At 40.5% G+C, this 109,026-nt stretch overlaps 3 protein-coding genes across 9 annotated transcripts; 1 reads left to right on the top strand and 2 right to left on the bottom strand.

Annotated features, from left to right (window-relative positions):
- Nucleotides 1-17,547: 17,547 nt before the first annotated feature.
- APOO (apolipoprotein O) lies at nucleotides 17,548-45,773 on the bottom strand. Its single transcript, XM_068994902.1, has 9 exons — nucleotides 45,673-45,773; nucleotides 41,636-41,743; nucleotides 39,197-39,316; nucleotides 36,510-36,564; nucleotides 35,367-35,462; nucleotides 33,345-33,436; nucleotides 28,215-28,322; nucleotides 20,659-20,754; nucleotides 17,548-17,849 (listed from the first exon to the last, which is right to left on the bottom strand). Exons 1-8 carry the CDS (start codon nucleotides 45,679-45,681, stop codon nucleotides 20,686-20,688), a joined length of 657 nt encoding a protein of 218 aa, XP_068851003.1. The 5' UTR covers nucleotides 45,682-45,773; the 3' UTR covers nucleotides 17,548-17,849; nucleotides 20,659-20,685.
- Nucleotides 45,774-55,436: 9,663 nt separating this feature from the next.
- On the bottom strand, nucleotides 55,437-83,961 carry KLHL15 (kelch like family member 15). 7 transcript variants are annotated; one of them, XM_069036133.1, is made up of 6 exons: nucleotides 83,336-83,961; nucleotides 81,261-81,357; nucleotides 79,421-79,531; nucleotides 77,346-77,560; nucleotides 70,719-71,430; nucleotides 55,437-62,241 (listed from the first exon to the last, which is right to left on the bottom strand). In XM_069036133.1, the coding sequence occupies exons 5-6, from the start codon at nucleotides 71,421-71,423 to the stop codon at nucleotides 61,132-61,134; spliced, it is 1,815 nt and encodes a 604-aa protein (XP_068892234.1). In that variant the 5' UTR covers nucleotides 71,424-71,430; nucleotides 77,346-77,560; nucleotides 79,421-79,531; nucleotides 81,261-81,357; nucleotides 83,336-83,961; the 3' UTR covers nucleotides 55,437-61,131. The 7 variants fall into 7 exon arrangements, with proteins under 7 accessions (XP_068892234.1, XP_068892151.1, XP_068892071.1 ...); XM_069036050.1 differs by lacking the exon at nucleotides 77,346-77,560; XM_069035970.1 differs by lacking the exons at nucleotides 77,346-77,560; nucleotides 79,421-79,531 and having other exon boundaries at nucleotides 83,336-83,419; nucleotides 83,533-83,961.
- Nucleotides 83,962-84,069: 108 nt separating this feature from the next.
- Nucleotides 84,070-98,348, top strand: EIF2S3 (eukaryotic translation initiation factor 2 subunit gamma). The gene is made up of 12 exons (XM_068994785.1): nucleotides 84,070-84,317; nucleotides 86,560-86,623; nucleotides 87,091-87,218; nucleotides 87,337-87,458; nucleotides 88,849-88,943; nucleotides 90,169-90,327; nucleotides 91,515-91,649; nucleotides 92,550-92,644; nucleotides 93,545-93,689; nucleotides 94,109-94,278; nucleotides 95,228-95,400; nucleotides 97,598-98,348. Exons 1-12 carry the CDS (start codon nucleotides 84,249-84,251, stop codon nucleotides 97,659-97,661), a joined length of 1,419 nt encoding a protein of 472 aa, XP_068850886.1. The 5' UTR covers nucleotides 84,070-84,248; the 3' UTR covers nucleotides 97,662-98,348.
- The last annotated feature ends 10,678 nt before the right edge of the window (nucleotides 98,349-109,026 follow it).

The following is a 109,026-nucleotide window of genomic DNA, read 5'->3' as shown; positions in this document are numbered from 1 at the left end:
CTGTATTTGCCCTTCTCGTAAGTTGATGGTAAAAGTGGATGCATGCAAGCTTTCTGCTGCTCTCCTCTTGCTCTCTGGTAACCCTGCAATAAAAGGCTTTTTTTGGCCAGCACTGCTTTCACTTCAAAGGAAGGGAAGAGACTTAGCTGCATTGTAACATAAACTGGTTTAATTAAACAAGGTTTTAATCCTGCTGGTCACTGCATAAATCATGGATTGCATGGAAGATGTTTCCTCATCCTAGAGAGTAGTGGGAGGTGGCTGCTTCAGCAGTGGGAAATGCTGAACTGATTTTAAGATTAAGGTATCACTACCTAGGGCAAATAGAGAGCTGTGTGTGAAACTATTCTTATTTTCTGTTTTGTTTTTAGCTGATGTGTAGTCAGCAGTGTGTCAGCTCTGCCCAGGTCTGAGGTTTGGTTGTCAGCTGTTGCTTCAAGAGTGAGAGCACTAATAAAAAATACAGGAGCTCTTGGAAGAGAGCAGAAGGTAGCTCTTCCTTGGGGGTATTGGTGGACAAGAAGCTCAACAGTGTCTTGCACTCACAGCCCAGAAAACCAACTATGTCCAGGACTGCATCCAAAGCACCATGGGCAGCAGGGCCAGGGAGGGGACTCTGCCCCTCTGCTCCACTCTGGTGAGACCCACCCAGAGTGCTGCATCCAGCCCTGGGGCCCCCAACATCAGAAGGATGTGGATCTGCTGGCGTGAGTCCGGAGGAGGCCATGATGATGATCAGAGGGCTGGAGCACCCCTCTCATGATCACAGACTGAGAGAGTTGTAGCCACTCAGCCTGGAGAAGAGGAGGCTCCAGGGATTCCTAGCAGCTTTCCAGTACCTAAAGGGGCTGCGGAAAGCTGGAGAGGGACTTTGCTCAGGGGTAAGAAGGCTTTAAGCTGTAGGAGAACAGGTTTAGACTGGCTCATAAGAAGAAAGTTTTACTGTGAGGATGGTGAGGCACTGGAACTGGTTGCCCAGAGTTGTGGATGTCTCATCACTGGAAGCATTCAAGGCAAGCCTGGATGGAGCTTTGAGCAACCTGGTCTACTGGGTGGCATCCCTGACCATGGAGGAGGTTGGAACAAGATAGTCTGTGAGGTCCCTTCCAACCCAAACCATTCTATGGTTCTGTGATATGGTTCCAGTGCTTATCTGGGCTAACTCCAGCTGGACTGAGAATGGAATCTGTCACAAAAATTACTTTGATTGAGCAGGTCAGGTTCTGCATAAGAAACATCCCTTTCCAGGACTGCCCCTGTGCAGCACCTCAGAAGCTGTGGCAGCATTCACACCACACACAGGAGCCTGAGGTTCAAATCCCTCTTCTACCCAAGGGGAGTGGAAATGTGTTTCTCACTTGGCCAAAGATTAAATGCCAGGCTACAAACCTCCCTACCCTTGCTGAGCCTGTACTCTTCTGGAGTTCAGTAGGCCAAAGGAAGTGAGAACAAGCCTACCCAAGGAACCAGCTCAAGAGCTGGTGATGGAGGCAGAATGGGAAAGAGGAGATGGTCTCCAGCAGCTCTCACTGAGCATCAGGGTGTATCTTCTCCTTAGTAAAGATGTAATAACTTCACTGGTTACTCTGTGACTTACATTAACCTGCTCATCTCATACCCACTGCATCTCAGTCCTAGTGCAATCTGTTTGGAAGTTATTTTAAGCTGGTGCTTCTGGTTCCATGTATCAGACCAGAAGGTGATTGCTAGTAGAGCAGTTTAAGAGTGTTTTTATTTTGAAATTAACAGTTCATTAGATATCTAGGGCAGGCCTGCTTAAATCTCAGGCCCCAGACTTCTGGAGCACAATAAAGCTATCAAAGCTGCATGACTGAATGGAACAAGCTAACTAATTAGGCATTATAATTAGGAAAGTAAGCAGCTTAGTCAAATTTTCAATCAATTTAAAATTGTTTATCATATCTTGTTCATCTTCTGCCAATGTGGCTTACCATTGCATTTTCTAAAATTCTGATGGAATGGATTCTCAGGGAGTCACAGAAAACAAGTGAGGCAGTGCTAAATGAGAAGACTTTTCTAGCCAGTGGGGATAAACATTCACATGTAAAAGAACATACAGGGACCAACTGTTCAGATGTGACTTTTGCTGAGATCCTACTAAGAGGCAGGGTTTTTAAAACCAGCAGAAATATTCTCACAGTTTTGGTAAGAGACTCTCCAACAGTGATGTGGTAATGCCATGGGTCAAGAAAAGACCAATTTTAAATTCCCTCAATAACTTTTTCTCAAGCTACGGGAGGACCAAAGCAACTCTGGAACTACAATTGAGACATACAGCAGAGTGTTTTCTGTGGCTTTAGATGCTGGAGAAACCTCACCTGGCATGACTTTCCTCGGTTCCAGGACCACAATCACACCGCCAAGCTGAGTGCCAGCATACGATGGGGGCTGAGCAATACCAGCTGGCTGTGAGCTGGTCAGTGGTGTCCCACCAGTGGGAGCCCATCACAGCAGAGGCACAGGGCTGGCGTGTGGCCTGCAGGTCAGCCAGCGCTGCCCTGTTCCCCTGCTTTAGCGAGCCTGCCTCCGGGGAAGAGTTAGGGAGCGAGTGTTACCAGCGCTGATAACACCTCCAGGGAGCTGAGGTGCAAAGCTCCTCCTCGCTCTCCCCCTCAAACTCATGCCCCGGGAAGTTCTCCTCAGGCTGAGCCAGCCGGCGAACATTTCGCAATGGCAGAGTTTCCTCACTCGCATCGGGAGGGGACAGAAGGGTGGCCTTGGACAAACTTGCGGCCGGAGGATGCGTCAGCACCGTCCCCGGCTGCGAGCAGAGGGAGCGCCGGGCTCGCCGCCCCCTCTCCGCTTGGCCTTTTCCTGTTCACAGGCTCCTGCACAATGATCCGAGCCGTAGCCATAGCGACGGCATGGAAGGAGGCTTTTTTTGTCTACATAAGTTAAAACAAAATATATGTGAGGAAAACAACCCTTCCCCCTCCCCTCTTCTTGTAAAGATCCTTCGCTGTCCATATAATTGAAAAAGCCAGTGCAAACTTTTCCTCCGAAAAAGCATGTGGGGGCTTTACTGCATTCCTGCAGGCCGTGTTTTGTCTTGGGAGAGTCGCCGTCCTGGAGCCTGGCCCGCGGGAAGCGGAGGTGTCAGCTCAGGGAAAGCACCACCTCGGTACGGAGAGGGACTCGGGAAAGCTCGGCGTAATTCCCCGCCAGGCAGCGCTGCCCCGGGCTGGAGGCCAGCCCAGGGGTGTGAGTCGTGCCTCCTTATCTTTGAGCTGACCAGAAGCTTTACTTCCTTCGGCTTGCACAAGCTTCCCCCTCACAGCGCTCGCTCCCCTGGGCTCTCCCTCCGCGTCCCTCGGGGAGCAAAAGCTGAGCGGGAGCGCTCACAGGGACTGACGGACGGCAGCACCGAGGGACGAAACCTGCCGGCTTTAAATCATTCACCTCACGCAACAGACTCGGCTGTGCCCGGTTGTTTTGCTTGCCTGGGCAGGATTGCTTAAATGGTTTTTTTTTCCCTTTCCCTTTTTTTTTTTTTTTAACTCAGGTTTCAGAGAAGTGGCTGCAATTTAAAGGAAGGCCTCAGCCCCTGTCTGAAACCAAGCAGCAAAGCAGCACCGTGCCTGCTGCTAATGTTTAATCTCACTGCAAACTCAAAGCAGGCTCTAACTTCACCATCCAGGAGAGATTCCCTCCCAGGACTCTTTTTTCTCCCCCCGAGACTTGGCTAAGTTTTGTCTGCTGTCCGGCTGGTTTTTGGTAAATACAACCTTGATGGAGGGCTTCAGAACCCATCAGGAGCTCAGACTTGTCCCCACAAGGAGCTTGTGGAGGAGAGGGTGTACGGTTGAAGACAGTGGATGGGGCTCTGGGGCGGGAGCACAGCCCAACACCAGTGCAGCACTGGGAGATGCACCTCTCCCGACCTGAGCTATGACTTTTTCTGCAATCAGAAACACTGTGTTTGATAACAGAATAAAGCACAGGTACACACCTCAGCTGAAAATAGTGAGTGAGGAGGAGGAAATTCCATCTTCAAACCAGTTTTGGTTTCATTTCACAGATTTACTCCAGGCCAAAGCAAGAGACAAAAAGCCCCAGGGGATAATTAGCTTGAGAGGATGGAAAACAAACACCCTGTTCAGAAAACCGGCTCTCAGGTAAATAGTTTTGTTTATTTGTGTTTTGAACTTTGCATATTTTGATTGTTGAAATAGCAGGTGTCACAGATGGTCACATCCACTCAAAGGGAAAAGGAACCTCCGTTTTTTGAACTGTTTCCCTTCTCCACTAAAACAGACTAAAAATAATGTGCTTTGGTAAGATGAAACCAGGTGCCCATCCTCTCTGAAAGTTTGCTGTCCAGTATGATGAGGTGGTTTTACATCTTCCAAATCACCTCCCAGGAACCCACTGTGCAGGGATGGGACATGAATCCCTGCAATTCCTACTAGAAACCTTTCTCCACACAGGGAAAAAACACGAGAGACGCGGTAGTTTTCCACATGAAAGCCCATCAGTGTTTCCAAGTAACTGGATATTGCAGTGTTATTTTTGAAACACACTGATAAAACTGCAGGGTGAGATTTTGCAAAGCTGGTTACTATAATTGGATGCCCAGATACCACTGTGAAGGTACCTTTGAACAGTCTTTCTTTATTGCTCTCATGATGAGCAGACTCCAGTCTGGGCTCCCTGTGATCTCCCTGAACTTCCAGATTCGGCCCACTTGAGTCACCGACACACAAACACCACCACACACCTTGTGCAGGAGGAAACAAGACTTGTAGTTTTGGTTTGTTGTCTCGTGCCTTTTGCAATCAGTTTACATGATAGGATTTGGGTTTCTGCCCCAGCCAGCTTCCTGCCACAGCCTAGGACAAATGTACAAGAACATTTTCAACCACAGCCTCAAATGTTTTTTAGCTACATTTGCAGGTATGTGGGTCTTTTTCAGAGTTAACATAGAGGGATGGATCAAACTCTGCATTCACCACTCCTGGAGGTCATAACCTCTGTACAGAGGTGTAGCTTTGCCACCGGGGCAGAAAATGTAAGTTAAAAAGGAGGCAGGAGAAGAGATCTGCAGCACTGAAGGAGGCCAGGTACAGGGGCTGACTACAGCCTGCCACAGGAAGCCACACACCCAACAGAGGAAGCAGCATCAAGGGAAACAGTTTAGACTTTATCCTTTCCAGATAATGTAATCAGAACAAACTAGAAGACTTCTTTCACAAAATCAGAAGTCTGAGAGGTACATTCTTGGGATACATTAATAATATCTGGATTATTTTTACCTCCCATTGATGTAATTAGCCACAACTCAGTGGATTAACAAGTACTGGATTTGGTGATGTGGGAGCAGGAATTATTTGTTGCTGAAGAGCAACAGGCAGAACTGGCAGATGGAGGCAGCAACAAGTGCTAGGATCAAAGAAATAACACCTTATTAATCCAGTTTTAAACAAAAACAAAACTAGCTGAAAATTTGAGGGATAGTTGCTGTTCTTTAGCCAGGCAAGAAAGCACACCCATTTTATGTAACTACGTTTTTCTGAAAGCTGTAAAGCTGCCAGACTGTAAAACAGAGTGATAAACCAAAGTCCGCTGCCTTACAAAGTACAGCTAGTCCAAATGACAGTGAAGTCAGGACAAGGGTGAAGAATCCCAAAGGAAAACAAAAATAAATTACATAAGCAAATACTCAGGATTTATAGACGTGAGTTGACTACCTCCTCAGCACAAAGTAATAAAATTATTCTGTATTTGCATGCTGTGTTTGCCATCACCACAATTTAAAATTTGATTACAGAAGTCCTGCAGGCACTCAGAACCACAGAGCTCCTTTACTTGCCATTTGGGCTTGGTGTCAGCAAGCTATTATTTTCTGCAGTTAAAAGCCAAAGCACTTTTCACCCCCACAGCTCAACATAGTCAGACATCCCTGCTTCACTCGCAGGCAGGGCCAGGTTTGCCTCTAGGCACCCATAGCCCTGTGCCTCTCCAGCACAGTTTGGGCAGCGGGGGCTTCCCTTACACGGGCTTACATCTGGTTTCTCAGCTAGGGTATTTTCTGCAATAAGCACAGGACTGCAAAAGTGAAACTTCCTTTTAACACAGGTCTAAAAGCAAGTAGAGGTGTAGAGGAGGATGTGACATTATCTCCTGTTTGTTCTTAAAGAAGCTGTTGAGACTTTTGGATCCAAGAAGTGACGGTCCTTTCACTTAAGTTATAAAGCATCAGGTGCTCCTGTTAACAGAAGTACAGAATGTAACCCAAATATAAATGCACTTCAGGCACGTGCAGCTTGCAATAAAAGGTTTAGAAGCACCAGTATGCTGTGGGCTGTGCTGGGCCAGCCCTCACCCCTTGCCAGAGCATAGCCACAGCCCCTCAGCTGGCTGGGCTGCCCTGCATGTGCAAGGTCACAGCACCACGGGGACAGTGGCACTTGCAGCTGGTCCTTCTCTTTCATGATCTTTTCTAAGTTCAGCCATGGAGGCCTTACTTTACACAACTCCAAACAGCACCAAGCTCATCACAGGTGCTGCAGGATGTTTTGGAGGAGTTTCTGTGGGAGCTGGCACAGGACAGAGGGGCATGGAGGTGTCCATGAGCAACTGGAAGTTCTCAACCCTGTGGTGCACAAGCATTTGCTGTCCACTGAAGGTCACACTGAGTACTCCGTGGGAGAGACCGATGCCTGGGGAAATGACCACAGACAACTCCAAGTGTCAAATCCTCATAGTATTGTGTCTGGTGATACTGCAGCCAGCAAAACCTGCCTGGCTGCAGCGTGGGGGACACCTGCAGGCTCAGCACCTGCCAACACACACACGGAGACACACTGTGCCAGCCAATGCCAAGACTGTGTCCTTTTCCAGGGAGGCTGAGCCCCAGCAGCCTCATGACATGGCAAACAGTGTTTGAGAAAAGCCTGGTTTGTCCAAGGCAGCTTCTCTGCAGCGGGGCTGAGCTGTGGCAGCTGGGATTTAGTGCCTGCTGGGACACCACAGCCAGAGTCACAGCTGTGGGCTTGGTGCGGCCCATGGTGGGAGCGTGATGGAGGAGAAACCTGCTGAGGTAAACACAGGCAGACGTGGGGAGCAAGCGTGGATTGGTCCCTCCCCAGGCTTTTGGGCATGCCAAGGGCAGGGGAGGGCTGGCAGTGGGTCTGCTCAGCTGCTGGGCCCCCTCAGCAACTACTGTGCATCACAGGGAAAGGAAGCTCAAACTTCTCCTTCAGACAGGGAAGTGCCTTGTCTGAAGAGGCTTCGGACTGGAACGTGACAGGCCCAGGGTGTGTTATGGCGCCGTGGATAGCAGCATGCCTGGCTGCCTGTCTCACAGGCAGTGGCCTGGCACATGGGGTAAAACACACACTGAGTTTTATAAGTGAAGAAATACAGTGCCCTGTGGAGAAGCAGCAAGCATTCCCAAAAACAGCTTTCTGCAACACAGCTGGCTTGAAACATCAATATTTTTTCCAGAGAGTCTCTTTTACCAAAACACTGCAAACTCAACCACTACCCCAGGCCAGGAAAGTACAGCCAGGATGATGTCCAGGGCTGACTTCAAATCAGCCCTCCCTGTGACACCTGAGAACAACCTCCATGGACATCCAGCAGTGCTGCCATCATTAACTAAATCCCCCTTTTTTCAGAGTAGTTTATTTAATCACATAGTCTCAGAGTTATGTGTGACTCACATAATGTGTGAGTGAATGCACGTGAGTTCCTCTTCTTCTGCCCCGTTAAAGCCATAGTTAAAAGACTTTTCCCACAGAGATATAGTGGAGTTTTACTTAATTCACAGCAAATACAGTCAGTACCTGAGTGATAATGTGCATAAATAGCACATGATTTGCACCCGATCATGGTTTTTTGTGTAGTTTCCATTAAAGGTGTAGCAGTAAACTTCTAATGCTTGTGTCCAGCTGTGGGATGAGTGGGATAAAAGTGGGCTGGGTGGAAAGCTGGCTGAAGGGCAGGGCTCAGAGGGTTGTAGTGAATGGGACTAGCTCTGGCTGGTCACCAGTGGTGCTCCTCAGGGCTCAGTTCTAGGGCCAGTTCTGTTCAGTGTTTGGAGAAAATGAGGCTGGGGGCAATCTCATTGCTCTGTACAGCTTCCTGGGGAGGGGAAGTGGAGAGGGAGGTTAAGATCTCTTCTCCCTGGGATCCACTGGTGGGATGTGTGGGAATGGTTCAAAGCTGCATCATCAGGGGAGGTTTAGACTGGACATTAGGAACCTCTTTACCAGGAGGGTGGTCAAACACTGGAACAGACTTCCTAGAGAGGTGGTCGATGGCCCAAGCCTGTGTTTAAGAGGCATTTGGAGAATGCCCTTAACAATCTGCTTTGACTTTTGGTTACCCTGAAGTGGTCAGGCTGTTGGACTAGATCTTCTTTGTAGGTCCTTTCCAACTGAAATATTTCTATTCTGTTCTGTATCACAAGGAAGACTACAGAAAGTGTGTTGAAGACACTAAATATTGCATTTTTGTAAACAACTTATTTTAAGTGGTTTTTTCTTGAGACAACTGTATGACTAGAGAATTAAATAAGAGACAGTTACAACCACCAATTAGAAGTCTGTACTACACCCTCTGTTTTGGAAATTGCTGCCCATTGCAGCCAAGTGCCATGTTTTGTGTCCTTTGTCCAGCCAAAAAAGACATGCTCCACCTGGAACCCCAATGTGTCCCTGACTGTGTCCCAGCAGGGTGAGGATCTGGTCCCCACAGCAAGGACTGCCAGCCCCAGCTGGTACCTGCTGGCTGCCTCCCTGCAGGTGTTCTAGGGGGGTTTGGCACGGGAGGAGAGCCCATATCCCACAGAATCCTGTGGTGGGACTGACTAATGGCCGAGCCACGTCTCCAGGGCAATCACGTTGCTTACAGTAAGCCCATCTCCTCTCTTTTCCTGGAGGGCAGTGGCTGGGTGCCAGTTGGACTTTTTCCCATGCCTTTTGCTTTGTGAAAAAGGCAGGAGGTCTTATGGAGCTCTGGGCTGCCCATGTCACCTGATGTGTGGGTGTGGGGGCTCAGCATCATCTCAGGACCATCCTCCTCGGGCCATCCCCTCATGAGAGGGCTCGGTGCAGCCTGACCCTGTGAGCTCACACCAGCACTGCCGGCAGCACCCACTTCCTGCAATGAGCCCTGAAAATTCCGGTCGGGCACCCAACACCTGCCAGTTTCTTTTTAGTCAGAGGCTCTGCGACACTGGGTTTTATCTGTCCTTCCCTGCCCTATGACAATCCCTCATCCCACTGACTCATCTGAAGGTAAATAGTGCCCAGGTAACCTGGCACTCAGCAGGAAACCCTCACCTCTGCTGTGCCTGATCACAGGTAACCTTCAAGAATGCCCCAGGAGAAACATTTGGTGCACTTTTCCAGCAAAGTGTTTAAAAACATTTATCAATCCAAAACCACCACTGCACTGGGATTATCATATGACATATTGGTTGTGTCTACTTATGTTTTCAGTAAAATAACAATGGCTCAGGCTTGTTAATCTATAAAGAGAATTAGGGCACTGTAACAGCACAGGCATGCTTGGAAAGGGCCTGATAACTCCTTTGTTATAAATACAGTTTTGCTTGTCTCTTTCCTTCCTTTTTTTAGTACAAATGAAATAGATCAGATGAATAATCAGTGCCTAAATCTCCATCCCAGAAGCAAGGAGCCTTTTTGATTGCTTTGCTACAAGTAATTGTTCTCTATGAAATTTTTTAAAAATCTCAAATTAATTTCCTTTTCCTGAAGTCTAAACGTTTGAACATCAAAATGTTTAAAGAAAATGTGTAGATGATAGAGTCAAAAGAAATCTCATTGTGAAACATAATAACAAGACTTTGGGGCTACTGTAGCACCTTGAGTGAAATCGGGGCTGGGAGGGCTACATCGATGGGCGCCTGCCCACCTCCAGCTTTGTGCATCCGGGAGAAACAGGTTTTCCTCTTACACAGCTGGAAGTCACCCACAAAAATATCCCTTAAGCTTTAACCTGGGGAGAAGTGTGGGGCCCCTTCCAACTGTACTGCTGAGCTGGGAGTAGGAAAGTGGAGCAAGGAGAAGGGGATTGGTAAGAAACCAATCCTTACAAGTCGGGGGAGAAAATCAACAATGGAGAGCATGCATAAAAAAATCCACTGTAGGTTTTCGCTGTGCCCTTCTCAAACCACAGTGCACATGTTTGCTCACTCTGGTTTTGATGGTGGCTTTTTTTTTTTTTTTTTTTTTTTTTTTTTTTTTTTTTTTTTTTTTTGTCACCATCATGCACTCACTGTGGAGGGAAGGTCAGGTTTGAGGAGCTCACCTGGCCAAGGGTACCACAGTGTTCCCCCAGTCAGGACAGCTGTCTCCTGTAGCTGCCTTCACGTGAGCAGGAAACGGAATGTTAGAAAAACAAACACGCTAACCTCTTCATAAGTAAACATTCATAACCTTGAATAGGTCCCTGTTATGCAAGGCACACTAACACCCTTTCAGGGTGCACGGCACCAGAAGTGCTGCAAAGCTGCTGTTTCCAGGATTTTAGGGACAGCCACCCAGATTTGCAGCCTCCCCACAAGGGGGCTGATGCTGTGCCAGTGTGGGGAGACAACCTGCAGGCACCCGTGCCAGCGCCACACACCATATGTGTAGGAATAGGGCCTCCAGGAGCACCAGCAGTTCTCTAGACATGCTGGTGCAGAGCTGTGGTCCCCTGTACCGGGTCAGATGAGGCCACGGGGTCAGCACAGCCATCATGACTAAAAATTAACCTGGCTCAAAACCTTAATGTTTAAAACAAATTACATTTAAAAAAAAAAGTCAGCCTATTGTTTTCCAGCTCTCTAAATAGTAGTTGACCAGGTTTTAAGGAAAAACTGTTCCAAAATCCCAAAGTGATAAAAGCTGCTAGTGATAACCATATATGAGGAGCTTGAACATCTGTATATGAGAAACCTTGAAAGCAGGGATGATGAGGTGCCAGAAATCCTCAAGAGAATTACTGAGGTGAGAGAAAAAATGCAAGGAAGACCTCAGCAGCACCCCCAGGCCAGGGGGGTGCTCTGGGCAAAGCCAGGAAAGTCTACCAGAGAGAGGGATCACACAGTGAGACAAAACAGCTGAGAGAAAACAAGTTATTGCAGAGAATGAAGTCAACAATCAAGTATGAAACCATTACAGAATCTTCTGCCTAGAAACCCAGGCACTGAGAGCCTGCATGGACCAGAAAGAGTCCCACTTTTCCAGTCAGAAAGGACATTGCAGAATTCTCCTGTTCTCCAAGAGCGTCCCTCTGGAGCTGGCAGGTGAACCAGATGGATCTCACGATGCTCCTCAGCCTTCCTACAGGCAGAGCAGTCTTTGAGCTGCAGGCACAGAGTGGAAAAAACTCTTGTGCAAATAAAACTGCTCTTCATATGCATTTCACTCCACAAGGAAAATACAAACATAGAGGAAGTCCCACAGGACTACTAATTAAAATTTCTGCCTCACACCTCCTTTGCAGTTATGATTTTATTTATTGCAGTTTACTTAGATGTGATGGCTATGTGTTTATTCATGGTAGTAGCCTTCCAGGACAAAAATCAGGCTTTGAGCACAGCACATCACATTCTTAGTTCAGAGACTTGTGGCCTGAGGTATGTAGAGTTCTGCACATCTATATTGCACTTTATCTCAGCCACTGGGAGCCTAAAATCATTTGGGTTTTTTGCTCCCATAGTTCTGTTACTTTTGGGTGTGAGTCACCCTGGGCTGGCTAGCCCAGGGCAGAGAGTGATTTTATAGCACTACTCCTCTAACATTCCTCAAACAAGAGACTCTCCTTAGCAGGCTGACCTCATCTGCAAATGGATAATACTGTAAAAACAATAAAGCTAAAAAGCAACCAGTGAATATATGGCTTTTTTAAGAGTTCAAGGAGGGTTATGGTAGTAAAAGAGGATGCACTCATATTTATGTTACCTCTTTTTTCCACAAGCTACGCCTCCTTCCCCTTTACTGTTTTCTTCTTTGTCAAAACAGAGTTGCTGATTTTAGCATCTGTGTATTTTGCTCTCTTGTACAATGAGAGATCATACTGATCTTACTCCATCAAGGCAGAAGTACAGCCAAAGGTTGTTTGACCCCAGGGACGTGTCCTTGTACAGTTGGATGCTGTGCAAAAGCTGCTAAATGGCAGAGGACTCCAGTGTTATGTATAAATTGGCTCATTCTCCCTCTTGGCAGGGATAGAAAGAGGCGAGTAGTGCACATTTCTTTCTTCCTTCAGCCAGTAACAGCTCATCCCTTTCTTTGTCAGATGAACCCGGAGGCAAGTACAGGAGAGATAAACAAAACAGACCGTGCCTCACTGACCTCCCCCTGAACCACAGACAGGAGAGTGAGTCCTTTGCTCCCGGTAGAGCTGCGTTTTCTCCGGCGCCTTCCCTGAGTTTGGTGTGAGGCGCTGTGCTGAGCCCCGCGCCTGTCCCGGCGGGGCTGCTGCCTTTGTTCCCTGCGTGGCACCGCCGGGGCCGAGCCTGACTCACTGGCAGCTCCCGATGCCATTCCTCATCTCTGGCAGGATATGAAAAATGTGTCAAGCCTGGCACACGACAGCAAACATTATCCTTTGGGCTGGCTTTGGTGCTTTCACTAGCCGGTTTTAGTTTGGGCAGTTTGTAAATGATGCTTTTAAGACAGGAGATCAAAATCCCCCGGGCGCGGCTCCTCAGTAAATGCAAAGATGACTTCAACGCGCTGCGCTGAATTACAAAACTCTCTTTTTTTTTTTTCCTTTTTGGTCCCACGCCGAAGTATCAGCGCAGTGCTTTGAACTGAGGTTACCTTTATGATTCACGGCATGAATGAGCACTTACTGTGCGCATACAAGAGCCCTGTACGAATCAGGAAATGGCTCTTTCAGGTCTCCTGACAAAAGGAAGTGAGTCTGAAGCTTGCTAAAGTTACAAAGAGGACGTTGGTGAACTTAATCTGGGGCAGGGGGTAGGGGGAAGGGAAGAATCCCTTTTCTTTTCACTGAGGATTGATACACAAGCTCCCCGTGTTTCTGTACATCGTTTTTAACAACAACAACAAAATTTAAAGGGGCTAAAACCGTGGTGGTGAGGGCCGTCTCTAGCTGCCTGCTGCTACGTGCATACAGCCACGAAGACATTTCTAGCTTCGTGCTTCAGCATTCCCCCCTTGGCTGGGGCAGTGAGAGCTTTCCTCCATCCCTGGGGTAAAGATGTGAGTGGGCAGGGAGCGAGCATCGCGGCACAGCCCTGCTCGGGGCATCCTGCCCTCTCCTCTGCCCCCGGAGCGGGGGCACAGCGGGCTCCAGGGCGCCGCAGCACTCCCGGCCAAGCGCTGGATGTGGCTCACTTTCAGTTCAAAGAAACCGATTAAACTTCTCCAAGGGCACGGGTGCTGCGCCCTGGAGTTGAGCGAAAGTACTCCAGGTAAAGACACGGAAGGTTCAGATGCAGTGGGACACAGAACAGCGGATTTTGACAGATGTTGGTACGGAACGTGGTAGGTCCTGTGGCTTCACACTGCAACGGCCAAAGCAGAAAGGAATTAAGTTCTCCGTGTGAGGCTATTCTTTTATCCAGGCATGCAGGGGCTGAACTCACTACTCCCTTGAAATGCACATTGCACAAGCCCCTGGAACAAGATGAGGTGCTCTCCGGCAGCCCTCCATCACTTGTCTACACTGCCCCAGCGGGTAAAGGACAGCACCAAGAGCCTTCCCGCCACAGCATCTGTCCCCTCAGCCAAAAAGCATGGAGCAAATGACCCGTCTTGTTACTTCATAAGCTCTTACAAAGTTCAGGTTAGCTTTGCTGAGCAAGATTCAGACACTCAAGACTAAAGTGCATCCTTTAGCTTTAGTCTCTATCAAATTAAATTCTTGAGTCTTGTGAAGGTTTATCTTCACAGTATAAACAAGAAGTTCCCTGGCCAAGCTGTGCCATTGTCCCCACTGCTCCTTTCACAGTGGGCACAAAGACTCTGGGATCACGAGCACAGCTCAGGCTGTGCCATGGCTATTCCCAGGCACACATAAGCAAGTCAGCTGGGATCTCCCTCTCTCCAGAAGATCCAGCAAAGCTTATCCATAACAGGATCATGCCTCAGTAACTGGGGCTGGTGATGGAGCACTATCCAGTTTACCTGCCACATCTGGACACAGCACATGTGACTGACTGGCTTTGAGTGTTAGTTGGTAGATTTAGACCTTTAAATGCAAACACACAAAAAAAGAAAAAGGGTAAGGAGGAGTCAAGAGACCTTAGTCCAGTGCAGGCATTGTAGGTCCATTTCCAATGGAGCAGAGGGAGGGACAAATCTTTTAGAGGGAGCAGACTGGTAACCAGCTGTGAGACATCCTCAGCCCACCTTTGATTTTGCCAGTTTTCATCAGTACAGTGGCTACCAGCAACACCAGCTTGAAAACGTGGCTGTGAGAGCAGCACTCTGGAGGAATCCATGAACTTCAAGTCCCACTCAGACTTTTGTCTTTAAGCAGAGATGGCCAGTAATGAATTTCACTGACCTGAAATAAGGGAAAACACCCCAATTGCATCAATATACCAGCATTTTTTCCAGAGGGACCCTAAGAAAGCTGCCAGCTCATCAATTTAAGAACCATATAGTCAAAAAATACCAGAATCAGCTTATGGTAAAGACTTAAGAGGACAGGGGGTTGTTGCACAAGTAGAAACATATTTTTTTTCTGCTAAAACAACTTCTGCTTTGTAGTTTAGATATTATCAAATGTTTTCCTTGTAAACAAGAAGCTTTTGTACCTGTCAAAACCCCTCTGGAAGGGGGTTAACCTAGGCAGCTGCCAGGCCACCCAGGTGCTACAGCCAACGCTGCTGTGAGAAGCTGCATCCAGGAAGGTCCAGCGGGAAGTCATGCAGGCCTTCCCAGCATGCCTGAGCAGCCAAAATGCTCTTTGTCAATAGCAGTTTATTATGATGAAACTGGCTTTAGAAGTAACTCAGAATTTATAGGAAGGTACAGAAATAATCATAACAAAACAAAAAAGGGAAAAAGAAACATATGCAGCAGTTTATATTTGTCCGGAAGCAAATGTGCTCACACTGAGGTTTTTCTGGCAATAAACAGAGCAGTAACAAGTCTCTTCAACTCCCAGGGCACTTTTTTCTCAAGGGGTAAAATGCAATTCCCTCCACATCAATCCTGCTCTTTACTGCTCTCCCTGAAGGTGACAGATGCAATGAGAAATGCTCCAAAATATTTGACTTATGACTGCTGTGAAGTCTGTGTCTGGGGCCTCCTGCAGTCAGAGCACTGAGTCTAAACCAGAGTTTTGCAATGAACACTTGTGGCAAAATCCTGTGTGTTTCTTGAAGGCTGCAAGACTGTGCATATTTACCCAGGCTAACTGGATTATTCCAGGCTGGTGATGCTCCTTCTAGCAAAGAGACGCCTCGCTGTCACTTTTGACATATGACATGCTGCCTACAAGAATCCTGATCCCAACACAGGGCCAACCTGATGACCTCCAGTTCTACAACTTTCACATGCTGCAGATTAAAGACTGTGTTTTTAAGAAGAGAGCACTGCAACCTCTGCTGCCCCAACTGTAGCAGAGGATGCTGAGATGAGAACACTGTTTCAGCTGCACACAGTCCAGTTACCAAGCCAAAAAGCCTTTAAGTGGAAGGATGACCAAACAGGAAGCTTGGGTGAGGAATATACCATCTTAGGCCTACATTGTAATACCCACAGGCAAAGTCTGGCAAAAGGTAACACATGCATGCACAATTTAGTTCCATGTGTGCACACACACACATATATATACGTATACACATCAACAGTGGTCAGGCGCTCTCCTGCTCCTCATTAGGAAGGTCTGTGCCAAGAGGATTGAATGTTTACAAACTCTTGGGCTCTTACCAGCATGAAACTTTTTTTTTATTTCCTGTAGTTATAAAAACCAGAACACATCAGGAAAGGATTCCAGCTAAGGCTGTCTTGCTCACATTTTGGAACCATCTCCTTGTCATGTGTGTATGCAGGTGCTTGAAGGCAGTCATTTCCTGCTAGATAAAAGCATTCTGGTTTGATGGCAATCACTTGGGACACTTTTAAGCAGCAGTGTAAATATGCAGTATGAAGATGCGATCAAGTGAAAAGCATTTAAGTGATATTTATTTAACCCAGGAGTTTTAAAACACGCACATGTGTGTATGTAAACAAATAACTGAATTACCAAGTAATCACATCCTTAAATGCCAATGTGGCATATGCCAAATATTGAAATAATATGAAACTGAAAAAAATACAGGCATCTAAAGCTGTATTCCTAATTCTGTGGTAATTATTCTCTATGTGATATGAGAATGCACAAGTGAAGAACTATCTTTAAGGGCAGAACCAAATCTATGTCTGTACCACAGGAGTGGTATAAGAGAGCAGTTACAGCTCTATTTCCCAAGTTTCCTTTCCCCTGCTGACAAAAACACTACTTTGATCCTCCCAAGCCTGCTTGAACTATGTTGGCAAGTTTGAAGAAAAAACAAAACCACACACACACACCTCCCAAACCCCATGCAAGAACTCTGCTCCCTATATCAACATATATCTTCACCAGCCTAAAACAATCATAAAAACATGGACTGAACATGTTGGGAGATACTGTTTTTCTGCCTGAGGCAACCACATGCCTTATTGCCTGTACTAAAAAAGGGTTGGCCTGTTTTACAATGCCCACACAGACTGGCATTCACATTGGCACAGGTCTGTTTGTTTTTCTCTAAAAATCTGTGGAATATGCTCAGATGGAATACCTAACCATGCAATAACAAAAATATTTAAAAGCATTTTGAATCTGATTTACTTTGTATTTTCTTCCCTGCTCTTTTTAGAAAGTTAATGTATCATACAAACACATATTTCCTTTCATCCTTCCCCCATTCCTCATATTCACTGATTAATTAAGCAGCATTTAAGGCTGACCAACACAGCTTTAAATGCTCTGAGCTACTTGGATTACAGTAACTTGTAATGCATCAAGCCCCAAAAGAGGGACTCATGGAAATGACAACAAACGATGAAAGGGTTTTATTGTGCAAAGATTTCCAAATGCTGGAAATCCTTTTGTATTTCCCTCCACATCACTTTTTCCTCCCCTCCCCTGGCTGGGAATAAGGAAACAGCCAAGTTATTCTATAGCTGGTTCCCACCACGGTAAAGTTCTGGTTCCCATTGTGCTGCGCATTCAAGCGAAAACAAGAACAAGCATTAACAGCTCCATTCCCATCCATCCACCAGACAGGAACTCACAGATGCTTCATTACACACCTCCTGCTGGCACTGATGAGCCAGAGGACTTGTACAGAAAGGAGGGGGGGACTCAGACAAAACACAAGAGTCATTGTAATTGTTCCCATTCCCAATTCTATGAGCTCACGTTAGCCAAAACATCCTCCTACTTTCAGCTTTCCTTGCTGGTAAAAAATACAGGCACTGTCAACACCACCTCGAGAACCTTTCAGATTGTGCAAACATCACATCCGTGAGTTTAAAGAAGACAGGAGGAGGGGAAAAAATGGACAATTTTCTGTAACTGGAATTTTATTTTATATATAAATAATAAAGAGACTGAGGGATTTTGCTACTTGCAATGTTGATCCTGCAATGGGACAAGCATGGGCAGACTTGAGTCCCACTACAGAAGAGAGGACGAAGTCTCAAGACTGACTCAAAACACGAGTGTCCTTTCACAGAAGCCATACCAGAAGCCTGATCAGACCGTCCTGAGGCAGAAGGCAGATTAGTAACATTCAAAATGGATTCAGATGGTTTTCATCTTTTTCTTGGGAAATTGTTGCTCATATCTATATTTTTATTCACCTATAACCAAAGAAAGGGGACAGAGGTTAAGGGGGAGAGGGAAGGAGGGAGAAAGCAGAATTAAATTTATCACAAGCTTTTCCTTTCCATTTTTAAAGTGCAGTTATAACTTTGTTTCTTTGCTGTGGCAAGTTTATCAAAATCTGTTTGAGAAACATTCTCAGTACCAATTTGCTTGCAGTAGAGATATTTAACTCTTCATATTACTGACATTAGAGCACTAATGATCATGTCTGTTCTAGAGAACTAGATTCCCATAGTTGAACTAAATAGAAATACAAAAGAGAAAGAACACTTCACAGCAACCAAACACCAACTGGAATCTTGTATAATAAACCAACTTTCTTGAAAAGAATTATTTTGAATTCCCATCAAATGCATGTTTTCTTAATCTTACTTATTCTGGTGTAAAAGTAGGACAATTTAACTCAAAGAAATGGAATTACAAAAGTATAGATCTGTAACAGAGTATTGATACGCTATCTTCATGGAAAAACACAAAACCCTGTCACTTCCGTGCAACTCCTAAACACAACAGCTGGATAAAATTAAAGCTTGCTTCTTCCACACTGGGATGTGGTTTCGGCTGAAGTTTGCATATAATTTTTGATGACAAACAAGTAATAATAAATAAAGGAGGTACAATGCTGCTGATTTTTGGAATAGAGAAGTATGTTGTTGTCTTCAACCCCATATGGTTTTGGCCCTGGCTGACCATTCAGAGTTCAGAGACCCATGATGTGGCAAATCATTGAGGAAATGAGATTGTCTTTATTTTAGTAACCACATTCAACAAGGAATATTACCAACAGTTGAAAATGCAGTGAGACTTTCAGGACTGATCCCATCCAGAATAAAAAAATGTGTCTTTTCGAAGATCACAGCAGTGTTCTCCAGACTCTGGGATCATCCAAATCCAACAAAACATCTGGACTTGGGTATGGAGTTAAATTACTGGATTTGGTTTCAAGCACAAGTAACAAATTGCCACCCCCGCAGAACAGCTGAACTTGATACTGAATTGAACTTTCACCATCTGGTTGCCCTAGGACAAAAATCCAGCAGTTCCCTTCATGTGTCTCCCCCAGAAACAACATGAGGTGAAGCACGTAGGTTTCAAAACCAGGAGCACCCAGGTACTTCAAGCTCCTGGGCAATCTATCTTCAGTCTCTTAAAACCTTCCCCAAACAAAGAAAATGTGCCTGAAGCAAAAGGCTGACATTTCAAAAAGTGAAGAAAGGCCTAACAGAAATTATATTCATAGCAAGAAATTCTAAAAGAAAATAAAATCTATTAATGGATTTCTGTTTGTAATGAACCTTGATATTTGTACAGTGTCACAAACAAAAGTTCCGTTTTCTTGGGTTTTTATCATTTAGTAGCTCTGTCCTAGTTGACAATAAGCACAACAATATCTCAGTGAATTTCAGAGAGGCTTTTCTTCCTCTTGGTTCTATTGGGATTCTTTACACGCAAAAAAAAATTTTTAATCCTCCTATTATTTTTTAGTTTCTATTTTACGTGACTATCTTACAAACTACTTGGAAAACATGTATTCCTAAAGACTTTATATTCATAGCTCGAAAGGAAAAACTAAGTTACTCAGTACATCAGCCAGTCAACAACCTCACACTGCTGTTTTGAGAATCAGCTATAGCAATTAAAAACACATTAAGGGAGCCAACATTAAAATCTAGGTTTTCTTTTAAAGCTGCCCACGAGATGGGTGCATTCTACCACATCTCCAAACATATGTGACTGATGGTGATGCATGGGAAAAACATGGGTGCTGTTTGCCAGATCTGGACTCTATTTACACACTTGGCAGTAAGGAAAAAAAAAATTCTGGTGAATGGAATACTGCATATGAAAATGATGAGGAGTCCCTACAATGCCAGGATCACTTTCTGATGAAAAGTAAGTTTTTAACATGATGCAAAAATAATACAGGGCAAAGAGAAGCAAGTAGAAAACATGTTCAGATGAGAAATTCTTTATCAGCTGATAACAGAGCAGGCATCTGACAATTTGCACTAAATGATGTCCAATTACGTTATAATTATTTGTAATAAGCCTCAAATACACAGCAATTTTCATCCTATGAAACCAAACCATCATAAAAAAGTCAAGAGTAGGTTTTTGTTTTGCTTTTCTAGAAAATGTAACCATAGCACTTGCTTGAGTTTAGAACACAGCCCCAAGGCCAAGTCAGAACTGGTATCTCAACTCGAGTTTCTGCCTTGGAGAACCTGGAAATGCTGCCTCCATTTCCTCCATCTTTTCATCCCAACAGGACTCATTTGGGAGCTGCACTAAGATGAAAGGTCAGGCACATTGTGGACTGTTACAGACTGTAAGGCAATGCTGTACCTTGGCACTGACAAATCTTTATAGAGAAAACTTATCAGCAGGAAAGAGGTTTCTTTTCCCACCCTAGTACTTGTACAAGTGTGACAAAGAAGGCAAAGAGGTTTTGGTATGGGAGGCAGAAATGGGAAGAAGAAAAAGAAAATAAAAGGCCAAAACCAAACAACACTACAATCACAAGACTTTCCTCATTTAATTCAGAACCCTTCAAACAGACCTATATTTACTTGCAATGCTCTAAAGATGAAGAATTTAGATTTCTTAGCTTAAATAGTGTTAAGGAACGCACATATTCCTGACAAATTTTAGGACAAATAAAATTATCTGTCCTCACTTTCCTCATCATTATGAAGAAAACTGCAAGTCAAACTTTGCAAATGTTCAGGTCTTCCAAGTTACTCTGCTGTTTAGCCACAAATTATTACCAGTCTTTATCCTTACCTGTTTGATGCCAGGTGATGTAGCATTTTACTTCTGAGTTTGCTCTTTATTTGAAGCAGCATGGACTTCCAGGGGCTTGTCACCCACTGCATCACCCTTGAAGAAGAAAAATTGTGCACAAAAGTTCAATTGAGACAATCCAGGATTAATGTTTTTGCCAGAACAGAAATCCTCTTCAAAAGCTGAAACAAAAATGTCTTGCAAAATCAAGTGGCTCATGAGACTAATTCAGTATAATACACTCAAATATGATCTACCAAACACTTTCTAGACTTTAGTCTTCCTGTCGTTAGCCAAGCAGTTAAAGGATTTGAAAGAACAAGTAGCTTCAACAGAAGTGCTTTAATTGACTCATTTTGCCTGTATTAATAATAGAGGATGAATACCCACAGAGTAGTTGCTATTCTGCATTCTCTGAATTCTGTGTGGATTTATACAATAGGCCTCTTTTAGCACATATCCTTCTAGAGAGTGTTCTCACACTTTCCCCAACAAAAATGACAGAAATCAAAGAATGAAGAGAAGCTTGTTACAGGGTCTGGTCTATCTGTTTGCCAAGATGCTATAACAAACAAGCATTTGATTATAGCTTTTAATAGATATCGATAAAAAAATACTTAAAGGGCCACACATGTGGCTTGGGGACTGAAGCAAATGACATACAAGGACAGGCTGAGATGAGGGTCTGTTCAGACTTGTGAAGACCACACAAAGGAGGAACCTAACTCCTATCCACAGTTCCTTAATGGGCATTTACATATTTGGAAGAGCCAGGTTTTTCTCAGACGTTCACATCCAAAGCACCGGGAGAAAAGGACAGAGGAGTATGGCAATTTTCTTTTAGATCAAAGGACAAAAAAATTATAAATATATCACACCACCAATCACTGGAGCAGGTTTTCCAGAGAACTTTCTAAATCCCTGGAAATATTCAGCACATGACTGCATAAGGCCTGAACCACCAAATCTAATTTTGAAACTGTCTCTGCTTTGAACAGGGGCTTGGGTGAAATGATCAGAGGTGCCTCCCACCCTCAATTGTGCTCAAATTCTACACATGGAAATTAAATGGCATTTCCTCTTTATTCTAGAAGGCTATTTTTACCAACATGACTTAAATAAAGAGATGACTGGTGACAGCCAACATGGCTTCACTAACGGCAAAGTGTGCCTGACAAATGTGGTGGCCTTCTACAACAGGGTTACAGCAGTGGTGGATGAGGGAAGAGTGACTGATGTCATCTATGACTTGTGCAAAGCACTTGACACTGTCCTGCAGGACACCCTTGTATCTAAACTGGAGAGACATTGAGTTGATGGATGGGCCACTTAGTGGATAAGGAATTGGCTGGATGGTCACACTCAGAGCTGCAGTCAACAGTTTGATGTGTGAGTGGAGACCAGCGACGAGTGCTGTTCCTCAGGTGTCGGTGCTGGGACCAGCGCTAACATCTTTGCCAGCAGCAAGGACAGTGGGATTGAGGGCACCCTCAGCAAGTCTGCCAACAACACCAAGCTATGAGGTAGTCAACATGCTGGAGGGATGGATGTCATACAGAGGGATCGTGAAAAGCTTGAGGGGTGGGCCCATGCAAACCTCATGAAGTTCAGCAAGGCCAAGTGCAAGGTCCTGCACCTGGGTCAGGACAATCCCAAGCACAAATGCAGGCTGGGCAGAGAATGGATCGAGAACAGCCCTAGGGAGAAGGACTTGGGGTTGCTGATTGATGAAAAGCTCAACATGACCCAGCACTGTGTCCTTGCAGCCCAGAAACCAGCCACGTCCTGAGCTGCATCACAAACAGCGTGGGCAGCAGGTCTGCTTCGCTCCTAGAAGACCCACCAGGAGTGCTGTGTGCAGCTCTGGGGCCTGTGACATAAGAAGGGTGTTGGACTTGTTGGGGCAAGTCCAAAGGAGGCCAGGAAGATGACAGGAGGACTTGAGCACCTCTTCAACAAAGACAGGCTGAGAGAGTTGGGATTGTTCAGCCTGGAAAAGAGACAGCTTTGGGAAAACCTCTAGCAGCTTTCCAGTACCTACATGGGGCTACAAGAAAGCTGGAGAGGGACTTTTCACAGGAACAGGTAGGAATAGGACACGGGGGAATGGTTTTAAACTGAAAGAGAGCAGGTTTATTAGATATTGGGAAGACATTCTTTGCTGTGAGGGTGGTGAGGCACTGGCACAAGTTGCCCAGAGAAGTTGCTGACACCCCATCCCTGGAAGTGTTCAAGGACAGGCTGGATGGAGCTCTGAGCAACCTGGTCCAGTGGCAGCTGTTTCTGCAGGGGGTTGGAATGACGTGATCTTTAAGACCCCTTCCGTCCCAAACCATTTTATGATTCTGCTAATGTAATGGAAATGCTAAATGTGACGGAAAATGTAACAAAAGAAGCCAGAAGATACTGGAAAACATTTCAAAGCATGGGTCAAATTTATACATTACCAATTAAACACAATAAAGCACCAAGTCTGTGTGATCCTGCATATGCTATGCCAGAGATATGGACTCAATATATCAAGATTCAATTATGAAGATACTTCTTAAATGTCTTATTCAAAAAATGCCTATCAAGACCTTTATAAGGTAATTCTTTCTTTCAAAAACCCATTTTGTTTTGATTACTACCCTGGATATTTCACAGTAGAGGAAATCACATCCACAAACCACACCCATTTCAAAATAATGATCTACTCTGTAATTTGCCTGTACAGGAACTTTTAAGTTATGACATTTTACTAAAATTTACAATGAATAATCTGACTAATGATGCCTCATCTCAGAGTTTACTCAATCCTGAACAAGTGAACTAAAAATAAGCTCCTCACAGAGAAGTCTGTGTTTTTTCAGTTTCTTGTTTTAACTTGTAAAAAGCAATTATTGTCTAGGTAAGCCTTTTTTTTTGTTTTTAATGTCCTGAAAGAGGAAAACAACCCAAAGCAACACACACACACACACACACACACACACACACAAGAAAACAGGGGTCTTGCTAAATTCCTTTGTTTCTATGAGCTCAGGAGATCTCATCCCAGGGCTTGCCTTCAGTAGAACTACTAAGCCTGAGTTATTTAATTCAAGCCAATCCACTATCATTCCTCACATACAGTCATTTGCTGAATTAAGCAATTAAGAAGTTTTTAACTCCATCCACTGTGTAAATAGTGAGTCTAAGTGACACTGCTCAAGTGGTAATGTGACTTTGCCAGAAAAGAACTTCCTGTGGCACAGGCACATCATTTTACAAGAAAGTGCCAAAATCCTCTAGCACACCCAAAACCAGGTCAGAAGCAAAAAATGTGTTTAGATCAATGACACAGAAGACAGACTTCCTCTGTGCCAGGGTACCCTCTCATAATCAGAAGCAGGCACATATTCAAGACAGTCTTTCTACTTTCTGGCTCAACACAAACACTCTGTAACAAATCTGGGTGGCCAGAGGAGTTCACACATCAGAGCTCTATCCCACAGCACAAGAGGAAATATTTTGCATTCTTGTGTTTCTGTTTCAAGTGAAAGGTAACTGATAAGAAATCTCCATTATACATTCCTTATAAAGTGTTCAATACATTGGGATTATTTGGGATTAAAAAAAAAAATCATTATTTGGAACGAAAAATAACACTGGAACTAAGGGGACTGTACAGTTTCAGTATATGAGTACTTAAAAAACACCCCAACTTAGCTCACACAGTATCTCACAGAGATACATTGAGACCTAAACTTTAAACAACAAACTTTACAAAAAACCCACCATGATTACTCTGAAGATTTTCCTACCTACAAAGAAAAACACCCCAAAGCAAACTAGCTAAACATCAAACCCCCAAATGTGTAGTGCCTTTTGCCCTTACATTACAGCCGAGCCAGGTGCAGAAGTTTCTGTTGTTATCTCAGAAGTCTTGCAGATGGTCAGACCCTTTTACACTAATCTTAGAAATTTTAACTTCAAAAGTACCTAAGATAGGTATATATCTTTTATGCTTACGGAAACTCTTGAAAAGAAAAGTTTGGCCACCAGAAAAAAAACAGCAGCTGCAAAAGAAAAACAAAGGCTCACCTGGGCTCAAAGATTAATAATTTACCTTCTGTCCTCTTTTGTTTGCAGTGTATTGCTTGGAATAAAGAGAACATCACTGCCTTACTTTATTCATCCTCCCCCAGTCAATCAGTAACAACTTCTTCTTTAAGTTGACCTTGAACTTAACTCTCACAAAAATATGAAGTACTTTCAAAAATGTTGCTCTAAGCTGCCCTTAGAGAGACCAACTTTTTGCAGAGTAGATTCTTTCTGTCTGTCCCACCTCTAAAACATCTAAATTCCCACTGCCCATACTAAGAATCCATTCCAAAAGAAGTAATATTTCTTACAAGTTTCATACTGTTACTCTTCTTACTACCAAACAATAAAAGGAGGGGATGACAGGAAACTGCATTTTCTGCCAGAAGTAGATGTTTGTCTTTTAGTTCAGATGACCAAGCTTTTGCCTGCCTGTTCAGAAGCTACCAAAACCAAGCCTGACACACATTTTCTGTAGAAAGAAGCTCTCTCAGCTGCTTATGTTGTGTTTTAAAAGATGACCAAAACACAAGTGACTTAAAAACTCTCTTAAAACACAATTTAAGGTTTGTTATGGTCACAATCTGTGATGCTGATGGGAAGGCTCCAAGTCAAAACACTGACACCACAATTTTCAACAGAGCTTTCAGGTGAAGAAGATTCTGGTCCACAGTTTCCTCGACACTTGTTCTGAGCAAGTACAGGAAATCAGCCAAAGCTGAGCCCTCTTTGCACCTGGAGACATTCTATAACCAGCTAGGACTTAATAAAATACCCAGAGATAGCCATAGAGGTAGATTTTAAATATTTGTTTATTTTGCATGTGTAATAAAAACATGTGGGTTTAAAAATTGTATGTATTATATATTAGTATTGCTAAGTCACTGGTGATGTCCATCAGCACACTAGACAGGAATGAAAACCAAGTAATATGCTGTAAAAGTTTCTCTCAGATTCTGAAGCTGAGAGGGAAATTAAGTTTTCTGCAAGTGGGAAAGAGCAAACACAACAAGAAAGGAACAAGGGCTGAAAGAAGGATATATTTAGAGCTGCAGTGCTGTTCTGGTTTTACACAATTTGGCCACTTCACTAAAAACAAGGGTGGCCAATTCAGTGTTGCTGGAAGACAGAGAATCCAAAATTGTTAAAAATACAGCAGAAGTCTTTGAATGGTATAGAGACAAGACAAAGTGAGAACTAAGTCAAGAAAATTGTTTCTCTGTGTGCTTTGGTTTTAGCAGAAGGATTTTATCCTGACATCCTGAAGAGCTGCATCCTCCAACAGCATATTAAAAACATTCATCTGACTGACTTGCTGTATGGAGGGGCTGCAGCCACAGTGTTTTAAAATGTAGGCACAGAAGGTCCCAGAATTCATCCTTCTTGGCAGAACTCAGAATTCAGTTGATATGACCTCAATTTGGCACAGGTTTTTGTTTCATAAAACCTTCAGAAAATTAACATACCACATTTATTTTAATGACATATTGCTGCACAAACATGAAGTTATGCACAGCTGTGGTACCTATGACTATCAGACAAATTATGAGCAATGTAACAAATTAACAGAAGCCAAGAAGAGCCGCCCATTATAATTCTTGACTATTTGCAAGAATCCTTTGTGTAGCAACAGGAAAATGCTGGAGTAAATGTCACAAAAACAAAATAACGTCTTTTGCTCTGGCATAGTTTCATGAAATGGGTTACATCTATTGCAACAACAACTCAAGAGTAACATTTAGACCTATCTTCACTATTTCAGGAATCTAGCTGCCTAGGACGACAATAAGAAATATGTATACAAAAGCAACCAAATTCTTTCACAAGGTTGTCAAATTAAAACAGAAGTCACAGAATCTATCCTAGAATGCTTTGCCAATTTTAGTATATGATAGTTAAAAGCATTTTCTTCCATGCCACTTTTGTATCAGTAAAAACCTCCAATAAAAAAATGGAACTTAAACAGAAATTCTTTTGCTTGAAAAGTCTATATGATTTGCTAATAATCCATATGATTATTTCCATATGAAACAAACCTGAAACAAATCCAAAACAAACCCACCCCTACCCACCCAAATTCTTAACTACGTATTTCATATGGTTTCACCAACGCAGGCCCAAGGAAGCTTCAGAGCAACCTTCTTCCATTACAAACACTTCTCAGTCCCCATTCTAGACAAAAGCATGTGAGCTGCTGTTCAGCTTCTCTGCACACCAGGGACACAGCACTCTCTCTTTAGGAACTTCAGAGGACAAAGCACCGGTAAGGCTGTTTGCCTCAGTGGTAAGAAATCCGTGAACATGGGAAGTGCAGGCAGTTTCACCAAGTGATCAAGTCCTGTTTCTTCATTTGAGTCACAGGGTTTTTGTATCTTGTCTAATCCACCAAGTGACACAGCAACAGTTCACACTGACAGTATCTGAACAATGAGATGAACTTTAGGAGGACACCAATCAAGGGGCATTTTGCTCCTTTGTGCAAGTAACATGTTTTGGCAACTAAGGGGTGTGATTTAAAGATTCTGCAAGGAGGAAGAGAAAGAAGTGTGTTTGCTTAGTCGTCTCTGCAATTCTGCATGGTGTTTGTTTTTCTGCTGAGGTAGCAAGTGCTTGAATAAGCCTTATAATAAGATGAAAGTGTCAAAAGTTTTTGTCTTCCAACAACAACCACATGTTTCCTTTTGAAAGCCTGGGACACAATAATATTAAAAGTTCAGCTATTTTTTACTAATGCTGTCAGTTTGTCTTTCTGAAATATTTTAACATTGCCTTTTTTTCTGAGTTTCTTTTTGACAGCCTAGGTTTTAGGAAAGGTACAGAATGATTAACTAACCTTTGTTTATTCAAGTTCATTTACTGAAGTGCCTTGGGCCAATACAAGCTGAGTATCCACTGATGAAAGTCTCCACTCTCAGAAGACTCAGTAACTGCCAGGACATGTGAGCATTTCTTCAATCCAGCTTGTCTGGAACGAGTCCTACACCCAGCCCTACCTAGGGAACTCGGTCCCATCCCTGCAGTCTATTCAAGTGCAACTGTATCTCCAAAACACCTCTCTACCAGTCACAGTGAGTTTAGAAGTGAATTTAAAACCACAGAAGCTTTACATTACACACTTGAACTTTCATTTCATGAAGCAGCAGCTTAAAAAAATACCTAAAAACCTTACAGGCTTTCCCTGACACACATTTAATCAACTTGCTCAGTTCTCCAGTCTCTCATACTATGCTTCACTAAGCCATCTACACATATTTCCTAGAAATCTGTTTGCTTATCTGTATCAGATTATACTAAAGGAAACTTCCAAAGAGCATTTCTGAAAGCTGAGGTTGAAATAAGCCTAATGTTTTCCAACAGCTTAAAAAGACAGAATGAAAAATTTCTCTTCAGAAATAAAGGCCAAGTCACAGTGGAACAAAACCAGTGCTGTTTGTAAATTTTTTGACTGAAGAGGCAGTGGTAAATTCAAAAATCAAGTTCCTCAGACTTCTTACCTTATCACCTTTTTCCCCAGATTTCTTCTTCTTAGGATTATCCTTCCAAAGAGATTCTACAGCAATATATCCTTGAAGACTCCAGTCATACAGCTGTGTGCCAGCAACCTTTGAAACAAAAGTTTTTTGAAAGCATGAGTGTAATAATCTAGGGAATATTGCCTTGCTTCTTATTGAAGTGGAAAAAGTCTCAAAATACAAGACGTTTAACTCTTCCTGTTCAAGCTCAGGATGTACAGCATTAATAAACATCTTGGAAAAAAAAGGTCACATGAGGAATAAAAAACAATGTGCTAAAAACTATACGAAGACTACCTGCAAATATATCTGTACAAATAGGAGTGGAATGATGCTGCGTGGAAACAATCCTGGTTTTCTTAGTATTTGACATTCAACATAATTAACATAAGCAAAGTATTTCTTAATTTAACCATATCCATTTCAAAGACCAAAAAAACCCTACTTAAGTTTGTCCCTATTTTGCAATTTTAATTTTCTTATTTGTTTTTTAGAACTTGCTGATAGATGGCTGTAGTGAATAACCAGCTGTCAACTCCCAAAACAGAACATAGCTAGGAAAGACTGTATTTGGTATATTACATCAACAGCTATTTTATTACAGGAAAAGGCCTTAAGTCTAATAAAACAGTATCCCTTGTCCCTTATGTGAAATAGAACTGTTACAACACCCTTTAAAACTAAAGAGTGCTAGGTTTTTATAGCAAGGCTCAGGTCTATACTCACTTTCATATCACTATCAGTTTCTATATGAAGAACAGCAAAATGGACAATCTGTCCAACTAAACAGCTATTAAACTAAAAAAAAAAAATATGAAATCAAGCACTAAGAAGGTATTTCCCTATCTTCTACAGCAGGCAAAGCTGGAAAACCCAAACTCTGAGAACAGGGCAAGCGTAAATGTTTCTGAAACAGTTTTCTGATGTTTCTGAAAAAGTTTCTGAATTACATTTTTAAGTTTCTTCCAGTCTCCATCAATTCACTGTTCAGAGATTTTCTGAGCCAGAGGTGATTTTTATGAGTGCAAAAAGGCCCAAGGAACTTCCCTTCTATGAACTTTTGGCATGGGGTTCAAGGGGAAGTGCAAATTTTTAGCATCCCTGTGCCAAGTGGTTCTAGTGCTGGGTACACATGGTGTGAAGAGCCACTTCCCCTTGTTTGTCTGATTTGTAATCAGCAAGACTGATTACACCAGTAATTACACAATGGTACAAGGATGTGCTTCTGGGCAGATACCATGTGCTTGCTACCTTACAAAAGAGGCTATTGAATAAACAGAATTAAAAGAAAACAAACCCAAATCAGTAACTACACTTCCAAGTCACAACTAAATCCAAAACATAGGCTGTCTTAAATACAAAGTAGCCTTTTGGTCACCATATCTGACCAATTACTTTGGTTTAAACAAGTCCATTGGATGCACTGAGTTTTCTCTATAGGTGAAAGTGAAAAGGGTCATTAGAAAAAATCACAGCAAATGAACCAGTTAAATCTCCAAAACTGCCCAATTTAAATTTTACAGGTATAGAGAGCTATTTTGTTTTTCAGTATCAGGAGGGTTCATTCTCAAGCACTTCAACAAAGTAGTGGGTTCATCTGAAAAGATGGTGATTGCTTGTGCAAACAGTACAAACCTACCAGGACTGAAGAATAATCACAATAAACAAAGTGCTGGTTTTGTCTGCAATGTTGCTGAAGAGACAGCTACCAATATAAAATGAGAAAAACAACTATCCATAAGCTATTTTTTTCTTTCTGCTTAAAAACACTCCATTAAAATATTTAAAAGCACACTAAAGGCCTAGCAGTACAAACTTAAAAATGTTCTTATTTTAGGAGTCATAGGACCGAGTGATGTACAAACTGCATTAAATGAGAAATTGGGCACTGATGTCGCTGGATTAAGCAGCTACATCACAAGGTACAGCAACCCTGACAGTTTAGTCTGCCAAAACCAACCAATGTTTCACCAGTGCACAAACCTCCCAAGAGCCAGTACTCACAGATACTTTCACAGTTGAAAAATATAGTTCTAGGCAGACTGGAAGGGCAAGATACAAGGTCAACATGCTAGAATACCATCACTGTTGAATGCAGCACTGTAAGCAGGTTTGTATGCTAAGTTTGAACAAACAAGTTCAAAAGTCAGATCGGGTGGTTTCAGAATCAGTGGGATTCTGAAAGTTCAGGATGACCATGGGCCACCAACACCCATACTGGGCACTACTGGGGTAGCACCAGTGGTCTCCAAGGCCCAATGTGCATGGAGAAGAGTTTCCATATTTTAATCCCACATAGCACCATAAGCATGCATTACTAACTATACTGGATGTTGCACGCAATTACACACATACAGAATTTTAGTTAGCAATTCTTTATCTACATTTCATGCTGGGAAACTAAACTGAGAATCCACAGGTTTTTCTACATTTACACTGTTAACAAAGTGCCATTTCATGAGCATTCGGCAGCAAACGTGGATCAAGTGACCACAGCTCCTGCTTTTCAACTCACAGTTCCTGGAATCATGTCCTGCTCTCAGCTGTGCCAGTGCAGCTGTTTATGCCTTATAGACTGACCTAAGCAAAGGACAAGGTGTATGTTCAAAAGACATAGAAATAATGTGGTCTGCTGTCAAAGAAACAAAACTTGCTTTTGGGAAGCTTTTACTTCTTTCAAGAATGAAAGCATAACACACAGTACTTTAGTAAATTTGAAAGGTTCTAATAACAAATGACAAAATTTAATTCTCATGATAGAATGGTTTAAGTAACTACATAATGGAAAGTTCTTTCCAGATGGAAGATAAGCCACAGTAAATAAAAAGTATTTTGAATATATTATGATTATCTGGAAAGCAATACCATTTCAAAACACTAAGTAGGGTTCCACCAGAATAAAATAAACTTTAGCATTAAATTCAGTTCCCTTACCACATATACAGTCTGACCTTTTGTTCGAAGTTATTAAAAGTAAAGTCATACTGACAGTAAGGAAAGAAATCCCTTACAAATTTGTGATTTATTAGAATGATTACTAAAGCAGGGAAAAAAAAAAACAGTCTATGCATTTCTTCCATCTTCAGTTAGACAATTAGTGCCTGAAAACTATCTGTTACCAATGATGAACTCTGCTGCCACAACTCCACTTAGGAATTCATACAGCTTAATTAAAGAAAAATTTTTACTTCCAGAGAATTAAGTGTTGGACCTCAACTACAAATACATTTTTCCATGTTTATTTCCAACTCTCCATTGGAAAGTCTTAAATAAAAGTGGGAAGGAAACAAAACACCCCTAAATTAAAAAAAAACCCAAACAACACAAGACCCAATGAAGGGAATTATACAACTGTAAAAGAAAAAAGCAGTGATGAAGTACTTAAGTGTGGAAGAAAAATAAAAGAACATAATATAGAAAATAAAATAACTAATTAAAATTTATGTTCCAGAATATTTTCTATATTGTTTTATTAACTTGGCAAGTGAGCTTTGTGCTGCAGACATTCCTTTCTAGGTTTACAGACACTTTTTGAAAGGCTTATGAAACATTTAAAAATAATTGAGAGGAAGATGTTTCCAATTTCAGATTAAAGCCTAAAAATTATGGATGGTAAGATATGATATGCTTAAAACTTTGCTTTTTTAAGAAAAGAAAAGCACAAGATAGATTAGAGGAACCAAAACAGTATCTAGGATATTACTCTCCCCACAGAAGTTTCCAAATTCATACGTCTACTGTCCAGACCGAGTCAACAAAGCTAAACCTATTCCAATCTCCTATCAGATTTTTCATTACAGTCAAACTAAGAACTGTGAATTAATCAAAGAGCAATCATGCACTTCAAAGTTCTCATAAAATAAACTAAGTATTGTGAAGCTGTTAGCAGCAAATCCATAGTTAAGCCTGAACTGAGCTTCTTTAAAAACAGTAACATCAGTTTGAACAGCGTTCAATCACTTCCCACTTCACTGTTCAGAAGGCAAGCAGAATTTTAATACACAGTTTCCAACAGAAATGTCTACGCTTCTTAAATTTTGATGGCTTTTTTTCCTGCCACTTGCATAATTTTCACTCTCTGAGAATAAGCCAACAGAATTATCTGTATTTAGAGCATCTGAATCCTGGAAGCACTAAAAAAAGATTCCATCAAAGATCAGAGTACCACCACGCTGGCAGAGTTCAAACTCAGCAGTTTTGACTCTCCCTAAGTCAATGACCTTTCAATGACCTCAAGAACATCATATGTTCTTGAGAATATCATATTATCATTCTGACATCTCAGAGTTATTAGCAAGTGCCCAACAACTAGATAGCAAATTTAGCAAAGGCTGAAACATAAAGAATTTCTGAAAGATACAAGTATGTGTACTGTGAGTGGTTAAAAGTTGGATTTGAAACACAGTGTGGTGGAGAACTGAGGAATCTGCCAGTACCACTAAGTGTGGAGAGCAAGGCACATGACCTAACATCAGCAGGGGCTGTAAGCAATTCTGTGGTCTCTTCAGTTCTTGCTCTCACAGGAAACTCACTTAAGCAACTGCAAGTTAACATGTTTCTTTGTGCCTGGAACAACAAATCCATGAACAGGGAAGGCATCCAGTAAGTTTGCAGCAGAATTCTTATCCCATTCCAGAATATGCATGCTATCTTTCTTAAAACCCTAGCCAAAAAAAGGCAGAAAATGTCAATAACATTTATCTCAAAATGTTATGATGACTTCTCTATAGAACTCTTTTTTTTTTCCTTTCAAACACTGTTTTCATTTGCTCACAAGATATTTCAGGCTTCCTTAGTATTGTAAGTAAACACACAAACCATACTCAATTAGCATATTTATGTTAATTTAGTGTTACATGAGGCTAGAGATTCTGAAAGGAAATTACATTCCTCTAACTGAAGACACTACTGCAGATGTTAAAAAAAAATGTCACTGAAAGGAACATGTCTGATTGTCCTTCAGCCCAGACTGCATCTGCTTTGACAAAATAACTGGAATGTTGTTAATTGCCACCGACATGGCTTTTAAACATGGATGACCAGTTAATTTGAAGCTAGGAGGCAACAATCAAAGTAAAAGAGACTTCTCCAAAGAAAGGTATCATCACTGACCTTCGCAATAGCAACTGCTTGCTGAGGGTAATACAGGGAGGTACCGATACCCATGAGAGCTGCAGGATACACTAACTTCTTTATTTTTGACCCTGTTTTGTAACAAAAAATCAACAAACACAAACCATTGTTAACCAAGACAGCTGAATGGCCCTAATATTTTATTTATATACAATTCTCTTAAATACAGTTTAGTGTATTTTCTCTTCCATCCTACCAGTTTCTGAAGAAACATAATCACTCTGATCAGTAGAGGCCCCTCTAATAGTTTGCTAAACATTGTAAGCTTCACTAAGATCATATCTTAGATTCACTGTGCACATATAATCCTTTGGGCATAAACTGCTGACCGAGTCTGGGACTAGGACTGGACACAGCTTCACCTGAGCTCCTCTGCGTAGGAGTCTAGAAAGGAAGGAGGTTGTCTCTGAACCCTGTGACTCAATGATCCTCCCCAGACAGGTCTGTCTGACCTGTCCTCTATGCAGGTGAACTGATCAGGTGAACCTTGCTGTCAAATCTTTTTACATCATTGCTTTATATCAATAAACACATTGCTGCTGCTCTCTTACAAGTGAAGTGCATCACTCCATTTGCAACACAAGGTTAAAACTAATTATCTCCAATGGCATTTTAAACCAAGCTGGATGACTGCACAATATTCACATGATTAAACTTTGAATACCATATTCTCTACTTAGTGAGCAGCTGTGTATATTCAAGTGTTATGATTAGACCTGAAGGATTTTATCTGTACCTTCCAAGAGGGCAGTTTTTCCACAAAGATCAAGGGAGGGAGAGAGAAAAAAAGAGAACTTTTGGTAGCATCAAAATTAAGGGGCACTTCCTTCTACGCTTTGAATACCTTCTGGAAGTAACAGTCATATCATAAACTATTACCAGAACAAAAAGTTTTAAAATTATGGCTCCCATCCTAAAAGTTACACAAATTTAACATTTTTTGTATGAGGTATTTTTATTTTCATTAAATTTAGGATCCTCTAATCTTTCAATTCCGGTCCCATGACTGCACTTTCTGCTCTCCCCTCATTTTGCTGCAGTCATAAATGATGTAAGCTGATCTCATTCATAATCACACTACTTGAGAAACAGGAATTTGAAGAAAAAGAACGTCAAACAAGGAAGTTACCTTGATGTCATTTAGGAGAAAAATAAAGTACTGTTTTCACCAGCTTCACAGGAAAATTAAATATTTTGAGGTGCACTTCTAATTTCTATACAGTCAAGCACACTCTTCCAGTTTGTTCAACACATTCAGGCCCCACAAAGGTTTATTTTTGTCCAAACCATCTCCTCACTGGTATTTAAATTCTACAGCTTTCAAGTTCTGTTACCTACATTTCACTGCATTAAGAATATCTCAATGTAAGCGCTAAATTTTTCACACTTAACATTTCTTAAACTAACGCTTCTTTTTAGGAAAGCATGAACATTTCTTCAATAAAGGTGATGAAATTAACTGTATCACTTTTCTGTAGTGCAAAATGTGCAGGTATTTATAGTACACCCAGAGTTCACAAGTCTACTTGCTGAATCACCATCTGCAGCAGTTCTGTGCCTGGACACACAATACTTAGAAGAAATTCAAATATACACCTAATTAGACACACATCATAGTTCAGGAACATCTGTATTTTACCATAATTCACTCCCCTGTTGTTTTCTACAGGGCCATATGTGATCAAGAACTTCAAAAATTAAAAATATTTTTAGGCTAAAAAGTACCAAACCAGTCCTTCCCCATTTTTGTTATACTAAGCTACAACAGGGAAATACAGAAGACTAGATTCTAGTAACAAATACAGCAGTGATAAAACAATAATTGTTGGTTATTAAACACCTTTTCCATGAAGTTTCTTTATAATTGAAGCAACATTGTAGAAACATGCTTGTAGTTTAGTCAGATCTCATTGTCACAATTAAAAATTAGTACCCTAAAACCCACAAATAAATTACTTACCCAAAATCATAACATAACCAGTTCAAATGGTTCTCACTTACCTCTAGCAAGAAACAATCCAATAATTCCAGCAAAACTTATCACACCAAGTCTTGGATAAAATCCAGCAGGGGGTTTTTGGAGAAATTCATAGCCCTCTGAAAAGAAGCCAGAACAAAGTGCTTTAATGTAATGTGAAAGTGTTTTTGTGATAAGAAATCATCAATACAGGCTGGCAATTGTTACAAAACACAAAGAGTTATCAAAACACATTTAATTATCATGCCCATTTTAGATATGCTGGCAAAAAATTCAAAGCCTTTGAGATCTTCTCTAGTGACACATGAATGAAACTGAGCATTGTATTGTATTCATCAGTTTTCACAGGAGCTTTGTCTTTGCTCCTGGGCCATCTGTTTTGTTTTCCTCTTTTGCATCTCAATCATGTCTTTTTCAAATCAAATGATAAAAACCTTTACAAAATGGCATTTTACAGTTACATGTTAACAAGAATTAGTTTCAGTAAAATATTGTACAAAAACCACATCACAGAACAATGGAAAGACACAGCAAAAACAAAGTGCACTTGAAGATGGGAGTCTGGTGGGGGGAATGAAAACTATGGAAAATCTTCCATGCAAACGAATTCAAAGGACTGAAACCACTAAGTTTAAAGAAAAGAGGTGCAGTATCTGAAATGTGCTCTACATAGCATCCATGCTCAGTCCTGGTAAGCATAAATATGAAAGGATGCTCACAAAAACAAATTAAGATCTATGGAAGAAAACCAAAATGACAAGGATAAACACTACAAACAAAAGACCTAATGCTAGCAACAAGTAATATACTTTACAGGAGGTTTCAGCTACTAAGCTGGGTCAAGCAAATACTGCTACAGGCTGAGTCAAGCAAATACAGCTGGCTGGAAATAAATTGTGAGGGTTTTTCCCCTTCTTTTCCTGCATAACTAATTTTTAGTGACATTGATAAACATAAATGCTGGTCTCTAGTTTTAATTGTTTAGAAATGCAGTGTCACAAGTGACCCACAAAGGAAATTCAAACAGATACACAGTGGAAATAAAACAGTTTTAAATGCATTAGAAATGATACATACAGTGATGCTTAATGGAATTCCCTTTAAACTAAAGACATAGCACAGTCCCGCATTTTAAACTGCTAGTAAAGAAAACTAAGCTGATTTACCTCTACCATGCTCAACAGCTTTTTCTAATTTGGGCATAGCTTTGGCATAAAGATCCTAAAAAAAAAAGAGAACAAGGGTAAATAGATACCAAGTAACTAAAATATTACCTATAGACTGTAACTGACCTGACAAAGAAAGGAGACAAAAAAACCACTAAAGAAAAAAATGATGGGTCCCTAAAATAACTTACTTGTATTCCCACTTCCACCCTTCACTTACAGGGCTATGCTTGCTCAACATTACATTTAGCATAACTTACATATTTTTCTCAAATGAGTCTTTGGAAAAGATGAAATATAATACTTCAAAGCACAGATGTCAATCTCAGTATTTTATTGAGATCAGGCAGCTGAAACTCAGAATTATCTCAGGTTTCTCAGTGTATGTAGGTATTGCAAAAATACTTGAGGTAATGCAAAGAAAAGAAGTATAATATTGCAATAAACTACTTCTTCACACTTCACAGGGGTATGTGACTCATTCTGCAAGGTGATAAATTCCACTTTCCAGAAGACTCTCTTAGGCTAACAAGACTGCATTTTGAAGTGACTTGGAAAATGAGATGCCCATAGATGCCCAAAGTAAATCAAATACACTGCATAAACCCCACAGACTAGTTCCCCGTTTTTTTCAGACTGAAAATATTCAGGAAGAATTCACATTGCCTTTTGCCAAAATAGAAGAGAAAATCTCAATAAAAAGAACTCTGCTGATTGTTATTTATGCTAATAATCCTACAGAGAGACAGTGTAAGGCTGACTAAAAATTAGGGAACAAATTCATACACATATATGCCCAAAGCTAACGCAGAGAACAGTCTTGCAATTCCACCTGAGCTGCATCTGGATGGGGATAATATCTTTAGAACTTTCATCTCCTCACTGTCAAGAGTGATATAAAAAAACCTCTTCTGTCATGAGAATGAAAAAGTGTTAACATGTGACACACAGCATCACTCTAAATGGATACTGGTCTTACGAAAAGCCAATTTAAGACAAATTTGCTCTAAAGATGCCAGAGACTAAGTCTGATCTTCTGTCACAGCTGAAACACAACTGGCTCATTTCTACATGAGTTTTGAGCTGCATTTCCACTACAGTTAACTAATTTTGAAAACGTAAAATGGATATACAAACACAACCAATTTTATTCTCATTGTCCTGGGTTATTTTTGATTTTAAAGACAACTGAGACACACGTAAATATTTTCTTCAACACAGCAAGGATGGGAAGGGGGTGCAAAATCAAAGCTACCTCCGACTACGGTTAGGCAAGTAAGGTTGACCCAAACCCATAAAGTTTACGTGCCCACTTCATAAAATGAGTCAGTAAACCACTGCCAGGAAATGGCTTGTTGTGTGTGAGCAGAAGAGCACATCTGATGTCAATGATCACCAGACAGAAAAAAAAAAAAAACCAAACAGGATTACAACAGGTTAGCAAGACATAAAGCAAGGTTAAGGGGTTATCTTTAGTTAGTCCTAGTGGGAACTAACCTCCTCTCCAATTTCGTTCCCCAGTTAGGGTTACACAGACAACCAACCAAAACCCATGTGTTCAGGAGGCCAGAGCTCTGACTATCCTGCAGAAAGCCCCCCTTCCTTTTTCAAACTGCAGCCAGTGCTCCGGCTGGTGGCATTTCCGAAACATTAGATTGAGTAACTCTGCAAAAATGTTTCAATCCTATTAAAGGTACTACCAAACAGAACTTCCAGGCAGAAGGACACCCTGATCTGCACAGCTTGGCTTTCAATGGAGAGCTGGGCAAACAGCTTGCACCTTAAGGGGATTCACAACAGCCAGACAGAAAAGCAGCAACTCGACTTAAGTTGCCAGGAGGCAACCACAGGGCAAGGATGCCCTTGCTTCAAAAGTAACGCTCAACATTTCCTGGGCAGGAAAAAGCAAGGAAGCCATCCTGGGGCTTTGCAACCTAATACCAACAATTTAGGCCTTGACTACAAAAATCTTGGTTTTCCTCTCTGCTACAGAGACTATTTTTGTATTTAAATGACTATTTACTCTAAACATACTACCTAATGATATGAGAAGGTTTTGGGGCAAGGTCTGGGGATTAGGTTTACCACTGCTTAGTGGTATGGGATTTTCTCTCTTCCAGAGAGCTGCATTCCTTCCCTCAACATTCCAGTTCAGCAAACACTGATTTATTTTTTGCTAAGTTGTGTTTTGTCACAGTTGCAGTGAGGGTAACTTGGTTTTGCTGCTCCAAAACACACTGCTTGATAATTTAAGGCCTCCTTGAGCATGAAACCTGCAAATACCACTCTCCTATCTTCCTCAGTCACAGAAAAGTGCCAGATTCAGGTATCTCTAGGTATATTTAAGCCTAAAGTTCACTTCAGAAAACAATTCCATGCTTTAGTTAATTTTCTTTTCATTCTTTTGGAAGGAGAACCCCTAAATCCAGGGTTTAGTTCAGCAAATTAGTCTAAAGACACAACTGGTTTTGTGTGACAAGAGGGTAAATAAAATATGACCTGAACTGTGGAAAATTTTAAGCAATGCAGAAAACTTTAGGTGATGCAGCATTTTTGAGAAATGCTTTTACAGCTATTAACTTTTATTTTGCTGCTATCTGTTACTTCCAACTCTGAAAAAACAAACCACAATGCCAGCTGGAGCTTTATCCCCAAACCATCACCAGCTGCAATACAAACCATTATACCTGACACCAGGCTGTATATGGCTCCATAACATGCCGTAAACGGGAAACTCCCTCTTCCAACTCAGTTTTGGGATTCTCCACATATTTAGTCTCACGAGCTGGGGAGGAGTACAGTGACAGCTGTGAATATTAGCAAACAAGATGTTAAAAACAAAGGTGTAATTCTGTAAGTAGGTCTTCAGGGCATGAACAGTCCAAACAGAGAACACCTAACACTGTGCTTACTACATAAACAATGCATAATAAAAATTCACACAGCTCTGAGACAACCATTATGAGCAAAGTTTAATTATACAGCACATAATTATGATGAAGATGACTTCTAACTGCTATACAATTCATTCATAGCTGCTATATGATCCAAGTCACAAGTTATAAATTAATATTAAACTAGTTTAATAAGAACACACAACATAATTGTGAAAAATGTTTCTCGCCTTAATCAGCACTTCTGGTTCCCAGTTAACATACTGAATGTACTAGAAATCACAATCAATCATTTTCTATATTTGCACAAGCCATCATTAAAGAGCCTAAGCAGCTTCTAACAAAGGTAACATGCAATACAAATGTGCCTGTTTGTTACTGAGCAGGAAAATGGTACAACATCCCAACCTTTGGTCATTAACCACATCAGCAACTGACAGCACTAATGGCACCCTGGCACTGAGCAAAGAGGAACTGTAACGAGCAATGGGCACCTTCACATAATAAATGCTAAACCACCCTCTTTAGGGTTTAGAATCACAACATTTACTACATTACCTAAGCATATTTGAAATTGTATTCCATTAAAAAAAAAAAGACCGAAGTCTGTACTGTTGAAAATGAACAGCAAAGTTCAGATCAAAACAAAACATATTAAAATTTCGAGCAGTTTATATACTACACTGATGTTTAGTATAAAAAGCTTATATTTTATACCATATTTATACTCCATTTAGTGGTTTCTTATAAACTGATGACTGCAAGTATTGCTGCATTAAAATGTAGCTAGCCCTCTTCTCATGATCAGCTGGAAAAGAACTGTCTGTCATAATCAAAAAACCTGCTAACCAGAACATAACATAAAATTACATAGAATTTCTCCAGTAAGTTGGTAACTTGTGCAGCTGGATTTCCCATAATACTTTGAAAGACAAGGATTTTCAGCCTCATTTCCCTAGGAAACCTGGTCATCCCTGGCAATCATAGTCACAAGCTGAACTTTGATCCTGTTGGACAACCTAACAGCAACGTCTGGCACAGGGACAGAAGCCTCGGAGATAAGGAAATTCCCATATATTTTATGAAACTAGACAGCTGACACATTAGAGATCCAAACTAACACCCTGTGAATGGCAAGAAAGGCAGCCAAAACTCCATGGCTTGCACATTCTGCTGTGCTGGAGTTGATGGCAAGCCCATTACTCAGCTCACATGAACTCCACGCTGCTGCCTCACGCCTGACTCAGGCCAGCAGAGGTTGGGCACGCGACAGCCCAGGCTGAGGCTCCCGGGCCAGGGAGGGCCAGGAGCCCACAGCAACTATGGCTCCTCTCACTCTGTACAAGGGAACTGCCCATGCAGACACAGCCAAAACACCTAAGTATGCACAAACACCAGTCTAACTTAGTTCTAGTGCTTATGTAACAACACTTCAGCTTGGATGGAAACAATTTTAAACAACTGCACGCTTTCATGGATATAAAGCTGGATTTAGTTATGAACTACTTCTATTAATTTTTTTTTTTAATGTTGGAGACTTTTAAAAGCCTGTGCAACAATGCTGGTGAATCTTCAGTTTGACAGGGTACTTTAAAGCTCTACTTATAAGCAAGACATTTGTAACATCTTAAAGAAATGAAGATATAGTGGGTATTTATTACCACTACTTATTGTATTTGTTGTTGCTTAGGTCTGAATACTGTGAAGAAAGAAAAACTGGTAAAATTCTGTAGGCTACTATAGTGGATTCAAAGTATTGCCAGACAAGAATTTGAATTATAAAAGAGAGAATGTTTTTAGAAATAAAACACTCTGATTTCCTGTTTTAGTGGAAAACATAAATGAATTTTTATTAGAATTTACCAACAGTACTTACAGCAAAAAGTAAGTGGCATTATCTGGATAAAAAGCAAAGAAAATATTCCTGTGGATTTGAAATATACCAATAAGTAAATCTACAAACACGAAAATGTAATTTCCAAATGAAGAATATAAGGCTTTTATGTAGGAAAAAGATCTTACACACATGCAAGCCTGGCACTATCAAGTGAAGAACATCAAATGTGATGCCCAGGTAAAAGCAAAACTATACAGATGTGTCTGTTGTGGAAAATTGTATCAAGGCATGAATAAAAAAGGTGACAAGATGTACCTAAATGCTTTCACACATCAAAATAAATATTTTTCAGAATTCTTTAGATAGAAGAGCACTAAGGCTCTAACCACACTTACCTCCTCAATTTTCAGCAACTCTTTTTTGGAAGTCTTCTCTGAAGAAGCAGCATAAACCTGGATAGAGAGCAAGCCCAGGCTGACAGGGGTGGCCCCCAGCCGAATTACCTGGAAACATTATGGGAAGACAAGTACATCATTATGTGCAAACAAAACAGCAACACGTTTGAACACATCCAGGTAGACAATGTTTATGTCCCTCTACATGGTAAAAAGTGATATATTAAGATGCTTGGGAATTAGGAGAAAGGGTGGTCAGCAGTACACAACCTAATGTTCTCAGGCACTCAAATGGTAACATCTAAATGACTCCAGATGGTAGTTGGAAAAGCCTAAGGCTAACAGACACAGTAAAAATAAACACTAATCTAGAAGAAATAAAGGCTAATATCCCCAGTTTTCATCTCACAAAAAAGATCTTGTTTTCTCTCATTTGAAATAATTTTTGTATTAACTTTCTCAGTTTAAATAGCAAGATTATATTCATATTTTAATCAACTTCATGAATGCCCATAATACCTCAATTTTTTCATAGTTAGTACCAAGAAGTTCAGTGTTTTACTTCTACTTAATATTTGCATCTACATTTAGGAAAACAGTAAGACCTACAGCTATAAATACCAGAACAAAATCAGTACTTTCTAAGAATTTTAGGAATGTCTCCTACTTCTCTGTCAGAAACATCAATTACTAGACTGTTTTTTGGATACTCTAAATTCAATCCAATCACACAATACAACCACCATGAGTAAGGTGGATATAATTCTTCCAATATTCAGGACCTACACTAAATTTTATTTCTTAATGAGAAAGTCTGCTTCGACTTAAAAAACAGAAGATAAAAATCTTAGCTGCACAGTAAATCAAGAATGCCCAGAGAGCATTTTCCAGCAAATGCACATCCTTATTAACAGCAAAGTATAACTCCAGAAATGTCAGTTCAAATGGGAAAGCTTTTAATGTCTCATACTCCTGTTACTGCTCATGGAAATGTGCAGCCTGGTTTTTGCTGGATCAGGTTACAGCACGAGTGGATCTAACACCAAAGTGGAGGCGTGTGGCTCCTCTCCAGCACTGGCTCCCAGAAGTCCTGCTGCTCACCTTGCCCTAGCTTTGGTGGCCGGATGCTTCCACTGTGAGGCAATTCACCTTGCCAATTTGGCAAAAGATTAATCCTGAAAGAGAAGTGGAGAGCTTTGTGCGGGCTTAGTAAATTGAACCCATCCATGAAACAGCCTGACAAGCACCAGAGGAACTGTGTGGTCCAGGGAAGAAGGGATGAGAAAGGAGAAGGCAGCAAGGCCTCTTCCTTTTTGGAAATAATAGGGTCTGTTGCATTGACCTAGCTGCTTGTGAGACTGAAGCCGTGGTCAAACCAGTACGTCCTTCATGCTGTAATGGCAGTAACTGGCCCAGCCACGGCACAATTGCTCTTTTTGTTTGTTCCAGAACTGTTAGAAAACAGCTTTAAAATTATCCAGACCTCATCAGCTTATTGTAAGCAGTTACGCATTTGCAGCTTAAATTTCTTCCACTGCTTTGCAGGTGGAACGTTTATTAAATGTAACCAAGAGACACCTTCAACTAAAAATTAGACGATATAGTTGTCAAACTTCCTGAAAACGTTCATTTATGCATAGAAAACAGCACACAAGAACTAGGTCACAGGATCGCTTTTCTGGCAGACATAAGGGATCTAATGGGTCAAAATGTATGGAAAAACTTGCTTACAATGGAAGTTTTTCCTTGTCTGAATTTATGGACTCATTACTAAAGCACTATAAATGAAACACCACAATGACTGGATCAGCTGTTTCACAGCCAAGGAAAGACAAGGATAATCTTTAATAGTGTTTGCTTAAACACTTTTCACATACTTCCGTTAGCCAGGACAAAAACAAATGCTACTAACCATTAATAGCTGTAGAGTTTATTTCCTCAATCTTTCCTTTTTTCACTGCAAAATTGTTCTGACACTGAAAAGGCAAAAATCTAAATGCATTTTCATTCTGAAATATGTTTTCAAACAGTGTAAATGGTGCTAAGCGTCACCAGCAGAAACCATAAATCCAAACGCTTTAAATATTTGAGATTTTTATATAAATACACAAACAGCAGAGCACAACACTGGAAGCACCTTGGTTTCACACAACAGTATTGGCGATCACAAAACTACTCAGACTGAAAAGGTCAACTGTTTATACTATCAAAAGATACTGAAGTGCAGACATTTTCTATCGGTTCTACTTCTTAGCAAAATGAAATTAACCACTAAAAGTGCAAGTTGAATCTCTTCTTAAATGTGCTGTTCAAGTCATACTGCAATGGTCCCCTACATCAGCCTTATGGGACAGACAGAACTGCTGCTGAAATACTGCATATTTGCACAAACAGAGGTATTTATTTGGGAGTATGAAAGATCAACTGCTGCACTTTTGTTTCCAAAACTCACTCAAGGATCTCATTTTTGAATTCCATACTAACCACGTATTACTAAAACAATTGTTTTAGTAAACATTTTGACTGATTCAGCTGTGCCTTCAGCCATTCAATATCAGAAAAGCAGAGCTGACATTCTTTTCTATTGGCAATGCTCTGCAGCTATTTTAAGCAAAAAAGATACATTTACTCCTCTCTAGCTGAAGAATTCAACTTTGTCTTTAGACACCAGATAGGAAAAGCTTGACCCTACTTTTGAGAAGGCTGATACTGGTCCTAATGTATGTAACTGCTTCATTTTTCTCTTCTTTTTCTATTCGTCCTCCTATTTCTCAACCTGAACTATAAAAACATAAAACCAAAATCCAAACTCTTGAACACTCCTGTCCCTGAAGCACAAATACCCTGGACAAAAAAAGGACAAAAAGCCACCTTCCCCTTTGGCTCTCAGCAGCCACCTTCCCCTTTGGCCTGCAGCACCTAAATCCTCACTGGCTGTATAAAAGTACTAATATTATGCATGCTGCCTAAATGCATAGGTTCACATATAACCCCTCTAATGACAATTCAGTATCAATTATGGAATTCTCAATTATTCTGAGAACAAAAGAATTCCAGCAGCTGCCACAACATTAAAGCATGAAAAAAGTTGTGAAAAGAGCAGAGCAAGCGAAGGCTCAGCACATCAGTACCACAGATCCATAGAATTGTCAGGGTTGGAAGGGACCTCTGGAGATCATCCAGTCCAACCCCACCACCAAGCCAGGGTGACCTGGAGCAGCTGACACAGGAACATGTCCAGGTGGGCTTTGAGTATGGCCAGAGATTCCACGACCTCCCTGGGCAGTCTGTTCCAGGGCTCTGCCATCTCAATGTAAAGAAGTTCTTCCTCATGTTGAGACGCAACTTACTGTGTTTCAGTTATGTATTAGTATTTGGTATCTAGACATATCATCAATATTTGACACAGAAAGTGGTACCAAGGAAATTGAGTATCAAGAATCGAGCAGCACCAGGTTTTTGGTTGTTTTTTTTTTTTAAAAAAAGCAGCCGTAACAACTATCTGACTGACACACAGAGCTCGCTTTTAGTCTGATGGGATCTGGGGCTGCTCTTATCAGAGGCAAAGACCTTTGAGACAGCGAGGCCCGGACCGCGCTTTTCGCAGGCTGCACTGACAACCTTCACGCACTAAAGGGACACTTTTCAAGACCGAGTCGACGCTTTCAAGCGACAACTGCACGAACCCAAACTCTACGGTAACACAGCTCCGCGCTGCTGGAAGCAGTTTCAAAAGAAGAAGCTGTAAAGAAGGAATGTGATCTGCACGCACGAATCCAAGCTCTGCGGCAACACAGCTGCGCGCGGCTGTATCCCAGGCGCAATTTAAGCAAGGAATGTTCTCTTTTCATGCAACACGGAGGACACGCGGTTCTGAAGCGCTAAAAGGAGCGATTAAGCAGCTGCAAGGAGAGTGGAACTAAGAGCCTGCGAAGAGCTAAGGGCAGAGCCCGCGGGCCGGGCGGGGGAGGCGGCGGCGCGGCCCCGAGCGCTGCCGGCGGCGCGGGCCCGGCCCGGCCGCGGGGACCCTTCCTCACCTTGAACATGGCGGCGCCGGGCGCGCGGCGACGGAGCGATGGCGTCACCGCGGCGTGACGTCACGAGCGGTGTCCCCGCCCGGCGCCCGCCTGGTGCCGGCGCCGCTGGGGAAGCGGGAATGGGCCGATGGTCATTGTCTGCCGTGCGGGAAGGGCGCCTCAGGCCTTGTGGGGGACAAAAGTGAGGTGCCGGAGTGCCGAAGGGGCGTACACACTAGTCCGCAGCCCCGCAGCATGGCTCGGTGTGTTACCTTGCAGCCTTTATAAAGAAGATTCGGGTATTCGGAGATTACAGAATCAGTCACAGGATCACGGAATCAGTTAGGTTGGAAAAGACCTCTGAGGTCATCGAGTCCAACCTATGACCGAACACCACCGTGTCAACTACATCATAGCACTGAGTGCCACGACCAGTCTTTCCTTAAACACCTCCAGGGACGGTGACTCCACCAGCAGTCCATTCCAGTGTCTACTCACCCTTTCCGTGAAGAAATTCTTCCGAATGTCCAACCTAAACCTTCCCCGGCACAGCTTAACACTGTGTCCTCTCATCCCGTCGCAGGCTGCCTAGGAGAAGTGACCGAGCCGCCCCTGGCTACACTCTCCTGTCAGGAGAGTGCTAAAGTCAGCCCCGAGCTTCCTTTTCCCCAGGCTGAACAGCCCCAGCTCCTTCAGCTGCTCCTCACAGGACTTTTGCTTCACCAGCTTCATTGCTCCTCTGTCTCGCTGCAGTATAATTTGGATGGGTGGGCTGGTTCTGCTTGGGGTAGAGTTTCTTTTCTTCACAGTGGCTGGTACTGGATTTGTGCTGACCAGGGGTTGATAATGCAGAGATGTTTTTGTTACTGCTGAGCAGGGCTTACACAGAGCCAAGGCCTTTTCTGCTTTTTGTACTGCCAGGCTGGTGAGGGGGCTGGGGGTCCATGGGAGGTTGGGAGGAGACACAGCTGGGACAGGTCACCTTAACTGTCCAAAGGGATATTCATGATCAGTGTGTCATCATGATCAGTATATAAACCACTCTGGGCTTGAGCCCAGCTGGTAACTAAGCCCCACACTGCCGTTTGCTCACTGCCCCACCAGCAGGATGAGGGAGGGAATCAGAAGGATAAAAACTAGAGAACTCATGGCTTGAAGACAGTTTAACAGGGAAAACAAAAGCATGCAGACAAGCAAAGCAAAACAAGGAATATATTCGCTGTTTCCCATGTTTGGGCAGGTGTTCAGCCATCTCAAGGAGAGCAGTGCTCCATCACACGAATCGATGACTTGGGAAGACAAATGCCATCACTCCAAATGTGCCCTCCCTTGCTTCTTCTTCCCTCCACTATATATACTGGTCATGATGTCACATGGTGTGGAATATCCCTCTGGACAGTTGCAGTTACCTGTCCCAGCTGTGTATCTTTCCAGCCTTCCAAGCACCTCCAGCCCTGTTGTGAGCCTGGCAGTACAAAAAGCAGAAAAGGCCTTGGCTCTGTGTAAGCCCTGCTCAGCAGTAACAAAAACATCTCTGTATTATCAACCCTGTGTTCAGCACAAATCCAATACCCAGCCCCTTACCAGCCACTGCAAAGAGAATTTACTCCAGCCAAAACCAGCACAATGGGGCTTGTGTATGGATAGGGTTCTGTGCCCTTCTAATCTCATTAAATTAAAAAAAAAAAAAAATCAAGTACCCTTTTCTCAGCATTTTTACATTCCTTGGTCTCTGCATCCCCTGTGCCATCTTCCAGCTCACTTGAGTGAGTTGGACAGGTGCAAGTTTTTTCTCTCACATCTGTGGCAAGAAAGGGTCTTGCGTACATCCCACGGTGACTGACTTGTAACTCAGTGGGAGATGAATATCAGAAATGAGGAGTTCTAAATTTCTGTCAGAAAATGGACTTGGAACAGGCTGCCCAGGGAGGTGGTGGACTCACCATCCCTGGAGGTGTTCAAGAAACACAGTTTCTTGAAAACAGCTAATATTGATTTTAGAATATTAATAGCATCCTGTTGGTCCTAGAAAATGTTATTAGAAGAATTTTAATGCAAAAGCTGAATCACCTGAAGAATATGGTAGCAAAGAGTTCATCAGGAACAGTACTGTGGAAAGACAGACACAGTATGCACCCTTGTACAGTTTTCTTTGTGATGATAATTTTTGTTGTTCCCTCTTAAAGAAAATTCCTACATTTCTTTACTGCAGATTCGTTATAGACCTGACAGAAGCAGCTGTAGCAGGAAAAAGCTTAACCACTGCATTGCAGCACTGGGCAATGCTCCCTAACAGCCAACTTAATGGGACAGCAGAAATGCCGTGAACAAATGGTACAAAATGAGCTTCTGTACCCACAGACAATACTGATATTTTATTATGGATTTGGTTATAAAGATTTTAGCATGGAAGAGTTAAGCCTAAGATGTACTTAAGTGGCCAGTGAGTGAAGAACACTAACTGGCCTCTTTCTCCATTGCACTATACTTTGCACTATCACTTACATTTACAGAATATAAGCAGCCAGTGTGAGGCAAATGTTTATGGAAACCTGATTTTGCAGCATTTTGTGGAGGTTTTGTCAGGATGTGACAGGATAGTTTGCAAAGCAAGCACTCTCTTTTTAAGTTTGGTACACGAACAGTAAAGAAAATTCCAATTCTTTCTGGACATAAAATGGTGTGTATGTTACAGATACATATTTTTGTCATCAATTTATATGTAGAGGCTATACAACAATTACTAATACAATTATGTAACACAGATAAAAATATCTGAAGAACAGATGGTTGCTTCAAAAAAAATTTTAATCCAAATAATTTTATTAGCTCAGGCATCTTCAGTGTATTTTTTTTTTGTTAATGTGAAAGTTAATCTTTAAAACTATTGATATGACAGATTAAAATAAATGGGAAAACCTTTGTAGAGAAGAACAATACAAATATAATAGCTTTTATGTAGGTGTATTGTTCTCTTATGCTGGAGGAGGTTATCTCTGCAAAATTTCCCTGGGACAAGGATAATATATGCCATAATGGATTATGCACAGTCCAAAACACTGTCAGACAGGCTTAAAAAGGAGCTGAAGTTTCTGCTGCTGAGGCCACAGAATAAAGAGGTTTGGCATGATTGACTCCTGGCTGTTTCTAATGTAAGAACCTCTAGCAAATTTCAGTTTGATTTTGCGTGCCAGTTTTTTTCTCTCCTTGGTAATTGGCTTTTCTAAACACTTGTGAAAGACACATTTCCTTTAGAAAGCTGCCGCTCAGAGAAGCTTGAAAATGTTGCTACAGTTCATAAACTATGTCAGCACAGGCAGAAATACAATTTAAGAAACTCGATCTCTAATCCTCTGCCTTAGCCATTATGGTCTGAGCTTTCATAATGTTTTATTAGATTGCTTGTTTACCGTTTACTTTTTGGTCAGGAAAATAAGATCAGTCCTTTACTAGCAATACAATTACAGTTCTTTGCCATAGATTTATAAGAGTAGGAAAAAAAAATTATTTGTTGCACATTAAGGCTAAAATGTGAGTGTGTAACATCTGCCCATCAAATACCAATGAAGTTACCTACTCACACTGATCATTGGAAAACATAATTCTGAAAGGCTGATTTATTTTGATGTTCTCCTTCATGATAGATCATCTTGTATATTCAAACAAACAAACAATCCCAAGACCCCCCATGTTTTTCCATGCACCTTTTTTCATTAAAACAAATGATTCTTTAAAATACCATGACTTGTCACTACAGTTTTGCCAGCCTGTTTAGAATTGGGTTTTGATGTCTTTATAAAAGAAACTGCTATTCTGCCTCTTAGAGCTTTTTGTTTGTGTTGTAAGTGGAAATAATGCTGTTTGGCAGATCTCTCTTCAAGTTCATTGAAAATATGTAGTTATTAGAAAATACACAACCACAAGGGCTCCAGTAAATTCAACCTTCAGTTGTTAAGCAGCTTCACCCAGTGCTGTGAGCCTGGCACTCTAAATGCCCACACAAAGCACAGTGGGAGGGGGCATGTCAGGCACACAGCTTTGCTTGGGTGGGTCCATTTCTCAGGTTCCTTTCACTTTTAGCACATATTTGTTAAGCAGCTAATTGAACTGGCTTTTATTGGGTGCATGACAGACCTTTCACGGTACCTTTGTGAAGGGGGAGTAGTTTGCATATCCGTAAGAGTACTCCTTCATCTTTTCTACTTTATTCACTTCCTAAATTAAAAAAAAAACCAAACCAAAAACCAAACCAAAACAAAAAAACCCAACCAAAACTAAATTGAACAGATTTTTGTATTTAATGATACTGTCTTAATTAGAGTGAAACTTACCTTGTGCCTTTTCATACTTAAAGTGGGTCATTTCTCAACATTTGTCAGAGGTACTTTATTGGCAGCTACAAGTCTGAAGTCACACATTCAGAAAGTAAATTAAGTGTTGAGGACAGATGCCATTGCAGAACTATTTGTGCTTTCCCACTGACCTACCTTTAACTGCAGCAAAGTCTTTACTGCATTCACATCTGAGGTAAACCAGGACTTGAATTTCAGCACCTGTTGTCTCACCAGCTTTGCCACATTTTGACAGCATCCAAAATACACTCAGTGCTTTCCAAAGAAAGATCCTATAATCTAAAACAGGAGACAGGTAGAAAAGAGACATGTATAATGCAAAACACCCAGTGTAATCCAACCGCATCTATTTTCCATTTTGATATTACCATGGTTAAAAACCCAAATGTTCCTCCCCTAATTCAGATCCTTGGCTTCTCGCTGCAGCCATCAGTAGCTCTGGTTCCATGTTTTTCAGTCACTCCTTCCAGCTGCAATGAACAATTCTTCTGTCATTCTATCAACAAGTTGTTGATACCACCAACAGAGATGTGTGGGTTGCCTAACAAAGCACAGATACAGGCTACCAGCAGCAGTGAGAACACAAACACCTTTTTGATGCCCTTAAGCACCCATCACAACAAAGCCCAACTCCTTCCAAAATTCAAATGCACCTCAGATTTCAGTTGAAGAGGATACATTTTGGAAATCAACTAAAGCTAAAAGGTGGGTGGTCCTGCATCTGTTGCCAGTCTTTATGTATTTTGTGCATGAATTTTTTTACCTTAAAAATTATTTTCACAGTAATCCCTAATTTCTTAGCAAGGTGATGTGAATAGCCTATAAAGGTATTGATTTACATATCTTCATAATATACATGCATATTCAATGCAGTACATTATTTACCTAAATGACAGTTTCTAGGTCTACCAAATAATTTTCAATTGAAGGTACACATTCCTTCTGGAAGCAAAATGCCCTTTTTGGGACATAATCTGCTTTCTGTGCAGAGCCCTCGTCAGCCAGGGAAGTCCTTCTACAGTTCCTTGCTCTGTGGTACCATGGCATTTGTTCAGGCTGGGTTTGCACCTTTGCATTCCTTTGCCTCATATTCATTAAAACCCATCATATCTGGTACCTTCCACTACTGCTTCCTTTCTGGGATCATTTGCCACAAAGGAGCAGCACCCAGCCTTACAGAAGCTTGATCCTGAAGTGCATTTAGGAAACTCTAGGACATGTTCCAGGGGCCTCTCACAATCACTAATGAAAACGGTCATTTAGACGGCTTCCCCTAATGATCCCTTACAGGTTTAATACCTGTTATCCTCTACTACTTCTTGTAATGTGAAGCCATTGATGTCTACCCCCCACTCCCTCTGGAGAAGGGCTATGGCTGGCATGATTGCAGCTCACGGTGTAGGAACCAAGGGGGCACAGGGTAGTGGGGCACAGCCTGACAGAGACTTTACTTAACTGCTTCCATCGAGCACAGCATTTAAAACTACCTCCTCATGCTTGTAAATCTGTACAATATGGTGCTGGCCCACCAAAAAAACAATGCCTTAGCATGTTTTGGCTGTTGTATAGATGAGAAAAATACCACATTTCTCAACCATGATCAAATAGGTTCTTACTAATGCAGGGTATTATACGGGGCCAGAAACTGGGTGTTACAAATAGGAACAACTTCTCTGAACATTAAGAGTGGCAATTTCATGAATTGAAAAGCCTGAGGGATCAATCCATTGTTAAAGAAAATGGGAATATGAAGCAGGTAAATTGTATGTCTGGTTCCAGACATTATCTCTGGAGGATATTGGATTATTTCCATCCATAGCAGATGCATAAATCATCAAAAGTTAAAGTACTGGAAAATTGCTAACCCTTCCAGTCACTTTAATGTGTTCTGCCCTGCTTTGAACAAGGCTGCAGATCTGAGAGCAGATCTCTCTGTGCCTTCCTACACCGGTTTAACAAGTTTAGCAAAAAATACATTATTGTAATTAATTTTTACCATGGGAAAAATAAAAATCTCTGCACAGCAAAGCTAGGACAAAACTAAAATTGAGAAACTCTGATCACTTTTTAAGGAGCATAACTTCTGCAGAGTACAGTTGGTTATTATCTGGGTGTTAACAATTTTGTACTGAGATTTCCTTGGCTGAGGTATTTAGTTCATTTAACTTAGGTAGAAGTCGGTCTCACTCCCGTTGTTTTCAGAGAACAGCACTAACCCAAAATCCATCTTGCAGAAAACAGCTAAAACACTTTCCAGAAGGTTGTTAATTGGATCAGTTCCCAACTTTAAGAAAATCATTCAACTAAAAGCTACAGTTCAGTTAATTATCATCACTTTTTTTCCTTCTGACTACACGATGCTTTTCAGTGCTTTGAATAATCTGTCAGGAGAAAGATTAGGAAAAGTTATTACTTGACAGTAACTTCCTGATTGCAATAAATGAACTCCAAATCAGGAGGAGAAGAAATATACAGATTTTTAAAAAGGCTTTTGTTCTCTGAAATGTCTTCTGAAGCTTTAGTATTTTGGATTTCATTATAGTAAGTTAAAATTAAGTTCTTGATATCAAGTTGCCACCTGTGTGAGATGAAAAAATCCTTGCAGAAATACCTGTAAGAGCCAGAGGAAGAAGTGAGAATGTGTGAAACAAGGCAAATCTTACAGAACATCCTCAGCCAACCAAGGACATCTAAGTAACTAGGACTCTTTCTTGGGCACAAATTTGCCAAGAGGGCTTTCTGAGAGGTAGAGAATGATAGCAGAGCAATTCCTTACTTTCCAGGAGTGAAAATAAAGGTCATCACTACACCAACATTGGGGAAGCATTTAAGCCATGCCTTACATCAACACCAGAAGCACAATCCATGCATTTTGTATGACTTCAGCAATCTGGGAAAGTAAACACAAGAGGAATACACTGACCACCTTAGAGTTTTTACCCTGAAATGACAGAACTTAAACACAGAGGAAATACTTGGTTTCAGTTGGAATTATGTAATTCCTTTGACAAGGAAAGGATGGTAAAGTCAGAAAGTCTCATCAATAGCACTCAAGTACATATAAACAGACCCATAGCATGCACAATTCACCCCAGGAAGGAAGATTCTCACACAGAAAAAATAATTACATGGTGTAAGTCAAACTTGTGAGATGAACCACATGACAAACTCCAAACAAACCACGTTTAGAACAAGCCTGAGGACATACTGAAATGGCTGTGGGAAAGGAGGCTGCCAGTTTAAGCCAAAGACAGACATAGCTGTCTGGTAAAATTAAATAGTGCAATAAAAGGGTTAACCACTAAAGCCTTCTATCTCGTTAGAAAACAGATATTTTATTCCACACCACTTACTCAACAACAATTTTTTTTTGTAATACAGGAGAAATGCTACCAAGGGTGACAGCGCCAGGAGACATTTGACAGACATCAGATACACAGCAAAGAGTATTTTTTAGTTCCTTAAAGTACCACATACCATCAATCTAGAATGTTTGGTGCTCAGCATATGATGCTTAATGCTGGCATTCATTCCAATGGATAGGTGACTTTGCAATGGATAGATGACTGACCAGTCACTGTGTGCTTAAACAGACATCATGATGAGGTTTATTTTTACCTGTAAACATTGCCTAAAGCACCTGTCGGCACAACTACAGAATTGAATGTAGAAGTGGAAAGTGTTAATGAAAACAAGAAATTGAAGCTGCCTCTACACATATTCCCTACCCTCTCCCTTGAACAAAGTTTTTGCACATGCCAAGAAAGTTGCATTGGACAAGGCTGTACTCCAGTTAAAGGATGACACTGAACCATCAGCAAGATCTGACAGGCTAGAGGCTGGGTAGGGGATCACATATCCACAAGTATGTTATGAATTCAAAAGGTACAGAACTGATACAGAATCTGTGCAACACCCAAAGCAACACTTTGCCTTTCTGTATTGTGAAGCTAATGGATTTGAAAAAGAAACAAAAAACCCCAAACCCAGAACCCCAAAACCCCAGTCTATAACAAAGGGGGCACGTCTGCTGGAACTGGGAATTTCATGTCAACAAGGATAATTTATAGCAAAGAATATAGAAGGCATCCACCAAATAAGCCCTTTGCCAAAATAACATTAATTTCATATAATACAAAACAAGTGAACAGAGATTACTAACTACTGCCAAAAAATAAGGCCACATAATAAAAAGTGAGGAATTTGGTATGAACCAGTCAAAATGTGAGAGCTCTTAGTGAAACAATGGAAACTTTGCTGGAGATGCCTGATCAGCTACAGAGGTGCTAATGAGTAAGTCAAGTCGGGCATTGTGACATCTTGGAAAAAAGGTACTGCCAAAAAATTCATCGTGGCTCACTGAGAAGAGAGACTAAAAACATGAACAAAAAGAAATGTAAGTAACATTTACAGTGTGAGAAGACTCTCCTCTTCCACTGTATCAGTCTAATGCATTTGTTTGAACCCAAAATGGGGACATATCACGATTAAAAGTGGCCCTTCCTCCCATTAATTCATCCGCAGCATACTCCCATTAAAGAGTCCATTGTGTAGGATGAAGAAAAGTTATTAAAAAAGGAGAGGAAGGAGGGGAGCATGGGGGAAGTTACTTTATGCAAATAAAGTTTAAAGTAATTTGAATTATTAAAATAAAATTAAAATTCTATTTTAGAACTCAATATTAAAAAAGAAAGACACCACAGTTATTTTCAAACATTCTTGACAGCAGACTTTTATACCAGAGGCTTTGATCTGAGAGAGACTTGACAAAATAGTGACAGAGAAAGAAAAATTGTGGCAATGGACTGACAAGGAAGGCTTTCATCGGACTGCCTGAGAAAATATGATTATAACCTGGTTTACCTGCCCTCCCACCCTGCTCCCCCTTGTTGGCATTGAATGCTGATCTGACACTTTAATCCTGAAATGAAGTTTCCCCTTCCTGTTACAGGAAATGTTAAGAAGTATAACCTGGCCTTCTGGCACTTTGAGGTCCAAGTGTGTGATGAACAGATGTTGGCTGGGAGCCCTCAATTCCGTGTACCTGACAGCAGGGAACACTGTCTCCTGGCTGCTGACCAACACCAAAGGCTGCCTTGGGTGCTCAGTCTTGGAAGTTTAAATTCATGCTTACACACTGGGGGACAAATGTAACAACCAAGTCAACTCCAAACATTCATTCAAGCTTGAAATGCAGAGTAAACAGATAAATGCACTACAGCAATTAAAATTGGGAAGACTGTAAAATACAGTTAAAGAGAAGATGTCGCTTATAAGCACATCCAGCATGATGGGATAACTTTAACAAAATCTTACACAAACATTGCAACAAGGCAGTTTGAAGAGCTGTTTAACTGAGTCATCTCTGAAGTCCTGGAGAAAGTAATCCAGGTCCACTACACTTTTGAGTATTACAAAGTTTCCACAAGAGTGTTTAAAGATTAAAAATATTTTATTTACACTTTTCTTTATACACATTTTATACATTTTTTTCAGCTTGAAACCCAAACAGAGCACATATGCAAGTCTGAGCATACTGTATCCATAGCAAGGGAAAATTACTTTCTGCCAAAAAAAAAAGACAAGAAAAAATGCTTTAAAACAGTTAAAAAAAGGCAATTCTTAAATTATTTAGAGAAGTTTATAGCAGCCCTAGGGTAATCATTAGACAGTTAATCCAAATGTATATATGAGGTCATATACATATAATTTTAATTTTCTATAGGAAAAGTATTTCCAATAGCTAGACACAAACACAGTACAATTTGAAAATAACTCTTCCTGTTAACTTATCAAATACATTCTTTTCAATACAAACAATCTGATATTGTACACTGGAACTGTGGGATATTATAGTGGAATTGAAATCTCCAGCATATAATAATTTATTTTAAAAAGATCTACAAAAATAACAATATATAGGGAAAAATATTTAAAATAAAAACATAGTTCACTCTTCCCTTCACCTGCTCCAGAACTGACATAAAAGTTAGGTGGGTCCCACTGAGGTAAAAAAAGCCCCCTAAATATAGCTAACTTTACAGTCCTACAGAACACTGCATTTCCTAGACTTACAGTAAGATTTTTCTACCAGAGCCATAAATAAAAACTATCTGCAAATAAAAATTATTTTCCCCTAGATACCAATTTAATATTAATCCAAAGGTACTTGGAATTGATTTTTGAAAAGATTACATAAATTGAACTTAGAGAAGTGTAAAAAAAATTAGTAGAGGGACATACAGGAAAGCTGTGCTCAAAACAAATTAGTTTTTCTGCCACCTGACATATACAACGAGGTTTTATGAAGTTTACCCACACAAATAGAAATTTTCAAGTTATTCACCTACTTTCAAAAATAGAATACAGATGCAAAAGTAGTCATTAGTATTTATTTTAAGCAGCTTCAAGTTGTTTAACAAACATGAATGAAAATCTCAGAATATTAGCTACAGGACACCAGCAAGCGCTGTTCAAATAGATGATGTGTTTTCCAGTTATGTTCTTTCCCACTCTCCTTCAGTAAACCCTGCCACGTGTGACAGATGCTTATTCAAGTAACTTCACCACCTATATATATTTTTATTAGCAGAAGGAGAGCAGGAGGGATGTTTTCTTTGATGGCCCCAACCCTATAAACTCGTAAGCACAGGCTTAGTAACACTTGCACTTTTATGTTTTCCTTTAAGTACCTTACAGTTGTCTGTTTCTTTGTACTGGACTATTCACATATGTGAAGTACACATCTGAAGTGTTAAAACAATCTGGGGCCCGATTCACTATTTCTGTTTTTTTTTTAAGAAAAAGTATATTAAAAAGGCAAAATACCTCTACAAATGCAACTACTTCTAAAAAGACTTTGACATATGCAGGCTGACACAAACTAGAAGTTTATTTCTAAAGAACTGTTAAGTGTGTCCCCACAATGCTTACGCTCCCTTTGCTGAAGAATGGACATAATGAGTTAAGCAATGGGGTTTTTTAGATCGTTTGAATTTGCACCTGCTGAATTTTGTCTTTGTTTCCTGAGTGTCAAGTGAAGCTTCACCCCTGACACAAGTAGTTACCATATTATTAGCATGAGGAAATGCAGCACTTGGGTTTCTAAGGCAGGAGAGCCTCAAGAATAAATAGCTGCAAATCTCAGAAACCAGAGAAATATTACAGTCAAACCCTCAGAGCTAGTTCTAACAGGACTGCTATCATACTGCAGAAAGTAGGGCATCCATGTTTTTCAGAAGAAAGTAACACAAAAGCAGTTGCCATGTAGCTCATATGCTGCCACTTGCTAGCACTGCTTTCTAAAACAGCAGGACCTCTGTAAAACCAAGGACTGCCTTCTTCCAGCTGAATTCATGGGGAAAAAATTCCTAAAGTTTATTTTTGCCAGCTGATACCTTCCACAATGAAACTACCGACACTTTGTGGGAGAAAATGAGCTATTTTTTCCTTATGCAGTACTTATAAAAAAAAAAACCTGCCCCCTAAAAACAGACATAGGAGCACGCGAAATGGGAACTGGCAGTATCCGGTCCCTTTACAGGAACACTGTGCTTTTTGTCCATTGTCTTGTTTGAAAAGAAAATTTCCTCCTGAATTTGGTTGCTAAATTAAGAAATGAAGCTGATACATTTTTGTATAGGTGTAAAATAAACCCTCTAGATTGTAACTCACTATGTCCACTTTTTTTAAAAAAGGCAAGTATACTTGCTTTCCAAAGCAAGCCATATGTTGAATTTTAAAATATGTGGGTGACATTAGATTTGCTGGTATTCCACTATGAGATGGGAATAGGAGAACCTCCCCAAACCTAATAACCAAAGACCATAACTTCCTTGACAAATGAGAAGCATTTAAATGTTTTTTAAAACCCATCTTAATCTGACCATAATGCTCAAAATTTGATAGTAATAGACAATTCTCATTAGCCAGCTTAGGTTTGTTCCTATTAAGGTACTAAATTATCTGGAGCTAAATACTTAGAGCAAACATAAAAAAATTTTCAATTAGAAAAAATCCCTCCAATATACAAAGTAACAAAAGTAACTGCCTCAAAAGTTCCATTGCAGTATAAAAGAGAACAGAAGCTAATTTTTGTATTTCAGGTCTGAAAAATAAAAGCACGGTAGAAATGTAAACTGACAAAACATTCTCACATATCCCCACCATTCTAATCCCAAGCAAATTCCAACCATCCCTAATGCTGGAAAGGTTACAGCCAGCCTCTCAATGGAGACACAACTTCAGGGAAGCTGAAACCAACAGTTCAATTACAATTTCACAGAACAATTGCTACTATCATTACTACAATCCTGAACAAGATCTTTCAGAACTGGACACCTGAAGATAAATATGAGCTTAAAAGCAGAGCACCAAAACCAATTGGTTCTTCATTTTTCAAGTGTCAGCACTCACCAATGACTTTAGTGGCAGTTGCTGAGCACACAGAGCTTCAGAAGACGCTTAAATGCAGACTCAAAAATGTAACTTGAGACACCCCTATACTTATCATTACTTTTAATAAAGTCTTGGCCATGTCTCTCAGACATCTGACTCCTGACCACCAAAGATCCAGAGCCAGGGCCGCTCCCCACACTGGCACTGGCCCCACGTAAAGTGCTCTACTCTATGTAATGTGCCCATGACAGCTGCCTCAGAAAGGATTAGTTTTTGCTGCCCCATTAACTTTTGAAAAATGAGCTGGTGACAAAGAGAATAATAACAAAAAACAAAACAAAAACTACCTTGTTTTTTTCTGTTGTGCCCCAATATCCCATGAACTACGTGCAGTGAACACACAGCCAGCACCTACCAGAGTCAGTTTATCTCTACCCATGTAGGGTGACATACACACAAATCTCACAGTGAAAACTGAGGTTTTAGTGTAAGCCACATTTGTGTTAAGCTATCAAGAAATTAGATTTCTAATTCACTGAACTGAATTCTTATTAAGAAAGACAAATTTAGCTGCAAACTAGTCTGCATCAGAAGGCTGAATATCAATATTTGGTCCAGTCTCTTCTGCTGTAAATAACTTATCACTACGGCTATGATGGCAAACATTCTTTCTTTTAAAACATATGAAAATACTCAATTAATAAATCATTTCCAACAATAAACAAACCCTAAAAATCTGCTGACTTGCCATATAGCTCCAAATACTCACATTTCAACCCAAAACATAATTCCTACAAAGACACCAGAGCACAATATGAGAAGTTTTACACATTGTTTTAACTTCTATTATTTCAAATTTCATTTACAGAAGTAGGTGTTACTTTTAACATGAAAAACTTAGGGTGATTTTGGTCCCTTTGTAAGTGCATTCTTTTGAACTCCCTGAGTACTGTACACTCCTTTTCTACAGTGGATTCTGACTGCAAGATGCTGAATAAAGTGGTTTTGCATTGCTGCATATAAAGTAAAGTCTATTGCTTAAAATGAAACACAGCAGCGTTAGATTTTACAAAATATGCAGCTGCATGTTTCAGCATCTTTACTACCTGTGAGCCTTCAGCTTCCCCAGATCTCTCCTTTAGGTTCTAGAAGTGGCTAATTCCATTCCATAAAGATAGTCAAAATGCAATTACTGTTATTATTTATGTCTTGGCAGATAATTCTTACCAATCTGCTGTCACTTATACCTGCAAGTTAACATAATGGAATATTCAAAGCCCCCTTGGACCAGCCATCTCTATTCAGGCACTCCAAGGTCAGTAGCCATAGTCGTGTAGGTTTTTATAAAAGAAACAGAAATTATACTAACAAACCAATCACCTAACTCCGTATTTTCAAAACACAGTAGTTCTTAAAAGTTAATAATTTAATAATAATAATAACAATAATAATAATAATAAACCACTTCAATATGAGTACTCATATTGAAGTGTGGGTATAAGTAAAGTACTGACAATAAACTGCAGTATATCCAGTATCCAGTTCCAAAAATAACTGTGGGTTGCAGCAGCGCTGAGCATTTGCTTATTGATGTTTTCCATTTTAATGAAAAAAGAAAACTGGGCAGCACATTGAAATCAAAAAGAAACTCAGGTAAAATGAGTTTACTTTCTAAAAATAATTTATAAAATAACAAATAATCAACAGTTCATTATGTAGCAACAATATAAAGAGTTTAAGGTTACTGAATCAATCAGTATATACTAAAGATACTTTGATACCACATGAGGCCTTTTCACTTCAGAACCTTGAATTATTTAGCTCATTAAGGAATACCTTAAATTCAACAGATATGGCTGAATCTGTGCACTAGTTAAAATATAATATTGTAACTGCACATAAAAAGATGCATTTATATACAGTTTTTACAGTGTATGCACGTGTGTATACATTTTTTTTACTCACCAACAAACACAACACAGACAATAGAAGGCAGCATAGAAATAGTGTTTTGAATATAAAAATGCTTTGTTTTCAATTTAGTAGAAAATGTGTAATTTGCATTTTGGCAGACTTACTGGTACAACTATACAAAACCAGGAAAAAGGTCATGCAAAGGGGTTAAAATTTTTCTCCAAAGTAAAGAAGAAAAAACAAAAACACCTAGTAAATTTGAGAGTACTTCGCAGTTAATGGTAAAAGCATCTAGAAGACAACATAAAATACAGAAATGGTTTGGTTTTGTTACTTTATACCTGGTTGTACCCTCGTACAAATGATGATGTGTATTTTGATGCTCAATAAAGAATGAAAATAACATCTTTCTTTTCCTTTCACAAATATTTTGTCAAACTCAACTTATTTCAAAAGCATAGCAGTATAATGGCCATTAAAAAAAAAAGAGACCACATTGTGGATGTAAAATACTACCAAAACCAAAAATACTACAAAAAAAAAAAAAAAGGCAGACTCAAAAATAATTTTTTCTCATACTAACAATTACATTTGTTAAAAAAAAAAACAAAACAACAAAGCTTTCACAAGATCAGACCAACTATCACCTTTTCTAATAAACGTGGTAAGTACACTCCCTGTACATCCTGTTTCTCTTGAGCATTTAGCAGTTGTTCTTATACACAAGGAAATGTCTCTGCAGGAATTCAACTGGTTTGTAATTTTTTTAATGAATTAGTATAGCTCTTTTGTATTTCATGGGGCTGTTCATTCTGTTTTAGCTGCACCGTCTAACATGCTCCAAAACATACTCAGGAAAGTGCAGGCTGCAGACCTGTAAGCCATCCAGCTTGCAGGGCATCCTTGGATATTCATCTTCTTTCCATTTGTTTTCTTCTGGATCAAAAGTGAGAATGGAATCACTATAATGACCATTGTAGCAAAGGCCTCCAAGAACCATTATCTGTTTGTCCAGAACAGCTACACCATGACCACTCCTACCTATTGGCATAGAAGCCAATATAGTCCATTGATCAGTATCGGGGTCATAAACCTCTGTAGATGGACATCCTTGAGATTCAAAGGAGGCTCTCAGGATCACACAGACACCACCAAAGACATAAAGCTTACCATTGTAAGAAATCATTTTGTGAAAGCATCTTGCATAATTCATTTTGCATTTGTTCTCCCAGCAGTTAGTGACCACTTGAGTTCTCCGTGTTCGCTGCTCTACTGTCCCTTCTTTACTGGGATCAAACACACACACTTGCTTAGATGTTGAAGATGATGTAATTCCACCAGTGATATACAACTTGTTACCGAGCACAGTCCCTTCATGTCCGTACTTATTGACTGGATAGGGATCCACAAATTCCCATTTATCTTCAGTAATATCATAGCGTTCAGTTGAGTAAAACGTTTCATCCCTGGTTCTCCCAGCCACTGCATAAACATACCTGCCAATCACTCCAACAGCAAACTCAGAACGTGGCACAGACATGTCTGCCATTCGTAACCAAGTGTTCTGTCTTGGGTCGTATCTAAACACTTTGGATGAAGCATGAAACTCACCATCTGGCCCCAGTTCTTCCCCACCTAACAAGAACACGAAGTTATTTACAATGGCAAGGCAGTCTGGTCGTAAAGGTACTTGAGGACCCTCTAGTTCCCACCAGACCCTCGGTTTGTGCAAGAGAAGAATTTTACTGTTTACCATACTGTGTCCTATCATTCCTCTAAATACTGCAGTCTGGGGTTTGGCAGAACGAATTTTGTTCGATTTCATTTCCATCAAAGGCTGTTGGTGAACGCTATGAAAGTAATTCATGGCTTGGTCAACCTCATGTCGCAGCTGCCGGGAGTATCGATAAAACTCTGATGTTTTAACCTATGAATACATTTAAAAGATATTAAAATTCTGACCAAGAGAAACAATCCAGAAAACCTAAAGCACTATGTGTCATTAGAAGATTATTTTACTTCATTTCATTCAGGCAATCTTGAGAGCAATTGCATTTATGCATGAAGGTTTAAACTGATGTATTGTTATCCAAAATCCAGAAGGCAATTTAGTGATTAAGAGCAGTGACTAACATTTTCAGCAGAGTAATCACATGCAGAATTTATGCTGGAATTAGGCAAAACTGAAATCCCCAAGTCTAAAAATCATTATTCCTTCTCCTGAAAAAAGCTTCTGTTCATCTTCTGCTTAATCCATAAAGCACCCAAATTAAAAATTCACTCTTTTCCTGGGTTTCAAAGACACTCTACACACCTATTCTGTGGTTACCAAGGTCTAGTCTAGTCTGTTTTTTTTCTGAATTCTCACAAATGAAGTCTGAGCTCCCAAATGCTAGGCTCTGCTCACAGAGCTGTTTAATTGCCATGGGGTGGGAAGGGAAGGTACCCAACCCCCTTCCTTCAGAATTACGCCAACCACTCATCATGATGACGACCTTATGGTTTCCCCTCTTTGAGTCTCCACATGTTAACACATGCCTTTAACACAAGAAGGAAACATCTCAACATATAATCCTTTGGTTGTGCATTTCTTTGGCAAATTGCAGAGGTAGGTTTGAACTTCCCAGGTGAGAGTTACAACCTATGAGCCATCAGTTTTATTGGAGTTGTAGGCACAGGGGAAAATAAGAATTCCTTTCTGGGACCCTTCCTACTATCTAAGCCAATTTAAGTGGGTGAGGCTGGTCCTGAGACCACTCCAAAACACATCCCTGTCTTGAACATTTTAATTAATCTAGCTCGAGGCATCCTCAGCTCACTGTGGGAATCTCTTTAGAGGCTTCACTCTTCCTGTACAGTCAGGTGTAACACAGCATTCTGAATCACACTTCTAAAACAAATAAAAACCCGCTAGATGTTGCCAAATCCACAAATCCTCAATCAGACTTGATCCTAAATCCCAGTTTCTTTCACACAAAATTGGATTGCTTTCAAACAGTCTGAAAGCCTTTAGTACCTACCAGCTCCAAAGAAGAAGCAAGGCTCTAAAAAAAAAATCTGAGGCCACTCTGAAATGCCAAGTGACCACAAGGTAACACCAGAAGCTATTTTTAAGTATCTTTTACCCCATCTCCTATTCTCTATCCCAAAGAAAAAACGCCTCAGGGGTGGTGGTGTGAATTTTGGCATATATGGAAAGCAATTTGGAAATTAATGTTCTTTATACCTTGTGAATAAAGTAGCTGCTTGTTCCATAAACGCGTACTATTAAAATTTTGTTAGCTGTCTGTTAATCATCTCTTCCTTGTATAGTAATTAAGACATTCTGCTGTCAAAGAATCATTTTTTAAAAAAATCTTCTTAACAGTTAAAAAACCTGTTCTTATTGAACATAATTTGCACAGTTGAGACACTTTGAAACACCAGATTTCAAAAAAACCCTGAATACTAACCTACTATTGTAAAGCAGTGTATATAGCTCAAGAGTGACAGTAACTTGATGTTTTTATTTACACTTTTTCCTTCCTCCACTTTAGTTTTGACAAGTTCAACTTATCTTTGTTTTAAAAAAAAGAAGATGGTCACAGGCAGATCACATACATTATTCTTGCAGCAATGTCCAGCTTCTTCCTACTGTTTTTGCCAGAATCGATTTTGGAGCAAAAAGGTTTACTGGGGTATGGTACTTACAGAACATTCACAATAAGCCAAACTCTTCTGGAAACAACAGCTCTATTTTCTTGTTGCAAATAAAGACTATATCATGCAAAGATCTGCTCATATGGTATTTGTTAGAATAAACTATATACCTTGCCTGACTGAAAAGACTGAATATAAATTACAGAAAACATGCCGGCAGGGAGAACCACAGCACAGAAAAATGGTAACATACAAAGGTTACAAAAAATGAAAAAGAAGTTAAAATTACAAAGAATCATGGCTGGGCTACTTTATCTTTAAAAGGAACTTTCAAATTCTAAACCAGCAGGACTACTTCAGGTATTGCCAAACTGGAGGTATCATCTTTGGAATTAAATAAAAATATAAATTATCTTTGTTCCACCTATATGCAGTTCAGGCTTTCTTGGATAATTATGGAAGACAACAGGATCAACATGCTTACATTGTGAAGCATACCAATAGAGCTTGGCAGAGATGGAAAATGTTTTTCTTTCTCCCTCAGCATTTACAACTCTGTCATTAGATCTAGAAATTGGAATGCCAGCCAGAAACTGGAATTAATATAAGCCTACATCCTCATCACTCTACTCCTTCACATAACCTAAATCTCATCCCATGAGAGCATGCCAAAGGAAACAAGGTGTATCTCTAATTCCAGAGACAGACCCTCATGAGCAGGAAATCAATCTATTCGTTTACTACTGCTTATCTTGACAGAGGCACTCATGACAAAGCAAAGCCTCAATCTCTTACCTTAAACAAAAAAGACATCAAGGAGCAAATGCAACTCCCAGTTATTAACACCCCTCTGTGACTGAAGTTCATGGGGAAGTTTAAACATGCACAAGTTTGAAGAAGTGAACATGAAAATACACAAGCACTAGTAATTCTTACAATATGCAGAAAAAAAAAATCCCACAAAGCAAGAGTGATCAACTACCTCAGTTCTGGTAAGAAAAGGTAATTGGAACATTCCTAGACTTGGCTGTTGAGGAAAAATATCCCTGGTTTTAGCTATCCACCTTTCACCAACACAACACTGCCTCTCACAGGAGCAGTACCTCTGCTGAGGCTCAAAGGATGGTCTAAGGTGAATGTTAGGATGTGCCTAGGAAAGTACAGACTGCTCACGCTTGCTTGATGCAAATGAAAACAAAGCAAAAGTCATTTGGTTCACTTTCAGTCACACTGTGAAATATCCCAGAATTATTTGAAAGCCCTGTTCAGCACAGTAAGGAAAACCCTCTGCCTACACTTTCAAGCAATATTACAGTAATTGTCATCACTTGTGTGTAAAATCAAAAAAGAGAAACATTAAAATTTAGGTAGTTTGGTGTTTAAAACAACTGTAAGTTGTGCATGTCAGCAGATGAAAGCACATGACCTTTTGTGGGAATTTCTATCTGACACCCAAAACATGCAGAAGGAAAGCCCTCAGCTTCAAAAGTAGGCTTTGCCACTACCTGTAAGTAGCAACAAGAAGGTGATCAGCAAATATCTAAGTGCTTATCAATAGGCCAATTTTCCTGTTAAGTTCAAATGTAGAAGCTCTGGAAGGAATGTGTCCATAATTACCAACACTCAAGCAGAACACAGAGATTTCTGCAAAACAGATGGAAACGTATATTAATTGTCATGAACCCTGAAGCAAAACAAATGTGCATTCCTAAAGAGTACATCATCAACTCTGAATTGATAAAATATATATAAATGCTTCAAAGCATTTTCGAAGCTTAAAGAAAAACTGTCCTGTTATCTTGCTGAAGGGTCTCAAAAAGGCATTTTAAGTCGGACTTCCTTATCAACCCCAGCCTTACTGTAAAAAATGGAATTTAATCCAAGTGCTAAAGCTTTGCTTGTGTGTTTTTTTACATTCTTTACATTCTTTCCTATTCTTTCTTTAATTTTCTGGAGAAAACCTTCTCAAAGAGGTTATACTGAGACATGTATATGTAATGTAAGAGCTTCCCCAAGATATCCAGAGATGGAGAATGAGAACTACCTCAATGTATCAACTACTAGTTACAGTGGTTCACAGTCAGACTTTTAGCTACACAGACTGAGAACAGCATAAACTGAATCAAATGTGTCATTCCATAATAAAAGATGTAAAAATAATTTTAAACATCCACCCCTCTACTCACCCCCTAGGCAGTCAATACCAAAATCATCACCATCCTTCCAGTCACAGTAAATTTGAGCTTTAATGCATTTTCTCTTCTTCATTTTAAATCAGTGAAACACTCCATAAAAACTGCTGGCTTTCCAAATTAATGCAGCTTTTAATCATTGCCTATTTTTCTGCTGTATTGCAATGCATGCTTTTCTAGTTGTGGCAGCTATGGAAGTCTCAGACTCTTCCATTTATATTATATGAAGAAGTAAAACAAAAAATTAAGCCATTAATTTCTAATTTGAAAAGTGATCTCCACAAAAGACCAGCTGTGTCCCATATTATGTTCATCAATTTTCCCCCTCCCCCAAAACAATTACACTAATTAATAAGCTGCAGGAAGAGCAATGAAATGCAAGGTAAATGTTCTGTAACATGTTTTACTTCAGTATATGTCTTTAAAAAAAAAAATCATATAACCTTTTACAGTTACTGCTCTATTTGTATTCTTTTTACTTAGGTTTATAAGAAAAAGCTTTCAAAAGCAGAAAGAAAGGCCTCTTTTGAACTGCCCAAACTAAACAGCTATTATTTGTGCACCTGGTAACTAAATTTTAATGTTATTATATGGGTGGATACTAACTTGCTTCCTTCTGTAGAACTGGTAAAAAAACCCCAAAGACAAACAAAAAGAAAAGTACAGAAAAATCTCCATGGCTCATACTGTGACTTTATTACCACTAGTCATGTAAACAGAGACCTATTTTAAAGATTCTAACTTATTGTGCTAAAGTTTTCTAAGCCTGCCAATTCTGAATGTGCATGTGATGCAACTGAAACTCAGCTAGTAGGAGTACAAAAGTAATGCTCCACCTTTCCAATGAACAGTGATGGATATCACACTTTTAAAGACCAAATTCTTACTCTTACTTGAAAAAAAAATCAAACTTAATTTACTAGAGATTAGCCTGAATAAAAACTAAAAGATCCATCAACTCTGCTAACAAGGATCCTTATTATTTTCACATCTACTTATCTCTGACCATATTCTAATCACAATTATAAGCCAGTATGAGAACTGGTCAGTACCAGTGAAGGGCTTTGAAGAACTGTCCTATAAGTGTTACAAAACAGTTAAGTGATTTCAGCCTAACCATAGAATGGCACAGCCTCTGTGCAGCAAGGACAATGCCCTCAAATGGATTACTTGGCTGTTCCTTTTTAAAAACGGAAAGAGAATTCATCAAAGTCAAGATGGAGTCTAACTCAATCTAATCTCTCAAATCAGAGTGGAGTCAACAATCTATATGCCACAATTAAGAAGCTCAGCACATAATAAATACTGCTAGGAAATCTATTCAAATCAACAATAACCTTAACATCCAAAAATATTAAGCACAGCACCTATCTACAGTAGGAGGGGTCCCTAACCTCACCCACACTTCTTATTCTAAGCTTCAGCAGACAAGGTTGTATAAGTAGATACACATGTACTACTAGACATGGAGATAAATGGGAAAAAAAAAAGAAATTCAACACATTTAAGAAAGGTAAAGTCACATTAACATAAAATTACAATGACATCTTCTCAAAAATTATTATTTTCTAGGCACAGGACAGCAGATATTCAAAGACAATGTGCATCGTACCTCTACAGCAGAAGCTGATGAATGTAATGATTAGTAACTTTTTCATTTAAGCTTGCCAATTATAAATCTGCATGGGCTAGTCATAACAAACCTTACAGACTGGACATAAAAAAACCCTGGATTTTAAGGACACGGGTTTTGAAACAACATTTCCATCTGAGTAGTACACAGAAACTAAATGGAGCTTAAGCAATACGTATCAGAGAAATCATTACATGGCTGCCTCCAGTAACACGGAGATTAACTCAATGATCCAGGTGAAAGGCACTCCAACTTCTACCTCCAAAATTCCTCAAGACTTACAGAGCCATGGACATGTTTCATAAAAAATGAAAGCACAACATGGATAGTGAAACTTGTGCTTTTCCCCAAACACTTTGCCTTCACTTTCTAACAATTCCCTAAATCCTTACTGGATTATCTTTCCATTTTCTCTCATACATCTGCATGTACTTTAAGGGCTGAGGAACAAAAGGAGTACCTACTCATATTTCAGAAGCCATTCTCCAGGACAGTTTGCAGTAAGCAAACAGGCTGTACCTTCACTTGTGCACTCTAAACGCACATCAGACTCCAAGTGTTAATCTAGAGTCACTGATTTCATTTATAAATTGCACACCTCTCCAAAACAACGATGTAGGGAACAGAATGGCTTGAGAGGCCAAAAGTATCCTTATCATGACTTGCAAAGTTAGATAAGTTATTTATATACTACAGTGACAGGCATCTGAGAAATGTCCATTAGAAAAATTACATAAAAGTACATATGACAAGTCAGCCAGTGTGTAGCAAATACAGAGTTAGCTGAACTGGCAGAGTCAACCTCAGACTTTATTTGGTACATTTATGCATTTAGTATGTGCTGGCTTCAGGAAAAGGGTGGATTCTGTTTGTGCATCTCCAAAAAAGGCAGTTTTACCACTATTTCCCCATTCCACACAGAGAAGAAAGAAGCTCTCCCCGGGTTACTGCCAGAACAGTGAACAGACGCGCTCTTTTATTAAAAAAATAAAGTGTTCTATATTCTGATGTTGGCTGCAACTGCAGTTGTCCTTTGTCACTTGTCATGCTGGATAACTTAATACTCTCTAGCCAGGGTAGAACACAAATACATTCCTAGCTGCAGTAACAAATGACATAATCAGCTCTGCCTCCCTCTGCTAAATTGTCTCACTCCATAATCTGCACTGGCTTTTCTCTGCTCCCACATACAATTAACAGGAAGGGTATTCACAGATAAAGCTTTTACATGTAGATATAGAATCTGGGATGCTGAAAACAACGTCTCTCCTGAAGTTGTACCTATTGTGCCTGTCAAGATAAAACGTGAGAAGCACTGTATGCAGGATTTATACCAATGATATCAAAACCAGCTCCAGAAGTTATACCCAAATATAATGCTGAAGACCAACATACACTTTTACTTGCACTTACAGAAATTTAACTGAAGACAGCTTGCTGCTTGAGATTGTATCCCCAAAACTCATAGAGCTGAAGCAGTCTCACACAAATCCTGCCCTGTTAGATTAACCTCAAAAAAGCATGTTGTAAATTCTGTTTTATTACTGAAGAGCTTAAATAACGTAATAATATTATAAAAGCGCTGTTTAAAACAACACACTACAATGCAGATTGTAGCATTAACTAGCTCTTACTAGTTAAAAATGTTTTAACCCAATATAAACATCACATTCGTGCTCTAAAATATGTTTAGGTATTACTTTTATGTCTATAGTTTAATATAGCATCATAAATATATTTTATGTATTATTACTTCCTATTCTCAGTTCACAACAGAGAAAAAAATCCAAAATATAAAAATTCACTAATCTGAAGTAATTAATAGCTCTTATAATCTGAAACTGAAATAAGTATAAGAATTACTGCTTGGATGATCCAGTGGCCCCTAAAACCACCAAAACCAATACAACTTTGTCTGCATATTCACTAGACACTAAAGTAAAAATATATGGGAGGTTAATTTGTAAGAAGTACAACAAAAAACATGGGGTCTGAACTCCTATTAATCTGCTGAGAGGTGAAAAATACAGAAGTTGTATCTTATCACACAAAATTAACATTGTTAAAACAGCACAGCTCAAGGAATTCCTAACCTGAACACTGTTACTAACCTGTAAGAGAACTGCTTACAAAGTATTGTAATTTTCTACTGTTAACAAATATTCAGAGATTCTCAAGAACTAAAAACAACATATTTTTGTCTGTTCTTCAACAGAAGAGTAGAAAAAGCAAGTTCTCTTTTACCTCTTACTACATACAATGAACAGTTGAACTATAAGATGACCTGCTACAGAGTCCTCTTATATTTAAAGTAAATCATTACATTTGACACAATCAATAATTTTTTGATTGTGTTATATCTTGTGTACAACCAAGCGTATGTGTAACTTTGCAGGATCGGGGCTTACTTCTAACTGCTGTGTAACAGCACAAGCACTGAGGATACAACAACGAAAACACTCTGCAGATTTAAGAGCAGATGCTACTTTTCATTTTTAAATAACCCTCCCCTGTACTTAAGCCACATAAGATCTACAGTCACTATTTTTAATTATCTTGATAACAATTATTATAACGTATACCCTACATATTATGTGCAGGTCTAAAGCCTCTGGAGAGCAAGAAGCAACTTGTGGAAAACAGTTAAGAACGTTTGAAATTAAACTAGATAAAAGTGACCTTATTTCAAAATGTTTTTTCCATAGAAAGTCATATATAAACATGTACTGCAAACATACCTGTTCTCCAGCCACTGTAGGTATTATTGTCTAATAACCAAAGACAATACTTTTAGATGTTTGCCTTCTATGCTTTTCTTTATTAGAAAAATAAACGCTATAATTCTGTTCCTTCTCATAGCTTCAGGAATCTTACCTATTTACTGGCATGCTGCCCTAGCTAAATGATGAATCCTGCCTATTGCTTTTCAAATGCACCAACCTTCTCAAAAACACTGGATGGTGTCATCAAACAAAACCTGATGTTCTGAATGATGGTGTCCGTATGCCTCCAGCGTCTTCTATCATGGCGCAGCCAGGCCTGAACAGCTTCATACAGCTCTATCTCTGGAAACCTGCTCAGACGATCATTATCCAAGTAAGACATGAGCTTCTCAAAGCTCAGATAGGAAAGGAAGTCAGGTCTGGACATGAGTGGCACAAAATTCTCTAGCAGAAAGGAATCCAATTTTTCCCTGACTCCTTCGATGTTTACACCAAAATCATCCAGAAGTCTCATAATTTCTGCACAGTTTTCTAAGCAGATTTTAGCTAAGAGAAAAGAGCAGCAAAACTTTACCACCTCTATAAGCTGGACATACATAGCAGCCTGAAGGATTTCATGAACAGTGTTCATACTCAGTTCAATAGTTCCATAGTACATGAATTGGAGGACATGACTGAAGCCTGTAGCTGTCAGACCTTTCAAATGGATTTTGTCCTGATCTCGTTCTCGCATGTCAGCTGTGAACATAATCCTGAAGTAATCACTCTGGGTGGCAAGCAGTGCTTTATGGGCCTGAAATTGGTGGTCTTCAATGACAAGTGTGACATCAAGAAGCAATCCCTCCTCATACAGTGCTCTGAATCCTGCAGAGACACTGGTGTCATGGATGGAGGAGCTAAACCCTTCCACGTCCCCTGCCATGAATCACCTGGGGGGAAGAAAAAAAAATTAAAAAATAAAAATAAATCATAATTTCTAATAACATATTACAAGCCCTTCCTGACCAGATAAATCCTAACTCAGATTGCTTTGATTAGGACTTAAAAGTCTTCACCACTCTTTTTGTTTTGTCTCTGGCTGAAGAATCAACTTAGGAAAAAACTTAAAACACAAACTTTAAATATTTCTCCCCCAACCAAATATTCTCATTTTAAAGACAGGGTAATGAACAAAAATAACTATGCAACACTGCCAAAATGATTCCTTACTCCAAGTTAATTCATGGTCATATAATGAACTGAAAAGGTTGTCATGGTTTTTTTCCTCTCCCTTCCATCAATCTTTCTAAAGAATTTATCTCAGGGGAGCAATAAAACACCCACTCATGAATAGCAAAGGTTTCAAAAAGGAAGCCAAATTTCCTTAACTTCAGAAACAAGCTTCAGTAGGATCTGCACATGGTATGATAAAAAAAAAAAAATTATGTTCTAAAATCTATGTCAAATGACTCAAAAGTTAGTTGAAGGAAAATGAACATTTTCAGAGATACTATTTGAGATTGTGTGCTTCACTTCTCCTGTAAAAACACAGTCCCATCATGTTCCCCCTGTTTCTTACTACAGTGATTAATATTAGATTGTGAGATTTATGAAGTACAAAATACTAAGGCAATAAGAAGCACTGACAGGAATAAGTCACAAAAAATAATATTCTGTATTGTGGGCTTAGTGAAGCTCAATTGCTCATTAAGCATTTGCAGATATAGTGTTACTTATATGCAAGCTATAATTAAACTGTAAATAAACCAAAAAGAAATCTAAGAGTAGCAGGATCCTACCCTGTTAAAGTCAAGGAAGATAAATATTCAATAATCAAAATAAAAACCTATTCAAAATCCAGAAATTTCTCAAAATGTTGCTCAACTTCCTTGGGTTTATGTATGGTGAAATTGCACAAGGCAGCTTGAACCAATTAACAATTCATCAAAAGACAACAGCACACTCCATTTTCCTTCTCTGTCTCATTCTGGGACCTGAGCTCCTGCTGCCTACTTTGAGCCATTTCTGGGGTTCATTTGGCTTCTCCAGAAAATCCATTCAACTCATAAACATGACTAAAAAATAAACTAAGAGCAGGGAGGGACAGATGTGAAAAAGACACGTGACACAAACATGACCACCCCCACTCCCCAGCACACACAAAACCTCAAAACTAGAAATCTTTCTGATTCCCAGTGAGCTGACTTCTGACTTGACATTGTGGGGTTTGGCACAAGAACCAACATGATGCAGAGGGCAGGGCACATACTTGAGCAGGGAGAGGGAGAAAGAGCAACAACTTCCCTATTTGACATCAATTTACTATTAGAATTGATTCATCTTGTTTTATTCCTCTTCATCCCACCTTAAATTACACTGCAACTTTCCCTCAGATATTTGTTGCATTTAACTCTGAATTTCCTATAACAAGTAAAGCTAATAATGTTTTGGTACTGGTAACCCACATGAAAAGCTAAATAGTACCAACAATTACAAAAACCTGCAGATTCTCAACATCATAAAACTTCACACAAGTATATGGATCCAGAAGTGGCCCACGTTTCACAGCCTCAGAGAGCAGTTACCACTTACCCCCACTTCTTCAAGTACCACATTCTGGCTGCTGCCATTGTAACAGGAATGCATTTTATTAGACTCATCAAAGGATAATCATCTCCTCTCCTTCACTCCTCAGCACCATCCTGGGAAATCAAACTGGAGATACCCTTTGTCTGTGCAAAACTAATCTGGTGAGTGGTGCTTGTAGCCACACCTCATGGAATTAGCACCACTCCCACACTGCTGAAGCCTAATAATGGGTTCTGTGCAAAATAAAGTCAATGCTCGGAGTGTTCATTACAATTAGGGCCTTCTCACAAAATTCAAATTCCTGAAAGTAAGAGCAGGAGCACAAGAACAAAAATGACAGCTTAATCACTTTCTCACCAGTATTCATGATGGCACCTTCCCCTCAATGTCACTGAAGACAAAAATAAACATGCAAACTGCTCTGGAACCTCATATTGTGAAACTCTTATTCCTCAACATCAAATGCCTACCAGAAAGAAAAATTACCATCAGGTATTTTTCTTAGTTGTTGCCAATTCTTACACAAAAGCAGATGAGGAAGGAAGCACTTCACTAACTCTTACCACCTCAAAAAGAAGCAACCAACTGAAGAGGAAGCATAGAGCCTGACTTTACAGGATTTTGCTTTCTAATTGGATTTCTCATATCAAATAAAAAGGTAAGCACCAATATTAGCTTTTTTCCTTCTTTCGCTGGAGCACTTGTAACTCGTCTCCTCCCATCCCTAGTTCTCGGATGTTTAATAATAGCTGAGCTCATACCTCACTCTTTCCTCTTCAAGAGATTTAATGATCACTTGCCTTTAAATAGGCCACTCATCTTCATAAAACATACAGACTTGAAACAACTCTCACTGCTATCTGAAATCAGCCAAGAGGTTCAGAGGTTACAAGGACTCTCAGACAGTAAAACTGTGTAAGTTACAGTGCTTCAGGAGACCAACTAAGACTTGGCTCAGCATCAGTTCCATGATCAGGGTTAAAAACAGGAAAGGACAGCTGGAATTTGCAAATGTGAGAATGAGAACAGAATAACACAACTGTATATTGGGGGGAGAAAAAGTCAAAAATGAAGCAACATTCCCCAGGTGGCTGAAGCAATATATATTCTTCTGGAAATAATGGGATATCACATCACACAGGCAATATCACTCAGAGGATTTCTTCAAAACGGCATGTGCATTACTGTGTACCAGAACAACATAAAAAAGCCACAGCAGCAAGCTCCAAACACACAGTAGCATCTTTGCCCTTTCCTTGAGAAAGATAATTATGTTATGGGTACTCCACAAATAAAAGGAGAGAAATTAACTTGTACACAGGATGGCCCTAAAAGAAAGGCCTCTTTCACCACCCTCAAAGAGCAAAAAAGAAAAGTTGGCAAGTGAAGTTAAGCAATAACATGTGGTAGATGCACCTCCAGTGCTGCTTTTAAGGATCAAAACAAGTAAATCATACTCCAAACAAACAAACAAAAACCCAAAACAAACAAAACCCACGAACAAACAGAAGCTACAAACCAACCAAAACACAAACAAACAAACCCCCCAACCAAACCAGCACTAGAGAGTACTGGGCAACTGGCTCTAGGTGGCCCTGCAGGTGGCCCAGATGATCTCCAGAGGCCCCTTATAACCTCAACTAGTCTGTCAATCTGTGATTCTGTTGCTTTGGCACAGACACTGCACTGATGTGGGGAATTTTTTTTGCGACCTCCTTTTTAATTCCGATTAAATATAAATAAGACAAATATACATGCAAAAAAAACCATTTATATGTTACTATCCTTCAAAGTTTCAATCTAACAAGGCAGGAATCACTGAAATACTGAGAAAGAAAACGCACCTGTGTTTAGGGAACACCTTTTAGGGCTCCAATTTTATACATCTCCCTACAACTGGCTATTCCTTAAAAATATTTAAAACTCTTAGTCAGCCACAAATGTCTACAAGGGTAACAAAGTGGTCAACACTTGGAAATTATTATTTCTGAATGTTTTAAAAATGTGGGTGTTTAATCACTTAATCCTTCTTTTCACATTCCTGCTGATATTGCTTTTAGAAAATCTACAGTTTTCAACATCAAAATATTTTTCCAAACAGCAAGCATTTAATGGATTATTTAAGTAGACACAAAATCAGTAAGACTTCTCCTTACATCACCTAAAGAAGCTTCAGAATTCTGTGAGTGAAAAGCAAAAGGACTAGCTGTCTTCCTGTATTAAATAAAAGGAGTGAATATCCTTTTTTTGGCATAAAGCCATATACATGATCAGCAGATAAATTTTTCTTTAAAACAAAAAAATGTATTGCCACTGCAAATACACAAAGGGGTTAAAATACTGCAAAAACTGGGAAACCAGATAATTAAATGCATATTTTGCTTAACTGGTAAAAATCTTCATTTATAAAGCTAACATCCTCCGTCAAAAGCAAATAGCAATGTGGTAGTTCAAACATTAAAAAAAAGCAATACAAAATACTCTCAAACAAAGTAATTTTTCTAAACCATAGCTATGCCATTCCTCCCACACACACACTTGCAATCTTTGATGTAATTCTATGCACTATTCAAATGCTGCAGTTATTTCCCAGAGGACAATACCTAACAATTTTTTTTCATATTTTCAATAAAAATGGAAAATTCAGTTAGATTGTCTTCATGCATGCAAATCACAGCAGCAATTTTTCCTTAATCCTAAGGAAGACATGGAGCCTGCAGTGGTCTATAGGAAAACTGGAACAAAAAAATTCCAATGTATAAACAATAAAGGGGAGGTGGGGGGCAATCTACATTGACATTCATTATTGTTCTGCACATATTAGAGCTGATCAGGGTAATGCAGCACAGGAAGTAAGACTGCTGAAAAGTCAAAAGAGAAATACATTTAACCTTACTAGCTGTTCCTGACATTTTTTCTTCTTTTAGCACATAATGCATTAGAGTCTACAGTGCTGTGACTGTAAAACCACTTACTTGGAACACTGATTTCTCATCTTTATTCTGCAGATGTAATAAAAGTCTGAAAACCCTAATCCAGACTGCTTTTTCTTGCTAAACAAGGAGAATCTTCTTTCCTCAGGGTGTCTGAGGCTCTTAGTCACAAGCAGAAAAAATGGAGTCTAAATGCACTACCTATTGAGAAGCAAGTTATAGAATACCTGCTTTTGACTCATGCCCTCCTGGATTTAAAATCTCTCCAAAAGCAGTACTACCTGAAAAAGGGCCCTTTGAGTATGTGTCTTTATGTAATATGTAAGTTTATATGCATTTTCTAGGGACATAAATGTATCATTCTAAGAAAGTACTGACAATAGCAAGTCTAGCACAGCAGCTCAAAGGAAAATTTCTGCTTTCCTTTACTGTTGTTCCTTAGTAACTCATTTGGGATGCTGAGACAGAACCAGCAAGTTTTGTTTTGTTTACTGATTATGGAGTACCTAGCCCATAGATATTCTAAGAAATCACCTTCATGAACACAGCTGAACAACAAATTTTCACATCATAAAACACTATTATCTATGAGTTACACCAGAAGATATTTCACCAGACACATAGAACCATGCTTTGGTTACACCAAGTACTAAAATAGAGCTTAAAATTCAATAATCTCTTCCATCCACCAAATGCATGCATTTAACTGTGAATTTTAAAGCCATTATGCATGCTTTATTTGGTGAGGTGCACAGCAAAGGCTGCCTAGAGCAGAATTCTTTGACCCTAGTTTTGTTAACACGCTTTTCTGCAGGAATAGGACATTTCTTCATAGTCAAATGTTATACACACATATGAAAATACAATACAACAAGTATTTGAACACACTAGCAAACATTCACAACTGCACACATGGCTGAAGGCTGGGCCTTTGAATGCAGTGCACTGTACTGAGTAAGAACGTAATTATAACATACACAGTATAAGTAATGTATCCCCCAAATTAAACCTCTGTTTACATGGTTTGATGCTAAAAACATTATTTTGTCCACCATTTTTCATCATAATTTCCTACTAACAACAGCAGAAGGAATGATGTGATGTGGGATAGATCAATACCCAGTGGATATCAAAACTTTCCGCTGCTACAACAATTGCAAATGCAGGGAACAAAGAAATACATCCAGTTTCCACATGTTTTACCTAAAATGCTTTATCATTAATACACTAAATTTGGGAAACAATTTATCCTAAACTATTGGTATGTTCATGTTTCATCCAATCCATCTTGAGAATTCCAAAAGCATTGGATTTACTTGAGAGGCAAGAAGTTAGAAGCTTACCAATCACTGCCAATCAGAGGAACCAGACTGCCAGAACTCCAGAAATTAAAACTTGGCTGCTCCTGATAGCTGTCCACACTCCATTTCTTAGGGGCACACAGCTGACCAGGACAGCTCTGCTGCCGATCTCTGGCCATGCTGCTATCTGGGAGCAATCTGAATCAGTTCATAGCAACAGTGGCACTTTGCATCAGTGCTCTCTGACGTCATTAAACCTGTGCCAGAAGCATCAGAACTAGTTACAACCAAGCCTACTAAAACTGGGCACAGATTGTGCCTCAGCTCAGTATGGCTATTCTTCACTCTAAGCAAGCAAGAACCTGTAACTGCACTTCACAGACACTAAGATAGCTTGAACCATCTGTCTAAAAGGTCACTGCATCACAACACCTGTACAGAAAAACCTGCTCCCAAACACAGAGCAAGCTCAGCACAACACTCTTCCAATTGCATTTACTGATACCAGAACAGGTGCCCTGTATAAAACAGTTGATACACCCACAAAAATGAGAATTGTCTTTAACTGGAAAAACTTGTATTACTAATACCTAAAAGTTAAATGATGATAGTGTTGCAAACTACAGATTTGCCACTGCTCTCAAAGTGGACAGGACTGCCCTATCCTGAGTGATAACAGTTCTTATATATATATATATATATATATATAATATTTGTGTTTTATAGAATGATTAATCTTTTCAAATGTAAGAAAAAAGTATTAATAAAGCGTGATTTTCTCACTGTGAAGCTATTTTGTGTATTCTATACAGAAAAGTAGCAAGTTACGTATCTGTTAGTGACAAAAAATCATTTGACCACAGATTTTTAGCATGATAAGGGAATGAGCTACAAGTAGTATTTAAACTATATGAGTAAAAATATTTTACATCTAAATTAGGATTGCTAAACTACCCCCTCCATTTGTCTTTTTGTTGTCTGTATCTTTATTGCTAACTTAGTAAATACTCCTAAATACTTCTGAGAAAATCACATTAATTGTGCCCTTTGAGGCACACAGGTTTGACCTCACCGCCAAATGTCAAACTCACTTGTCAGAAACACAGAAATCTCAAACATATTTAATTTCTACGCCTATCCCCCAAACTGGCAGCTAGATGAATGAAAATGGTTTGATGTCTCCAGTGTGAGCTCAATGGTTATCTGCTGTGCTCTGCTTGCTGAAAGACAAACCAACACGTGTAGATGCAAACCAGCCACAGGGTATAATTAAAGAAAGTGAAGGGAGATGAGTGTCAGTGGGAAAGTTTATAGGACATGTGGTAGAAATTAAACACGTTTGCTAGGTGTTGAAAGGCAAAAGACAGGAAGTATGTTGGTGCATGGTGGTAAGCTCAGGAGATCTGAACGCGAACTGGGGCAATAGCGGTGCAAGAGCTGGGTTATCCCAGGGGCAAGTATACATAACAAGTCCACAGGAAGCCAGACTTCACTAGTTCTGTCCTTTTATCCAGTAACAGCTTTATGATTCTCCTATTCCTCTTCTAAATGGGGGAGGGGGGGGGAACCCAAATCCCAAACAATAAAAGGCAAGAACTTTAAATTTTTAAGTGACGTTTCAGTATTCACCAAATAGATCAAAGCTCTAGTACTAACCCTGGGTAGCTCTACTCGTTCAGATCACGGATACTTTTTTCGCGATCAGCTACGATGGGGGAGAAATGGCCATTTTCGGGGCAGGAACTCAGATGACCTACTTCAATCTGTCTGCTCGCACGCTCAGCCCCACTCCGCGGTGAGCGGAGCTCGCAAGCCGAGCTCCCCGGGAATTGGGGCCGGCAGGCCCGGGGTCCGCGACGTGCGGCCGCAGGAACCCGAGGGGCCCAGCGGGGCCGCGCTCGCCCCGAACCCGCCAGGCTTCCGGTGCGCCCCCCCGGCGCGGCCGTGCCCGATCCCCGCTCCAGCCCGCCTGCTCCCCGCCTGCCGCCCGCGGGCACCCGGCCCGCCGCCCCCGAGCCCGGGGAGGAGGGTCCCTGAGGGCCAGCAGGGCGCCCGGGCCACCCTCGATGGGGCGGGCGGCGGCGGCGGCGGGAGGGCCCGGGGGATCCTTTACCCACCTCTCGGCAGCGGCGGCGCTGAGGACGCGGCTCCTCCCGCTGGAGCGGCGGAGAGGGGCCCTGGCTCCGTGTACCATACAGCCGGGGGCGGCGGAGGGAGGCGCCGGGGGGCTGCGGAGAGGGGCAATGGCTGAGGCGAAGCCGGGAGGAGGAGGAGAAGGAGGCGGAGGAAGAAGGGGGGATCCTGCGCTCCCTCCTCCTCGCCGTCCGCGCTCGGGGGGAGGTGGGAGCCGCCCCCGCCGCGCCGCCCGGGCACCGACGCTCCCAGCCCGGCCCGGCCTCGCCCCCAGGGTCCCCGCCGCCCTCACGCTTGTTTACCTTCCGCGCTGCCCCGCGCGGCCGCGGGCGCCATGTTCCCCCGGCAGCACCGCGCCGGCCGTCACTTCCGCCGCACCTGCGGCCGCGCGGGCGGGGGACCCGGGGGACCCGGGGCACGGAACGGACACCGGCGGAACGGACACCGGCAGCGCGGCACCGCCCCGGGCCGGCCCCGCTCGCCAGCCCCCGCCCCGCGCGGGCTCCGCCAGACGCCAGAGCACCGGCACGCCTCGAGGAGCACGGCGGGAGAAAGCGACACCGAGAAGCATCATCGGCGTTCGGCCCGCGAGGACGCGCATCCACACGCGTCCGCTTTCGGAGAGTCGGGGTTGCTCTGCTCTCTCCCACCCCGCTGCCTCCAGGCTATCACCCCTTTCTCCGAGGCTATGGCAGCTGCCCGGTGTAGCGCTGCATCCCGTCCCGGGCTACAGCAACCCCTGCTCGGTGCCGGCTGAGCTCCTCCCCGGCCACCGGCCAGCCGCAGGTGCTGCGGGCTGATCCCAGCTCCCTGCTCTCCGCAGGCTGCCTTGGCAGCCGGCGTGGGAACCGGGTCACCAGAGCCCCAGGGGTCGGGGCCGGCAGCTACCGCCGCTCAGCGGAGCTGCCCTTGAGCAGCGAACAAACTGCATACAGCCCTGGGTGGGATGAGCAGGGCTTTGCCTTAGTACAAACATCACCCGTTTGCTTTCGCTATTTTGCCTTTGCCTGGCAAACTGATTTTATTGTAAGGGATGAACTAACCTACGTGGACCTTTGGTTTGCCACTACCACCCCCAAACCGTTTGCTACCCTTCTACGTCACTGCTGCTTTAAATAGCAGGCCACAGGCTGCCATCCTCTCCCTGTTTACTGCTGTTCCCACCCCCTTCACAGCCTATTTTCAGTCTCTCATTACCACCCTCTCCCCACTGATTTATAAAACAAGTGTACCTTCTCTATAGCTGCCACCCCCAGGCTGAATGTCTTTCCCACCTTTCACAGCTTCACACAATGAACCAGCTATTCCATGCGGTGCTTCATAAAGAATTCCCAAGGCTATTCCCACTCTGTTCAACTGCCCACTTACTGCTCCCTCGTGCTACAATCAACCTCCCATTCACTCCTTCATCCCAATGGCCAGACCTCTCTCGACTTGGCAACTTCTTACTATTCCATCTCACTCACTCATGTGGTAAATTTGCCCCATCTCCCCAGGCACTGTTATAAAACCTGTTACTTGTGCACTTACTGTGAAACAACTGGCCTTTACAGACTGACCCTACCAAGACAGCAGGTGTTCCTGCCACCTGTGTCTCAAAGGATGGACATTCCCTCCCTTTTCCATAAGGTACATCTCCTGCTGCAGCAAGCATGTACCCACCCATAGCTAATGCTGCAACAAAAGAAAAATTAGTAGAAACTAAGTTTCCATATACAGAAATGACACAACCAAAACTTCATGCATCCTTCTGCACTCCTCAGACTTTTGACCTTCATAGGTCAGCAAGGGTGGAAAAAGCTAAGCAAGACTTTTATGTTTTACCTGACTGTCATTTTGCTGTCTGCAGTTTGTGTCAAGCTGAGGCATAAGATGATCTTCAGGTCTCTCCTACACACTGTCACGGAAGAGGACCTCAAACCTAGCCACAAAACAAAACCACAACAGCTTTGACATTTAAAACGTCTCAACATTTCAATGCACAAAAAACCCCTCCTATCCCCTTCTCTTTCACACTGAACAGTTTGCTTCTACCAAAAAATCAAAATATGATAATAATGTCTCAATTCTAGTCTCCTAAATAAAATTAAATAAAATTAAATTTAAGCCTCTGACAAGGACCACTGGTATCAACATTACCTTACTGAGTATTAAACAGAGATTTGGGTTGACCCCTCTGATTTAGGCATCTGTACAAAGTCAGTGGCTAAGTAGTTACCTGGCTTAAATGAGTATTGCAATGAATAAAATTCTGGATATAGTTCTTTGAGCTATAGTAATACACTTGTTACCGTTTAATTATAATATTTTAAAATTTATTTAATTCATACATACATGTACAATACACATATATTGACATATGACATAATGTCAACTCCTAGAATGTTCTTACATATTTTACATGGGGTTATTCAGCCTGGACAAGAGAAGGCTCTGAGGAAACCTTATAGAAGCTTCCAGTGCCTAAAGGTGAAGGCTAGAAAATAAGAAGGCTAGAAACTGGACTTTTCACAAGGGCATGTAGTGACAGAACAAGGGGGAATGGCTTTAAACTGAAAGAGAGCAGGTTTAGATTAAATGCTAATTCTTTGCTGTGAGGCACAGGTTGTCCAGAGAGGCTGTAGATGCCCCGTCCCTGGAAGTGCTCAAGGCCAGCCTGGATGGGGCTCTGTGCAACCTGGTCTACTGAAAGGTGTTTCTGCCCATAGCAGGAAGATTTGAATTCAGTGATCTCTGAGGTCCTTCCCAACCCAAACCATTCTACAATCCTACAATAATTATACATTTGCAGGCTTTAGACTTTCCTGGGTTTTCTTTATCCTACAAATACTTCCAAATAAGTGAATCAAAACAGCAAGAGTTCCTCGGAATATGTAAAATTTACAATCTCATTGTTAAAATAGAAGCAACAGTTGTGTATTCTTTTCACATTCCTGACAGGGTGTTTGGCAAGGATTAAGTCCTTTTTAAAGGCTGTTTCAAATGTGACAAGAACTATTTCCGTAATTTTACACTGCACTGCATTTATTGCATAATTTAAACAGGTAAGTAATGACATAGTCCAGTATTTTCAGTTCATTTTCATAAAAGAGGGATTGTACATGTGTGGACATTGAGGCAACTACAATCAAGTATTGCATCATGTTCCCACTACACTTTGTGTATCTCAGTTGTTTTTCCCAGAAGTGAGATATTTAACACAAAATTGAAAACACCATGTGGCCTGATAAAAGATTAGATATAAAAATTTATTTTCTGAACCAATGTACAACATGATTGGGTTGCAAGACAAAATACATTTTGTCATTGGCAACACCATCATAGATACTGGAAGGTTTCTTACAATGTGTTCCTGTTAGTTTCTTCAGATCAAGAACAGTGGCAATGTGTTTGCTCTAGGTATATCCAGCAGAACTCACTATACCTCTTGTGTAAGGAAAGCATGGTAATAGTAGCATTTGTCAAACTGGGAGGTTACAACCATTGTTCAACCAGGCATACCAGTTTCACACAGATTTCCATCATCACACTTCAACCACGTGGTTGTCTGCCCCAAACCGGGTTTTTTTGACCTGCAAAGCCAGGCACACGTTTTCCAACAGAGAAAGCCACAGTTGTTGGCACAACACACACGTACTTGAGATAACTGGTTACCTGCACTGAAACCTGTTTCTCTGACCACGGAGAAAATACTATCAGCAACATCCTCTATGCCTTTAAGAGGTTTCCATGAAGAAGTCAGTTTGATTTCCCACAGGGAAGGGTTGGGAATTTGGCCTTTACTCCCTGGTGAACCTCTAAACTGGCTCTCATCACTCGATTAGGGATTTTATTCCATTTTTAAAGCATTTATGTCAGACCAAACTCTGGAAACAGCAACTGTTTGGTGGGATTTTTACCTGTTTCGTACAAAACATTCAGGTTGTTCGCATCTCGGGGCAGCTCTTATATCCACATCGTCTCCCTAACAATAAGCGCCCAGTCTACAAAAGACAGTAACAAGAAAAAAGGTTGAAATTAGAAAGATCTTCTCTCGCTGATGGCCAGCAGAGATTATAACACGTGTACGGTGACATGTTACTGTTCAAGGACACACCGCGTTCGATGTGCTCATTTCAGCACGCACACGGACATCGGGCTTCGGTCGTCTCCCCAGGCGCCTTTCTGCATCGCACCCCCTCGGCACCCCAAATAAATCCGCACAGCAACAAACCCTGACCGCGGCACGAGCGTCCCGCCTTCGGTGTGTCTTCCAGCGAGCCCGGTGTCCGTCGCGCAGCCACGGCGCTGTTCCACACCCGCGCTGCACGGCACTAGCGCGGCGTCCCCGCGGGCCCGGGCGGCCTGTGCTGGGCTCCCGGCGCTCCGGGGCGGGTTTTTCGGGACGTCGGTCTCCGCGGGCTCCCGGCACCGGCCGAGCTGCGCGCTCCCGTAGGCGCGCCGTGCCCGCCCCGGGTTCCCGCCGCGCTCCCGCGCCCGTTACCCGCCGGCCGCGCCCCCGCCCCGTGCACGCGCACGCTGCGCGGCCCCGCCGCAGGCCCCGGTTGCATCATCCGGCGTGAGGGCTACAGGCGGTCCTTTACAGGGCTGCCCCACGGCGCGCCTGACTCGCGGCCGCCCCGCTGCGGGGCCGACGGTGGCCTCCCGCCGCTAATCGCCGTTTTTCCTTGATCTCGGTGTCCGCCCCCGGGCCGGCCGGTGCCGCGCTGTGGGCCGAAGGGTGCCAGAGGCTGCGGGCCGGCAGCGGCGGTGCCGAGCGGAGCCGGCGGTCAGGCGGCTGCGTGGGACTCCTCACTTCCTTCTCGGGCCAAGATGGCGGGGGACGAGGCGGGAGTGACTCTCGGGCAGCCGCACCTCAGCCGGCAGGATCTCGGCACCTTGGTGAGCGCCGCCCGCGCGGCGTCCAGGAGTGGGATCGGGCTCCCGGGGCTCGGCGGAGGCGCCCAGGGAGTGGAGGGAGCGGGCGGGCCGCTGTGGGCGGGTGAGTGGGGGGGTGCGGCACGAGGGGCTCCGAGCCTTCTGCCGGGCCCCACCACGGCTGGTGCGCGCTGAGGGGGCGCGGGAGGCGGCGGCGCTTCGGGGGGCCGAGTTCAGCACGCTGGGACCGAGCTGAGGCAGGGGGACGCGGGGCAGAGCAGCGGCGCAGGGAGCAGGTCTTGCCGGTCCTGGTGGGTGTGGGACGCCCGGGCGAGGCGCTTCTCCTGCCTTTGAGTGCGAGGCTCGTGGGTCCGTGTCCCGCTTGTGCGAGTGACGCTTTTATGGCTCACTGGTGAGTGCAGTTTTCCCCGTGTAAGGTTTGCCGTGTTCTGCGGTATTACAGACTCTTCAATTTCCAAAGTAGAACCATGAATTTGAGCTGTGTTTCTCCAGCAAGCTCGAGGGGTTGGCTACCAGCCCTGTCTTGCTTGGTTTGCCAACAAAATTTTCTTGACTGTTAACAACTACCGAGAAATACCAGTTCTACCTACCACTGTAACTACCACTGCACTGTGGTAGTCTTGCCTGTTAAATGTCTCGCCTGGCTGCCTCACTTATTAAACTTGTATGCTAGTATAAGTGTATATGTAATGTATATTTCAAATTCAAGTGTATATATAATGTATATAGTCAAAAATCCTGTTGCTGTGTCCCTGGTGTTCAAACTGGAACGGCTTATTTGTCTTTACAGTAATCATGTTCGATGTTCCTCGGGCTTGAGCACAGGAGTTCCCTTTGTGTTACGGCGAGCATGTCAGCTATGAGAGATAGTTTCTTTACTTCCTCTCATTGTTGACTGTGGCATTTCCTAGTCGGAAAAGGCACAGATAGGGACTAGCTGGAGTGTCAGCAGGAATTACCTTTAAGGCCTATTCTGTCGGCCCTTGAGTGCTTATGGCTGAGTGGAGTTTCTTGCTGAGCAATAGCCTTACACCAGTCTTGAAGAAAAAACTTCATGCGTGCATAATTGTGTGCACTAGGAAGAATTTTCCTGGTGGCAGGAATTGCATCACGCTGAAGTTCTGGTCGCCCGGCCACATGGTGCCATCTGCAGGTCACATTCCCATCGCTGGGAAGTCATTTTAAGTTCGATATACAATAAATATAAATTTAATTGTGTGTCTTGGATGTTCAAAATTTGTTTTGTATTGAACATGAACATTTTATTCATGTCGTACTTGAGAACAGAATGAGTGAGCTTACGTTTTTTACACAGGCCTGTTTGATCACTGTGCACAGAACCTTCATGTAACAGTGTAAACAATACGTGATTTAATGTGTGTGTTATTTGTATCCTAGCAAAACACTTATATCTTGTCCTGCAGCAAGGACTCTTTTGGCATCATGACCCTTTGCTTGAACTGAGTGGCTCATCCATATGAATTCAATGCAGGATGGAAATTGGCTGTACAGGGGAGCATTTCCATGGATTTCAACGCTTGTCCATTATGTGGACAAACAGCTTTAAAAAAACCTAAACAACTCTTTCAGTGTTGTTTCTTTATCTGTATAGGGTGTATTTGTGAGTTCTTTATTTTGCCAGTGGCTTTCAATAAGTTCACACAACAGACTATTTAGGACAGCAGAAATTTTGTCTGGTACCTGAAGTAGCAATAACAGTAGCTGAGGAAAAAAGTAGCCATTAAAAAGAATAAAAATCCATGGTGCTAGGGAAACCTCTGGACCCACTGACTCAGAAGTGTTAGTTGTAATTATATATTGGCTGTAATGGAACCTTACACCAATTAAACAACTGTTTATTGACAAAGCTTTGTTTTTAAAATATTAGTGCAGTTTGTCCTGTAGCCTGTTGAAAATGAATTTGCCTGTTACGTGTAATTTAGATTTGGGGGTAAGTAAGGGCTTGGGGTGTTTTGTTAGAAGCTTCTTTTGAGGTTTTTTGTTTTGTTTCCTCCTGTCTTTAACACCTTGCAGTCAGTGCCGATTGAATTGTAGCCTGTACTGATTCACAAGCAGGGCTTGGTTCCCTTTTGGTCGTATTTCACACGCTTAAAAGACTGGAATGCATATAATCTAAATGGATTTTGCTGAGTAGGACTACTCGTTAATTTTCATGTTTCTAAATTTTTAACTTTCTAAACATTTATATACAAGGTGAATAAATTCTAAAATCTCCCTTATACAGGATGTTACCAAGTTGACGCCTCTTTCACCAGAAGTCATCAGCAGACAAGCAACAATTAATATAGGTAAAAGCAAACTTATAAAAAAGAGGGGTGCGTTAAGGTGACTCCTTTTGGTGCTTGGGCAGTAGCAGATGGTGCCTATGTGGTAACACTTTCAAGAAATTTGTCCAGAAGCAGTTACATAGTAGGTTTAGGGACTTTTCAAGCCCTTTTGACTGGAAAAGCACCAATTTTTCTTCAGGAACACAGGTGAATGGCGTAGGGAATAGTTGCTAAAGCAATGTTTGTTTTACCTTTAAATTAATCATTGAGATGAGTTTCATTAGAGTGTAAAGATCTGTCCATTGGGAGCTCAATTTTGGATCTTGTTTGTTTAAGTAAAAATGTTTACAAATTCCATATATCCTTCTGATGGGGGTTCTGGACTTAATGGCTGTGAAGAATTTGGGGTAATTGTGTGTTGATCATAGTGGAACATTGCACAGAACTAAACAGTGATGTATTGACAAACATTTCCTTTGGAAACACAGGTACAATTGGTCATGTAGCCCATGGAAAGTCGACAGTAGTCAAAGCTATATCTGGAGTTCATACTGTCAGATTTAAAAATGAACTGGAAAGAAATATCACAATCAAGCTGGGTTATGCTAATGCAAAGGTGAGTCATTAGTGTAAATGTAGCACCTGTGTTGCTAATATACTTCAGGGGGGATGTAAGCTTACAGGTAACTAACCCTTGAGGAATTAAAACTTTTTTCTATTTTAAAAAATCTCAGATTTACAAGCTGGATGATCCAAGCTGCTCTCGACCAGAGTGTTACCGATCCTGTGGAAGTAGCACCCCAGATGAGTTCCCTACAGATATTCCTGGCACCAAAGGGAACTTTAAACTAGTCAGGTAACTGCTTTAAATGACTGGAATAAATTGTGTTTACTTCCCTTTCTACAAAAACAGGATTGAGCTGTGAGCTGAATGGGTTCTGGCAGACTACACATTCTTAGATGGGGCACCCCTGAGCTAAGATGTTGTCTAAACTGTCGTGAATTCCTTGGTGGTTGGTGGTGACAAGCACTCCATGGTACAGCACAGCTGTGTCTGCTGTCCTCAGCTACTTGCAGGACTTTGAAGTGAAATATTTCCGCTGTTAATATAAGTACATTTTAAACCAGACAGATGGAGAACTAATGTGGACCTTACAAACGCACCTTCAAAATTCCTTTTGAGAGGATGACCTTTGTTAAACTTTTTCTTCCTAAAGGCAGCAGAGTTTTCAAAGATTTTAAATGAATATATGAAAGCCTGATGCTTAATGTGAGATAAGGTCTCTCACTGGAGGCCAAGTGTTCTTTATTTACTTGATTTCTGATGAAGTGTAGCACAGTCTTTATGGAAGCTTAGTAACCACAGCAGTTGTTACATGAGTCTGCACAATGATTGCTCAAATGAGAGTAGTCATGTTGTACAAGAGTCTTTGTGCTTATGATAAAATACTTATGGGGCTGTAACCATGTGTCTTTCCTTTTCTCAGATTCCCAGCAGAGCACTTATACTAAGATTAACTTCTGTTGGAGTGTGACAAGCAGGCAGCCATTGTGAAACAACTGGTTAAAAGCTTTGCAGTCTTTACCCTACTGTTACTTGCTTGTAGTAGATTTCTAACATTATCAGCAAAGCAGCAAATCAGTCCCTTGCTTTTTGGTGGCCTGCCACTAAAAACAAGGATTCTTCACTGGATAGGTTCAGGAAAGAATATAGTGAATAGAATATTGGTCTGCACAATAAAATCATAAGGTTGGAAATGTAACAGCATCTCTGTAGACAAATCTTTGAAGTGCAGTTATAATCATTTAATTAAAGATGGATAATTTCCTAAAATTGGAGAACGGGAGATACCTTTTAAAAGAGACAAGAGAAATCCCATTTAGTGTGTTGGGTTTGGGTTAGTGGTGGTAGGTTGGTTTGATTTCGGGTTTTTATTCCGGTGCATTTAACTCTAATCTAATTTACAAGTAAATTGGTGAAATATTAAAGAGGAACTTAATGTGGATATGTGGTATTAAATCTTAAAACTCATAAAAAGTACTCAGTAGCTGTTCAGTAGCATTTGTGTTCTTTTAGAACTTTTTTGAAAATATTTTTAAGATACTGCTTTTCAGCATCTGTCTCAAAATGTTTATCTATTTTAAGGATACTTTTAACTTACTCTGCCTAATCACTGACATTAGTCAGTCAGAGGAATTGTTGATAATGGGCTTTTGGATTTCTCTTTCACATTCTCCTACAACAGGCATGTCTCTTTTGTGGATTGTCCTGGGCACGATATTTTGATGGCTACTATGTTGAACGGTGCAGCAGTAATGGATGCAGCTTTACTGTTGATAGGTAACAATTGCTACCCAAAAACAGAGCTCCATTTTGTAGTATCATGAAGCAACTTTATGTGAGCTTTAAAATCTCCTGGGATGTGGTGAGCAATTTAAACAAGTGAATGCTTTTGAGATGTGTTAAAGAAAATAAAGTCATGCTAAAGTGGCAGTGTACTCTAACAAGGTGGCTTGTTTTAAACACAGCTATCCATACTCACTAGTCTGGTAGCTGGTCCCATTGATAGAAGATAGGTAACGTGAAACCTTGTAGTACTATAGTACTGTAAAATTTTTATCGCTTTATGGAAACAGATTAGCTGCAAGTATGTTTGGAGTTTCTCTGAAGGCTCAGTTTCCTTTAAATATGCATGTAGTCTTTGCCATACAGTAGAGTTCACAAACAACAGTACAAACAGTAAACCCAGATAAATATGGACAAAATTTAAATACAGGAGATTTAATTTAATCCAGACAAATTTTGTTCTGGTTTGCCAGCAACAGGAAGTGAGTAAAACTAATTTTTATATATGTATAGAACATTATAGTGTTCTGTAGTGATACACAGCCATTATCTTACCTTGATAAGATATGTCAGCAAAAGAGAAAACCGGCTTCAGATACTGTAATTTAAAGTCTGAGATCAATGATGAGCTGTCATTTCTTCTGCCTGTTTATCTCTAGAAAGTGTGATAGACCAAACTTCAAGCAAGATTAACCACCATAATGGCACATCAGTCAAAGCTGGCTTCTTAGATAGCTGAAATCTAAACCATACTGATAACAGCCCTATTCACATACTTGATAGAATTATAGTATAATAGAGTTTGGGGATCTTGGTATTTTTATGACTTTACTGATAAAGAAATGTTACGATATTCCTTGAAAGGTGATTTGTCTATTACGCTACTGTCAGCACTGAAATATCTGAAGAGCTAAAGGATGGAGTAAATCAAGTTAGGTCTTGGTATCTTTGGATATTTTAGGTGGATGTTCCTACTGGGAGCAGGTTGAATAGGGGAGCCTCTCTGGTAGCCTCTCATCTGTCCTGCATTGTGTGGAGGCTACAGCCAGCAGTTGTGAGGGAGAATAGGTGCTTATTGACTTGGTTGCTTCATGTGTAGGTTACTGAGAGACAAGTGTCTTTTTTATTTTTTTAACGAAATGATAGTGGCTGGAAGTAGATATCAACTGTAGGAGTTTTGTCTATAGTTTCTATATTCCAGTTACTTCTCTTCTTTCAGCTGGTAATGAGTCATGCCCGCAACCTCAGACCTCAGAACATCTAGCTGCTATAGAAATCATGAAACTGAAGCACATTTTGATTCTACAGAATAAGATTGACTTGGTGAAGGAGAGCCAGGCTAAAGAACAGTATGAACAGATTCTTGCATTTGTACAAGGTAAGTTTTCAAGAGCAGAAATCCAGTTAGTGGTGGAAATTCAGTGTTGAGACATGGACATAGGGATTTTCTATATGTTCATAGAAAAGCTTCTCTTACACAATGCTGGTGGATATGGTCTGTTAATGTGAAATTTAGACCCTGGGAGTTGTGTTTCTTGCCTGTTGCAGACTGCTTGCATGCAATAATGTTATGGCTCTGGGTCAGAGCTCTAGATGTAAAACTAATGGCAATGGCTCTTACGTAGTAGCTTTCAGTGGATTTGTGATTTCTTCCTGGATTGCTTCTTTGGTAGAGATTTCACTGTGATTTTACTGGAGTGCAGGAGAGAAGGAAGCTGTACGTGTTAGGAACATCTTGTAGGTATAAAGACCTTTTTTTTTTAATCTAATGACAAAAGATTGCTCTTTCATCTGTGTGTAAGTCCCGTTTGGGCAGTGTTATCCTACTCTGTAACGTTCTGCTCACCTTTATAGTGCTTTGAGTTTTATCTTTCCCAGGAGCTTCCACTGTTATCCCTGTTTATCTGCAGTAGGTGGGGTGTGTGACAAGCTGCAGAGCTAGATTGTCACCATCAGAAGTAGCCAATGAGTCTTTTTTTTTTTTTTCTTTTTGTAATTCATAATTGTTGCCTTGCAGAAGCTGTTCATAACAACTCTGTCAGAGTGGCTTGATGTGTAAATTTGGAGTTTGAGAATGGAAGCTATCACAAGAAACATAGATGAAACTAAAACTAATGATGTCTAACAAACCTAGATTACTAAATGCATTCTTCTGTAAAATTAGGATTTTTCTAAAATATGTATTTGTATTGCAAAATTTGAAAACCAGAAATCATTAAATTAACAGGAAATTTAGTTTGTCATAATGTGACTGTAAAATTGATACTGATGTAACTGGGATATTGATCTCTCTTAGGAAATCTTAAAAATACTTTTCATCACAGTGTAGGAAGTGAATTCTCCCTTGGAGTGGAAGATTATCTTGCACGTTTTCAGAATGCCTTGAAAAGTAGGTGTGGCTGATTTGAGCTAAGGTGTTGAAGGGAAGGATAAATGCTCTGAAACTGCTTTGGGAAATACACATAGAACGTGCCATGAAATTCATTAGTGTTTTTAACAAGGACAGAACATTTGGTCATATTGTACTCTTATAAAGGCTTACTGTTGAACTTGATTTTGTTTTAGGTACAGTTGCAGAAGGAGCTCCAATAATTCCAATCTCAGCACAGTTGAAATACAACATTGAGGTGGTTTGTGAATACATAGTGAAGAAAATCCCGGTCCCTTTGCGAGACTTCACATCTGAACCAAGGCTTATTGGTATGTAAGTGCTCAGGCCTGGGTGTCTGTGGCCAAACATTTTTAGAATGTGCCTAGCACATGCTGAGTGCCCTAAACAGAAGTGGGTTTAAAAGGAGTATTTAGAACACTCTTATTTTAAAACTTACATGTTTTCCGAGAGCTGTATTGTTTTTTCACTGCTAATTGCTGTTGGTTTTGTGTATATTCTGTGCATATGACAGCACTGAAATACAATAAAAGTGAGAAATTTGTCTGTGTCTTAAAAAAATCCCTTTAGTTGCTATGAATATAGTTTTGATTTAACAAAATATTGACCAACTGATGAATTTGATAATTATATTATTTCCATGGAAGTATTTTGGGTAGCTTGGTTAGATCTTTTGTGTTAGTCTTCTGTTTCCTGGTTATAATTGTCAGTCTCAGTTCTTGTCCAGCATACTGTGAAGTGCAGTTCCTGCAATGAATTAATTTGTTTGCCTTTTTTTCAAATAATCCAAGAGAGTCCTACACTGCATAAATGCATAAAAATTGACCACGTTACATCAAGGTTACAGTATTTAACTATGAATACATTAAAACAAAGTTCTGGTATTCACAATTAACATTGTGAATATTGAAGGAGTTTTATAAAATGGTTGATCATTGCTTTCTTTTTCAGATACAGATCTTTAAGTTACTTTCTGCTCTGCAGAAAAAGTCATAAGAAACATTTATATATATGAGCAGTTTAATTGGTTTTGAGAATAAAAGCAACAGTCTGCCTAAAAATTGGGAATAAAATATTGATTGTTCTGTTTTTGTAATATTTATAAATATGTGTATACTTTTCATAAGACCAGAAAAGCAGTCAAAGTTGCTAACGAAAGACACTGTTTAAAAATCTGATATTAAATATAAACCTGGTTATGGTCTCTCCAGTAATTAGATCTTTTGATGTCAACAAGCCTGGCTGTGAAGTTGATGACCTTAAGGGAGGTGTAGCTGGTGGCAGTATTCTAAAGGGTGTTTTAAAGGTAACCCTTTCTCTTTCTTAACTGGAAATTTGTAATGACGATGAGTAGAGTTTTTCCATGCTTTCTACAAAATATATCTATTATATAATTGATTTTTTTTAAAACTTGAATACAGTCAGATGGCACTTACCCTTTCTGTCTGTACTTCATTTTTAGTTGACAGTTTCAAAATACCAGAACAAGAAGCACTGGTTTTAATTTTTTAAATATATTATTGTAGTCTTAACTTTTGCTAATAATGATAACAGATTTAGTGCCTTAAAAAATGGAAGGAGCTATTTTTTTTCCTGTCCTACCACTTGGACTTGCTGAATTATTGTGGGGAAGAGGAGAGCAAAAGAATTTTAAAAGCACCTTGGAAGTGTCTGTGGGTTCTCACAGGTCCTGCTTCCCCATTTAAGTGTTCTATGTATTTTCATTTTTTTATTGTCCTTGCTTGCCAGCAGTAGATGGAAACTTTAAAAGTTGCTCTGCTAGGCTGGAGAGCAAACTGTGTCTCTGAACATTTATACAGCTTGTACTTTGGTTTGCAGTGTATTGATGTTGTTCAGTTACACTGATTGAATTAAGTCAATTTTTCTCAGTGCTGAAATATTTCTAAATGAAATGCTGTGTTTAAAAATTAAATTGAAATTTAGATGTTGGAATTATTGCTGATAAAGATCCTTTGCTAAAGCAGTTCTACAAACTGTATTGGAAAGAAAAATCAGTTGTTACATTTGCCATAAGTATTGTTCAATTTGCAGCAAATGGTGCAACAGAAATCCTACAAGTTCTGCAGTAGCCCAGAACCAAAGACTTGTGTAAGAAGTAGATCTTGGGATATATAAGTCTTATCTGTGACTAGTCAGCTTCGTGTTCTTGTGAAATAACCAGTTACTTTTTCACTTTTGTAATTAGGTGGGCCAGGAAATTGAGGTGCGCCCTGGTATTGTGTCCAAGGACAGTGAAGGAAAACTCATGTGCAAGCCAATCTTTTCCAAAATTGTGTCACTCTTTGCTGAACACAACGATCTACAATATGCTGCTCCAGGAGGCCTTATAGGTAAGAATCGTATGAAAAGATTTATTTCTTCATGCTTACTGAAAACAGTTGTCTTCATTCAGCAACAAATTTCAATGTAATTAACAAAAATACAGTGAGAAATTTTAGGTAATTCATATATGTAGAGAGAGACAGGGTTGGTGTGAAAAATGGATATTTAAGGCATAAATAATTTTCCTGAATGTCACTGGCCAATGCAGATCAACTTGCACTGTTCATTGTACCAGCTTTAACAGTAGAATATTTCTTTATCTGTTTAGACAGCTCACAGTCTTGCTGACAGTTTGAAAGTACTGTCCAGGTAATAGGGAATTCCCAGTACATTCTCTGGTTTTTTAGATAATCTTCAAATATTTTAGCACATGAAAATGACAACTACCTTCCAGTTACTCCTTGTGACTTCCCATGTTGTGTTGTAGGTGTTGGCACTAAGATTGATCCCACCTTGTGCCGAGCTGACCGCATGGTGGGCCAAGTTCTTGGTGCAGTTGGGGCACTGCCAGAAATATTTACAGAGCTAGAAATTTCCTACTTCTTGCTGAGACGACTCTTAGGTGTGCGCACTGAAGGAGACAAGAAAGCTGCAAAGGTCTGTGCCCCTTCTTTTGTTTTTCCTGATGTTGCTTCCTGTGCTAAGTTGCAGTAATGAATATATTCCTTTGATCATAGGTAGAAATTTTGTCTCCCTGTTGATATAAGCTTGTCGCAAAACTTATCTCCTTGTTTAATACTTCAGAAGAATGCTTTTTAGAGCAGTAGAAATTAATATCAGAGTAGTTTAAAGTAGCATACAGTATTTATGTGTCAGGTTAGGTATTTTTCTAAACATGATGGTAGTTGTTATCATCCTATTCATTTGTGCAATAATTAGTTTTACAGTGGTACTGATTTGCTTCCTACTGACATGCTTTTTGTAGATTTTTTTCTCTGCAGAACTTCTTGAAGTATTTTTGAAATACTCTAGTTGAAAAGAGAGTGAACTTGAGGCACAACGCAGACATTAACAGTAAACAGTTTGTGTAACACGATCTGTTTACACAAATCAACTAAAAGATTTCCCCTGTTAGCATTTAAATCTGTAAACTGCTTCATGCAACACTAAGTAAAGTGCTTCAACGCTCTCTGATCCTGTGAAATGAACTATTTTTGAATTTTTTTTGTATGTAGGTATAAGGGAAATGAGAATACAAGAATATTCTTGCAAATAATCTGTATAACATCACAGTTTGTAACAATATCTCTCTGACTGTTTGTTTTTAACACGTTATGTGAAATCATCAGTATATAGAAAATGTAGAGAAATCCCAAGTACATCATACCAAGAACGTCAAAACTACATGTACAACATCTTTATGTATTTGTCCTTTTGTATATAAAACTTTATCTACTGACACTGCTGCCCATAGTTTGTGTGTCTATATTTACAGTATTTCTCAGCTATACCTTTTCTTGTGGCAAGAAGATACTTGGTACTGTCTGTACCATTTTTTTTGTAGTACTAAAGTTTATGTTTCAGAGTTTTGTATGTCTGTCTTCAGGTGCAAAAATTATCGAAGAATGAAGTTCTAATGGTAAACATAGGATCCTTATCTACTGGAGGGAGAGTCAGTGCTGTAAAGGCTGATTTAGGGAAGATTGTGCTAACTAACCCTGTATGCACAGAAGTGGGAGAAAAAATTGCTCTGAGTCGAAGAGTTGAGAAACACTGGCGGTAAGTTGGTGCAAAGTAGGTAGAGTACCTGGTTGCTACATTGTTAACAAAAACATACATGGATCTGATTTTGTACTAGAATAGGTAGGTGTATGTCTGTCTTAAAAATTCCTCTGGATTCCCCTATCTCATTGGCACGGTAGTTGTGGAATGCTTAATTTCATTGCTACCCTCTTTTGTAAACAAACACTATGATTGGGAGGGTACCTATTAATTAACAGACAAGGAAACACCTGAGGTTCATGGTTTGTTGCCCAAACTGCCAAGCTGTAAATTGGGCTCAGTAGGGAATCTTGGCAGAGGGGTTGGGAAATTCTGAAAATACTAAGCCAAAACCTGTCTTTACACACACATCAATTGTTTTCTACCCATGGAGCTGCATGTGATCTCCAGTGCAACCTGGAAGTAACAGCAGGGGAACAGAGGAGGGATGTTCAAGTGTTTTATGTAGTACAAGCACAGAGGAAAGAATAAAGCATCAGATGGATTAACCCAATCAAATTACAAATATAAAATGTCTGACTGCACAGAAGCATCTGGAGGCTGAAAATGATGAATGGAATTGGTTGGTGGTTCATTTTATCATAGTGCCAGAGTCTCTTTAGGTGATTACATATATTGTACCTGTCACGTGTTTCATAAGACTGGATTGATAAGAACATAAAGAGTATTTAGATTTGTTGGCTCTGCACAGCCCTTGTAGTATGAGAGAGCACAGCCATTTTTAAAACAAGTCTGTACTTTATGGAAAGGAACCAAGCTTTAAATATCCATGAATGCATGTTTCTTTTTCAGATGACAAGAAAATGTAGACAGGAATTTAGTGTTTGCTGTCTCAGAGCAAGATGACAAATTAGGGAAGAGATTATTCTCTGAAAAAAAAAAAAAAAGCCAAGGCAAAAGATAACATGTGTTGAACAGGAGGAAAAAAAAAAAGGCAGGACCCAAATTAAGTCAGGTAAAACATAAGGAAGAGGAGAAAGTATACAGAAATTATGCCTTTTTTTTTTTTTTTAGGCTGTAAACTGATAGCCTGTGCAAATTGTAATGTGTCTTTTGTTGCTTCTGTAGATTCCTTCCCAGTTAAAAAAACTTGACCAAATATTGCCCAAAAAGACCACCTGTCTCTGGATTATGAGGTGGGAAAATAGGGGCAGCCTGCTGTAAAGATAATTATTGAAAAATTGATTCCCATGCTGTATTAAAAAGATAAAGACAATGTAAGGAACCTGGAAGTTGAGAAAAGGGAAAGAAGGCAAACTGGGAAAAGCAGCATAATAAAATCTAATTGGAGTAAAGATAATATACAGTTTGTATTGTGAAAAGGAACTTGCAGCGTGAGACAAAGGAGTCTTGAAAATACAGAAGTTCATAAAGCAAGACTAAAAAGAGGTATAAATGCAGATACAGATGCATAGAGAGAGGTTAAACAGCAAATGGGGTACACCAGTGATTCCAAGGATCAGTGAATTCAAAGATGGTCAAGTTATGCCCTGTGGGTATGGTACTAAAAAGTGGGAAGTGCTGATCTAATAACCTTCAGGTCCTTTTTGGTGTCCCAAGACAGGCTCTACTGCTTAGCAAGGTAAATTGAGATGCATGTGTGGTTTCTCACCAGAAACTGGGAAGGTTTTGAACAGTCTTATTAATAATATGAAATGCCTGCTGACTGTGGAAATGGATGTATTCTGAATTTCTTTTTACAAGCATATTTTTCGGAGGCAATAGTGGCCTGTAAAAAAGGCCTTCATTTTTTTGAATGTAAATAGCAGCACTTACCCAAGAGTTGAGTTACTGTCACAGGCTACCTGTTCGTTGAGAGTTACAGCTGTTTGTCCTCTTACTGAACTTTCATTTCTGCTTGAAAGTAATGCAACACTTCAGACACAGGTGAAAGAGATCCAGCTGTGAATAGATCTACCATGCACCAGTACAACATAAGTTAGAATACTTTCAGATTTTCAGCTTACTGTTCAGGAGTACACCCTTAGCTGGCTACAAATGTCCTCTGTCCTCCCTTTTCTATTCTGTGTTTCCACTAAGCAGGTTTAGTTCCTGTAGGATGTTTTGGGTGGGAGATAAGTGTAGAAAATGCAAAATGTAAGAACTGAAGGCATACAAAGGACAGAAGGATGTTCACTTATACAGGATATTTCTGACTACTATTAAAAGTAATATAAACCTTTTCTTTTTGCAGTTTAATTGGTTGGGGTCAGATCAGAAGAGGAGTGACAATCAAGCCAACTGTTGATGATGACTGAAGAACATAAGAGGGCTTCATTTTTAAAGATGAAGTGCCTATTTCTATTTTGGAGGGGGTGTATTTTCACAGTGGAGTTGGAAGCTGTGCAAACAGTATCTTTGAGTTGTATGGCTGTCCTCGTATGTTTTATTGAATTTTACCCTCTTACTAAAATACTAGTCACTGTCACCATTAAAAGTGTAAAAGAATTGGCATAGAAGTGGGTTGAATTATCCACATTTTAGGAGAAATTAATTGTACATGTCTCATGGCATGTCTAATTTATGTTACTTTGTGTTTCAGACATATCTGTTTAATATCAGTAAATAAAACCAGCCCCAGTGTAACACACAAACCATAAATCTGGTATTGAAATAAAATATTGCTTATTTTCATTAATTCATACAGTTTTTCTGAGTAACAAAAGACTGCAGTGATTGTTGTACAAGAATTAAAAGCAAGGAACCAAACTCTTCTTGGAAGACTAGTACGTTTTCTGCACAACAATTTGTTTTGTCTAGACAGCTGTTTACAACAAAAAACTTTATTCCTTTCTTTCTATGGTTTTGATTTTAGGATTCTAAAGTATTACACTTTGTAATTAGGAGGCAATATTAACTGACTTAAACTTGTCATTTCTGATATTACTACATGTTTCCTTAAACCCTCAAAGAAAAACTACAAGTAAACTGGATCTGAACTGGCAGTACTGGTTTTGGCCTATTTTAGTATGGGTTTATGAAAATAATGTGATTAATTTGAAATGTAACTTTGTCATCATGGAACTCTGTGTGGGTGACCTGGGAGTTCTTTATACAGTAGGAGTAAACTACTTCAAAATTACATTGAGCAAATACAAAATATCTGGAAAAGGCTGTAAAAAGGAATGATTTGGGGTGGGGGCAGAGTAACAGTGGTAGAATTGGGAATAGGATGAGGAAGAAAGGTGTAAAACCAGTTTTGCTTAGGTACTCTGAATCACATGCCTCAGGAAAAAACATAATGTAATAAATTTACTGTAGGGTGCTAATACTTAATCCATTTAGATTCACTCCCACTTCTTCAACTGTACTAATATACATAGTTCTAGCTATTTTATATACTAGACTATTTAGCAAGTTGTGCTACTTAACATATTTTGGTGCAAAGTACTGTGTGTGTTTTCAAAGCTTGTGTTTGGTTTTAGTATCTTCAAGGGCTTTCTAAAGGTAAATACGATTTTGATTTCATCAAACTGGACTTTGATGAAACAGCTCGCATTTTGTTCCTCATATTGTACTGTATTCTGTGTTCCCTTATTATGCCTACACTCCTGTACTCAGTTTTTCCATTTGTAAAGTACTACCTCACATGGTGTTGAGTGTAAATACATTAATTTTTGTATTGTGCTTTTCCATTTTAAAAGCAAGAGTCAGCTGTAGTTCTCTCTGACTCTCCATGTACTTGATCAATCAATGTGTCTGTTTCAAGGACTGCATCTTCCGTGCTTTGGCAGCTCATTTCTGTAACTGTGAATTCTAGGAACTTGGATAAACTTAAGCCTCACCTAGTCTGGGAGTGTGAGGGTGAGCATAAAAGAGAGCATAAGCTACAGCAGAGTGCTTGGATGCCACCAGCACCAGGGTGCAAAGGCCAAGTCCTTTCTCAGTGCACTGTACCCATGGTCCTAATGAAACATATGCTGAAATGCTTCTGAGAAACTGGTTAAGCACCCATAGACATTTTTAGGCATTCAGATATTTTGGAGATTATTCTCTTGATCTGCAATTGAAAGAACATCAGTGCCATAATCTTGCCAAAGTTGTGAATCAACCTGCTTTCCCAGTGGCTCTTGCAGGCAGGGTGAGACTCTCACAAGACTCGCCTCTTTCTGCACTGTGCTGTATATCCTGTCACACCAGGAAGAGGGTCTGGGAGGCACATTACATACCGAGTTCTTTTTTTGTTAAATGTTTTTGTGAAATGTTAAATTTCTTCTAATGGAAAACTTTGACTGCTGCTATGAGTGATGAGTAGTGGGATTTTGAGACTGCTGAACATGTGGAACATGTGTCTGCAGCATTGGAAAGCCAAGTGTGAACAGTGTAAGTGCAAATACATTGCATGCTGATGTGTCTGTACCACCCCCTCCTCAGTCACTGAACTGTGATGGTGAGGTGGTGAAGGACAAAAGAAAGCAATATGTACAGCTAAGGAAGTTGAAAATTATTTTGATTTTCTTGGCCAGGATCACTGTAGCAATAGATGCATTGTGAGCTCTCTCACTTTACCAAGGATTTGCTTCAGTGATGATTTTTTTACTTTTTTACCCTTTGTAGGTCATATCCAGCTATGAATATGAACAGAGGCGTGCATTTGCATTTCAAAGGGGTTGGGTAGCCAGGGCTCATGCGTGTCACACGTACCACTTCTGGAGCAGTAGCTGGAGAGCAGGGCACAGAGGGTGGCACCAGCACTGACACATCACTCACTGCACCTCTTCCGTAATCCGTCGGAACCTGATTTGAGGAGAGTGCCAGTATAGTGAGACCTCTTTGCTATTGGGAGCAATGAGTAATGCCTTGATAAGTATTTTACAGAAGGCTTGTGGCATCTAAGAAACCTACCAGACCAGCACAAGTTAACAGCTACTACTGAGTCTGCTTTTATTCTTTTGTTTTTATCAAAATTGGCTTTCAAGACCCTGGTTTCATGAAAATGTGGGAAAAGTAATCATCTTAATACTGAAATTTTCTCTAAGGCATTAGTACATACACACATTACTTAACAGTGTTGCATATAAATAACAGTACCTCAGCAGAAAATGATCAGTGAATGGCTGAGCAGAAACTAAAAAAGAGTAATTCTGTGATAAAGAAAAGAGATAAAACAAAGAGCTTATACTTCTGCATGATGCTTATTGAGGTTCATTCTTTGAAGAAACAGCTATAAAATACCAAGAAAGATACAGTCTTTCAAAAGGATGGGTAGGCTTAGACTCAACAAAAATTGTTGCACTGTAAACTTTTAAAAGAAGAGAATTTAGGAAAAGTTGATTTGTAATCATACTTACAAAGGCAGAAAGATAATGGTCCTTTAACCACTTTGGCTCTACCATGCATTACTTCAGTATTTAGGAAGGCAGCATGATGAATACATCGTGCTGCTTTAACACAAAGATGTAGGTATTTTGTGCAGTGGTACAAAGTTGAAATGTGGTGTCAGTAGTTATTTCTGAGACTTCAGTGGGATTTGGGAAATGCCATTTCCAGCCAAATACCAGATTTTGTTCTGAAAGGGTGAAGAACAAACTTTCAGTTAACACCTTTGCTGATTTGGTCCTAGTATATATGAAATCCAAAAACATTTTAAAATTATGTTTTTATTGCACTCGATTTGTAGCACTTTCAAAAGTGCTTCCTTCTAGCTCACTGCTGCAGCAGGGGTTCCCTACTGTTGTTCCACGCGGAGTCATGTGGATGAGCCTCCAGACTGCCTGCAGGAAAGGTTTTAACTTCTGCCCCGGCCCCGTTTCCCATCAGTGCTTCTGCCAGTGTAAAGTCCCAGCTCTGCCGCTCCTGCTGTTCTGGGTCACTTCTTGCTGCCAGGCTGGGGCTAAACATTTATAAAGTTTCAAACGCCTGCCCTCCCTTAACCACAACACCGCCCCAGAGCCCCGACTGCCGGTTCCCAGCCCTCGCCCCCACCTGGCCGTGGCACGGCCCATGTACATCCACAACCCTCCTGTTGCCTTTTACTGACATCACCAGAGCCTGTGGACACCACTCCTCGCTCATCAGTTCTTCCATTACCACAATTCTTTTGGCAGAGTTGGCTTAACGGCTGATGTTGACTATGTTCACTTACCATAGTGCTAAAATTACTAATGTGCTCTGGCTTTGTGTAGCTGCTTTTGTTTCTGCAGAGCTACAATCTGTACGTGCTCATCAAATGTTCCATACCTCTCCAGTCCATCCCAGTGGTGTAGTAAAAGTGCTCGTTTTATACCTTTCCAGACTAAACCCAGGTAGAATAAGCATTTTTACAGAGATTTTGGTATATGGTGAATAACAGAACAGCTGTAACAGTTGAAAACTGTATATCAGTGGTACAAGTATGTAAATAAGTTCTCCTTTCTTACCCCAAAAGGATTCAAAGCCAAACAAACAAGTCTCCTAGCATGAGCACTATATATGCAATGAAGAGAGAACAAGTAAGCAAGAGAATTTTGTTACCAAGGAAGAGACATCTTATTCAAGGAATTACCTCAAATATTTAAATAAATACATATTCTTCAATGTCTTTTATAAAACAAGGAACTAGAACACTGTGCTCAAACACATATGAAAACCGTTGAAATATTTTAGTTGCAGTAATGTTATATACATGATATTTACTTGTGTTGAGGAAGGCTTCATTAAGAAATTGCAGGCTATGTATTTATAAAACACCAACTTTCCAGTTCAAACAGTTTATTTCTAAAGCCTAGTATACTTTTTTGAATATTTCAGTACAGTTGGGGAAAAAAAAATCAAGACTCAATAAAGTCTCATGTTACACAATCCTAAGGATTCAAATGAATCAGGGCACCAGCTCTCCTTTTTTGCCTCTGTGTGGGCATTTGTAAAGAAATCCAACATACTAGACTAGATTCATTACATTATTTAGAAAGCCCCTTTCCCTACCAAAAATTACACTTTTCTATGTTTAGTTATTTTGGTTTATTTGGTGTTCAATGAAGACCTGAAAAGTGTTTTCTCCTGCAAACGCACCTTAAGGTTCTGTGAACTCATTTCTCTTCCTGGTTTTGCTTAATCATCTATTTCATTAGGTAATCTATTATGTATCTCAAAATACTTGGTTTGCAACATCATCCTAACTACCACACAACAAAGTCTCAGCTTTTGCAAGTTTGCACTAAAGCAGCTTTTTTTAACCTCGGTGTTTAGCACTGGGCATACAAAAATAGAATAACTTTTTGTGCTTTTTCTTGGCTACAGCCAAAATGCTGTTGATATCAAAGTTTAGCAACAAGTATTTTTATTTATTTAAATTGTCTCTCATTTATTGCTTTGGCAGTAATTGTATACAACTTAATCCTTTAAAAATCTAACATGGAGCCATACTTCACAGCAGAAAGTGATATGGGGATGTAATTAGTCCTTCCACAGCAATCACAAGCATTCACATATTCTCCGTATGGTTTTGGCTCCTTGCCTCTTGCCTCGTTGTCTGTTAGCACACATTAAACACGTCAACCCAGCAAACACTGGTACAGCCTGCAAACCATGTGCTTGTGTGCTTCAGGCACACAAATTGTCCTGTTAACACTGCTGGGACCATTATGCACTTGAAGGTGAGCTTGTGCTTTAAGTGTTTTGGAAACCGAGGTCTTAAATTACTTTCATTTTTTTGAAAGCTTAATTCCTCCTTCAAATTCCCTGCTACTTCACACTGTTGCTGTTCTACCAATCTGTGTTCATGCTAGGAATTTATTTTTGCAGTTAAAACCTGACATTTGTCTTTGAAAGTATTTTGAGCCTTTGGGGAAGGTGTCTGTTTTGACACGTAACATCACAAGAAAGTGGACTCTTGGTACATTCCAGAGCAACCTGGCAGCTTTATGGACTGGTGAAAGCTGCTCCAGGTAGAAGCAGATCACCAGCTCCCATCCATTTAAGGGGAGTACAGTTAAAGCAGCAACAAAAGAGTTTTGCTGGAAAGAGACCAAATAACACAGGTTTGGCCTGACAAACACTAAAAATCAGTGTTGTCCCATTAAAGTCTCCCCAAAAAGAAGGTTGGTCCCTCAATGTAATGGTTTGGTTTGTAACGTCCTGCTCTCTTGTTAAACGATTTACTAGAGCAACAGGGAGGGGCTGGCACAGTCCTATTTCAAAACACAGTGCTTATATAGTCACAGAGCAGATAACCCTCAGGGCCATCTGCAGCTCTATCAGCCAAGAGAAAAGGAACTCTTAACACTTTGGATCTTCTCTATCCTTTCTTTTTCAAGATCCATCAGTACCGACTTCCAACAATGTATCAGGTTGAACATTTACCGGTCCTTTACCCGTACTCACCAACAATTCCAGGCCTATCTTCGGTTCAGGAGCAAATTAGGCAAATTAAATCTGACCTTACAGATTTATAGAGTAAATCATGGATCTTTTTTACGTCCGTGTCTCACCCCCCCCACCGCTGCAACCAATGAGAGTTCAAACTAAGAGATGTTATTAGAAATTGTAGAATAAATAATTAACTGTCCTACCTAATTAAAAATTCCTTTAAGCCTGCACAGCACTTAATCAGGAAGCACTAGAAATAAAATTGCCTGTGAAAGCCTTCCTTTAACAACTAAGTACTAAGAAGTCTGCTGAATATTTGTAAATCTAGACATTTCAGAGATTTCAATGCAGACATATAACTTATCAATTCTCCACAGGATGCAAGGGACTCCTGCTCAACACAAGGAGCACCCTGCTGTTTAAATATAAGATCTGTTTTCAACTTTTTTTAAATTTAGTTTTTCAATTTACAAAAAATAAATCAACCCTTGTCTTACTTTTTTCCTTTTTTCTTTTCCTCCTTTCCCCCCCTTCTTTTCCTTTCCTCTTCTCTTCCTTTCTTTTCTTTTTCTCTTTCTTTTTCTTTCCTTTTTTCTTTTCCTCTTTTTCTTTCCTTTTCTTCTTTTTCTCTTTCTTCTTCTTTTTCTTTTCTCTACAAGGGCAAATAATCTGCATTTTGATCTGAGGCAGCTGAAAAAACTGTGTCTGGAATCTTCCAAAAAAATTCAGTTTGAGGCCAACACCCCTTAGGGAAAATTTCAGACTTGTGAAAGCTGGCAAAGTTTTACAAGCAACTGAAAACCTGCACAATGCAAAATGTCAGACAGCTTCAAAGTAAGTGACACTATGCTGCACAATGCTGGTATTTTAAAGTAGAGAGGTTAGCTGAGATATATGCAGCTGTAGAGATTTCATATTGGCCTTACAACATTTTCACTGATTTAAACCTATAAGGTCAGTTCCAACCTATTGACTTTGTATAACAGAAAGAGAAAAGACAAAGAGTGAATATCTGGACCCTCTTCTGCTCTTTCTCTACAACTATTCTGTGTAGCACAGCACAGACAGACCAAACACAAGAGCCTTGCATTCCCCTTCTGGGTCCCAACGACCATGGGATTCTTTACATTGGACTCAGTTCTCTAAGATACATGATAATACTGGAATAAAAAGCATGTCAGTTGGTTGTCAGCCTGGTATATCTGAACACATTTTTTAAATACTCTTTTTTTATAAGTAGGAACCATTAGAAAGTTTAAATTCAAATACATTTTTCAGACCCCAAGCAACAAATAAGATTGTCATATCATGTTTCACTGTTCAGTTTGTGTATTTCCCACTCCTTTGCTATCCAATATCCTACCCTTATCCCATACTTGTTTCACAGATATTCCTCCAATACCTTATTTTGCAGTGTTACACAGATCCCAGCAATGTCTATGTTAAGGTTTAGTAAAATTATGTTTTATAATACCATGAAAACCTTATTTGAAAGACTTTTGCTTTATTTAATGAGCATTTTTAATGGTAATTTCTTCAAAAGAATTTTGTGTACTAACACACGATTGTAAAGGTCAATCTTTGTTTCATTACTTCATTCGTTGCAACTAGTTTTCTCATCAAAAGGAAGTATTTCTTACAGCTTCATTCATCTTTCTTTCCCCTCAAGCCTTTGGCCTCCCAGCATTGTGGCTGCCTGTATGCACAGGCAGTTCAGTGAGCATCCCAACTCTGGTTGTCTAAATTCACCCTAGAATTGGAGACAAGTGCATATGGCACTTTTGTCCCCAAGCATCATGGGCTGAAGGCAGGTGGTGGATTTGTCTGCATGTGTAGTGTTGGCTGTAACGTGCCTGTCTCAGTGGCCAGCAATTTGTTGTGACAGACATCAGGCCAGATGCTACCCAAAAAACAGGCACTGTGACAGCTGGGCCGCTTTCCAAGCCTTGCTTCCCAGAAACTGTATGAAGCTTCCTGACAACCAAGTTCTTTCTTCAGTTCTCTCAGGGAGCATCCTGAACACCAGCAGTAATTGGAAAAGTGCAGATGGACAGGTCAAAGCCCCTTCACAGGCTCCCAGGGGACAGTGATGGGCAGCACAGCAAGCCACAGCAGTCTTGTGCAGGAGCTCCATGGTGAGGATACTGCTTGGTGGGAGCAGGTCTTACAGCACAGCCAGGCAGTTGCTGAAGCCAGGGGACACGGCAGGTGACTGCCCTGGAGTTCTGTGTCTTCAATGAGGCAGGTAACAGAGAAGGCTAGAGAACATGCAAGCCTCTACTTGGGAGCAGCCTGCCACCAGTAATGACAAACAATGGTGCAGTGAAAGGTTCCTCCCTGCCCATGGCAGGGGTTTGCATCCAGATGATCTTTAAGGGCTCTTCCAACCCAAGCCATTCTGATTCTATGACACGTGCCTTTGGAGGGGAATGCGAGGTTATAAAGCACTTGCTGCTTGGTGCCTATGGATCACATACACTGATCAAGACCTGGGAAGTTTTATAGTCTTGGGATCTCCTACCCACCAGAAAGATTAATCCTGCAGGCTTCTCACTCCCCTGTCCAGCACGAATGCCAACCCCTGACTCCTCGTAACATTGCGTCACAGCTTGGAGCACCTCATGTCCTTTTGGTCTGACTGCACCTCTCCTATGCTGTGATTTTGCTTAATTCCATGATGTTGGTTCCTTGGCTATAACATGATGCAACGCTTCATACTGTGGATAAAACATCCTGTGAATTCCAGATGACTTGACCTGTTTTCATTTTTCTTTAGGGGATTTCATGGGGTTCTGATTCACCCACTGAGATTTTGTGCATGGCCACATGCCTCTGTCACAGCAGACAGCAATAACCAGTGCTGCTTTGGGAGGTTCCAGCAATTCTTTTCTCACCATGATTTTTCCCCCAAGTGAGAGGAGTTAAAGAACCTTCTTTTCAGAGCCATTTCAGGCACAGAGGCTGTGATTCAGTAATTCCTGATGCATTTCCTTCTGTGGGTCACAGCCCATTCTTCACTAGTCTTGCATGGAAACCCTTGAGACCATCTAGCCTGGGACATCTTTTGTGAACAATCAAGTTTTGCCAAGAGATAAGGAAGGACTAGTGATGGCAATACATGCTTGTGGTGGCCATAGAAAGACCCCTTCCGAAACCAGTCAGCACAAACAACCAGGAATAGGGTGTCAGTCTGCCACTAAAGTCTTGGCAATATTTGGAAATATCATTTATTCCCATATCTGAGAATGAAAAGAAGGAAGAGAAACAGGCATTGCTGTCTGAGAGCAAGCACCCCACCATGGACACTAGAGAACTCTACAGAATTCACTGTCTCTACAGGTTTGTACTGGGTAATTACAGTAATTTAACTTACAAACACAAACTAATGTCTGGACAATTCTTGAGAAATTCTGAATGGCACTACAAAGACTACAAAATGGACAAGAAAATCTATTGTCTGTTAAGAGCAACTAGGCCTGGGCATGTCTTGACAGAGCAAAAGAAATTATTTGAAACTATTCTTAGATAGAAAACATCAGTCCACTAGAAAGTGGGACTCCAAGAAACTATGTTCTTCTAGATACCTCTACCTCCTTCCACTTGTGAAAGGGCAGGGGAGGATTTAAAAAGATGGCCTAATATTAATCTCTCTATGGCATAAGCCATTAAATTTCACTCACTCGTTTTTGAACCAAAGGACTTGGGCAGAAATGCCAGAAAGCACCATCCAATTCGCAGGTGAAGGCATTGAGGGGAGGAAGACCCATCCCATCCACTATGTTTTGCTTGTGGTAATGGTAATGGTCGATCACCATTTATCATTTAGGAAGTCAAGTCTGTTTTTTGATTGAATCTATCTTGTTTAAACTTCAGCTATCCATGTCTCTGTCTAGATGGAACTGAATTCCTATTACCAGGAAAGCACTATATGATTCATGTCTACTTTTTTGTTGTTGTTGGTATTAAAGACTTTTTAAGCATCCAAATTATTTTATAATTCTTTGTGGCCTCTCCAGTTTTTGGTCTATTTAAAAAACAGGACCCAGCAGATACAAACTCACTTTATTTCTACTACCTACTCCACTGTGAGCATACCCAAAGAACGCCAGCCCTTTTTGTTCCATGTGTATATGAGGCTCTTTTTGAGGTGTCTCGTGATTGCATTCCTTTTATCTTTTCTGAAGTTTCTGCTTTCCAGGATTCAGAAATATCCTCTAGGTACATGATTTCCATTCATTAATCCTACACACATAATTTTGTACTTGGACAGATTAAGACAACAATTATTTAAGTGGTTCAATTCACAAAGTAATCCACTCTGTGGAGAAACTGTGGACAGTTTCTGCATTACTGGCTTTTCCTCATCACCTGTATGTACTAACTCCAGCAGCTTTGTCACAGCCACAAATAAAAACAGGAGTGACTCTACAATGACTTCTAGACCACAATGGAAGTGTTGGGCCATAACTAAGGTTCCACCTCTTTGAACAATCCAATTGTTTGGTTATTTCTGCAATGTTATATATTTCTTCACAACTGTCAGTCCATCAGCTTTTAAGCCATTTAACATATGATACTGAAAGTAAGGGAGACTTGGTGTGTGTAATACGAAGCACCTTACCCAAGTCTGCTCCATCTACACAACTCATGTGCTGAAGCTTCTCACCTATTCCAGTGATTAAGTTTGGTGTGTCTGCCAAGATCATTTTTCCCTAAGCCACACTTACTGGTACTAGTTATATTTCTACCCTTTCATTCCTTATCAAAGAAATCCCATGTTTTCTTTTCCATTATTTTTAAAGGACTGACTTTAACATGACAGCCAGCTTATTACCCAATTCATCTTGCTCAGACAAATGGGCACTGGCTGATATGACCCTTTCTGAAGTGGCTCAAGCCTTTTGAGATTTATTGTTATAAATGAACCAACCACCTCCTCTGTGACAAAGGCAGGCAGGAGTGCATTTTAAAGCATATAACTCTATATTTCCCTATACTTTTACTTCTCACTAGGCATTTCCTACTGATTAGTGACCTATGAGGTCTAACAGACTTTTGCTCTGACAGCTTTTCCTTTGTTGCGCTCAATTTTAAGACTCCAGGGTTATCGGGACCTGAGATTAAACTATCAATAGAAAGACTGCTTATCCCTCATACTTCCTTTATTTTGGGACATATTTTTACAAGGATTCCTTTTCAGTGTAACTGTCCTGAATACACTATGCATGAAAGTCAGCAGCTACTACAGCCATGAAGTACACCTTTATACCACTGCTAGGAGCAATCTTGTTAATTCTCCTTATTCCTTCCTTTTTAGTTCAGTGACTGCAGGGAAAT

This window comes from Aphelocoma coerulescens, chromosome 1 (assembly GCF_041296385.1).
Source record: "Aphelocoma coerulescens isolate FSJ_1873_10779 chromosome 1, UR_Acoe_1.0, whole genome shotgun sequence".
Lineage (NCBI taxonomy): Eukaryota > Metazoa > Chordata > Aves > Passeriformes > Corvidae > Aphelocoma > Aphelocoma coerulescens.
The sequence above is the reverse complement of the archived record's forward strand: the minus strand, read 5'-3'. Positions and strand labels throughout refer to the sequence as shown.

Bases quoted from the DNA above. Each gene is read 5' to 3' on its own strand.
- APOO (XM_068994902.1), bottom strand. The intron at 35,463-36,509 runs GTAAATCAGCTT...GCTTCTTTTCAG, and splicing joins AGCTGTTGAGCATGGTAGAG to AGGGCTATGAATTTCTCCAA. The intron at 28,323-33,344 runs GTCAGTGATGAT...TTTGTTTCAAAG, and splicing joins AAGCAGTTGCTATTGCGAAG to GTTGCTGGCACACAGCTGTA.
- KLHL15 (XM_069036133.1), bottom strand. From the start codon at position 71,423: ATGGCAGGGGACGTGGAAGGGTTTAGCTCCTCCATCCATGACACCAGT. The intron at 62,242-70,718 runs GTTGGTGCATTT...ATGTATTCATAG, and splicing joins CATCCAGTGTTTTTGAGAAG to GTTAAAACATCAGAGTTTTA.
- EIF2S3 (XM_068994785.1), top strand. From the start codon at position 84,249: ATGGCGGGGGACGAGGCGGGAGTGACTCTCGGGCAGCCGCACCTCAGC. The intron at 87,219-87,336 runs GTGAGTCATTAG...AAAAAATCTCAG, and splicing joins TGGGTTATGCTAATGCAAAG to ATTTACAAGCTGGATGATCC. The intron at 95,401-97,597 runs GTAAGTTGGTGC...TTCTTTTTGCAG, and splicing joins AGAGTTGAGAAACACTGGCG to TTTAATTGGTTGGGGTCAGA.